General features: G+C 48.4%; 3 protein-coding genes, 1 long non-coding RNA gene and 1 other non-coding gene across 11 annotated transcripts; 3 read left to right on the forward strand and 2 right to left on the reverse strand.

The window, feature by feature from the left end:
• Positions 1-420: 420 nt before the first annotated feature.
• On the reverse strand, positions 421-14,072 carry LOC128627998 (uncharacterized). Its single transcript, XR_008392303.1, has 4 exons — positions 13,945-14,072; positions 13,718-13,804; positions 1,434-1,511; positions 421-816 (listed from the first exon to the last, which is right to left on the reverse strand). It is a non-coding gene; the product is annotated as an uncharacterized LOC128627998 (long non-coding RNA).
• LOC119051553 (U6 spliceosomal RNA) lies at positions 4,294-4,400 on the reverse strand. The gene has a single exon (XR_005082944.2). It is a non-coding gene; the product is annotated as a U6 spliceosomal RNA (small nuclear RNA).
• On the forward strand, positions 14,039-41,880 carry ENTPD3 (ectonucleoside triphosphate diphosphohydrolase 3). 2 transcript variants are annotated; one of them, XM_053668937.1, is made up of 11 exons: positions 14,039-14,154; positions 14,888-15,010; positions 18,418-18,545; positions 22,013-22,130; positions 30,239-30,389; positions 32,449-32,608; positions 33,547-33,780; positions 37,064-37,336; positions 37,510-37,620; positions 38,021-38,158; positions 40,555-41,880. In XM_053668937.1, the coding sequence occupies exons 2-11, from the start codon at positions 14,971-14,973 to the stop codon at positions 40,792-40,794; spliced, it is 1,593 nt and encodes a 530-aa protein (XP_053524912.1). In that variant the 5' UTR covers positions 14,039-14,154; positions 14,888-14,970; the 3' UTR covers positions 40,795-41,880. The 2 variants fall into 2 exon arrangements, with proteins under 2 accessions (XP_053524912.1, XP_053524911.1); XM_053668936.1 differs by having other exon boundaries at positions 14,131-14,223.
• A 7,737-nt stretch (positions 41,881-49,617) lies between these two features.
• Positions 49,618-52,974, forward strand: RPL14 (ribosomal protein L14). The gene is made up of 6 exons (XM_037148363.2): positions 49,618-49,693; positions 50,210-50,311; positions 50,901-50,995; positions 52,180-52,279; positions 52,371-52,424; positions 52,638-52,974. Exons 1-6 carry the CDS (start codon positions 49,691-49,693, stop codon positions 52,914-52,916), a joined length of 633 nt encoding a protein of 210 aa, XP_037004258.2. The 5' UTR covers positions 49,618-49,690; the 3' UTR covers positions 52,917-52,974.
• A 9,521-nt stretch (positions 52,975-62,495) lies between these two features.
• ZNF621 (zinc finger protein 621) lies at positions 62,496-74,048 on the forward strand. Of its 6 annotated transcripts, none has more exons than XM_053669567.1 (6): positions 62,496-62,513; positions 63,298-63,383; positions 65,153-65,289; positions 68,095-68,221; positions 68,795-68,902; positions 72,358-74,048. In XM_053669567.1, the coding sequence occupies exons 3-6, from the start codon at positions 65,287-65,289 to the stop codon at positions 73,395-73,397; spliced, it is 1,278 nt and encodes a 425-aa protein (XP_053525542.1). In that variant the 5' UTR covers positions 62,496-62,513; positions 63,298-63,383; positions 65,153-65,286; the 3' UTR covers positions 73,398-74,048. The 6 variants fall into 6 exon arrangements, with proteins under 6 accessions (XP_053525542.1, XP_053525540.1, XP_053525544.1 ...); XM_053669565.1 differs by lacking the exon at positions 62,496-62,513 and adding an exon at positions 62,556-63,062 and having other exon boundaries at positions 63,298-63,388; XM_053669569.1 differs by lacking the exon at positions 62,496-62,513 and adding an exon at positions 62,556-63,062 and having other exon boundaries at positions 63,298-63,388; positions 65,219-65,289.
• Positions 74,049-141,952: the final 67,904 nt, after the last annotated feature.

The following is a 141,952-nucleotide window of genomic DNA, read 5'->3' on the forward strand; positions in this document are numbered from 1 at the left end:
CAACATTATCTACTCCTGTAGCAAGAGATTAAAGGGGAGAATTACCATCTCCCTAGATGCTGAAAAACCATTTGACAAAACTCAACACCTATTCCTATAGTCATTTGTTAAAAACGCAGCTCCTAGCAAAACAGAATTAAAGGAAACTCCCTTGACTTGACGATGCGTAGCTTCTAGAAATTTGCAGCCAGCAAGAAGGGAGGAGGAATTAGCCATATAGCATAGAACTCAAAGAAGCAGGGCCTTTGGGTTTTTTCCATTGGATTTATTTATAGTAGATAATGTTGTATGCATTAAAATTCAAAAGACATAAAATGGTATAGCGTGAGAACCTCTTCCCTGGGGCCGTCTGCCAGCCACCCAGTGGCCCTCCCAATAAACAAAGAATATCATGGCCTTCTTGGTTATCCTCCCAACATTAGTCTGTGCATTTGTTAGCAAATTCTCAAATGTTTGTTGTACATGGTAGTAAACACGAGTTCTTATTTTTTGTAATATATTGTTCCATGCTGGTACATGAAAACCTTCTTTCTTTTTTTTTCCTGGTCAATATTGCATACATGTATTCACCTTGCCCTCCCCTGAGAGATACTTAGGTTGTTCCAAACTTTTGGTATGACAAACAATGCTGCTGTTCATAAGCTTTACATGTGTGTCATTGTGTGTGTGTGTGTGTGTGTGTGTGTGTGTGTGTGTGTAGGATTGTGTACTAAAGAACTTGGCCTTGCTCAGAGAGACGGTCTGGCTTTTGCCCTCCGATTCTGAAAGATGCTCTGTGCCATGCTCGATAGGAGAGTCTTCATTCGGGGCTTCAACCTGCCAGAAGGAGCAACCACGTGACTTAGGATAGGGGCTTCCGGTCACACAGCATTGGTCAACCTGGGCCCTGCATTCCAAGGCTAACTGCACGTTTTTGTGGTTCAGCTTCTTAATTCTTCTGAATATTGTATGAGTCGTATTTTATTTCTTTCTCTTTCAGAAAGCATGATTCAGCTGCCCTTTACTTTGGAAAGCTGCCTGCTCGCTTTATTCCCTGAGGATCAGACGCTCTTGACAAGACAGAATACAGCTCCCAGTGCTCATCTGAGTAAGTCACACTGCACACTCCCCCAGAGGAGGAGGCTGTCCACCCTCAGAAACCTGGGTGTCCTCCTAACTGCGTGGCAAGCCCCACGCCTCCCATCCCTCTCTCCATATAATTTCCCTTCTCTTTTTTCCACCATGGCTGTGGATGTTACCAAAGACTTTTTGTCTTGTTTCTGGTTACTCCACTTCCTGATTTCTCCCCCACGGTATCTGTCCCTCCCTCATCCCCTGAGGCTCTTACAGCTGTGGCCCACCTTCCCCCAGCTGAGTACGCCCACTCCTACAGACCACCTGGTTGACCTGGAGGGTCTAGGAGCCACCTGACCCATGGGGACAGTTCCTCTCACCTTGTCAGAGCTGCTCGGTGAGTTGTTTCAGCCCATGAAAAGTCAAGGATCCCATTCAGTCACATTTCCAGAAACTTCCTGTGAAAAGACTTGCAGAATGTCATTGTTGACAGCTCTTGACGCCTTTAATAATTCACTGCATGGACCCAATCAGAGTGGAAACTGGATTTATTTTAGTTCTGTAAATACCAGTGAGGCCCTAGGCCAGCTGCCCAATTTCACAGGGCCCCAGCTGGAAAGATAACTTCAAAGGGAATGTCCGGCTCCAGAATGTATAATTCCAAATCCTTTGTTTAGTTGGGATCACAAAAAATAAAGAGCATCTCACCCATGAGCTCCTGTCTGTCTCACTCCTTCTGTCTGTACTTTCTTTTGTGTGTGTGTGTGTTTAAATTTATTTTTTATTGATTATTCCATTACAGTTGTTCTATTCCCCCCCTTCATTCCCCCCACCCTACCCCCCGTCCCTACCATTACCCCCCCTTTAGTTTATGACCATGTGTCTCAAGTTCTTTAGATTCTGTATTTCCCATACTATTCTTGCCCCCCCATCTATTTTCTATCTACTGTGTATGCTACTTATTTTCTGTACCTTCTCCCCCCTTCTCCTTCTCCCACTCCCCTGTTGCTAACCCTCCTTGAGATCTTCATTTCTATGGTTCCCTCCTGATCTAGCTGTCCTCTTAATTTGCTTTTGTTTTAGGTGTGGTTGTTGATAACTGTGAGTTTGCTGTCCTTTCACTGTTCATGCTTTTTTAACTTCTTTTTCTTAGATAAGTCCCTTTAACATTTCATATAATAAGGGCTTGGTGATGATGAACTCCTTGAATTTGATCTTATCTGAGAAGCACTTTATCTGTCCTTCCATTCTAAATGAAAGTTTTGCTGGATAGAGCAATCTTGGTTGTAGGTCTTTGGATTTCATGACTTGGAGTACCTCTTTCCAGCCCCTTCTTGCCTGTAAGGTCTCTTTTGAGAAATCCGCTGACAGTCTGATGGGAACTACTTTGTAGGTGACTGTCCCCTTAGCTCTTGCTGCTTCTAGGATTCTCTCCTTCATTTTAATCTTGGCTAATGTAATGATGATGTGCCTTGGTGTGTTCCTTCTTGGGTCCAACTTCTTTGAGACTCTCTGAGCTTCCTGGATTTCCTGAAAGTCTATTTCCTTTGCCAGATTGGGGAAATTCTCCTTTATTATTTGTTCAAATAAGTTTTCCACTGGTGGCTGTGCCTTTCCCCCTTCTGGTACTCCTATAATTCGGATGTTTGGAACGTTTAAAGATGTCCTGGAGGTTCCTAAGCCTCTCCTCATTTTTTTGAATTCTTGCTTCTTCACTCTTTTCTGTTAGGCCATTATTTGCTTTCTTTTGGTCCACTCCATTGATTTGAGTCCCAGTTTCCTTTTCATCGCTATTGGTTTCCTGTGCAATTCCATTCATTTCAATTAGTTTCGCCTTCATATGTTTGTCTAATTTGTGGCTATAATCAACCAGTTCTGTGAGGATCCTGATCACCAGTGTTTTAAACTGTGTGTCTGAGAGTTTTGCTATTTATTCATCGCTTAGATTTATAGGCTCTGGGGCTTTGAGATCTTCTTGAGCCATTTTTGGTCTGTTCTCACCCGTTAAGTATGAGGAGCGGAGCCTTGGACTCCCAGGTCGCTGGGTTGTGACGCTGTATGTGGGGGTGTGGTCAGAGCAGGGAAATGGCGGCCCCCTCTGCTGTTTCACGCCGCTGGGTGAGGAGCAGAGCCTTAGGTGGTTCACCAGGGCCGGGCCACTCAGGTCGCTGGGTTATGATGCTGTATGTGGAGGCAGGGTCAGAGCAGGGAAATGGCCGCGCCCTCTGCTGCCACTCTCCGCGGGGACCCACTGGGTCCCGTCCAATTGCCGGCTCCCTCGCTTGTGTCTCTGTGCACGAATGCGCGACCACAGTCAACCCACAGCCCTGCTCCCTTGCTGTTTCCCTGCGGTCACTCGCTGGGTTGCTCACTAGGTCCAACCCTGCGCCTGGGTTCCGCGTGCCTGAGTCCATCTGACCGAGTTTTCTTGTGCTACCCTGCTCTACCAGCTGCTGGTTTTGCCCCTCTTACCGGTCGAATTTGTTGTTATCAGACTTCCGAAAAGTTCAATTTTCTGTGTTCTGGCTGTGTTTTCTGTTGCTAATATTTAGTTGTCTCTAAACTTGGTTGTGTGAGAAAGCACGGTGTCTCCACCTATGCCTCCATCTTGGCGGAAGTCTCCTGTCTGTACTTTCTGAATGTAGCTTGGCACAGACACGTGATAGGCAGTCAGAAAGTTTTGATGTTTGAGTGAATGAGTAAATGAATACACAGACACCTGTTTGGTGGCGGATGTGGCCATTGACATGACAGTCAGGGAGCTGCAAGGATTAACTTCTCTCATCTCCTCTATAGTTAAGCAGCAAAGCCTCTGAGATCTCATTCCTCTTCCCTGCCCCTCCCCCACCCCGGCCCCTCCACTTGCTGAACCTCACTCACACTCGGGAATGGGTCCTCGGAGCCCCAGGAAAGTGCTTCCCACACTGGATGAAACACGCTGTGCTTAATAACCAGTGAGGCTGCTCCCAAATGGCATCTTGTCTTTACTAATATCTATCCTTGACTCTTAGGAAAACCAGCAGCCGAACTTACCATTAGCTCTGGAAGACAGTTCTACTGTCAAGTGTAAGGGCAGAACACTTGGCTGGAAGCCAGCATTCCTCTGATCCACAAAGTGGCAGCAAATATAAGACAATGACATCTAAGGCTCATGCCAGTGACCAGGGAGAAAAAGTGGTAGTTATTGTAAATTTGATGGTTTTTAATTTAACTATATGCTTAGGTTTTTTGTTTTTTTTTTTAAATATAGAACACTTCACAAATTTGCCAGTCATCCTTGCTCAGGGGCCATGCTAATCTTCTCTGTATCGTTCCAATTTTAGTGTATGTGCTGCTGAAGAGAGCACGGACTTCTTTTGTTTGTTTTGTTTTTTCAGGAAAACTGTCATTAAAGCAAAGGTGACTACTGATGATCTCAAGAAATTATGACATTGTATTAATTTTCCACAAAAGTCACCGTATTGCACTGAGTTTAAATGTATTGTGTTGGACCATGAGAGCTACATACCTCTACAGATTTTCTTCTTGCCTTAATTCCTTTTAAACTAATATTTATTTGAATAAAAACAATACAAGCAAATGATCTTTGGAACATTACACAAGGAAAAAAGTGTTGGTTGCCTTGGCAAAGGGGACGTGGATGGGGAGGTGCAGAAAAGAAGGCAGACTTTTTACTGTGCCATTTGAATTTTGAAACATGTGAACATACTTTCTAATATAAAAAATTAATAATAAGGTAACACAGGCACATACGTTAAAAATTAATAGTATTAAAAGACAGTTCTCTGCCCTCCCTCTCCCCACCCCGACCCCACCCTGTCCTTCAGAAGCCTCATTTTCAACTTTTTTGGCAGCTACTTCTTTTACGTATTCTCACGGTTTTAAGTTGGATGTTCTTATTGCTACTTCTAACTTTATCAGTTTTAGAGGGTGGCTGTTAATTTCTAATTACGGTGTTTAGGAATTTAGTTCTCTTATACCCCATGACCTCCTGCTTTCCCGTCTTCTTCGCAATATGGTTATATAATCGCTTTTTGGTTTAAAAAATAGCCAACGTACGTATTGTTCACTGGTGACCCATGAGGTTCTATGATCTGCTTCCTCCTCTTACAGCTTTCTATTTTGTCCCCAGTTTTTATTTGCTTAATTTTCTGTGATTTTTTTTCCGGTAATCCAACAGATCTGGTACATGTCTAAGTAATTTTTCCAAATGCCCAAGCACCTCACATTTCCCCCAGAATGTTTTTTTTATTCTGCCCTCCTGAGATTATCAAGGCTGGTCATCAACGGCAGCCTCCAAGGTGGTTCGCTCCCTTCCTAAGGGCCTTTGTTCACTCCAGTGCTCCAGCAAGACTCTGTTACCAGCACAGTCCTACTTGGAAAAAGGTCAATTAAATCCTGTTTCCTCAAGGGAGCCGCCTGCCCCTTCAGGGGGCCACCCAAACACCCTGCATGTTCTTCCCTTTGAACTTTCTCTCCTGCTTCTCAAGGTAAGTGAAGCTCCAGGTATAAATATATTTCATCCGTACGAGAACACATTGCAGCCATCAGCTGGCTTCAGCAGCCGACAAGTGTTTGTTTATGTGCCTAATGCCACAGGGGAGGCCAAGTATCAGGCACATTCCTAAGGTCAAAGACTTTGCGATTGGGTTTATCCACTGTAGAGGGGAAGCATTCACTAACAGTTAATGAGAGCGACGATACTGTCCTTTTGCTTTCTGCTTCTGATGGATGTTTCTTTCATGCCTTAAACGTCACAGTCTTGGTCCAGTTTTCTATTTGTTCTCTCCTTCTATCTCTTCCCTCTGTTACCTTGTGTGAGCATGGACATCTTACTGCATAATCCAAGTATCTTTGTGATTTGAGGGGAAACTTGTTTCTCCTCCAAAGCTTTCTATCTGCACAGCCTTTAACAAGGTGGTTAATCTTATTACGTTTCAGTTTCTTCATTTGTAAAATGAAAAGGATAATATAAATTATTTATTAAACTTGTAGCGAGCATTAAATGAGAAGACCAATGGGAAGAATTTAGCGTATTTCCTGACACTTGGTAAGCAGTCAGTAACTATTAGTTATTAGTTGTATGTTGGAATTATTACTTTTTACCATCATCATCATTGTCTTTGGTCTAGAAGGGAATCTCAGGGCATGATTTCGCCACCTTCCAGTATTCAGGGTTCCTATGAAAGCAATCTGATTTCCATTCCTTTGTAAGTGAACTAGCTGTTCTCTCTCTCGCCAATCTTGTCTCCATCATGGACGTTTTGAAAATTCACAATGAAGTGCTTGTCTGCCTCTTTTCTCATCTATTGTGCTGGGCACTCAATTTAGCACTTTCAACCCAGACCTTATTTTTCTCCAACGCGGGGATTTTTATTATGTTACTTCTTACTTTCCCTCCTCCCATTTTCCCTGCTCTATCCCAGAATCCTGCTACAAACACCATAGGATTGGTGAGTACTCAAAAGCCCCAGTAGGCAGAGGGTCTCTGGACACAAAATTTAATTTTAATCTTCTACCTTTTCAAAGAAACGTATGTAAAAGATGAGTAACCCAATTAAAAAAAAAAAACATGAGTAAATGATCCATACACCCAGTTCACCAAAACAAACAAGAATAGCTCATGGCTAATAAAATATAAAACAATGCCAAAAATTATTGTCAATGCTTGGATAGGGTTGCATCATTCTATCTTTGTTATAAGAATAAAGGTGGAAAATTTTTAATTTCCCCAGATTTTATATTCTCACTTTTTTTCTTTCCTCAAGTCAACAAATGTCCCTCCCTGGGCCCATCATAATTTTTTCCTGTATCAGAAGAGCAAGGTAGGCTTACAGTTTCAAAGCAAAACCAAACTCAAAGACAGAAGAGCATAAATATATTCCCTTCTTCAGTCTTCCTGCCTGTCTTCTCTGATTCCCATTATCCACGATCTGGTTTATTTTGGTAATGAGTCCATGCTAATATCTGTGCTGTCAGTGAAATTACCGACATCATCTTCACTGTGGTGGCGGCAGAGCCTTGACATTTCTATATTTAAAAACTACACAATACCGCACCATTAAAATGAACATTTTAAAAACTGAACGGCCTGGCCAGCAGGCCACACATCACCTCTTCTGACTTTGCTCTGGAATCGTGTTTAAATTACATCATTCAAAGGAATGCAGTTAGCTCTCTCCTCTTCTCTGCAAAGAACAAGGGGGGGACAAAGGAATTTAAAAATGGAGGAGCGTGAGGAAGGCCTTGAGGATGAAGTGTGGTTTGCCCACGTCAGGATTTTGTCTTCCTGTCATCGTCTAGACTGTAGGGTGAGACCCCAGAGAGTCTGTCACAGTTCTGTCTCATCGACATGTGACGGAACCAGCACTCCTGATTGTATCTGAACCCATTTTAAGACCTTGGTATTACTTTTGAGAGTTCCGCCTATAGTCTTATCCAATCCTTTATAATACACCCATATCATAATAATTTATTGAATGTCTGCTCTACATTGTCCTAGGCATTATTCTAGGAACTTTTCATACATTAGTGAACAAAATTAAGATCCCTACCATTCTGGAGACTTGATTCAATATAACTTATATACAACTAAGGAAGAGTTAGATCGAGTTGCGTATAATTGAATGATTGGCATGTTACATTCAGTAGACACTTCTATTAGTCAGGTTAGGCTAGACTATGCTGAGATAACAAAAAAAATCCCTGCAATTTCAATGGCTTAACATAACACCAGGTTATTTCTGACTCACTCCCTGTCCAGTGTGGGTTGGAGGTGCTGTGCTCTGTGTAGTCACTTGGGAACCCGGACTTCCGAAGGCATCGCCACCTGGTAACTGCACCAGTGAGAACATGTGACTTCTTCAGTCTCCATAACCGGGAAGGAGTAAGCTGGAGAGTCACACACTGGCTTTAAAATGAAATGTCCCATAGCAGGGACAGAGGCTACTTCCGGTCGTACTCAGCAGCCCAAACCAGGCATAAGGCCCCACCTACCTGCGAGGGAACTAGGAAACACAAGGCAGCCTGAGGCTATTCGTGAGTAGTATGGGTCCCTTCCACAAAACTTACTTAATATCTATAGATTTTGTTTTGCAGTTTTCCTATTATATTTTTGAGCCAATAATGTTCTTTTAGGCCACGAATATATGCAGGAAGAGCCACATGCTCTGAGCACTGTTCCGTAATTATAATAGTTTGTATTTACTGACAGCCTGTTGGACGCCAAGCACCTTATAGGAACTTCCATGCGTGTATGTAAATGCGCAGATTCCCACCAGTCCTGTAACACAGGTACAGTTCCTGCCCCGCTCCTGCAGCTGAGGAAATGGAAGCACAGAGAGGGCGAGTCACCCAGATAGTAAATGGCAATGCCCGAATTTGTACCTCCCGGTTACAGTGCTTTTTAAGACATGAGGGCTAACACAGCTGTGGAACTTTCAATGCTTATCTTGTCTGCCTATACCAACATTTATGGTCGCAATAATGAAAGAGCAGAGAAAAGAATGGGGAAAAAGAGGACTCCTCCTGCCCAATTCAAGACCAGTAGCCAGCAGTTCTTGTTTACTTTTGGGTGTGTTTCTACCCAGCACAAGGCTATAAAGAGATAGGAGAAAACAGGCGAGGGCCCTCCCCCTTCAAAAGCTTGGCATTTCCATCCCTGCTGCAGTCCGCCTTCTGATCAAATGAGATAAAACACTCATGCAGCCAGGGCTGTCCCAGTGGGGTTCATTTGGTTTCCACAGGCACATCTAATGTGGTTAAAGAGTGGAAGTCATTAAATAGAAAAAGTGCACCAAGGTAACGACCTTCATTATTGTGCCCAAAGCAAAGACAGATGTTATCAGTTCACTCAGGATGGGGCCTTACCCCAAACCTGGCGATTAGAGCCCTGGAGGACATCTGTGACTCAGCATACCCTCTCACAGACATGTCCTTGATGTCTGGGTTTCCTTCCATGTGTCACCCAGGAGGGCAAACAAGACTCAGCCGCAGCTTTCCACCTCTTTCATCACGGCACGCTAATCTCCTTAACTGAAACTCTGCGGCCCACCCGAAAATCTATTTTTTGCCAATCTGACAAAAAAAAAGTTAGTATAATTTTGTTTCATTCACACCAGGCGGCTATTGTTGTATTGCCTATTGTTGTTTTCTTTTTAAATTTGACAATCTGAGGGGAAGGAGGTCAGTGCCCCTGACTAAGTAGTCAGGGACCGCGTGCTTTACCAACTGCTGCAGCCAGCAGCTGACGTCGCTGACCTAGAGGGGGAAGCCACACTGCAGAGCCCGGGCTGTGCCATTCCATTTACATCAAGTTCAAGAACAGGCAAAACTTATTTATGGTAACAGAATAATGATTAATCTTTGGAAGAGCTACAAGGGAGCGTTCTGGAGTGATGCAAATGTTCTCTCTCCTGCACTAGCTGGTGTTTACAGATGAAACATTCATCGAACTAAGTGCTAAGACTTGTGCATTTTGCTGTATGTATAGTAGGCCTCGGAAATGGGCTGTATTCACTCCTCTCACTAGAAATCACTAACCAGACAGTACATGATTCCACCTACTGGGGTCAGACAAACCAGGAGTCACCTTTACATACACTGAAATCACTTAATCGCTCTAAACTCCAACTTCCACATTCACACAAAAAAATGCTAGTCACTACGCCCACCTTCAGGCATTCCTACCTATATGCCCCTTAGCCCTAGACTCAAAAAGCTCTATTTATATTTATAAATTCATGTATACATATATATGTGTATATATACATATATACATATATACATATATATACAGACATACACACACACACATATATATAAAACCTTGTGGCCCATCAGTACTGGTGACAGAATCAACAGCATCCAACAACTGGTCCACAGTTCCTAAAGGAAGGAAGAACTTAATCCTCAAACAGTCCTGGAGGTGAGTGGGGAGGGGCTCAAGGAGGTGTACACTCAGAAATGCAGTCTTGGAAGTGGATCCTGCAGAAGTTTCTGAGACAAAAAAAAGCAAGCAGTGGGGAGCAAGGGGAACCCGGCCGCCCTGGAAGCCTGTGTGCCTAGCACAGCCGCGGTATTGGGCGGGGCAGGCTGCACAGAGCAAAACTCCAGGGCTGCAGTTCGCATGAACAGTGCCCCGGGCGGCTGTGCTGGGCAGGGTCGCCGAGGGAGGCGCCATCAGAAGGCTGAGGTCTCTTGGCTGAATGTCTCACCTTCTCCAGAAGAAAAACCTCTCAGGCCAGAATCTCCCCTTGGCTTGCACCCGCCCTTCACCTGGTGAGTTCTCAAAAGGGCAAAACTTATCACCAAGCGGGACTTGGTTCCTTCCCTATCTGAGTGTCCTGTTTCATTCACCTCCCCCGGGGAGCGTGCCAGGAAAACTGAAAGGCCTTGGTGGCCCCTGACACCACAGCGGGCGAAGGTGTGAACCCCTGTGACTGTACTTGGGGGAGAGGGACCCTTGCGCCGAGGTATCTGCGCAGGGCCCCCTCCCCCCCCAATACCCTGCCCCATGCTATCTGCTGTTGGGAGTAATATTGTGTCACCATTCACACTGAGGAACCTCTAACTGTGGCTGACTTTGTAGGACAACCATGATACAAATTTTCAGTACATCGATGAAGTCCAAACAAGTAAGGAAATGGTGCCATAAACAAAGAGAGAACTTGAGGCCAGAGGAATCAGTAAAAGCTATAGATCACTGCAGGTCAGGAGAATGTCAGACCCAAATGTAGACCTCAGAGGCTGGAGGGTGAAATTCCAAAACTCGATGGCAAAGTAAACCTGGGTAAATACGGACTTGAATTCCTAAATAGTGCATCGGCACCAGTGTGTGACTTGTGATAAGTGCAACAAGAGAGAAAATTGGGTTTGAGGTATATACAGAAACTCTCTATGGTATTCTGGCCACTTTTCTGTAAAGCTGAAACTTCTAAAGTGAGAAGTTTACTAAAAAAAAATTAACTTTTGAAGAAGTAAAAAATACAAGTGTAAAGCTATAAAGTCATAGCAATACTGACTGTAGGTCTCTTAAATCAAAACCATTGTGGGTGGATATTGGGCGTTGTTATTTCTTTTTAGGTGAAAAGACATTTTATTTTTGTTTTACTATAGAACATATTAGGGAATACACCTGATTGCAGGCACAGTAATTTTTTTAATTGCCGAGAAGGAGAGAGGCGGAGACAGACAGAAGCACAGGACACAGAGAAGGAGGGACGTCGTAGGTGTTGGGGACTACATTGTATCCCCCTCCCCCCAAATTGAAGCTCTAACCTTCGGTGTGACTATTTTGGGCAGGCAGGGCTTGTAGAAAGGCAGTTAAAATTAAATGAGGTCATAAGCTAATCATTTTGCTCACGAAGTTAGAAAAAGAACAACGAACATCTAAAAAGTGGAAAGAAGGAAAATAAAAAATAAGAACCAAATTAGGTGCAATTGCAAACAAAGGCACACTGTAGAGAGAGGACTGTTAATAAAAATGACAACAGAATTGTGGCTGACAGACAAGAAAACTATGAAAAGAATGCAGAATCCAATCAGGCAGAAAAAAAAAAAGATAAGATATATTGAAGCCAATCAAGCGGACAAGGAAATTAGGCATATTCCAGCTAGGAGTGCAGAATTTCATTTTCCTAAATCAGGTGATTAAAGAGTGGGAAGAGGTTACAATTAAAATCGGTGCCCCGGGAACAAGTGAGGTGCTTGTTTACACATCTCAGCCCGCCTGAAAGGATTCGGTTGGGCCTGTCGGTGGCTGCCGCTCGCCGGGCAGGGACCGGGCTCAGTGCTAAGGAAGAGTGAGCATGCGCCTGTCTCTGACTGACGTAAAATTGGCCAAAACAGAAGTTCTGAGGACTCCAGAGAGCTCTCATTTTCATGGGCTTTTGCTATTGATAATGAATGCATTAGAATTTATAACTAGAATTCAAAAATATTTTAGTCATTTAAAAATACCAAGAATTAATCCAACACATTGTTCACAGACACACACACACACACACACACACACACACACCCCAAAACGAGAATGATCCAAATACTCACAAATACCGGAAAGCCCAAGTGCGCTGTGGTTTATTATGATAGAATACAATATACCTTATTTTTTAAATATTATTATTTATTTATTTTAGAGAGAGGGAGAAAGGAGGAAGAAAGACAAGGAGAGAAACATCAATCAGTTGCCTCTTGCACACTCCCAACAGGGGACCCACCCACAACCCAGGCTTGTGCCCTGACTGCGAGTCAAATCCGCACCCTTTAGTTCACAGGCTGGCGCTCAATCCACTAAACCACAGCTGCCAGGGCCAAAGAAGATTATTATTTGACTAAATCTATAGATAACAAGGTGTTAACAACACATTCAGGGTTAAAAAATAACCTTTTGAATGAAAAAGGCAAGAAGCAAAGAAATAGGAAGTACAGTACATGTCTGTAGATAAAGGCAGGGGAAACTAGTTGGTAACAAATAATCGAACGCCTGGATCAATCTGGACCTGTTTCCGTAGGCAGTGCGAGCTCCTAACTGAATGGATGAGTCATCAAACGTTTGTGAGCAGGAAACCCACACTTCTGCTCTGCAAATCAGCCCAGCAGCCTCTTAACCTGCGGTCCGCACGCAGAATCCAGGGGGTTGGTACCCTCGCGTGCGGGGAACAATGGAATATCCCCCTTATGAGTGGAGTCAGCAAAGCCCAGTGGTATTGGTCAGACCTGTGCCCGTCACCGCGTGTCCTCCCAGGTATTTCCTATCGCCTGCTAGTTATGGGAAATGTCTTTAAATACCCTTAGCACTCATCACAGCATTGCATTTGCCGCTAGAGCTCACTGCTTAGTGACAATAAAGAAGCGCATAGGTGTTACCTCACAAATTTGATTTTTAAGACCTTTTGAAAATGCACGCACACCTGTGCGCATGCGTACACACCTGCCCCGGCTTGGAGCTCACGTCTCTGAGCTCAGAGGCTCCCAGGCCCAGCTCTCCAGGGAGGGTGCGCAGGCCCAGGACACAGCAGGGGCCTCAGCGCCTTCCTCCAGACAAGCAGGAGCCACGAAGAGGAGCGGTCCAACAGAAGCCAGGGTAGGCCTCTTGCAGGGACTATTGCAGGGATCCCTGGGGTCACCGGGGTAGGCGGTGAACAGACTTGAATCTCTGCAGCCCCTCACGCTACTCTTTCGTCACTTTACCTGTTTGGCCTCTTTCAGGCAATGCATGTCCCAATTTTTGGCTTCATGCCACCTATCTAAAATCGGAAAGGGGACAGCTTTGCTCAATAGCCAGTGAGCCTGTCCCCCAGCCCAGCCAGGGCAGGTCTGCTAAAATACAGGGTGGGCAAACGTAAGTTTACAGCTGGGGGTATGTGAAACTCAGAGTTTATTCTTGTATTCTTATTCATTAATTATTGTACTGTTTGGTTGCATTGTTTATCCTTACCGTTGTTATTACTTCGAATCCTGACTTAGGATTTGTCGTTTAGATAATGATGGCTGGTAATTGAAGCTACTTCTGCCCCCCCTGTATGTGAGAAGGAAAGTCTCTGCACTAATTTGCGCTTTTGGCCCAGGTGACCCAAGGGCCAGTCTGATCCCAGGCCCCACCCTCAACTTGACAAGTGTGGACCGGTCTGCAGTCCTTGGAAAGTTGGGACACAGGGCTCACCTGCGGGCTCCTATGGAGCGTCCTGTCTCTGTTCCTCCCTGCCTCCACATCCTCCTCCGTTTAAGCTTTGGGTGTAGGTGGAGGAAACTGGAAGAGAAATAAAAGCGTTCAGGCCCTGACCGGAGGAAAGAGAGGGGTTGGCAGGCAGGGGACACCTCCCCCACTCCCCCAGTATAGGCCCCAGCGGGATCAGGGCTGGAGGGCCTGAGGCCTCTCAAGCCCCTCACCTTTCTATTTCGGGCTCACGTGGTAGTGGAATGAAGCACGAGAACGAACGTGAAGAGGTACTCAGCCTTGACCCGGCCAAGGGGGCGGTCCCGGGCGCCGCAGCCGCTCCGCCCAGCCTCCCCGGCGCCTCCGCCGTAGCCTCCTGCACGCTGTCCGCCGGCTGCAACTGCGGCAGCTCCGGTCGCCTTCCTCGCGTCGTCCGCGCACAGGTGAGGACGGGGAATCCCGCGTCCGGTCCGCTGAAGAAGGAACGGGAAGCTTCGTGAGGTCGAGAGCTGGTAGGGAAGGAAATGGAATCAGATTCCGCAGGGGGCCGGAAGGGGGAACCGAGGGACGCGAACCCCAAATCTTTGGCGGCGAGGAGGTGGTCCCTGCGGTGCCGGGAGAGCTGGACGCGTCTTTCCAGAGCTCCCCCGCGGGGTCTGGAGATGCGCTGAGCGCTTAGATGCTTGTGGCTGCGTGGGGACCGGGGCCTCCCGAATGCTGGGGCGCTGGCTCCCAGGACCCCAAATCCGCTCGTAATTGTTTCCAGCCAGGAGCTAAAGATACCCCTCTGGGTCTTGAAAGGGCGGCCCCAGGCTCGCGGGGCCACGACCACAAGCAGAAACCTGCCTTGCTTGTGTGCTTTGGAGAAATCCCTGCCGGAGCCCTGTGCGTGTGTGTCAGTAAGGACTGGAAGATCTCTCCTGGCCAGGGTGCTGCGGACAGGTGGAAAATTCTGTAGGAAAACCTAGACTGATTTGTGAATATTTATTTTTCAATTTAAAATGTCAGCAAAGCCTTTTCTCTCCTTTTTCTTGCATTTGGGGAGGTGACTCTGGAATTTAAGCCCCAGTTTTGGGCCCTTCTCCGAAGTTCTCAGCTCACCTCCCATCCCCACCCCACACACACACCGCCGCTGTGAGGTTTTGATCTGGAGGGAGTGGGTTTGTGTTTTGACAGTGTGCAAGGCTTTTGAACTTTATACATCTGGGGCCTGGACGCATCGTCATTCCGTGTTCTCTCAGCCGCAGCTGGGTGAAGAGATGTTCAGTGTCCTGACCCGCCAGCCTTGTGAGCAAGCAGGTAAGCATGTATCTCAGCGGGCAGCTGGCGTGATTTTCTCAAATCCCAGGAGAATCCCAGCTTCAGCCCGCGGTTTCTCACCCCATCCCCTACAAATGACGGCTGAACCTCTTTAGTGTGATACTCAGTTGCTCACGGGCTTTCTCACAGGCATTCCTCATATGAAAGTAATGCTTTTCATCAAAGCAACAGCAAACGAGGACTAACATGCATGTTTCGATTAAATGGTTTTTTTCCGGTTTGCATAATCCATTAATTTGGCCCTTGTGGTTTCCCTTACCCAGCAGTGGGTAAGGTTGGCTTTAGAATAGTGTTGATGTTGTCATGAACTTTAAAGCACCTGGATCTTCCCTCTATTTCCATTCAAGCATTGTTGCTGGCACAGCGCCTGCAGCCTCTCCGCGGCCCCCACCGTGGGTCAGCATTGTTCCTGCCTTGGCCCTGGTGCAGAATTCACACACACACACACACACTCACACACACACTCTCTCTCTCTCTCTCTCTCTCTCCCCCTCTCTCTCCCTCTCTCTCCCGCCCCCTTCCCTCCCTCTGCCTCTGGAGCACTGTTTGCGGTTGCTCCTGGGAAAACCCAGGAGGCTCTCCACTCTGAGGTAGGTGCTTTGTAATTACAGTGTTTGTCCGCCCTAATGATATCACGCTCCAGGCCCTGTTCCCTGACTGGGTGAGACCTGGGCTAGTCCATATTGCTTTGTGATAGACTTTTCGGCTGGAGCAAGGGTTTGCTTAAGTTAAGCATACCATTTCCTTTTTCTTTCTTTTTTTTTTTACCTAAAAACTGCTGAAGCTCAGAGGATTTGGGAGGCCAGCGGGAGGCTGTGGTCAGGGGCCTGCTTACATATCAAGCTGCATCCCTCCTATGGACAGATGCTGTTTTTTCTTTTTTTTAGATTTTTATTTATTTACTTTTAGAGAGAGGGGAAGGGAGAAGGAAAGGAACATCGATCAGTTGCCTCTTGCACGCCCACGACCTAGGCATGTACCCATGCTGGTACATGCCTCTTGCACGAACCAGTGACCTTCGGCTTGCAGGGCGATGTCCAATCCATGGGGCCACAGCGGTCAGGGCTGGGCAGATGTTCTTTAGTTTTGCCCCTCAATAGGGCCTTTTGCCTTCCAAAAGGATATTATTTTGGGATAGTGGGGGCAATTTATACCAATGTTTTATCTTTTTTTTTTAAGGGAGGTTGTGCCTAAGGAGCTGATTTATGTTGGTTTCCAGGTTTTCCTAAAACACTTTGGAATTTTAACATATATATGGTAACATCACACATGCAGACTCTTGTTACGCTCCTCCCAAAGGACAAGCTCAACCTGGCGGATTAAGTCTCTGCTGTGTCTTGTTAGGGGAAAAAAAGTCCCTTAAACTGACACTGCCGTGTGGGTTCTTTAACAGCTGATACTGGCATTTGCCTCTGTGGATAAACTGGTTCCTGTGCTTTTCTCCCGAATCACAGAAAAGCGATCCAGGACCCCTGTAGAGACTCTTTAAGGTCAACTCCATGGCGGGTGGCCCGGCTTTCGGTTGCTACTACAAAGGAGTCGTCAGCGATTCACTTTGTGTCATTTTACACAGTCGGGGCTCCTGTGCAGTCAGTCCCCAGAGCTGGGAGTGCCAGTCAGATGGTGTAACCGCCGGCAGTTACCGTCAGTGAGTGCTGGCACGTGGCCTTCCATGGGTGCCGCGTCAGTTTCCGCTCCCAGCAGCAAGGCAGACCACCTCTGACGGCAGGGAGTGTCCTTGGCAGCATCTGCACAGCAGGGGCGTCAGATGGGGCGGAAAGAAATTTTCGTTAGCCCACACGGGTTTGTGAAGGCCCAAGCGAATATCTGCTCGTAATCATCCAGTTGAGCAATATTCTATTAAGTGGAATAAAGAGACATAGTTTCTTATGATCAAGAGGTATTGTTGCAAAATGTAATATGTACAGACAGGATCTATTATTATATAATACATGTAGAATTATATCATTATCTTTATTCAGAATCCATATACTTAAGAGTATTCATGTGCTTTCATTTATTTATTTATTATTTAGCTTTTTTTTTTTTTTAAGATTTTATTTACTTTTAGAGAGAAGGAAGGGAGGGAGAAAGAGAGGGAGAGAAACATCAATGTGTGGTTGCCTCTCACGTGGCCCCTACGGAGGACCTGACCTGTAACCCAGGCATGTGCCCTGATGGGAATTGAACCGGCGACCCCTTTGGTTCACAGGCCAGCACTCAATCCACTGAGTCACACCAGCCAGGGCTGTTATTTAGCTTTTAAATTGGTGACTATAACTTACATGTTGTGATTAATATGCAAATGCCGGAGATTACAGGACCCCTTTGGGATGGGACGTGCGTCCTGGAGTCCAGTTAGTCTTGATTTCTGGAGGTGTAGGTGACCTGGGGCCTTCACTGCAGACTCGGGACAGGTGCCTGAGGGCAAGTTCTTACTGGGAATCAGCCCTTGAGAAATGTACACATGTTATCATTCGATCTACGGGAAGTCATCATGCAGTGAGTCAAGGCTTATGTCTGAGGTAGAGTACCAATTTCTCTTTATTTATCTGAGATTATTTTTAAAGCTTCTATTTTTTCATTTTTAGAGAAGGGAAGGGAAAAAGAAAGAGGGGAGAAAGGCAAATGTGCAGTTGCCTCTTGCACGCCCCCTACTGGTGACCTGGCTGGAAAGAAACCCATGCCCTGACTGGGACTCAAACTGGTGACTGATTCGCAGGCTCACGCTCAATCCACTGAGCTGCACTAGCCAGAGCCTGAAATAAATGATTACTTCATTTAAAAATATTAAATGAAATAATACCTTCTTTGATAGAAAACCTGTATTTTTGTAATCTCCATGGAAACAAATGTTGTAAATTATCTCAGGGACAACCAGTAAATGCAAATAACATACTTAGAGAAATACCAGAAAACTAAATCATGCACACCTGAAAACTAATATAATACTGTATAAGACTAATATATATAAATATATTTTAAATTAATACATGGAAAATACATATAAAACTAATATAAATAAAGTAATATGATACTATATGAAACTACCAGAAAATGGTATAAAACTAATAGATGTAAACATATATAAAACTAACATGTTAAAAATATAAAGAGCTAAACAATGTAAAACTAATATAATATATGAAACTAAATACCTAAAAGCTGAAACTGTGCAAACACAGTGTAGTCTGCTCTTTGGAGGAAAAATAAGTGGGCATTAGAGCCCAATGTCTTCTGCACCCTAGAAGCGTGGGTCTCACAATGCCAGAGGCGGGACTTTGCACCAAGGGATTCTGCATCCAGCCCCTGGACCCTACAAAGGAGGTGCGTGTCTTGTTCCCACTTCCCCCTCATGAGCCTTCTGGGTCTCCTTCCCATTTTAGGCCTCAGGGCTCTCTCCCGAACTCCAGCCGTCGTCGCCTTGGTGGTCTTGCTTTTGAGCATCGTGGTCCTGGTGACCGTCACACTCATCCAGACTCACCACCAAGAGGTTCTCCTTCCAGGACTGAAGGTTAGTGCGAAGGGACTGGCGTCGGAGGGGAGAGATGGGCTATGGCATCGACTGTTCTAAAGCCATGAGTCAGGAGAGAAGGACATCGTTTTCCCCACCTGCAGCTGGGGGTCCTGGCCGGTGACAGGAGGGCACGCTCCCCTTTGCACAGAATGGAGGGTGGGGGGATGGAAGCAGATGCAGGAGAGTTTGTTGAATTGGGAGAGGAAAGTACCCCACAAGTTGGGGGGAAGGCTAGTAGCACTTAGATCCCAGGAACTGGGGCCCCTGCCCTGAGCCCCGTATTTCAGAAGGACCAGCTCTAGCTGCACTGCAGGTTTATGTCCCTTTGTGGGATGTAAAGAGAACTTGCCCATTCAAGCCAAAGCTATGCTTCTCCTCCCAGAATATGCTATGCTGCCTGGGACTCCAGAGTCTCTATCACTGGCGTGATGGGAGGCAAAGGGTCAGCTGCCTGCAGGGAGGGTGGACAGAGCATGGACATGGGGGCCGAGCTGTCCTGCCGTCTGCAGTCCGCATACAGGTGCATGAGGCTCTCTACCTCATGGAACTGCTGGGTGGGAAGAGCACAGGTGGGTGGAGAGGGCAGGGCAAAGTTGTAAAGTCTGTAAAGAGTTCCCTCAGGCCCTACAAGTGAGGCTGGTCAAGGCCATTGCCAGCTGCTGCCTTGCACTCCTTCTGGGAGGTAACAGGGAAATCCTCTGTTCCTACTGGAGGAACCGGAAGAGGAACTCGAGTGGAGAAAAGCGGATCCCGAGGCAGGTGGAGGGTGTGGTTGAAGGAGGGGCCTGCCGGTGTGTGATGCTGCTGTCTCAGGTGGATTCCCCTAACTAAGATGTGAGTGCAAGTAGGTCATCTGAGGGTGGCCCAGGCAGCACAGGCAGGGGATGGGGAGGGGAGGCAGGAGGGAGGGCAGCCGCTAGAGGGCCTGCTACCCAGCTGGTTACCCCTGTGGGCACCTCAGTCCTGCTGGGGATGCCGGGAAGTTGTGCAGAGCTCGATTCAGGGCCGCCCTCTGCCAAGTGGCCTAGAAACACCTGCCTCCCAGCTGTCCTGCTGGAGGGTGTGTCTACACACCAACTGCCACCGGTCCTCAGGTGAGAGGTGCTCCCTGGGGATCATTAACTCTGGTATTCTGACATACAATGTCCTTGGGTGGGCTCAGGCCTTCAGGCAGGTGGACAGTGCGTGGCTGGACATTACATGGTAAGGCCCGAAGGACAGTGGGCGGGGAGCCCTCAGCAACTGTTCCATGTAGACAGAATTATCACCACCCCTCTTGGGGCAGAGGAAGAAATAGAAGGACAGAAGGGCCAGTGGCTTCCCACGGTCACACAGGTAGAGCAGAGCGGGACTCATAGAAGGAAGAAAGGAGCAGAGTGTCGGCCTCAAGTAAGCGCTGGGAAGGACAAGACGACGCACCCTCACCGAGTGGTACCCAGTCAAAGATGGGCTTTGGCATCTCTGCGGGGTCGTGCTGGCAGGCCCCGGTCACGGCTGCAGGGGACAGGGCATTGTCTAACAGTGGGACATGGGCCCCCAGGGCCCTTCCAAGTCACTGGGTGGATTCCTGTGGGAAAGGACAGATGTCACCCTGCCTGGTGTGGCTCAGTGGGTTGGGTGTCGTCTCTCCAACCGAAAGTTCACTGGTTCAGTTTCTGGTCAAGGCGCATGCCTGGGTTGCAGGCCGGGTCCCCAGTTGGGGCACTTTGAGAGGCAACCCATTGACATTTCTCTTGCACATCCATGTTTCTCTCCCTCTCTTTCTCCCTCCCTCCCCTCTCTTTACAATAAAATTAAAAAGAAAGAAAGAAAAAAGCAGACAGTCCGGGCCAGCTGAACCAGGGGAAGAAGGACAGCCTTGGGAAGGACGGCTGCCCATGCGGCCCTCCTTGGGGTGCGAGAGACCCCTTTCCTGGTGCGGCGTCTGCTGGGGCAGGCATGGCGCCGGTGGGGGTGCGGCTGAGTGGCTGCGAGGGCTTTTCCACGGTCTTGTTTGTGTTTTCATACCTCAAGCCCTGTTTTCCTTTGTGTGTGCCCGACAGTTGGTTATGAGGGGCCAGCTCCCCTCTGGGGGACCCTGGGGTGTTCCCCAAGACCCTCATGAAAGGTCATGGTATCTTGCAGTTAAATCCAACCAGGCCTTGCCTACCCTTGGTTTATCTGTGTTTAAGAGCAAATCAATAAAACTAGGGTCCAAATGTCCCCTTGTCATTGTCCCTGGTCTGATCTGCTCTATGGGCCGGAAGCGTGAGCATGATGACATTCTTTTCCTTCTCGCCGAGGCCCCCACTTGCTTTATTATCATGAAGTCCAGCATCTTCCTCCTCCTGAGGCTTCACTGTCCCTACCTCCAGCCCGCAACTGTGCGGAGGCCGTGCAGTTTCTCCGTCCGGTATGACCAAGACCGAGCTGCGCTGCCCATGCAGCCGCAGGCTGTGCCTGTTGAAGAGGGAGGGGCCTGCATAGTCACAGGGCTTCCAGGGCCCAGCTTCTCTGCGGTGACCTGTGCAGGTCCCCACATTGTTCCCCACATTTGTTCCCCACATTGGGTCACTCTCCCGTGCTTGGCCATCACTCTCCAGAGTGTGGACACTGGGCCCAGCTGTGTTGAAGCTGTTCTCTTCTAAGCCTTGTCAAGTGGGGCCATCACTGGGGTCTCTGATGCCTGTGGCCCACTCAGCTTGCCTGCAGCCCCTGCAGGTCTGCCTCGCAGAGAGCGAGAGTTGGGTAATCTATTGCTTCCTCTCCAGAAAGCCCTGGCTCCTTGCTCAGCTTGGACCGCCTTCTCTCCAGCCAGGTCTGCACACCACTCAACTACGAGCTTTGCTTTCGAAGGGCTTTTTGTCTGCATGAAGTCAGTCTGCTGGGATATCCCTGGCACCCTATTCACTAGACAGTCACCCTGTTAGACTTGGTTTCCTTGGAACTGGATGAGAGCATGGGAGTCATGAGTATCCGTTCGGGACTCTGTTAGACCCAGGCTTGACCCCAACTCTGTGAGAGCCTCAGTTTCCCCACCTATCAGCCAGGGACGATGATGATAGCTGCACTGTCAATGCACTGAGACCTAAGCATTTGTGCCGTGCCTGGTACATTATAAGTATTTGATAAACTATTCTATTCTATTCTATTCTATTCTATTCTATTCTATTCTATTCTATTCTATTCTAGTACAAGTGATGATGGTGATGATGATAGTAATAAACAAATCTAAGAAAGCCGATCTTAGGACCTTTTGCTTTTGCCAGGAGCTCGTGCAGTCCTTATGTTTTGGACCATGGGGTCCACAAGGAAGACCTTTGGGTCTTCCATTCACTCTGGGTTAAGCCACTGAGCACGCCTTCAGTCCCACATTCCAGCGCTGTTTCTTTCTGACACTGCGTTAGACAGAGGGTTACTTACTGCATCTCATCCCAGCATCAGACGCTGCCCGTGTCTGACTCTCCCTTCCCCCTTCTGTTCAGTATGGAATCGTGCTCGACGCCGGGTCTTCCAGAACCACCGTCTATGTGTATCAGTGGCCAGCGGAGAAGGAGAATAATACCGGAGTGGTCAGCCAGACCTACAAATGCAGCGTGAAAGGTAAGGCCCAGAAGGAAGCGAGGCAGAGTCCTGTGTCCTTCGGAGGCCTGGGGTGGTCAGTCCGGAGAAGCCGCCTGGGCTGGGTGTCGGGGAAAATATGAGATCTTATGCTAGTGCTGCTACAGGCAGTAACAGTGACCTTGGGAGAGTCACTGCCCTTCTCTGGGCCAGTTTTCTCACCTGTAACACATGGAGGTTTGGAGGGCATGTCACGAACTGTGAATGGGCTGAGATTTTACCCTGCCCTTCTTTCATGGATGCTGGTGGAGACACAAGATCCCTGGGTCAGGAAGAAAGGACAGCCCCGGCTGGTGTGGCCCAGCAGGCTGAGCATCATCCCATAGACCAAAAGGTCACCTGTTTGATTCCTGGTCAGGGCACATGTCTGGCTTGCGGGCCAGGCCCTCATTTGGGTGCATGTGAGAGGCAACCAACTGGTGTTTCTCTTGCATGTCAATGTTTCTCTCCCTCTTTTTCTCCTTCCCTTTTCTCTAAAAATAAATAAGTAAAATCTTTTTAAAAAATAAAGAAAGGACAGTTTATTATTCACAGCAACAGCAGTAGCCAGAGTTTCAGCTAGTTTTCCCTCGCTGGTTCCCCGGGGATGATGTAAGGAGGGCCCGGCAGGACCTGCCCACACGGTGGGTGGGTCGTGTTGCAGAAGAGAAACCCGAGACTAGACAGCCTGAAACTTTCATAAAGTGCTAGCCTTTCGCTCTGGGGTGCAGCCTTTCTCTGTCTTCTGAGCCTGTTTGCAGTGCAAACATCCTCAGAAAAAAACAATGCAGAACAAAGTCAGTCAGTGCCTGTTCCCATAAAACAAGCAGAAACATGAGAGACTCACCACAGATTGTCTTCTCGCAGGTGGATGTGGGTGGGAGAGGGGTGGGTGGAGGGAGATGGACAACTCGGCAACAAATAGGAGCCGCTGTGTTCCGGGAGAACTTTCCTAACTTTCCTTATGGACCCTGAAACTTGGACATGATTCTCACAAGTCACAAGGTACTCTTTATTCTTCCGTTAATTTCTCTGCCCACCGTTTTAAAATGTAGACACTATCGTAGCTCACAGGCTGTTCAAATAAAGATGATGAACTTGATTCGACCCATGACCTGCCAAGTCCTGAAACAGAACATAGTCAACATCTTCAATGACCCTCCACGCAACTCCCTGCCTCCCGACAACGCATCCTGGACTTTACATTGGCTGTTTCCTTGTTCTTCTTTATAGTTTTGTTCTTGTGTATTTAGTTTTTTCTGGTTTTGAAAATGAAGTTGAACTTGTACTCACTTAAACAGGAATCAAACAGTTATTGTTCTGTAACTTGCTTTGTTCACCCACATGGGGTTTTAAGATTCATCTGTGTTGGTATGAGTAGCAGCAGCTCATTCATTTTCCCGTTAATGGACACTTGTACTTTCCTGGTTAATAAGGTTGAGTATCTTTCTGTATATTTATGACCATTTCTGTTTTCTGCGAAATGACTGTTCATGTCTTTTGCTCATTTTTCTGCTGAGTTGCTTGACTTTTTCTTATTGATTCATTGAAATTCTTTATACATGTTCTGAGTATGAATGCTTTTCTGGCATTGTTATTCTGTCGTTGCTAATATCATCTCACAGATCACTGTAGTCTCTTCACAATGCCTTTTGATGACTAGAAATTCTGCTTTCTTATGTAGGTGCCCTTTTCAACCTTCTCCTTTTCGGTTTTCTCTTTTGTATATTTCATTTAAGAAATTCTTCCCTGTCCTGTGGTCATGAAGATATTCTTCTATCAGAAATTTTATCATGTTGCTGTTAGTTCCATGGTCAAGCCCAGTGAATGAGTGTGTGTCTGTGTGAGCCTTTTCCAAAACCAGTCACTTCAGAGCCCTCTGATCCTTGAGGTGCCCTGTATGGGTTACAGATATATTCACAGGACGACAGGTTAGAGACTCCACACTAGTCCTCCTGCTGCTCAGTATCTCCTTCCTGCCTGTCAATGAGCGGCTCAGATAGTCCAGTCTCTCGGGGGTCATGGCATTGAACCCGTTGAGAGGCAGACTTGGCCTTTCCCCACAGTCTTCCTTTGAAGACCAGGGTGAAGTCTGGTCATCTCCCCTCCTGCGGAGGGCATCCTGGCGCTCGTCTGCCCTGATGCACAGGTGTTCCAGGCTGGGATTTCTAGAAGCAGGCATTGAGTCAGAGCTAGGGATGTGAGGTAGGTAGTTACTAAAGGCTCACACCTGGAGCAGGAGCGGGTAAGGAGAAGGGTCTCACAGAAGGAGATGATGAAGTGCAACACAGGCCTGACCCAGCTTCGGCCAGTCGGAGTCACCCTCTGTTGGGCCGAAATGGCCTGAAAGGGTGGGATTGTGACACCCTGCCACCTCCAGTCGTTGGGTGTTGTGGTCCTGAGAAGAGCAAGACGCGAGCTCTCTGTAGCTGAGGCAAACCCCGAGGCTGCCGGCGGCCCGGACAATGCGTCTTTATTTGGAGAGTTTCTGTGTGGCACCTCTCCGGACTCACCCCAGCAAGGAACGTGGGTGTTTTCTGAGTCCTGCTTGGCCAGAGGTCCGAGGGAGCAGCAGCTTGCCAGAAATCCCGTCTCTGTTCTGCTGGCGTCTGAGCCATTTATTCCTCAGCTCCAAGCGCGAGGGCACCGTGAGAGAGGGCACCAGGCTGCTTGTTCAGAGGAGTGACCACCCATTTCAAGAAGAGAGGAGAGCGCAGAATAGCGATTAAGGCTTCACCTCATCCCTACTGTGTGAGCTCCGGGAAGTTATCTAACCTCTCTGAATCTTGACCCCTCCTCTCTAAAAGCCACACCTAATAATAGTAATGCCTCTCCCATAGGAATAATTTTAAGATTAAACGACGATGTATGTAAAGCAGGTAGCAAACACCAGGAAGCACTCAATAAGTGTTAGCTATTAGTCACGGGGCACCACGAGTTAGAACTCTTGGTAGATGTTCTCGCCAAAAGGTCGCTCTGCCCCACATTTACAAGATCTGTTTAGACTGCAAGTAATTTAGCCAAGTGGGTCCTGACATGCCTGTGACTTGCAGGGAGACGTGAGATGTCCTTGGGAAGGAACACAGGCAGCCCCTCAGGGGTGGGGGCCCTCAGCCCACCCAGGAGGTGACTTAGGGCAGGAGCAGGGTCACAGAGCCCACGCCACACCCACAAGTGGATCTTCCCCTCTATGATCAGAGTAGCCTCAGCGATCCGTATTTACCCTGAACGACCGAAGGACCACAAACTAAAGCTTAATGACAGACCTGAAGTTCAGTTACGTGTCATCCCCAGAGGGACATGTTGCTTCTCCAAGGATAATTTGGGTTTCTGGTTTCTCAATTGCAAATTTCCCCAGGACTCCCCGCTGCGTGCTTGCCCAGCAGTGTTTCGCAAACACACAGGCCCTCAGGAATTCATTTCTCATGGGGCTCCCTGGGGAGTGGAGTCTCAGTCCTCAGTGGCTGCTCTTTTCCAGGAGTTCTCCGGGTGCTGGTGGCCGTGCAGGTGTCGGGAGCTCTGGCTGCTGGTTGGAAAGCCCTTCCCTGGTGGGCACTGGCCCCTGGGCGCCCTCCTCTGTTTTGCAGCGTGCGGCGCTCAGGCCGGCTGCCACCTTCTCCCACGGGGGGGCATTCGCGTTGCCCTTCGCACCAGTGCTAGAAATGCTTTCACTCCGCTGGAGCCCAAACGTCCATCTCTATTGAAACACCTTAATGAGCGGCTCCAGGGAGCAGGCCGCTTCCCTGTTGAAAGCACCCTTTGCTCAAGCACATTTTTTAAAAAGATTTTATTTGTTTATTTTTACCATGGGGAAGGGAGGGAGAAAGACGGGAGGTGAAATATCAATGTGTGGTCGCCTCTCACGCGCCCACTACTGGAGACCTAGTCTGTAACCCAAGCACGTGCCCTGACCGGGAATGGAACTGGTGACGCTTTGGTTCACAGGCTTGTGCTCAATCCACTGAGCCACACCAGTCAGGGCTGGAATAGCAGTTTTAACTCCCTGTTCTTGGGGTTGAGACTCCCAGGATTCCATGAGCCTATGAACCCCACCTTTTTTCACTCTAGGAGGCTTAAGGCACCTTATGCAAATAGTCCCTCTGGTGACATGTTGGGATATGCCAAGTGTTGACATTCCAGCAAGGCCCCTAAGCTGTCCCTATCCAGGGCCAGCTCTATTGGAATAGGTTTGGTTTGCTCCAACTTGGCCTACACAATCCCCTTACTGTAGAGTTGTATTCTGATTTGAAAATCTCATTCTTTGATTCAGTGATTCATTATAAATATTTATTGGGTGCCTGCTGTTTGCTAGTAACATTTCTTGAGACTGGGACTTCTAAGATGAAATATACAGTCTCTGCTGTTACGGAACTTACATCCTAATGAAGGAGATAGATGGTAAGTGAACAGATGTGTGATGTGCCGGGGAGAGTTTTGTGCAGAGAAATGAAGCCAGGCAGGTGGGCAGAGAGTGGCCATGCTGTCTGAGACCTGACCGGGGAAGAACAAAGGAGTGAGGGTTAAACAGGGACGCAGGGGAGACGAGGGGGTGAGCCCTGCAAAGAACGAAGACTGCCCTGAGCAGAAGGCAGGCCAAGAGGAAGGGCCCAGGGCCGGAGCAGATTGGCACTGCCCAGGAAAATCAAAGGGGCCAGTGTGCTGGAGCAGGAGGAGGAAGAGGAAGAGAGGAGAACTGAGAAGGAAGCTGCAGCCGGGCCAACTCGTGGAGGGCTTGAGATGCAGTAGGGCTTTGACTTTTACTCAAATGAATTTTCTGCAAAGTGTATCAGGAAGCCATTAGGAGACTCGGATTAGGGAACTAACTCATTGTAAAGGGTCCGTCTGTTGCTGGTGAACACACAGGCAGTCTAAGATGAGAAGTGAGGACACCAGGGCCATTAGAACAGTGCAGGTGACAGGTGATGTTGTGAGGGTCTGGCCTAGACCAGTGCTTCTCAGCCTGGGGCGATTTTGCACCCCAGGGAACATTGGCTAATGTCTGGGGACATTTGTGATGGTCCCGTCTGGGCTTGGCGGTGCTGCTGGGCTTTAGCGGTAGAGGACGGAGATGCAGCTGAATGTCGCGCAGTGCCCAGGACAGCCTCCGCGCGGGAATCATCCGGCCCCACGTGTCAGCAGGGCTGAAAGGCAGAAACTCTGACTTAGAATGCTCCTGGGGGGCGGGGGGAGAGGTGATCTGATTTGAGAGGCATTTTGGAAGGAGAGCTGATGAGACTTTGGGATGGATTAAGCATGAGGCATCTAGGTTGACGGCTGAGCACTGGCCTCGACCGTAGTAACCGTGGGCGACAGCACCGTTACCTGAGAGTGGGGACCCGGGAGTGGAGTCACCTGGGGACATGGCAGGGAGTAAGGAATGTCATTTTGGACATAGGAAGTTGGAGGTGCCCGTAAACCATCTAAGTCAGGGCTGGCAAATTTTTCCTGTAAAGAGCTAGAGGAGCAGCCCTGGCTTGATGGCTCGGCTGGTTGGAGCATCATCCCGTACACCCAAAGGCTGTGGGTTCGATTCCCGGTCAGGGCACATGCTTAGGTTGCAGGTTTGATCCCCAATTGGGGCACATACAGGAAGCAACTGATAGATGTCTCTCTCTCTCTCTCCCTCTCCCCCCCTTTCTCCCCCCCTTTGTATCTCTCTAAAATCAATAAACATACCCTTAGGTGAGGATTAAAAGAAGAGATCTGGGTGATACATACTTTTTACTTGTAGGCCGTAGGTCTCTGGCAGAACTATCTAACTTAGCTGCTTGAGCATGAAAGCAACCATAGCCAGTAGGCAGATGAAAAATGATTTCAAGAAAGCTTTACTTCCGGACACTGTCCACACTCAGTGGGATATACGCTAAGAGAACTTTAAAAAAAAAAATCTTACACTGTTTTCAATGATCATCCGGTTGGCGGTAGCGCTGGTATTGTCGTACTCAAACTTGTGTACGGATTGTGAAATAAAGCAAATGAGTTAGTCATTTGGAGCGCTACCACCCAGGATTTGTAGCATAGAAAAAGAAGATAAAGATGTCAGATCAAAGAATTTAAGTAAAGACCTATAGTTTTGAATTAGAAACCCTGATAAGAAATGCATCTCTTCTGCTCTTGAAATAAGGTTTTCCCTGGGTCTGCCCTCAAAAAAATGTACAGTGGGCACCGCAGCTTCCAAATTTGGGTGCTAAATACTGTTAACCAATAAAAGAAACTGGGACTCCTTGGAGAAATGGCTGAGTCCAGGTCTGGGGCGGGGAGTGTGTAAGGTCGTTGATACATCTTATTATATCAGAAAGCCAAGGTGCACTCGGGTTTCTGGGATCATGTCAGAAAGGTTCAGTGGCCAATTGAAGGAAGCTAATAGGAATAATAACTGCAATTAATTGAAATGCATCAACTGTATCTTTAAATGTATGTGTTCCTAAGATAGAACACAAACAAAATCTCTGATTGGTTCAGTTAGGAAGATGTTGGAGCTGCAGCTGTATCTTCAAGCTGGTAAAGAAAGGGACAGAATCAAGCCCATCTCCTGCCTTCTCTGGACAAACTGTATGATGGGGTAACCACGTAGTTAATGAGGGGCAATTTTTCTCTTGTTACAGCATTTCAGGTGAAAACGTGAAGCAAGAAGGGTGGGAAAAAATATCCCCATTTATAGGCCCTCATGGACTAATGGTTCTAAGTGGTGACCGTGGGCACCTGCACCGGAAGAGAAGGGAGCAGCCGCTCGTGCCTCTTATTGGAAGCGCACGCTGGTCCCTGTGGGTCCCTGCTTCTGAAAGAGCACAAGCCGGAGTCTGGTTAGGTCTCAGGACTCAGTTACCGACGTACAGGAAAACCAGGACCAAGTAAGAGTGAGGCCTGGGCAGTCAGCCAGCAAATTGTAGGCTGCGGGGAACTCTCCAGGACAAATTAAATTGGGAGGAAAAAGAATTGAATTACAAGGAAAAAATAGAAAGAGAGGGCAGAACCTATAGGTTAAAAGAGACTTAAGCAGTATACCAACCGATTGCAATGGATGGAATTTATCTGGACTCTAATTCAAAGAAACTAGATAGAAAGAGAGGGATGGAAGGTGGGGGAGGGAGAGAAAAAATATAACCAAGGGGAGAATGTGAACCTCAACTAGATAACTGACTATATTGAAGGATCATTTTTAATTCTTTAAGGTATAATAATGGGATGGTGGTTGTGCTTCTCTTGGAGAATTGTTGCCTTTTAGAGCCACGTACCGAAATATTGGTAGGATGAAACGACACCGTGCCTGCACTTGCTCCGTGAGGACAGAACGGGCAAGGTGCAGAGGAAGCACGAGGAGCTCGTCGTTGAAGCTGGGAGATGGGGGCCCGGGTTCATTCTATGATGCTCCCGACTTCTACTTACGTTCGAAATTTCCAAAGTGAGAACTGTTTTTGCAAAAGTGCATTTATTAAGGCAGCGATTGGAGAAAGGGTGGGCTGAGACTCGCTAGAAGATGAGGCCTGGGTATTGGTTAAATGAACCCTACTGAAGTAACAGTGGTTGGTAACAAATAAAAATTTCGGGGGTAAACAATATGATTCAGTATGTATGTAGGCTGTTGCATGCTTGCCACACAAAATCTAGTTTCCTTCCATCGCCATGCATTTTACCCTTTTACCAATTCAACGGCTTTTATGAAGCAGGTTAATTTTTTTTTAAAGACTATTTATTTTTAGAGAGAGGAAGGGAAAAGGAGAGGGAAAGAAACACCAGTGTGTGGTTGCTTCTCGTGCGCCCCCTACTGGGGAACCTGGTCTGCAACCCAGGCCTGTGCCCTGACTGGGAATTGGACTGGTGACCCCTTCATTCACAGGCCGGCACTCGGTCCACTGGGCCACACCAGCCAGGGTGAAGCAGGTTAGTTTTTTAACCTGACTTATTTTCTTTCACCTTTATAATTCCTTTCATCCATATTTTGAAAGTTGACTCATCAGCGTGACCACCTGGGACCTAACACACTCACCTGTTTTCAGCCCCCCTCCTAAAACCTATTAATTTCCGAAGCCGATTGTTTTTTTATGGGAAAGCTGTACTCCTCTTGTCGGCTCCCAGGGATGCTAATAAAGTCCCGACGGCTTGCTCTTTAGGCTCCGGGATCTCCAGCTATGGGAATAACCCCCAAGATGTCCCCAAAGCCTTTGAGGACTGCATGCAAAAGGTCCAAGAGCAGATTCCAGCCCACCTGCATGGATCCACGTGCGTTTACTTGGGGGCCACGGCCGGGATGCGCTTGCTGAGGTAAGGACGGGACTGGCACGCAGGAGCCCCTCTGACCAAAATAGCCAAGAATGTGCCGGGCCTTGCCAAGAACGCAGCTCTATTTCTGGGAACAGACCCAAAAGCGAGAAGCCCGTATTCTGCCATAAATGCAGGCTTTAAACGGTGGGAAACTTTTCGTCTTTATTTGTATACCCCCAAAGAAACAGTCCTGAAATCAGTTCCCTTGCCAGTTTTGATGTGACCTCTGTTCATGGGGGTGTACCTTGAATTTTTCTTGGAAAAGTAGAAACTGTTTTTGACACCTGGTATTTTGACATCGGTGCCCGACCAGCTCCACCGAGTGCCTCCCATAGCCGTGCAGCTCGTACCGTGTATAAAGTGTTGCTGAAATCTGCTTTGAAGATCATGGCATTTCTGCCCCTTGCTGCATTCAAAGCCTTAGGAGTTACTGTGAAACAAACATCTCCTTTTAGGTCAAGTTAGCAGGTTCCTTCTAAACGTGCAGCTGTGACTTTTAGGCTAGTTGCATTGTTTCAGCATGCCTTTGTCTTCATTTTATTATTATAGTATTTTTGACCTTGAAATAAAAGAAAAATAGTTTAAAAACAAAAACCCATAGAACTTAAGGGTACGTATGGTAGAGGCTGCTCTACACTTTAAAAATAAGGCGTTATCCCCCAGAATGACACTCCCTCTGCTTTAAAGCCCCTTTGTCTGTGACCCCAGTGGTGTGAGATGACAGGTGTGGGCATGAAGCAAATACAGAGGGACGGACAAGCAGAGCCCCTTTAACGTGATCATCCCCCCCAAACAAACCATGAAGCTCCCCCAGCCGGACTGGGCCTTTTTCTCGCTGTTTTCCTCCCCTCGTTCCTGCTCCTGTGTCCTGGCTGACCAAGTGGAATGCGGAAGAAAGTCGGATTTCTTTGCTCGCTCTTGGAATCTACCATGTGTTTCAAAATTGTTGAGTTTCCCTGAAATAGAAATGATGTAGAAATTCCTTCTGTCTGCCTCGTCTTCCTCCTGGAAACAAAGAACCCAACTTTTTCTTAGTTGCTTTTTTTCTCTGAGTGAGAAATGATTGCGAGACTCTGTCGTTCGTAGCCTGTGACCAGCACCGAGGGATAGAGAGTCAGCACTTGGGAAAAAAGTGAAGGGATGTCCCACTTAAATAAACTATTAATTCCTCCTTGTAAAGCTTTCTGATGGTGATCCATCTCTTCTGAGCAACCAGCTGATATTTTAATTGCTGGAAAAGTCCAATATTAAAAAAAAATTCATGAGAAGCATCCCAGATGAGAACCAATAAAACCAGGGAGCCTCTGAATTATTTTCCAAGTGTTAATAGTTCGCTGCTGAACTGGAATGGATTTCTGTGTGTGGCATTGCTCCTTCTTCTTCATCCAAGAGTGAGCTGTGCCCTGGCTTTCTAAACACACTGACGAAAGGGAAAATAACGCCCCCAGTGAGCTTTCTTCCACAGGGTAAGGTGGCGGCTGGTGAATGAACAATAGAATATAACACCACATCATGGGTGATGTAAGACTGCTGTGTTGCCACCCTCCATCACCATGAACAAAGAACGAAGCAGGGACAGCTGGACACTCCCCCTCTTCCCTTCCCTGCCTCCTCTTAAGCTCCCCTTCCTTCTGGCCTGTTGAGGGCTTCTTTGTACGGTGTCCCCAAGAGATTGCTTATACCACTCCTGTGCCTGCTCCAGTCTCCTTTCCTCTGCTGATCTCAGACAGAGCAGTGGGGGTTAAGCACAAGGCTCTTTTGATGAGCTGGTTCCTAAAGACAGGGACAGGAACAGGAACAGGTTGGGGAGGAGGGAACAAGTAGTGTTTTTACTGGGACCTGTGTTCCTGCTTGGCAGTCTGACAGGTGACAAGTGCGCCCTAACTTCACTGCTACCTTTGAAGCCTCGGCTTGCTGAAGGGGCTGCCTGTGTTGCACACACCTGCAAATTGTCCCTGGCAGCCACGAGGTGGGGAGGTCCATGTGTTCACCTGGGGGAGACGATGTTAAGGCTCTGTTGTCTGGACACTCAGCCTTTTGCGTCCTGTGCCTTGCCTAGGTTGCAGAACGAAACGGCAGCTAACGAAGTCCTCGCGAGCATCCAAAACTACTTCCAGTCCCAGCCCTTTGATTTTAGGGGTGCTCAAATCATTTCTGGGCAAGAGGAAGGAATATATGGATGGATTACAGCCAACTATTTAATGGGCAATTTCCTGGAGGTGTGTGAAAACAAATGCATGGCTTTTATTCTTGCTATTTGTCCCTTCCCCTGTGGGTGGCAGCTTCAGCAGAGGTGCAGCCAACAGGGACACCTGTCCTGTGTCATCCCTGTTGTGTAGTGCATTCAGAAAGCACTTGGGGGACAATAGCCAAGAAGAGATACAGCTGGTGCGAAACCTTGGACCACGAGCAGGGCCAAGTGCATGGGGGAGAGGGAATATCATTCCACTAGCCGATGAGATATTGGGGGAGGGGGAGATGAGAATCTAATGATGGGCTACGGGTAATCTGAAGGGCAGCTGGAGAACAACCCTTCTAAGATGTTCCAGGGCCTCCTGGAATTCACAGAGCCTTCAGGCAGTCTGCCGCCCCAGGTCTCTGTCCCCAGGTGTCCTTCCACTGCAGTCCCCACACTCCCTTCTCCTTTGGCACAGAGGAAAGCTGACTCTAAGGGCCAACCACCACGTTCCAGGGGGCATAAACTGAGGACACTCCCCCTATATCCAGCCCAAGATCGATTCTGTTCCTCCTCAAGTGTATTTTTAAAATTTTCATTAATTGCCAACACTTAATATTTTAGAAATTTCACAGTTCTAGCTTCTCCTGACCTCACTCCCAAAACACTAGAAGTGCTGGTCACAGGGGACTCACATTGCTGCATGATAACAACCAACTGGAACAGAGCATAGCACATGCACTCCCCGGTTTGCCACAGTCCCCGCCATTCCCTATTGTACTTGACTCATGTATATTGCCTGCCAGCCCCCGTAAGCATTTCGGCTCAGCACCCCAGACACGGAGGAGAGATGTGGCCCTGAATGCTTCCCAAAATGTCCTAATTCTTAGCAGTAAGAGATGGGTCTTGGGTGGAGCACCCTGGGCAAACCGAAATGGTATCTTTGGCCTTTCCCCCTTGTTTCCTTTTCCCGCTGCGCAGAAGGACCTATGGCACATGTGGGCGCATCCGAATGGAGTGGAGACCACAGGCGCCCTGGATTTAGGCGGCGCCTCCACCCAGATATCCTTCGCAGTGGGAGAGACGGCGGAGCTGAACACCAGTGACATTGTGCGGGTGTCCCTGTATGGCTACGTGTACCCACTCTACACACGCAGCTTCCAGTGCTATGGCCGCAATGAGGCTGAGAAGAGATTTCTGGCAATGCTCCTTCAGGTACCTGAGCGGGGGGGAGCAGGTGTTTCCTTGGGGGTCTCAGCCGAGGGCAGGGTGCCTTGCCTTCTGGGGTCTGTCCTTTCCAATCCACTTAGAAAGTGGATGAAAACAACAGCGTTTTCGGGCTTGCTCACACGCCCTCTCTCTGCTGTGTTTGACCACTTGCAGTGTATTTGAGTCCGAATGCCAAGGAAATTCCAGAGCTCCAGATGTTTTGTAAACATGATTCGAGTCCCAGGATCCCTTTATGGACACAAGCTGTTTTAAGCCAGTAGCCAAATAAGCCTGAGAATCTTAAGAGTCCCCCATGTTCAGACAAAATAACAACAGCAGCCACGAGAGACATGCTCGCCGTCCCCAGGCTCGGCCTCCTGGTGGATGGACTTATATGAGGCAGGCTTGATGCCCTTTATATGGTGGGATTTTGGAGCCACTGAATTCCATCATGTCGGACAGCGGTTCACATGGTAACCGTTCCACGGCCCAGATGGCTACTGCAGGCATCAGCTCTGTGCTGTCGCTGCTCTAAACTCAGTGTGGTGTAGTGTGTACCAGCGAGCACTAACTCCTCCAATGACGCCCCAGCCCCAGACTCCAGTGCCCCGAGGACATCCACCGCACCACGGCTGAGGAGGGACGTTGAAGGGAGGGGATCTCACCACCCAGAGGGGCATGAGGCCAGCCAGAGGCCACAGATCCTGGCTTCTGACGGGACCTGGGGGAGGAGGCAGGGCTGGGTCAGCCTGTGAACATGGTGGACCCAGCATCGTTAGGGACACTGCCACCTCTCCGACCTCCCTTGGTCACCGAGGAGGGGAACAGCATTCCCCAGACACGAGCCTGCAGAAGCACTGGGCTGGCTCCCAGAAGTGGGGTCTGCAGGATCTCCAGCCCCCTGTGTTTATGGAGCAGTCACGCTGGGCGGTGTGTGAGCATTCAGCCTCCAGCTCCAGTCCACCCCCCACACAGTTCTGTCCCAGCCTCACAGGAAAGGCTGGGGCCTCAGGACACCTGCACCCGACAGGTACGGGCGGGAGAGGCTAGGCCCTGCCGGGAGGATCGGGCGGAAGACCGTGCAGGCAGCCTCCAGCTACTCGTCATGGCTCCGGAGACTCGGGGCCCACCCAACTCTCGCCTCCCCCGCTCCCAGCCAAACCATCCCCAGGGGAACCCAGTCCACTCTCCCCAGCAAGGCCCCCAGCAACGCCCCCAGCACCACCTCTCCTCTCCACCGGCTCATTAAAGTGTTCCAGCCCACACACCTCTTTCCAGGAGAAAAGCTCTAGGAAATCCTCTTTTCTCCACCTCCTTTTATTTCAGTCAATGCTTAATGCTCCACTGGTTGGCCTGGCAGTGGGGGAGTGGGGATGGGGGTAGGGAAGGAGTCACCGGGGAACTCCGGCAGGAGAGACAGGCGAAATGTTCCTTCTCCCAGGGTGAGTGGGGGTCAGAGACTCTAACCTCATAAACTCGGCTGGCCCCAAGTGTAATACTCCACCCATCTGAGGTCTCGTTTGGCTTTGAAACCACAAGTATCCAGGTGTGAGGCCAGGACTGGGAGCAGAGTTGTGAGATGGCAGTCTCTCCCTGGGGACGGTCAGCTCACAGGGACGGGCCATCTCTGCCATGTGCCTGGTGACCTCTGGGTGCCTGAGAGGGTGGCTGTGCCCTGGGCGCCTTCTGACTCAGTGAGGGAAGGGACCCAGAGGATCACCTGCAAGCACAGGTCTGGGCCTGCCCGACTGACACCTCCATCAGCCAGACCTGCGCTGGCAAGACCGGCCCAGATGGTTCACGCACATGATTACATGGTGAACACGGGCGGAGTCAGTGCCACCTGCCTGGGTCCCGTTTCCTCTTCTGGGACGGCAGGGCCTGCACAGTGTGGTGAGGACACCTGGGGAGATACTTGGCCAGTTATCCTCTTATTAACAAGTCTCCAGGCACCCAGGGCTCCCGTCTTTCTCTGGTAGCACAGTTGACACTAGGGACAGGCTTTCACTTTCTTTCTTTCCTTCCTCCAGTAAGATTTTTTTTGTTTTTGTTTTTAAAGTCATATGTGTTCAGTATTTTACTTCGGTCAAGATTTTACTGTAGGGAAAACAAGATGATTTAATGGTTTTGCCACCAGGGTTCCAATCCTGTTCCTTCAAAAAGAGAGTTTATAAACAGAACCACGTACACTTAGGAATGTAGCACAAGGTAAAGGGAACATTATGGTTTTCACCAGTAAATAAAAGATTAGATAGTCATCGGGAAAATGTAAAGTGAGCTCCCTACCACAATCTGTACACCAAATAAGTTACAAACAGATCAGAGATTTGTGTGTAACGAGGATGTTTATTGCAGTGTTGTTTGTAGCGGCAGAAGGATTGGAAACCACACCAGTTTCCATCGAGGGGGCATTTCTTAAATAAACCACAGTTTATTTGCACAGTGAAGTTCTATGCAGCTGCTAAAAAGAAGACGCTGTCTACACTGACAGTAAATGGAAAGATATCAGAGATGGATTTTTAAGTAAGAAAAACAAGGGGCAGAACAGTGTGTAGAGTCCTACTGTGTATGGTTTTTAAAAAAGAGCTAAGAAAGGACACACATATTTGCATATGCATATGAGCATCACAGGCAAAATCTCTGATAGAACACACAAAAACCGGCAACAGAGGTCACTTCTGGGAGGTGGGATCTGGTGGGTGGGAGGGGTGAGGGGGACACAATTTTCACATGTCCGTGTGTCCACTCTGGGCTGTTTTATTAGGTGGACAGATAGCACTTCATTCCCAACGGCCGATTAATCTCAGCATACCTTGTTTTCTCGTCCAAACGGAGTTCCTGAAACCTGCTTCACGGCGCTGTCCTAGGGGCTGGGTCAGGTCATGGGCGAGAGAGCCTGGCCTGTGCCTGGTGCAGGTCCCTGTCCCCACCCTGCCACTTGAGTTGTTTAGACAACTTGGGAGCCGCCTTCAAGTACCCACTGACCGAGAACGGCATTTTTTCCATTTCTCCCTTGGCATTAGAGAGTAGCAACTATGAGAATTTGCAAAAAAAAAAAAGTATTTGGTCCTTCACAAATGAGTGATTTCTAATAGCTCGCTCTATTTTTTTTTTTAAGATTTTACTTATTTTTAGAGAGAAGGGAAGAAAGGGAGAGAAACATCAATCAGTTGCCTCTCCTACATCCCCAGCCGGGAATCAAACCGGTGACCTTTGGCTTTGCAGGACTGCAGTCCAGCAGCTGAGGCATGCCACTCAGGGTTCTAATAGCTCACCGTTGTCCCTACAGAATTCTACCACCAAAACCAATGTCATCAACCCCTGCTACCCTCGCGATTACTCCACCTCCCTCAAAGGAGGCCACGTATTCGACAGCCCGTGCACAGAGGATCTGAAGCCTGGACGTTATGACCCCAACGACACCATCACTTTTGAAGGAACCGGGGACCCATTGCTGTGCAGGGTGAAGGTGGCCTCCCTGTTTGCCTTCAAAGCTTGCCGCGGGCGAGAAGTCAGCTGCTTTGATGGTATTTATCAGCCGGCAGTTAAAGGATCTTTCGTGGTAAGAGCAGAAATCGCTGAAATAACTACCTTTTCTTCCCACTGAACATCTGTTTCTCAGCTTTCTATTTCTCGTCTGCCGACCTGCTTCCCAACATCTGATTCCCTGCCTGCAACCCCCCACCGTCGGTCCCGTTCTGAGAGCTGATGTGCTTCCGTTCTGCCTCCTTGCAGGCCTTTGCAGGGTTCTTCTACACAGCCAGCGCTTTGAACCTCACGGGCAGCTTTTCCCTGAGCACCTTCAACTCCAGCACCTGGGATTTCTGCTCACAGAATTGGGGTCAGGTCAGTATTTAAAGAGGGAGGGTCAGTAGCAGTATAAGGCGGCAGCGCAGAGTGTGTTCCGTTTGTGCACACGTGCGTGTTCCGGATTTGGCCTTTACACGGTTCTGCTTTGAACCCCATAAAGTGGGAGCGTGAGGGCCCCACGCCCGCATCCCGGATGAACGGTCCGACCACAGAAGCGGTGGTGAGAGGGGTGTCTGGGTCGGTAAGCGCTCTGCAGACTGAGAGACTGTTTTTACATGATGTTGTGGGGGGATGTTTTCAATATTATGTCATTGCATTATTTTCTCGTACTTTCATAATGAGATTCTGGGTGGTACGATTCTTTCAAATAGGGCTGTTGACCTCCGGGGTCCTGAAATGTGCCTTTTACAACCCCCTGCCCGCCTTCCCCCTGCAGCTCCCGCAGCTGCTGCCCCGGTTCGATGAAGCCTATGCCCGCTCCTACTGCTTCTCCGCCCACTATATCTACCACTTGCTCGTGAGCGGGTACAGATTCACCGAGGACACCTGGCCCCAGATCTGTTTTAAAAAAGAAGTAAGTCGGAGCCCAGATCTTGTCCTCCTCTTCCTCTCAGTACAGAGGTCTGTGTGGGTGCATGCGAAAGATGAGCCTGGTCCCTCGGGAGCTTCCCAGGAGGGGTGATGGGGAGTCCAGAGGAGGCAGCGCCCGCAGACCCTTCCCCACGAGGAAAGGGTTGGAAGCTGGGCCCTGGGGGCTCTGAGTTCTGTGCTGGCAGGACTGCGCCCTCATCCCTGAGCATTCAGCGCAGGGCCAGGAGCCTGGCTGGTGCTTAGTGAGTGTTTGTTGAGTGAATAAATAGATTAAGGACTTGAGACTTCATCCCCAAAAGAACCTTCGAGTAGAACACTATTAAGAGAACAAAGAAGATAGTAACTAATGGCCCTCCATTTACGCAGTGTCAGCGTAGGACACTGGCTCCAGGGCCTGAGAGATTAAATAAAATTTTCTCTTGGAAAGAGCCCAAGGCACCGTATTTACTGTCCAGTGTCTGGAATGGGCCACAGCTGGAGTCACAGCTGTCCCCAGGTGACTGGTGACGGGCCTGGGTCCCTGCTTTCAGGCAGAGCCAGCCCCGCAGACCTGAACAGGTGTCCCCTGGGTCTGGGAGCGCCGTCCGCTTTCAGAAATAGCAGGTCCAAAGCCCAAAGGGTATCTGGAGTCAGTCTGTTCAGGATCAACTTTGGCGGTAATTAGATTGAACCAGTCAACACCCGACATTAGCCCATGACTGTCTTTTACGCAAATAAATCAAATCATCGACAAGGAAAGATGTCTGGAGACATATCGGGACTGTGGGCAGCATGGCCTCGCTAGGCTTTACCTCATGATCTAATTACTAGAAAGGTGCATTGTGGGAATGGAGAGAGACTTTCCAATGAATACCAGCCTGGACGCAACAGAATTCTAGGTTCCAAGTTCCTTCCATTATTTATGAAGAATTTTTTTATCCAGCCAAATTAGTGTGTAAATGTGAGAGCACAGGAAGGCTTCAGAGGCGGTGCTACACAAAGACTTAACGTCAGAATTGGTTTTGGAGGAGGTACTTAAGTAAGAATAGAAATAAATCCAGGAGATGTTATAAAAACACAGGAAGGAAGAATAAATGATGTTGTAGTTTAACAGGTATATTTTTTTAAAAAAAAGAAAACTAAAGCCCTGGCTGGTGTAGCTCAGTGGATTGAGCGCGTGCCTGTGAACCAGAGGGTCGTGGTTCGATTCCCAGTCAGGGCACATGCGTGGGTTGCAGGCCAGTTCCCAGCAGGGGACCCACGAGAAGCAACCACAGATTGATATTTCTCTCCCTCTCTCCTTCCCTTCTCCTCTAAAGATCAATAAATAAAATCTTTTAAAATAAAAAAAGGAAGAAGAAAACTAAGAACCCCCAAAAGGCAAAAGAAGAATTTATCCATATACCAGAATAATCCAGAATTCAACTGTAGCCCATGTCCAGTGTGATGGAGACAGGATAGGACACAGGACAGAGGACATGGGGATGTAAGAGTGGCCGAAACTGCTCGTCTTTTAAAGGGAACACACACACACACACACAATTTTTAAGACAAGAAAGGAAAAATAAATATAGGAAGAGAGCACTCTTTAAAAATTTTAAACTAACATATTAGAAGTCCAAATATATCAATAATCACAATAATCATAAATGGGCTAAATTTACCAGTTAAGAAACAAATAGTGTCAGACCAGGTTTTAAAAAATCAATTAATGTGGTTTGTAAGAGAAACACTTTAAAGAAATACTTAGGCTTGCCACACGAGGACATGGAAAGATTGAAAGTTAAAAAAACTTTTTTACATGTCAGACGAACATCACCCAAAAGAAAACTGGCGTAGCTATTTGAGATCTGAAGAAAAAAAGTCTTTAAGATACAGAGCATCATTCAGGAGAGAGAGGATTGCAACATAATGCTAAAAAGTTCAGTTCATCCTTAAAATTGGAAATTTGAAATACTTATCCATCTAGTAAAACAACCTAAAAATGATGGAGCTACCTAGGTTCCAACCTAAAATTGATGGAACTACCAGAAGAAATTGACAAAGCCAATTTATTAGAAGCCGGTCCCCAGTTTAGTAAACACACATTACCCTCTTCCTTCAGCCGCTGACAGTAGGAAAGTTCTCACTGTTGTGAACTGTGCTCTCATCACACTCGGCTGTAACGAGCTTGGGAGGATTAGTTCTGACTTTCTCTGCAGGGCTGGAGGGGGGCTCTCTCTCTCTCTACCCTCTGGGGTCCCAGTGACCTGGACTCTGGCCCAGTCTGCAATGTCTGAACTTGAGCAAGACCTTTGACCTCCTTTCCCGTGGGTGTTCCATGGACAGTGGTGGGCCTGGGTATGCAATTCCCACCCTGTCCCCTGCCCGGGGAGCTGAGCTACCTCTTGTCCTTCACAGGTGGAAAACAGCAGCATAGCCTGGTCTCTGGGCTACATGCTCAGCCTGACCAACCAGATCCCAGCAGAAATGCCCCTGGTCCGCCTGCCCCTGAAGCCCCCGACCTTTATGAGCACCATGGCCTTCTTCACGGGAGTGGCCTTGCTGAGCCTGGCCTTCCTGGTGGTCTACCTGTACATGTCGTCCAGGAAACAGCGGCGCTCCCAGCATGTCTTGGACCACACGGTGGATTCTGAGTGAGCCTTGGAAGCAGCTTCTGGAACCAAAGGGCCACCCAGACCCAGCCTGGGCGGCACCAGACAATGCACATGAAATGCCTGTCTGCGGGGGACACAACCAAAGTCAAATACTTAGGTCGTGCGCCCCCTCAGACACCGACCGATGCCAAAGCACCTCCTGGGGAGTCCCTCAACTGTTCTGTGTACCTTGCTCCTCCAGGGATGCCACCCCCTGGCTTGCTGGCCTCCTGGGAGCAGGGAAGACGGGCCATCAAAGTCAGGCTCTGTATTCCCGTGCCCAGGAGGGAAAGTAAGCGGAGCCTAAGACAGTTTAGTGTTGAAGAACTGGCTTCAGGGCTCCTTCCGCACTCTGTCCTCCATCGGAAGCGCCGTGTTCCTCCTGGTGAGTTTGGAGGCTGCACCCACGCAGCCTTTGACCCAGTCCTAGAGCTGGTTTTGTGGCTTTCTCCCAATTGTCCTTAACTGAGACTTCCCTCTAGCAATCCCATACACATGCAGCTCCTTCAGACCGTCGAACAGTCTTTGGGAGAGACAACGCCTTTACGCCAAACAACGGTGGTCACAGCCAGCTTCTGTCATGCAGGCAGAAAGAACCTGAAGGACAGACACACAGCAAGTCTCCCAGAAAACTCCTGGCCATTTTCGAAGTGGGGTTCCCACTCGGGCCTCTGGTCGTTAGACTGCAGCTGATGTGTGTGGCACTATCTTGCCCTCCCCTGCCCACTGCTCTTGTTGTCGTAGGCAGCGTGTGCTGCTGGCGAGGGTGTGGCACCCCAGATCACTTCTCCATCCTTCCGTTGTTCGCATGGAGTGCGCATTTTGTCCACCGTTCCCGCAGGTATACTTGATGCTGTCACATGCTGTTCCGGCATCTGCCTACCAGTTACTTAGCTACGTGGTAGACCTTGCTGCATAGTAGCCATTGTTCTCGACTTTGGAGAAAGAAAAGGAAGCTGCAGGGACATTTAACACGGAAGTGGGATGAGAAAGAACGCCAGCATGTCAATGGCTACCAAGTAAAAATCAACATGCTTTCAGATTGTTGTTTGGTAGCTTGCCGGGGAATAAAGGACTCAATTTATTTTGACTTGCGGTGTGTGTGTGTTATCTTGTATATAGTACTTTCTCCGAAGGTCCTACAGTGGTATTCATGGGAAGAAACTTTAAAAATGAAGAACATTTTCTTAGGAAAACTTTCCTAGTGAATTAAGAAAATGATGCTTGAATGTTACCTTTATTCCAGAGAGTTCAAAGGGCTTCACTCTGATAAACCTTTGGCTCCCCAGGATAACTGGTGATAACTGGTGAACATTTCTTTGCCTTATTTGGCAGCGACACTTCTGTGGGGACACAGCCTGCCATTCAGGTCTTGACCCTCACCCAGAAAGGCTGCTCCGGTTCTAAGATGCACTCTTGCTCCCATAGTTCTCCCTGCCTAGACCATGGGTCATCCTTGTACCCAGACTATGCACATTTCTCAGGGCCCAATTCTAACTCTGCTTCCACAGAGCTTTCTTTAAACACACACACATACACACACACACACACACACACACACACACACACTATAGTGTATCTCCTGGACTACCTGTGCAAAACTGATTACGTTATAAATTCTTACATCATTATTTATCTTTGTGTGTGCACATGGCTTGTTTCTAAAATAGACAGAAGGCTGCTTATGAGCCAAGCCCGCCATTCATCACTTATTCAACAGACACCTAAGAAACACCTACTGTGGTCCTAACATTTTGCCTTGTGTGACCTTGGATTTGGGTAAATGCTATGAATGTATTACATACTCAACATATTGCTTGACTGATATTGACTGGAGGGTAGGCAATAAGTTATAGAGCTATTAGATAAGAATAGCATACAAATCACCGAGAGTTGATGGGAACAAAAGGGTATGTCTGAACAGGAAACAGGGCCAGGGCTTCTTGAAGGCGAGCCCCAGTCAGCATTTCTAGCCCATTCAGGGATGTGGAATAAGCTAATGAGGTATCTGGGGCTTTCTCATGTATATCAGTCTTTTTGTGTTGTGTTGTGCTGTGTTTTTTTTCCCTTATCAAAGAATCTTCACAGATGGACAATCACCAAATCTTCAGACCAAGTGACGTAGCCAGGACTGCCGCGGGAGGCAGAATCGAAGGTGGACTTCATGCTATTCACCCCTGGTGTTACTCTCAGGATTAGGTCGTTATGTGAGGACATGAGCGATTTGAGGACATAAAATGTAATTACTAATCAGTTGACCTTAAAATGGAGAGGTTATCCAGGTAGGCTTAACCTCATCAGATGAGGTCTTTCAAGGCAGAGAGTATTTCCTCCGAAACGGCTGGTCATATTCAAAGCACAAGAAAGGCTTGACTGTTGCTAGCTTAAAAATGGAGACAGCCAGGTGGAAATGGCCCAAGAGCATTTCCTAGGAACTAAGAGCAACCCCTGGTTGACAGCCAGCAAGAACCTGGGACCTCAGTCCTATAACTCTATGAAACTGGGTTCAGCCAAGAACCAGAATGAACTTGGAAGCAGGTTGCCCCAGAGCCTCCAGATAAGAGCTCCACCCAGTTAACACGTTGATTTCAGCCTTGGGGACCCTAAGCAGGGGACCCAGGTGAGCCCACCTGGACTCTGACCTATAAAACTGCAAGGCAGTAAACGCAGGTTTTTGTAGATCACCAAGTTTGTGGCAATTCGTTACACAGCAGTAGGGAATTAATACGGCTCCAGAGTCCCAAGCCCCTTGGCTCCAGCCAGAGCCACCTCTTATGCATGGAATTGGTGGTGAAGGTGACAGTAATTAGTTATCACAAAGTGTGCTCGTTCTTTACAATAACCATGTGAGAAAAGCATGGGCTCAGAGGTAAAATAATACGCCAACACCATCCAACTAGTAAGCAGTTTCGGAGATGGAGATTGTGAGTTGAGATTCTGACCTGCTTGGGTCTGAAACCCTTACGTGTAGCCAGTTCCTTTCACAGAGAAAGGCAGCCCTGTGGCAGGGAGGAGTTTGGCCTTAGGATTGTCTAGCCCAACATACGGTCACTTGATTCATGACACAGAGGTGTCACATCAGATCAGTGAGAAAAAATGGGGGACACCTGGATTCCCATGTGGGAAAAGGAAGTTCAACCCCTCCCACATATCATTTTCAAAAGTATTTCCAGGTATGAACGATAAACCAATAAAGGTTTGGGGATAAAGTGTAGGGGAAACATTTTAAGATCTTGAGTGAGGAAAGGGTTTCTTAAACACCACACACACACGCAAAAGACTTAACCATAAGAGGATACTTGATATGTTTGATTACATTAAAATTAACTTCCATTCATGGAAAAACACCACTAAAAGAGTAAAAAGACAAGCCACAGAGCGGAAGAAGGTATCTGCAACATAAATGACCAATAAAGGACTAGTTTTTATTTTTATTTTTTTAAAGATTTTATTTATTTATTTTATGGAGATAGGGAAGGGAGGGAGAAAGAGAGAGAGTGAAACATCAATGTGTGGTTGCCTCTCACACACCCCCTACTGGGGACCTGGCCTGCAACCCAGGCATGTGCCCCAACTGGGAATCAAACCAGCTATGCTTTGGTTCACAGGCTTGCGCTCAACCCACTGAGCTACACCAGCCAGGGCCAAGGACTCGTTTTTAAATTACACAAAGAATTCCTCCAAATCAGCGAGAAAAAAATCAGATGATCCAATTTTTTTCTCAACGGGCAAAAGGCTTGGCAAGGCACTACACAAGGGAGAAATGTTCAATACACAGGAAAACGCACTCAGTCTGACTAAGTCTGTCAGGGCAACGCATACTCAGACTGCTGTGAGTTAACACTATGCAAATTAAGGCAGCCGCCCTGGGAAACTGTGGTATGGTCTACAAAGTTGGAGATGTGCTTCCCCGATGATCCGGAAATCCCAGTCCAAGAGATATGCCTTAGAGGATATGTGTTCTAAGGTACGTACATGTGCATTCGCCAGGATACACACCAGAGAACATTCTTACTGGCAAGCAACATGCCAATCCCATAAAATGAAAGAGTAAACAGTGATATATCTGTAATGGAAAATACCACACGGCCTGAAAACAAAAGAACTACCAATATATGTTCAATATGGGTGACTCTCACAGGGTAATAAGTCACAAAAGGTATATTATATATATATAGATTTATATATAATATTTATATAAAAATATACATTTATATATAAAGTATATATATATATAATTCTATTTATATAAAGTTCAAAAACAGGCAAAACTAAACACAGAAGATAAACTCTGAAGAAAAGCAAGAAAATCATTACTCTTACATTTGGGGGGTAAACAGAGGTTGTGTTCAGAAAGGCATAAACAGAGGTCTCAGTCTGCTAGGGCCACCATAACAAAATACCAGAGACCAGATGGCTTAAGCAACAGAAATCTAATTTCTCATAGTTCTGGACGCTGGGAAGTCCAAGATCGAGGTGGCAGCCGGTTCAGTTCCTGGAGAGAGCTCCCCTCCTGCCTTGCAGACAGCTGCTTTCTCACTGCGTCCTCGCACGGTCTTGCCTCCGTGCTTGTGCAGGCAGAGTGGGCTCTCTGGTGTCCTTCTTACTAATCCTGTCATGATTAGCGGGCACTGCCTCATGACCCCAGCTGACCTGAACTACCTCCCCAAAGCCGCATATCCAAATGCCATCGCGTTGGGGGTTAGGACTTTTAACAAATGAATACCGAGGGCACACAAACATTCGGCCCATAGTAACAGGGCTTCTGGGGTGAGAGAGAGATTCTAGAACTAGTTAGTAATTACAGGGGTTCCCTTTTTGCAACCATTTATGCACTTTCTGTGTGTCCTTTAAAGAATAAAATTATAGAACTGGACTAACTCAAGAATTTTCTATTTGCTACCTCTCTGATCTCATAAAGTCTTTCAACCCCTTTGGGCCTTTATTTCTTCATGCATGAAATGGGAATAATAGCTACATCACGGGAGAGTTGAGAAAAGAGAAATTTAGTATTCAGTCAGTGTCTGTCATGGAACATAGCCAATGAAGTTTTAAAACATATTTATTTCATCCATTTACTTATTCATTCACTCATCACATTTGCCAAAAAAAAGTGTACGATATGCTAAGTAAGTCCTGGGCTGAGTTCAATTCAGACTGAGGTTGGAAGAGAAACGGAACAGTATCTTTCCTTTTGAAACACGTGAGACGTGAGCGCCCTCTGCTGGAGCTACGGAGAAAATCTTTCCCACACCGGGCCCTTTTTTTTCTTTTCTCCCTAACTAAAGATGCTTAGAAAAAACGTCATTAGGTCAAAAATATTTTTAATATTATCAAATAATGAGTCAATTGGGAAGTTGAACACTCGATGGGGCCAAGGATTGTTGTTAATTTTTTTAGGTCAGACAATGGTCTTACGAAAATTTTTTTCAAGAATCCTTACCATTTAGATAGATGCTACATTTCCAGATGAAATGACATGTCTGGTATAGCAGTCAGGGTTTGACCAGAGAAATAGAACCAGTAGGAGATATATATTAAGAGACTGTGTTTGCAACAAATCCCTTATGTGAGTGTCGGGGCCGGACAGGCAAGTCCAAAATCCACAGGGTAGGCTGTCCCGAAGGGGCAGGCTGGAGCCCTAGGCTTGTAGCTGCTGTCCACAGGGCGGACTTCTTCTTTCTCAGGGAAACCTGGGTTGGCTCTGCTCTTAAGGTCTTTCCACTGATCTAGTCAGGCTCGCTAAGATGACTCAGGATAATTTCCCTTAAAAACAACTGATTCTAGGCTTTAATCACATCTACAAAATACCTTAACAACATCTAGATTAATGAATAACTGAATATTGTAGCCTAGTCACATTGACATATAAAGTTGACCATCACATCTGTGGATTCAGAATGACGCGGAAAGGAGGATGTGGGTGGGACAGGACGAGCCAGTCCTCTCAGGGGTTGGACCAGTGGGCCGGGCAGGCGTCCTGAAAGGGGCGTGGCTGGCCTGCCTGGGCTCTGCATGTGCTTGGTTTGGGGGTTTGGTTTCTGATGTCAGTAGCTGCTAATGATTATTTGGCTCATTGTTGGATACCCATGACCTTGTAAGGTGGCCAAGACTTACTTAGAGAGTTATCTTGCCATTAGCACAGGGCTTGGAAGAAATCTGAAAACAGCTTGGGGCTGCTTGGGAAGGAGTCTCAAAACTCTCTTCTCTCACTTCTTCAAGGACCGACCCACTGTTGCTCTCCGTGGATGGTGAGGAGCACATTCTAGGAAGAGGGAGCCCAAGTGCACGAGAAGCCACGAGACCTGTAGCTACAGCATGGAAAGGGGTGAGAGTGAGCTGAAGCGGTTGAGCAGGGCCCTGAACACCAGGCTAGGGAGTTTGGACTTTATTCTGTAGAAGAGGGGATTGAAATGACAGTTTGGAAGACTTTAAATAGGGGTGACTGAATCACACGATGAACTTTAGAAAAATAATTCGATGACTGTGGAGAATCTGAGTGTTCCCCACATTGTACCCAGTGAGCCACTGGGGAGCTCCTGTTTAAATGCAGATTCTTACCCCCCCCCCCCCCCCTTGAAAATCAGGTTCTCTGACGGTAGAGCCAGGAAACGCCATTTTGGGAGTTTGTTTATTTATTTGCTTTTTTAAAGCTAACATATATTTTTGGGAAAGAGATGAACCAGTCATAAAGGTAGTGCTTTGAATTTTCACAAGCTGAACACGCTCTCATAATCCACACCCAGGCAAAGCAGAACTCAGGCAGCACAGAAGCCTCTTCACCTACTCACTGAAACTTCCACAGGTAAACATGTTCATTACCTTTAACACCCAGATTAGTTGGCCTGTTTTGAACTTCATATAAATGAAATTACACAGTATACACTTTGTGTCTGACTTATTTCATTGTTATCTGCGAATGTGTCCATGTTCATGCAGATGCCTATTGATTCCAGTATAAAAACTTCTACAATGTACCCATTTTCTTGCTTATGGGTCTTTGGGTTGGTTGTTCCTTGTTTGGGCCTCTTAACCACAAAGACATGAATATTCTTATTCTACCAAAAGTGCATGAATATTCTTATTCATGTCTTTGGCTTTATAAATTATAAAGCAGGATACCATGGCCTAAAGACTATTCATTCACTACCCACTAATTGAGCCCCTTGTAAGGCGCTGTGCTAAGAAAATGCATTCAAGGCATGGCTGAGGTGCTGCCCTCATAGAACTTACTCCAGTTGGTGCAAAACTACAAACTAAGTGGACAGAAAAATGAGTCAAACAACTGTGATAATAGGTCTGAGGAAAACAAAAAGCTGATCTACTAAAGGGACAAGGGGACTGACCTATGCTTTTCACGTGGCAACCATGCAGTGAGTATGAACAGAAGGAAGAGTGTTCTTGGCAGGAGAGAAAACACGCAAAAGTCATAGAACAAGAGACGGCTTTGTCCTGTTCAAGACCAAGGTGGCTGAAGCACAATGAAACGGGTACAATGAAACTGGCACAAGGTGTGTTTAGACATAGGGACATATGGTGCCCAGCTTTGCAAGCTAGAGGCAGCAGTTTCGATTTTATTCTAAATACTGTAGAAAGCCATTAAAATGATTTAAACAGAAAGATGTGATTTGATTTTTTTTTTTCAAAAAAGATCCCTCTGACTGATAAGCAGAGAATAGATTACACAAATCAACAGAAAAAACCGGTCACTTAGGACCTGGCTTAGAACAGTACTGGCAGCATATGCTGGCATAGAGCTTACAGGAAAAGACTAAAATAGATTTAGGAATTGTCAATAAAATAGTCACCATCTTCACCGAGTTATGAAAGGTGACACAGTGGTACTGGGACAAGGAGATATCCTGCCTGTGTCCTGATATGGTGCATTGAGCGCACAGCATTTCTACCAAAAGTGCATAATCTGAATGTAATCGTGGGGAAAACGACAATAAATCCACATTTAGAGGCATTCTACAAAATGACTAGCCTGTATTTGAAAATGTCAGTATTATGAAACACAAGGTAAAGCTTAGAAACTGTTACAGATTAAAAAACGAAACAAAACAAAACAAAACAACTGGATGCAACTAAATGCAACTGGTAATCCTCCATTAGATTGCGGACCAGGAAAAAAAAACTTAATTTACTCTAAAAACTGTAAGTGGGATAATTGATAACATTTAAATAAGAACTATAGATTAAATATTAGACTACTAGTATTTCCTGATTTTGACCACTGTACTGAATGTGGAAGATAATGTCCTTGTTTTTAGGAAATGAGACATTTCGTAGTGTAGCGATAAAGGTCGTGTCTGCAATTTCCTCTCAAATGGGGCTCAGAGAAAAATGATGGAATGATAATGCAAACATAAAATGTGACCATTTGGGGAATCTTAAAAGAAGCGTTTATGGGAATTATTTGTATTAGTTCTGCAACTTTTCTGTAAGTCTGAATTGCTTTAAAATGAAACGTTAACAAAGTTATTGGGGTAACTCAGAAAAAAACCTAGTACTACGCCATGAGTAACACTGAGACAAAATCGAGAGCAGTGAGTAGCGGGAAATGGAAGAATGTTAAAAAATAAAGTCAAATGGAATGTGGACAATTACACTGGAGTCATAGTTCCCGTGCTCTTCCTCACCCTTAAGTACTAAGATAAGCTGCAACTCGAGCGCTCGACCTCCGAAGGCGATCTCGTGGTTCGGGTTAACGAAAAAATTCAACCCAGCTCAAGCCGGCTCCGCCCTGTTTTCCCAGTGAGCATGCGTGTGCGCGCACGCAGCCACAATTCTAACCAATCAGTGCCCACGTCCGCTCCTCCTTTAGTGCAGGGGCGGGGCGGTCGACTACACTTGCGTAAGGTTGGCCAGGCCCTTTCCTCTCGCCGGACGCCGCCAACATGGTGAGTATGCTGTCGCGGGCTCTGGGTTTGGCGGCCCCGCAGCTCCTCCACCGCCCGGGCGGGGGCGCGGAACGACGCCCAGCGGGCTTTATGTGTGCGTGGCGAGGGTCCCCGGGCGGGTGGAGCACGACATTTAGGAGTTTTCTGGGCGCGCGATCCATGAACGCATGGAGGGCCCGGCAGGCCTGGCGCTCCGGGGCCACGTGTGCGCGCCATCGCCGCCAAAGTCCGGGGCCTGATGGTCGGTGGCTTTGCATGGCCGGGATGCCGTTGCCAAGCCCGGCCGGGGCAAGGAGGCATCATCGGAGGCTGGTGAAACCCTAGCTTTTGCCGCCGACCCCGCCTCTGCGGATTTCGTCCATCTAGGTCGACCCATGGCACTTGAGCGTATTTCCCTCAACATTCTTTTTAGCTCTACTGAGACACGTTACCTGTAAACTGCAAAGTCTTATAAACTGTAGAGAATTTTTAGTGAGTTTCACTGCTCTCTCCTTTTCTCTCCCTTGCTCATTTTAGGTGTTCAGGCGCTTCGTGGAGGTTGGCCGGGTGGCTTACGTCTCCTTTGGGCCCCACGCCGGGAAGCTGGTCGCGATCGTAGATGTTATCGATCAGAACAGGGTAAGTGTGGGGGGAAATGTCACACCTTCACATGGCAGTGGGTGGTATGCGGAACAGGATGGTAATGGTCCCAGCGGCCCCCTGAGGTAGGAGTACTGCGACTGATGCCTTATTTTACCTTGAGAAAAACAGACAGTGCGCAGACAGTAGGGGTTTTGAGCATAGATTTCAGCTGGCCCAGTGCTACTGGGTTTGATTATTACCTCTGCCGCTTAAACTAACCAGAACTTTTCATGGGTAAAATATTGGTGAGGTTTAAGTGAGTTCCTGTGTATAAAGGGAGGTAGAACAAAGCCCCACACAAGGAAAGCTCTTGATTGCTGTGGTCAGCCTCTTAGTTTGAGAGCCACAAACTAAGGGGTTGACCAAAGGCTGTGAATGAACAGTAAGTAGTGTGTTGGGAATGGAAGGATTGAAGACTTAAAATGTCAAGTAAATTATATGCAGTTGGGTTATACACTGTACTACTCATGGTTTAATCTTTTAAGAAAGCATTTAAACAGCAGGGATTAGATTCTGAAAGGATATGATGATAGACTGTCCATTTTGAATGCTGCTAAGTTTTTTTACTTTGTTTGAAATATTCTAGGCTCTGGTTGATGGCCCTTGCACTCAAGTAAGGAGACAAGCTATGCCTTTCAAATGCATGCAGCTCACTGACTTCATCCTCAAGTTCCCACACAGGTAGGTATCACCAACCACACCCTCCTGGCTTTTATATATTTATTTTAAATTTCTTTTTAGAGAGAAGGAAAGGGAGGGAGAGAAACACTGATGTGGGAAGAGAAACATGGATTGGGCATTGCCCTGACTGGCAGTCGAACCAGTGACATTTTGCTTTGTAGGATTCCCAACCAACACTGGTCAGGGCCGAGCTTCGTTTATACTAGAAAAACTTTTCTTAGTATAATTCAAAAAAAGGTTTTTGTTATTTTACTGATGTTCCCTTGAGAATATAGTAAACATCGTTGAAGTGAACATCGAAGCAATTGAGAGGAGGAATTTACAGTGTAGAAGACCTGTATCCAGATTTGCCATTCTTTGCCCTCTCACTCACTTGCTCTCGTAGGATGTTTTTTTCAGGATACACACAACAAAGACTTTCCTAAGAAATTCTGGTTTCCTTTTCATACCAACTCTTGTCTCCTAATACTCTAGTTGTCTTTGTTAAGGTTTCACATCAGTTATGAGTATTTAATGTACATCATCTCATAACAGCTGCTGAAATGGTTCTATTCCCAGCTACTTACAAGGACTTGAGACAATCAGTGATTGTCTCTTGACATGGTACAGACCGTGGAAGTTCAAGCACTGTCACCATGCAGTCATTTCCCCACCATGGCGACTGGCTGCAGTGGGACACATGCTGTGACCAGTTTATTTTTAAGTAAAAAAGTAAAGGTTTCAGTGCTCAAAATACTTGGGAGAAAGTGATTCTCTGATGTTTGGCCAAAAGTCTTTAAACCTTTTGTGCAAAATAAAAACAAAAAAGGATGAACTTAACTGCCTTATTTGTGGAAGGAAATTGCTTTCTACACTTCCACTCCTCTAGAGTGATAATCTAGACATGCTAAGAGATCACTTTTAAATCCTGAACACGGACTGGTTTGCTATTTTTTATTGTGTGTTTGAGATTATAGGCGTCCTGGCTTAGTGAATCCCGTCTGAATGAGTAGAAGATGTGTGTGTGTGTGTTCTGGAGACAGCTGGAGCTAGAGGTGTAACATGAGAGGGGTGCTTTTGGCATCATTTTGCTTAGGATTTTTTAACTGATGGGGGCATGAGTTCTGCTTTTCAGACGGCACAAAGCTGTCCTTGAGTCTGTGTGGCTGCAAAGCTGACTTCTTAATTTCTGATCTTGGCTCCAGTGCCCGCCAGAAGTACGTCCGACAGGCCTGGCAGAAGGCGGACATCAACACAAAGTGGGCAGCCACGAGGTGGGCCAAGAAGATTGAAGCCAGAGAAAAGGTGATGGCTTGTGGTCATTAGAATTCTGACCTCTTCTTTTTTGGAGGTTTGCAAGATGATGTGAGAGATTTTTTTGTTATATTTTTAACAGAAAGCCAAGATGACGGATTTTGATCGTTACAAAGTCATGAAAGCAAAGAAAATGGTAAGTTTCAAAGTTACTACGGGATTGTTACGATTTTAAATCTAAGCTTGTCTATGTAGTAGTTCTGTTCACTGAAGCTTAGTAGGCCAAAGTTGAATTCATAGGGGTCTAAGACATAGGGTTGTTTCTTACGCATGATATACATGTATGTTAATATATACGACAATAGCTTCTGTATCATGTATAATAAATACAGACTTTAAAATTTTTCAGAGGAACCGATTAATCAAGCTTGAAGTCAAGAAGCTTCAACGGGCAGCTCTCCAGAAAGCGTCTCCCAAAAAAGCGCTTGCTGCTAAAGGTGCAGCTGCAGCTACCACTGCGAAGGTTCCCGCTAAAAAGGTGACCGCTGCAGGCAAGAAGGCCCCCGCCCAGAAGGCCCCCGCCCAGAAGGCCGCAGGCCAGAAGGCAGCACCTCCAAAAGCTCAGAAGGGTCCGAAAGCTCCAGCCCAGAAAGCACCTGCTCCAAAGGCATCTGGCAAGAAAGCCTAAGAACACAAGAGGCTATTTTAAAAGTAATAAAGGTCCTTTTTGACACGCTGGCAAATTACTTGATTGTGGATTAAAGTCTGTTGGCTAGACAAGGATTCTAAACTAGGTTGGTGGTAGGGTTGTTACGTAGCCTTCAGAAAATCAGTTCCTTCCTCTCTGCCCAGGTGCAGGTGGTATAAAGCCATCGCACCAACTGGTGGCCAGTTTCATGTTCTCGTGGGAAGTCATGAACACGGGAGCACCAGGTGATTTTTTTTTATGTAAATATGTTTCCCATAAATACATAGAATTCCAGCAGTTTCTGATGCTTGAGGGTTTATATTACAAAAATATACTAGGAGTAGGTAGAAACCAATTCTGGTTGCCTATCATTTCTAACTAAAGCTGGTTTCCTGAACCTGACTGGGGTAGCAGCCAGTCGTTTTGGGTTGGTGGTATTAAGAGGTAAGAGTGTAAGAGCTTCCGTGATCGAGGAGAAATACAGGCAATTTCGGGCTGCCTGTCCTGGGGCAAGGTGTTGTCTAGAGAAACTAGGATCTTAAGCCATGACCTGAATGTTTTTGTAAGGGGCAGGGTGACTGCAGAGATGACAGTGTAAGGAAGCTGAGTAGTTCTGTGGGGGGCTTTAGGGAGCCATGAAGCATGTTTTGTTTTGTTTTGTTTTTTAAGATTATTTTTAGAAGGGAAGGGAGGGAGAAAGAGGAAGAGAGACACCAATGTGTGGTTTGCCTCTCACATGCTCCACACTGGGGACCTGGCCTGCAACAGGCATGTTCTCCGACTGGGAATCAAACCAGTGACCCAGTGGTTTGCAGCCCAGCACTCAGTCCACTGAGCTACAGCGGCCTGGGCTGCATTTTTAAATGGTCTGGTTCCTCAGGTGTAGGTCGTTGTGCTGTTGGATTGAATCTTGGGGGAACGACACTGGCAACGGGAAGGTCAGGGCTATCCAGCTCAGCAGTGCTCCTCACCTTGACAGCGGTCTAAACCACCTGAGTGTGGGTGGTGGGCCATTCAGAAGAGGCCGAAACACCGGCTCTTGCTGGCTTTTTGGTTTCATTGCTGCTACCTCTGTTCCACCTCTTCTTACTCTTGGATTCATTGTTTGAGTTTTACTGCATCTTCTAGTAATCCTTAAGTTAGCCTTGGTGAATGACTGGCTTTGCTTGTTTGAAAGTGGTACGTTGCCCCTAAATGAACTGTTTTTACAGCATTGCTGGTGGTAAATGTATAGCCCCTCCCTGCACCAACATTTGACTATCAGGAGCGAGCATCAGGCCCCACCTCAGATGCCAGTCACAAGTCCCAGGCCGTCCATACTTCCGCTGACCGGCTGTAAATTGGGCTACCTCCCGAGGCTTGATAATTTATTAGAACGGCTCATCACAGAACTCAGGAAAACACTTGACTTTCAGTTTATTACGAAGCATAACTCAGGAACAGCCAGATGGAAGAGGTGTCCACGGGGCAAGGTGCCAGGGAAGGGGCAGGAAGTGTGTAGGCCCCCAGCTCGCCACCCTCGGTTCAACCTTGTGTTTGCCAACCTGCAAGGTCTACCTTTTAGGGTTTTTTCTTTTTAATATGTTCTATTGATTATGCTATTATAGTTGTACCATTTCCCCCCTTCATTCCCCGCCACCCTGCACACCCCTCCCCCACCATACCCCCCCTTTAGTTCATGTCCATGTGTCACAAGTTCTTTAGCTTCTGTATTTCCCATACTATTCTTGCCCTCCCCTCTATTTTCTTCCCACCATCTATGCTACTTACTCTCTGTACCTTCTCCCCACTTCTCCTCCTCCCACTTTCCTGTTGCTAACCCTCCATGTGATCTCCATTTCTATGTTTCCACTCCTGATCTAGCTGTCCTCTTAGTTTGCTTTTGTTTTAGGTGTAGTTGTTAATAACTGAGTTTGCTATCCATTTGCTGTTCATATTTTTAATTTTCTTTTTCTTAGATAAGTCCCTTTAACATTTCATATAATAAAGGCTTGGTGATGATGAACTCCTTGAATCTGATCTTATCTGAGAAGCACTTTATCTGCCTTTCCATTCTAAATGAAAGCTTTGCTGGGTAGAGCAATCTTGGTTGTAGATCTTTGGTTTTCATGACTTGGAATACTTCTTTCCAGCCCCTTCTTGCCTGTAAGGTCTCTTATGAGAAATCAGCTGACAATCTGATGGGAATTCCTTTGTAGGTGACTGTCCCATTATCTCTTGCTGCTTCTAGGATTCTCTCCTTCATTTTAATCTTGACTAATGTAATTATGATGTGCCTTGGTGTGTGCTTCCTTGGGACTAAGCTTTCTGGACTTCCTGGAAGTCTATTTCCTTTGCCAGATTGGGGGAAGTTCTCCTTTATTATTTGTTCAGATAAGTTTTCCACTTGTTGCTCTTCCTCTTCCCCTTTTTCTGGTACCCCTGTAATTTGGATGTTGGAACATTTAAAGATGTCCTGGGGGTTCCTGAGCCTCTCCTGTTTTTGACTTCTTGTTTCTTCATTCTCTTCTGTTTGGACTTTTTTTCTTCCTTCTGGTCCACTTGATTGATTTGAGTCCCAGTTTCCTTTCCATCACTGTTGGTTCCCTATGCATTTCCCATCATTTCAATTAGTTTAGCCTTCATTTTTTTCCTCTAATTTGTGACTAAACTCAACCAGTCCTGTGAGCATCCTGATCACCAGTGTTTTGAATTGTGTATCTGATAGGTTGGCTATCTCTTGGTCGCTTAGAAGTATTGGCTCTGAGGCTTTGAGTTGTCCTTCTTGAGCCATGTTTTGGTCTGTTCAGGCCTGTTCTGTATGAGGGGTGGAGCCTTAGGTGTTCACCAGGGCAGGGCAACCCAGTGGCTGGGTTGCGACACTGTATGTGGGGGTGGGGTCAGAGAGGGGCAGTGGCGTTTGTTCTGCGCTCTCTCGGATTTTGGTCCCCTCTGCTGCTTCCTGCAAGCAATCTGGGCCCCCCTGGTGCCATCTCCTGGGTGTGTGGGCTTGTTCACCCTCCAGGACCCTGTGGGTCTCTCCAACAAATTCTCTGTGAGCCTGGGAGCTTCTGGCACCTCCTCGACCCCAAGAGTTTTTCCAATTGGTGCTTTTAGGCTTTAATTCCCAGCGCTGGGGTCCTAGCCTGTGCGGTCTGTCTCACTGCTTGCTCCTTCGCTGGTTTATCTGTGTGTCAATGTGTGACCACGGTCAGCCAGCCGGCTTGCACCCTCACTGGGTCCCTCGTTGCCACCCCACACCTGGGATCTGCCAACTGCCACCTGTGCTCCTGGGTTGGTCTGGCCACTTTTTCCTGCTCGATCCCGCTCCTCTTACCGGTCTGGCTGAACTGTTTGTTGTTGTCGGACTTCTGTACAGTTCAATTTTCTGTGTTTTGGTTGCATTTTTGTTACTAAAACTGTTGTCTTTAAACTTGGTTGTGCAAGGAGGCACAATGTTTCCACCTATGCCTCCATCTTGGCTGGAAGTTCCTCTTACAGTTTTTGGGGGGCTCATGCAAACATGATGATGTTACTGGCAATTGGTGCTCAATCTCTAGCCCCTCAGCAGGGGTTTGGGGGAAAATTCAACCCACATGGCTCTGCTCTGTTGACCCCCAAGCTATCCGGAGGCACCAGTCATTAGCATATGAGAAGGTTCCAAGGGCTTTGGAAGCCCCTGGTATCAGGCACTGTGGACAGACACCAAGTAAACACCTTGTGTTGGATAGATTAGTTCTTTATAGAGTCCTGCTTTCAAAATGATTTTCCTTTTGAAGGACATCATCTAGTGCCCCCACTGTTACTCCGGACCAGATACTGTAGGAAAATGCAGTCAACCAAGTCCTCTGCAAACAGGATGAGATTTGTCCGGACTGTCAGTGAGGAGCTTGTGGGATGGACCCACAGAAATGATCAGGCAGGCTGACGCACAGTGCCTGGCCGGCAGGAAGCACTGTTGCTCTGGTTTTTGTTACATGGGCTGGAGGGAGATAACAGCGTGTCATGAAAACAGTGCTGCACTCGGGTGCACTCACGCACTGCGGAAGGATGCGCTGGGCAGCGACGGAATGCATGTACAACGGTCCTGTAAGACTAATGGTGCTGAAAAAGCCCTGTCCCCTGGTGACATCGTAGCTGTCCTACCATGGTGGCTCAACGCATTACATGTTCCTGGTGTTGCTGGGGCAAACATCTGGGCTGCCGGTCGTAGAAAGTGTAGCACAGAAAGCAGGTGCAGTGCACAGTACTTGGTAACAAGCAACTATGTTACTGTTCATGTATTCACTATCTGCCACTGTTTCACAGCATACTCTGTACTTATAAATTTTATTTTAAAAAGTTGGCTGTAAAACCGTATTTCCTGTCACGTGGGCAACAGCCTTATGCGTCCTGCGTGTGCCACCTGCCTTGCTGCATCATTTTCTCTTGTGCTTGATGTAACCTCATCTCTGTACATTCAGTGCAGCCTAAGTGTGAGGTGTTTGCACAGTGTGCAGCAGTGTGCAGCAGTGTGCAGTGACACCCCAGGCCTCCACACACCACCCGCAGACCCACACAGCAGTTTCCAGTCCTGTCAGCCCCGGTCACGGTCACAGTAAGTGCCCTGCACGGGCATATATTCTTCAGCCTTTACACTGTGTTTTTACTGTATCTTTTCTATGTTTGGATACGTTTACGTTCACAAACAGCATTGTTACAGTTGCCTACAGTATTCAGTGCAGTTACATGCTGTACACGTCTGTAACCTTGGAGCAGTAGGCTCTACCCTCGGTGGCCTCGGTGCATAGCAGGCATTTCAGACCCTTGAAACGTCATCTCCCGTGTATGCTTCCTCAGATGTGCGACACTAAAGGAGTGAACCAGGAAAATAAAAGAGGTGGACACCTATGACAGTCTGAATATTGTAAGTCTCCTACACTCAAAAACAGAGGAGCCGTGTCCATGCGGGGCCGTCTGCATCCAGGCCATTCCTAATAGGTCAGACTACCAGAGCCCCACCTCCAGGTAGTGACCCCCACACTTCTTACTCCACTGTAGCCTGCGCCTTTGCAAAGGTTGGGTTGCATGTGCCCTGAATCAGGTGCAAGGCGTGATTTGTCTTAAATGTATCCATCTCATTGCTGTTCCAAATGTTGCTACCTCCCAGCAGGCAACATTTCTTGCCACTTCATCTAGTAATTATTATTTTTTAGTCATGGAATTAGCTACCACTTTTGCAGACAGCTTGACTGCCCCCTGCAGGAAGAGAGTGAAGTTACAGAAATTCTATATTAATTTCCTTACTAGTAAAATAGGGATGCCAATCTATCTCATAGGTTTGTGTCGAGGATTAACTGCATTGATACATGTACAAGTGCTTAGAACAGTGACTGGAGCATAATAAACTAAATGCTATTTATTGTGACGTCATGGGTGAGTTTCGACATATGTATACACCAGTGAAACAATCACAAGTAACAAATAGTCCTACCCCTAAACTTTGCTTACGCCTCTTGCAATCCTTCCTCCTGGCTCCCCACAGGTGACCGCTGTTTGCTTTCCGTCACTTCACATTCCTTTTCTAGGATTTTATGTAAATGCCCCCACACTGCATGTACCTTTCTCCTTGGTCCGGCGTCTTTCACTCGGCATAATTACTTCGAGAGTCGCCCATGTACATGCTGAGTTGTATTGCACCATGGATGTATCACACTTGTCCATTCACCACTTGGTGGCCATGTGGGTTGTTTACAGCTTCTGGCTGTTACAGATAAAACTGCTATGAACACTCATGTACAAGTATTTGTAAGTGTGTGTGTGTCTGTCTGTCTGTCTATTTATCTTGGTTAATACCTGGAGTGGAATGGCCAGGTCATGAGACAGGTGTATATTTAGCTTTTTAAGAATCTTCAAAACTGTTCTGTGAAGAAGCTGTGCCATTTACACTCACACCAGCATTGTAGGAGTATTCCACTTCTCACACATCTTTGCCTACACTTGATAGTGTCATTCTTTTTCATTCTAATGAGTGTATAATGCTATCTTATTGAGGTTTTGATTTGTATTCCCCTAATGACTAATGATGTTGAGTATATTGTGACATGCTTAGTTGCCTTTCATTATGCCTTCTTTGCTAAAGTGTTCATAGATTCTGCCTATCTTTTAACTGGGTTTTCTTCTTATTGCTCTGTGAGAGATCTTTATATATGATAGGTTAAAGTCCTTTTTCATAGATAGGATTTTCAAATATTTTCTCCAAGCTTGTGACATGTCTTTTCATCCTCTTAACAGTAGCTTTTGAAGAGCAGATTTTAATATCAAGGTGTGCCTAGCACGATGGTTCCAGTTTATCAGTTTGATCTTTTATGGACTGTGCTTTTAGTATCATATTTAAGAAACCTTTGCCCTACCCAAGTTTATAAAGGCTTTGTCCTATTTTCCATTCCAGAATATTTTACAGTTTAAAATTTACACTTAGATCTATCTGTTTTGAGTTAAATTTTGTACAGGGTGAGCAGAATGGACCTACGTTATTTCTCCCCTCCCTCCTTCCTTACCTTCTTAAATGGCTGACCGGTTGCAGCACCATTGTCTGAAAACATGGTTCCTTCGCCACCGAGTTGCTTTGGCACCATTGTCACGAATCGGTTGTCTGTGTACATGTGGGCCTGCCCCCGATGCCATTCTGCTGCATTGATCTGTGTGTCTGTGTGGATGCTGTTAACACGCTGCCTTTACTGCTGTAGTTCTTCTAAGTGTCGAAGTCATGTAGTGTCAGTCATTCTTTTTTTGTTTGTTTTTTTGTCAAAGTTGTTTTGGCTATTCTGAGTCCTTTGCATTTCCATATGAATTTTAGAATCAATTTGTCAGTTTCTACAAAACACATCCTGGGGTTTTAATTGAAATTGTATTGAATCTATAGATCAGTTTTGGAATAGTAGACATTGTAACTATGCAGTCTTTTTACTCACGAACATTGTGAATGAATTCATTTATTTAGACCTTAATTTCTTTTAGCAACATTTTAGAATTTTTACTCATTAGGTCATTTACATCTTTCCTCAGATTGTGTACTTCTTTCCAATTTTGGTGCATTTTCTCTTTCTTGACTTATTGCACTGGCTAGTGGCTGGGGACAATGTTTTTATGGAGAGCCAATCTCTCTGCCATTGGCCAGGTGAAGGACATCCAGTTCCAGACATTAAGTTTCTGATACGTGAGGAGAATCCTTGACAGGTGCAGAGACTACAGTTTCCCATCTCTCCTGATTCACCTTGCCATGTAGCTGCCTCTGGGTCAGTGCTACCTATATTCTGTACCTCTGGTGAGGTTATTCTGGGAAAAAAAAAACAGGTTCCTTGTAACATTCTTCCAATGTTCTTTTCTGACTGCCCATGATTCCAGTCCCCCTCCCAATTTGGGGTTTTTTAGGCCAATCAAAGCTTTCGGATATCTCCCTGCACTATAATAACAAATATAGGAGTTGCCTGTCCAATTTTGTTCACCTCCAAGTTAGTCCTAACGGTAACAACTGGCTGCAACTCTTCAGGGTTTGTGGCATATATGTGTGTACACGTGCACCCATACGCGTGTGCCCATCTCTCTAGACTCACAGTAGACGTTTATTTTTGGTAGGTTTAGAGAAAGGCAGTTTGAAAATGTAAGTCCTTACCATGCTCTTGTCTCTGGAAACCTAATTCTATTTCAAATGATCGTTTTGCACAAGCTCTACAATACCCCAGGTTTTAGGAAATGGACTTTCTGCGGTGGGTCATATCTGTGTGTTAAGCAGCAGCCTCCACTCTGGTCCCCGCTGATTCTTATCCGACACTGAACGTGACTGGCCTTTGATGAGTGTGTATTGGGGTGATTATGGTGCACGACTTCTGAACATAAATGACACTGCAGCGTGCCAGGCCTCTCAGACTGCTTCCCTTGGGTGGAAGCCTATTGCCATGTTGCGAGGACACTCAGCAATGTCATCACATACCCATGTGGGAAGAGGCCAAAGTCTCACCAATAACCAGTACCAAACTGCCAGCCATGGTGACAATGAATTACCTTGGAGGCAGATCCTTGGGCCTCAGGCAAGCTTTCAGAAGAGTGCAGTCCCAGGCAATGCCTAATGAAGGTTCATGAGCGATCCCAAGCCAGTGCCACCCAGCTCCTGAGTTCCTGATTCTCCAAGAAACTTGGAGAGATAATAAATGTGTTTTGTTTTCAGCCACAAAGTTTTGGATTGATTTGTTATGCAGCTATAGAGACCTAATGGACTCTTCATGACAGGAAGAGCCCATATGGATATGGACTCTTGATGCTATAGTTGGTCAGTGACTATGTCTAATTCCTGTCAAAGGAGCACCAAACTCCTTGATAGAACCAGACATCCAGGGTCATACTGTCTTCTAGCAGGGGGAGACCAATTTCCTGGTGTAGCTCTAAAGTGGTTGGAGAGTAGGAGCCCTGTAACTGTTCAGTGGACATTTCAGATGGTCAGAGTCTATTCATGTTGGCGACCACACGGGCCAGAAACGGTCAATGGAGTAAGGCTACTGTTAACACACGGTCATTATCCGAAGCGTGGTTGCTATAGTGAGGCACTAGCTAATTGGCTGTTGGCTAGTGGGTGGGGCTATCACTGAATGGCTGACTTTCAAGGGCGTTTGTCACTGATTGGCTCACACAGAAACTAGAGGTTGTGATTGACTTGCTAACTTGCAGAAGCATAGTTACCAGGGGTCACCGAAGCGAGGTTGTCACTGGTTTTCAGAGCACGCTTTCTGACCCGAAGTTATGTAAATTAATGGAAGTTAATTGTTTGTGGCTTGGGACTTGGATTAAAAAGTCTTTCCCTTTCTTGAAAATAAAAAAAGGTGCTTTTGATATTTTCTCTTTTTTCCCTTCTGTCAGCTAAATCTCCAGGAGACACTGTAAGAGATTACCCAGATCTTTATTTGTGCAAGCATGATTTTTTTTTCAGCCAGTGTTGATATTTAAGTTATTCTAGCGCCAATGACCATCCCCCACCCCCCAAAGCTGTAAATTACAGATTTTCCCCGGAATTTATTGGAAAAAGCCAAAAACAGGACATTTAGGGCATCCTGCCAGAGTCAAAACCGGACTAAACCATTTCACGTAGGGCATGTCCTGTATATACAGGATGCCTGGCAACCTTAGTCTCCATTATTTCGCTTGTTAAATGGACCTGTCGCAAAAGGTCCGCCACACGTACAGGTCTTAAGAAAGAGGAAGCTTTATAAAGGCAGGTGGGAACCATGGTCTTCCTAAGGGCTGCCCGGCCTAGGACCCAAGCAGGATCCTTGGCGTGGGCATCTAAGAGATGACACAAAAGGAGCCAGACCTGCACAGCCCAGGTGATCGTCGTAGTAATGGCGGCCGACCGCCGATGGGGCAGTCTATTACCTGTGGCCCCACCTGTGCCTAGATGTCGAGGTCTGAGTGGAGCGAGGTTGCATCAGTGTCCTGATACTCCAGTCCCGAGCTGGTGCCAACCGCGGCATCTGGCAGAGGTACCCTTCGAACCCCGTGACCCCTCAGCCAAGAACCCGCCCACAACCCCACCCCTTCCGCTGGGCGGGGCCCAGTCACGTGGGGTCGGCCGTGGCGACCACCGAGGTGGGCGGCCTCCGAGCGGCCTAGAGGGGCACCGGGCGCGCGCGCACTTCCGCGTCCGCTTTTAGTTAACAGCATTTCGGGGGTCGGAGTGGAGGAGTGTGGGTTCCGTCGGGTTCTACGTGCCGGGTCCGCTCGGTGCCGGCATCTTCGCCTTCCCTGGCGCGTCGTCAGCACCCGAGCCCCTACACTCCGTCCCAGTGGTGGCTGGTCCCTCCCTGACCTGGGGCTCGGGCGTGCGGGCCTCGCGGAAGCCGCCCGCGGTGGCTGCTCAGACTTCCAGACCCCTGGTCCAGACCCCAGCCCACGGAAGCGGGATCCTCTTTCCCACCGTAAAGAATTGGCGCAACAGCCTCTTGCACACGGTGCTGACGTTTCTGCGCTTGGGTTCCTCTCTTTCCCTGGGTGGAGATCCAGGAGTGGTCTCGGTCGGCATCACCCATCGGAACACTATTTTACTCCCAATCCGCAGCCAGCAACCCATGTCCCTCCTCTCCACAGGCATCTTTCTCGGGGGCGTTAATGTCATGGTCCCTGTAAGAGCTTTTTAAGGTTTGTTTGGACCCAACACTAGGGGCAGGGATGTCTCAGTCCGTCTGGTATGAAGATGGGGGGCTTCCCCTGAGGCCCAGGCGGAGCAGTGCTCCAGGAGGTTGGGGCGCTGAGCCTGAGGGGACCTGCCTGATTGAGTCTCCCACTAGGGCCGGCAGTGAGACTGGGAAGGTCCTAGGCGACTGGGGGTGGTGCAGGACTGAGCTCCTTGCACTCACGTCTCTTCCTCTCTTAGCTTCTAAGGTTCTTGCTTTTCCAAACGCAGAAGACAGTGTACGAAGCCAGGGGACATCAGCCATGCTCCAAACAACTTGGCCTCAGGTGAGGTGAGCTTCCTTTCCGACTTTAAAAAAATCACATTGGCTATCGGTTGATCGGGAAAGGACCAAGGTCTGACGTGGCCAGGCTCAGGTTTTCTCTTTGAGTCCGTCCCCAGAGCTATGGCTGTAAATACGTGGTGGAGGAAATAAGAGTTTTGTGTATAGAGATGCATTTGGATGTGTAGGTTTAAATGCAGAAGGGGGACCCAAGCCAAGAAATTCTCCCTTACCGTGGAAATCTAGATAATGTGCTACAAAGAATAGTCACCTGCTAAATCAGAGAAATTCTTCATGGGAGAGATTGCCCCACAAATTGGAGATGTATCCCACCGAGACAGGCACAGTTCTTTCCATATACACTTTCTAAACGCTAGGTGCATGGTATTGAATAATGCAAATTCCCTTTCCTAGTTAGCAAAATCGTCTGTAAACAAATAAGCAAGTTAATACCATAATTGCATGTTGCTAAGGTACAGAGCTTCTCAGGAGCGTGAGCCACTGGGCAGCGCCTGGGAGCTCATTAGAATTGCACATTTTGGGGCCCCACCCTAGACTTGGTCAGCCTGAGGAGGAGGCCACCCAGGGTAGGGAAGCTGTTGTAAAAGCTTCCCAGGTGATTCTTGTAAACCTCCAATTTGAGAAACTTCAGTGAAGCCGCCTCTGAAGGGAAGGATCAGGGGAGGCCTCGAAGAGGCAGTAACATGAGGTTGAGACCTCGTGTGGAGGATGAGATAGGAAAACGGTCTTGGGAACTACAGAAAAGAGAACTTTCCAGAGAGACAGACAGCAGATGGAAAGCCCCTGAAGTGGGGGGAGATCAGGGTGTTCATTAGGATCAGGGAGAGGTCAGAGAGTCATTCAGTGTGAGGTGGGAGAAGGTCACCGTGAAGACTCTGGTTTCTGCTCTGGGTCCATTTGGAAGGCACTGGAGTATTTTAAGCAGGGGAGGTGACATGATTAGATTCATCTGTTAAAAAGGTTTTCCATTCCTTCATGGTGAGCTGTTTGTGCAAGGGTGTTAGTTAGGTGCATACTGCAGACCAGGTAGGAGATTAATGTCTCTTTTTTTTAAAAGTAGACTACACTTTTTTAGAGAAGTTTTAGGTTCATAGCAATGTTGAGCAGAAAAAGCAGTTTCCATGTGTTTCCTGGCTCCACCTCTGCATGATAATCACCCCCCCCCACCAGAGTGGTACCTTAGTTACGACCAAAGAACCTGCACTGGCATGTCAGCCTCATCCCGAGTCCACAGCTGTACATCCTGTGGGTTTCAGACGTAGGGTGACATGTCTCCACCGTTACAGCATCAAACAGGGCAGTACTGTCGTATCACACAGATATTGTCACAGCCCTGAAATCCCCCTGGGCTGTGCCTATGCATCCCTCCCTCCCTCCCTGGCAGCCATGGGTCTTTTTCACCATATACTGGTACACAGTTTTGCCCTTTTCTGAATGCCATGTACTTGGAATTATATAGTATAGCCTTTTCAGATGGGTTTCTTTCCTGTAGTCATATTCATTTAAGGTTCCTCCATGTAACTTTTTGTGGCTTGATAGCTTGCTTATTTATTTATTTATTATTTTTTAATCCTCACCCAGGGATATGTTTATTAATTTTAGAAAGAGAGAGAGAGACATCAATTTCCTGCCATAAGGGGTGATGTTCCAATCACCTGAGCCAACCAGCAGGGCGATAGCTTATTTTTTTGGTGCCGAGTAATGTTCCATTGTCTGGATGGGCCACAGTTTGTTTATCCATTTACCTGCTAGGGACGTTGCAGCTGCTTCCAGGTGCCGGCAGTGATGAACACAGCTGCTGTGAACTTGTGTCTGCAGGTCTTCGTGTGGACATAAGTTTTCAGCTTGTTTGGGACGATCACCAAGGAGCAGGACTGCTGGGTGACATGGTAAGAGCATGGTTAGTTTTGGGAGAAACTGCCAAATCACCTTCCAGAACAGCTGCACTGGTTCGTGTTCCCACCTGCGCCGAGTGGGAGTCCCTGTCACCCCACGGGCTCACCAGCATCAGGTGTCTGGTGTTCTGGGTCGGGCCGTTCTGATAGGTGTGTAAGTGGTATCTCATTGTTTTAATCTGCATTTCCCAGGTGACATATGATATTCAGTCTTTTCACACACCTGTTTGCCATCTGTATGGCTTCTTCAGTGAGGTATCTGTTCAGGTATTTTGCCCATTTTTTAATTGGGTTGTTCACTTTCTTATTGTTGAGTTTTAAGAGTACTTTGTATGCTTTAGATAACAGTCCTTTTTCAAACCTTTTTTCCCCAACTATTTTGATTCTGTCTGTGGCTTGTCTCCTCATTTCTCAAAGTATTGTCCTTATTAAGGTGTGGTTTAATCTCCCCTTGTCATTTCTTTCAAAATTTTTTTCCTTTCAAGTATTCTCAGCTAATCTCTCACACTTACTTTTTCAGGTGGCTTTTTTTAAATCCTCATCCAAGGATGTTGATTTGAGAGACAGAGGAAGGAGGGTGGGGGGAGGGAGAGAGATCGAAACATGAAGGTGAGAGAGAAACATCGATTGATTGCCTTCCGCATGTGCTCCAACTGGGGTTCAAACCTGTGACCTTTTGATTGATCTACAGGAAGACGCTCCAACCACTGAGCAACCTGGCCAGGGTTCAGATGGCTTTAAATCAGGGTGTCCAACCTGTGGCCTGCAGGCCACATGTGGCTCAGGATGGCTATGAATGTAGCCCAACACAAAATCATAAATTTACTTAAAACATTATGAGATATTTTTGTGATTACACACAGCAATGTATTTAATGTGTGGCCCAAGACAACTCTTCTTCTTCCAGGGTGGCCCAGAGACACCAAAGGGTAGAACCCCTGCTTTAAATGGTCCCCAACCCCTGCATGAATCTCATGGATTCTTTGGGCGGAGGAGTGGATTTTATTGAATTCATAGGCAAAATAGGAGAGAAATTAACTTTACAAACTTGATTCTTCCCATTCAGAAACACTGTATGTCCCACTGTATTTCATTCTTTTATTTACTTTAATAAACATTCAGTTTTCTTCATTCTGGTCTTAAAAAACATTTTTGTTAGGTATATTCTTAACTATTTTTATATTAGTGGCATCTTACTTTCTCCCAATTTATCTTCTAATTATTTGTGATGGTATTTAGGAAAGCTAATGATTTTGGTTTATTTATCCTGTGTCTAGCTGACAACACATTATTTTGTCAGTTTTAAATTTCTCATTCATCCTCTTGGCTCTGGATATTTTTAGGCAGATGCAGTGGGCTCTGTGTTTGTGGGTTTTTCATCTGCATATTCAGTCAACCCTGGATCAGAAACATCTGGAAGAAAAGCTACGTCATTGCTGATGTGTGCTATGCCCCTAGGCCTGCGCTGGCTGCACCGTATGGAGCATGTGCAGACTTTTCTTATTATCATTATTCCCTAACAAAACTGAAGAGCCACCCCTTCCGTCGCATTAGGTTGTGTTAGGTATATAACTGGTCTGGGGATGGCTCAGTATATCGGAGGGTATGGATAGGTTACGTGCAAATACTCTGCTTCTTTATATAAGGGACTTGAGCATCCTCAGATTTTGGTGTCCGTGGGGGTCCTGGAACCAATCCCCTGCGGATACCAAGGGACGACTGTAATCCTTTCATCTACAAAGCAAAGGTGTTTGTGCTTATTCCTTTCCCATATGGTGCTTTCCAGCTTTTCATGGAAAGTGGGACTCAGCTCTTGGTGAGCCCTCTGCCACCAACTATAATGGGTGTGCTCTGGCATTTTCTGTTAAGGAGGGGTTTGCTGTTGTTTCCTGATCCCCTTCATAAATTTACAAAGTCTTATTTGTGGTCAGACCATTTTTGAAGTTAATTCTTTCAGCATATTTATATTAAGCATCAAGCATCTGCCAGGGAATATACTGTGTGCTAGTAAGCCAGTTAGGAACAAAACAGAATTCTTGCCTCCGGGGCTTCTGTTCTGGTGGAGGGAGACAGGCAATAGCAAGTCCCCTTCACTCTCGGGAAGATGAAGATGACCCAGGGGAGGCGGGGGGTGGGCTGGGCACACACTTTGACAGGTGGGACGGGGCTGTGCCCAGAGATGGGCACTGCTGACCTTGTTGGAAGTCAGGTGGTTCACCGAAGAGGCTGGAACAGGCAGGCTGCAGGTTTTCTTCAATTAGAGATAGCTTTCTGATATAGCAAGAAGGTATAAAAAGAAATTTGCAGAATGCTGGGGACATTTTGGAGGGGTGTTCCTCTGCACACAGTGGAGAGTGTTGGCGAGGACCGAGGAGAGGCCAGGAGCAGGGAACAGGTGGGGCTGCGTGCGTAGGTTAGGTGGGCGGGCACAGGATGAGTGGCAGTCGCCTGCCTCGGCTGGTGGATAGAGAACAAGGTGACCAGATTATGGAGTGCCTGAGATAGGAGGTGCCAGAGGGATGTGGGCTGATGCAGTCACCAGGCAGAGAGCCCCGGATGCCAGGCTGTGGGGTGAGGATGACAGCCGAGGCCCCAGAGCTGAGCAGATGGGAGAGTGTAGGGGCTCCGTGTTTGGAGATGGGACACTGGCCGAGGGCAGGCCGCTGGCTGGTTGCTGGGCACTAGGTGCCCTTCTTGGTGGAGCAGGCCTTCCCCAGGGCCCTGGGTTGGGTACCCTTCGGTTTAGGCTGCCTCCCTTTGCCCTGCACTCAGAGCATGAGCAGAGACTTGTTGTTTCAGGAGCCAGTGACCTTTGAGGATGTGGCTGTGCACTTCACACAGAATCAGTGGGTCAGCCTGGACTCTGCGCAGAGGGCCCTGTACCGGGAGGTGATGCTGGAGACGTACGCAAATGTGGTTGCCCTGGGTAAGGCCTCTCTGTGTCTCCTGGTGATAGTTTGACATCTTCCTCAGATGTTTTGGGGAGTCTAGTAGCCCTTGGATTTGGTGACCGCAGGGGCAGTTCTGCAGTCACCAGCCTTTGGAGATGCTGGCTGGGCAAGTTCCTGGTGCCCTTTGGTTTTGAAATGGGACTTCCTTCCATCCCAGAGAAGAGCGAGCTTTCAGGTCCTGAGGGGAAGGACATCCTGGTGCCCTGGGGGCGGTCCTTCTTTCCTGCACCCTGCCATTGGCCTAAGGTTGTGGGCTGCCCCTCTGAGGCTGCGTCTCCCAGGGCGACAGGACAAGTAGCCTTTCCCAGGGGATTTCCTGTCTAGCGGGTCAGGGCAGGGGTAAAATTTCTTCCTGGGGAGAAGGGCTGTCCCCCTGTCATGCCCTCAGGGCAGTTTGGAGCCTTTCCTCAGAACCCCTGGCTGGCTCACTTGGTCTCCTGGGGACTCCATTTCTGTCCCCTCCCCAACTAGTCCATTACAGGCTGGGACAACAGAACCAGCTCTGGACACCTGCCTCAACTCGCCTGTCTTTTTTTTTCTTGCTAAAGTTGCATTTCCGGTCCCCAAACCTGCTCTGATCTCCCAGCTGGAGAGAGGGGAAGCACCCTGGGGCCCGGACCCCTGGGCAGCAGAGGTGTGGAGTTGCATCCGTCCAGGTGAGTAAGAGAGAGCAGCAGCTTCTGGGTCTGCCTTCCCAGTGCACTGGAAATGTTTCGTCTGCAGCAGAAAACACAGCTCCCCGCGGCCTGTATGGCGGCAGCACTCAGGGCACTCGGACCTCTACTGACTTCTAGCCCCGAGCCAGGAAAGACCAGTCCCGGGGATGGTTGGCCACCTGCTTTCTGCGCACGTACATGGCTGTCCTCCCACAGAAAACGGTGACCATGCAGCTCCTAAACCACTTCATTTCTCACCAGTGGAAATATTTAATTTTATGCCAATTTTTATGGCAGAGTAGGGCTTCGGTCATATTTTAGGGAAAATTTGATTCTGTGGGTCAAACTGATTTATTTTGAGCCTCTGCTATGGGGTTCAGTTTCATTTCCTTTCTGTGCATTTTGAAGTTCCCTACACTGTAGTTTGTAGGTTAACACTGTATTTGTCTCATATGGGGCTTCATAGGAGGAGGCAAGGACAGGCCACGCCCCCAGCCCCCTGGCAACACCGGGCAAGTGCCCACAGCCTCACAGCCCGCAGCTTCCCCGAGAGCCGGCCGGTCCTGGCAGCTGTGGGTCACTTGGTTTGCTTTCCTGTTGGAAGGAAGTTCCAGGCCTCACTTCTCACTTACCATGACTTCGTAAATAATGGTTTGTTCAGCAGTCATCCCACTGTGGCCTGGAGCTCCGGTTCAGCTTCAGTCCCAGTTGACTGTCTGCAAGCACTTTTTATCCCAGAGTACCATGTGGGGCCTTCCTAAAGGGAACTCTGAGGCCGTTCGGTGGAATTTGGTGGAATTTAGAATTGGGGCTGGTTTCCTGGCCTGAGGGGGCGGGGCCCTGTGATCCACCGTTTGCCTGCTCGTGTTCCCAGCCTGCCCTGCCTCTTGTCGTGCTGGATCTGACGTCTGTGTTGTCTCCCTGGTCTTTTTCCTCTTCTGGGTCTCTCTCTCTTTAAAAAAGTTTCCATGTCTGCTGATCCCTCTTATCTGCCCTTTTCTTCTCTCTCTTTACCCCGCCCCTCCTGTCTTCCTCTCCTCCCATTCTTGAAATTCTTGTTCTGCCCGTCTCACCCGCCTTAGTCTTTTCCCCTGGTCTCCCTTGCAGGAGGCCCTTCCCCTCTGTTTCCAGAGTCGTTGCTTCTCCAGTTGCATGTTACTGTTTTTCTGTCTCCTTGATGGATGCTTATAGGCATTTCATGGATTTATTATGACTTTGAAAGTATGTTTTATTTATTTATTTATTTTATTGATTATGCCATTACAGTTGTTCTATTCCCCCCTTCATTCCCCTCCACCCTACCCTCCCGTCCCCACCATTACCCCCCCTTTAGTTTATGACCATGTGTCTCAAGTTCTTTAGATTCTATATTTCCCATACTATTCTTGCCCCCCCCATCTATCTTCTATCTACTGTCTATGCTACTTATTTTCTGTACCTTCTCCCCCCTTCTCCTCCTCCTACTCCCCTGTTGCTAACCCTCCCTGAGATCTTCATTTCTATGTTTCCACTCCTGATCTAGCTGTCCTTTTAGTTTGCTTTTGTTTTAGATGTGGTTGTTAATAACTGTGAGTTTGCTGTCCTTTCACTGTTCATCTTTTTTATCTTCATTTTCTTCGCTAAGTCCCTTGAACATTTCATATAATAAGGGCTTGGTGATGATGAACTCCTTGAATTTGATCTGATCTGAGAAGCACTTTATCTGTCCTTCCATTGTAAATGAAAGTTTTGCTGGATAGAGCAATCTTGGTTGTAAGTCTTTGGATTTCATGACTTGGAATACCTCTTTCCAGCCCCTTCTTGCCTGTAAAGTCTCTTTTGAGAAATCTGCTGACAGTCTGATGGGAACTCCTTTGTAGGTGACTATCCCCTTAGCTCTTGCTGCTTCTAGGATTCTCTCCTTCATTTTCATCTTGGCTAATGTAATGATGATGTGCCTTGGTGTGTTCCTTCTTGGGTCCAACTTCTTTGGGACTCTCTGAGCTTCCTGGATTTCCTGGGAGTCTATTTTCTTTGCCAGATTCGAGAATTTCTCCTTTCTTATTTGTTCAAATAAGTTTTCCACTCGTGGCTGTTCCTCTTCCCCTTCCGGTACCCCTATAATTCAGATGTTGGAACGTTTAAAGATGTCCTGAAGGTTCCTAAGCCTCTCCTCATTTTTTTGAATTCTTGTTTCTTCATATTTTTCTGTTTGGTCATTTTTTTCCTCCTTTTGGTTCACTCCTTTGATTTGAGTCCCAGTTTCCTTTCCATTACTATTGGTTTCCTGTGCATTTCCCTTCATTTCAGTTAGTTTAGCCTTCATATGTTCCTCTAATTTGTGGCTAAAATCAACCAGTTCTGTGAGCATCCTGATCACCAGTGTTTTAAGCTATGCGTCTGAGAGTTTTGCTATTTCTTCATGGCTTAGATTTATAGGCTCTGGGGCTTTGAGATCTTCTTGAGCCATTTTTGGTCTGTTCTTGCCCATTAAGTATGAGGAGCAGAGCCTTGGACTCCCAGATCACTGGGTTGTGACGCTATATGTGGGGGCGTGGTCAGAGCAGGGAAATGGCGGCCCCCTCTGCTGTTTCGCGCTGCTGGGTGAGGAGCAGAGTCTTAGGTGGTTCACCAGGGCAGGGCCACTCAGGTCGCTGGGTTATGACGCTGTATGTGGAGGCGGGGTCAGAGTGGGGAAATGGCAACGCCCTCTGCTGCTGCTCGCCGCTGGGGCCTGCTGGGTCCCATCTAATCACCCACTCCCTCGCTTGTCTATCTGCGCACGAATGCGACCACAGTCAACCCGCAGCCCTGCTCCCTTGCTGTTTCCCTGCGGTCACTCGCTTGGTCGCTCACTAGGCCCAACCCTGCACCTGGATTCCATGCGCCTGAGTCTGTCTGACCGAGTTTTTCTGTGCGACCGAGTTTTTCTGTGCAACCCTGCTCCGCCAGCTGCTGGTTTCACCCCTCTTACCAGTCAGGCTGAAGAATTTGTTGTTATCAGACTTGCGAAAAGTTCAATTTTCTGTGTTCTGGCTGTTTTCTGTTGCTAATATTTAGTTGTCTCTAAACTTGGTTGTGTGAGAAAGCACGGTGTCTCCACCTATGCCTCCATCTTGGCGGAAGTCTGAAAGTGTGTTTACTAAAGCTGGGGACAGTGAAACAAGGAAGGGGTCAGGATAGAAGAAGCAACAAAGGGCCTTGGAGACAGGTTCAGGGGGTGAGCCTGGGACGAGCTGCTGCTGCCCACTGCTCCCCTGCTTGAACATCTTGTGGGGTCCCTTAGCATTCAGGAGATGTGTGCCAGAGAGAGGAGGAGAGGGGGAAGGGAAAGGTGTGGGCGTGCTTTCGGGATGAGGAGTGTCCTCTAGGGTATATTAAAAAAAAAATCACATCCTACAAAAGAGAATTAGGGCCTCTGGGTCCTGTTTCCTGTGCAACTCAGTAACTCAGGCACTTGCTATTTCTCCCATCAGGCGGTGAGTCCCGGATCGAGGATGACGAGCCAACAGTAAAGCAGGAACCCTCTGGAGAGACAGAGCAGGCCAGGCAGCCGGGAGGCGGACTTCCTAGAAATATTTCCGAGCCCCTTGATTTTCAAAGCAAAGCCCCATGGCAGACTTTCGGTCTGAACCCAAATCCGATCCTTCGAGGGGGCATGAAGTTCTACCAGTGCAGCGTGTGTGGGAAACTCTTCAGGTACAATTCGAAGCTCATTCGGCATCAGATGAGTCACACGGGGGAGAAGCCCTTCAAGTGCAGGGAGTGCGGCAAAGCCTTCAAGTCCAGCTACGACTGCACTGTGCACGAGAAGAATCACGCCGGGGCGGGGCCCTATGAATGCAAGCAGTGCGGCAAAGGTCTGAGTTCCAACACGGCCTTGACTCAGCACCAGCGGATCCACACCGGGGAGAAGCCCTACGAGTGCAGGGAGTGCGGCAAGGCCTTCCGGAGGAGCGCGGCCTACCTGCAGCACCAGAGGCTGCACACTGGGGAGAAGCTCTACAAATGCAAGGAGTGTTGGAAAGCCTTCGGCTGCAGGTCGCTCTTCCTTGTGCACCAGAGGATCCACACCGGGGAGAAGCCCTACCAGTGTAAGGAGTGTGGCAAGGCCTTCACGCAGAAGGTGGCCTCCATCCAGCATCAGAGAGTTCACACCGGGGAGAAGCCCTACGGATGCAAGGTGTGTGGGAAAGCCTTCAAGTGGTACGGCAGTTTCGTCCAGCATCAGAAATCACACCCCGAGGGGAAAAAGCCGGTCCCGGCGAGTCCCCAGTGCCCTGCTTCAGCCCCGTCACCGGGTCCCCTCCAGAGCCTCTGCCCAGCTCCCGCCATGGCAGTGCCTTCACTGACCTTTCCTCGGGCTGTGCTGCTGCCTCCGTCTGGGCCTCTGTTCCTGCTGCTGCCCACGTCTGCGATGCCTTCGCCACCTGTGCAGATAGTACGCGTCTTCCAGAGCCCCCCTCCCCCCAGCAAGCCTTTCCCGGTTACCCTCATCCCCTCTCAGCCCCCGTGAGCGGGAGCTTCACCTTGCCACACCTGCGGCTCTCACGCCCAGCACCTCTCCAACCTAATTTGAGTTTCTATTGTAATTTTCTCCCTCACTTTACATGTGTTTCAACTGCTTCAGCATACACTTCATTGTAATCTATATATTCAAAGACCGTGTTCAAACGTTTTCTTCGGGAAATGGAAGTACTTGACCTTGGCATTGGCCCCTCTCAGGCTTGAACAGTGATAGCTGTATCTGCACTGTGTGGGGCTGTATCTGCATTTAGAAGGGATGTTAGAGAAGTTTGGGAGAGAACACACAGGCCATGAGAACAGCCCGAGAAAAGGAGTAGAGGGTTAGGATAAATTTGCAACAGCAGACTTTAGAAATTCATGCAGGTTGTTTAGTGGCCTGAGATGGTGTATGGACGCCATTGAAGTTCACTGCCCTCGCCCCAGACCCCTGAGGCCCTCACAGGTCTATGCAGCAGCTTGGGTGCAGTAACCAGTGGGGGAGAATATGTACGGGTGCCAGCAATCATCCTACGGTTGGCAGTGATCATCTCTTGAATTGTGCAGGTTTGTTCCTTAGTCTTGCTCTTTGTGTTGAGATTTACTTTTTAACTTTAGTTTTCTAAGTAAATACACACCAAGGCATTCACTTTTGTTCCATTCATTGTGTGAGTTTTTCTTGATGGGCATTTTCTGTTGGCAGTCACTGCTTCTGAGTTTTATTTTCTCTACATAGTGTGAATTATAAATGTGACTCAGGCAAGTTGCTGGAGAAAGAGGAACAACAGTGTGGAGCCGCCCTGGGGGAAATCTGAGTAAGTCTCAAAAATTGTTTCTGGGGAATAAAGGGAGCTGTGAATGGGTCTGCGGCTATGCTTAAGTGGAAGGTCAGTGAACCGGGATTTTAGGTTGCTCCTGCTTATGACCTTGATGAGGGTCTTTTACAACTCTGCAAAAGACTGTGTGAAGTAATTCCTGGAAAAAGAACTCAAGTTCATTTTTAGCATTAATGTAAAGTAAATCCTTAACCCCTGATAGGAAGGGCCATCTTTTTTTTTTTTTTTAAGTTTTTTGATATTTAAATGTTTCTCCAAAGCAATGAACAGAAAGACCTTTAAATTAGAAGTTCTTCAGCTTCACATGTGCCTGGATAACCTGGTGCACTGCATAACCTGGCGTCAAAAGAATAATTTTCTGGCTGAACCCTGCAGTTCCGATTTGGGATTCCTGCAGTTGCTCCAACCTCCACCGTGGAGCTTGCTCTTAGAGCGGTGCTTTCTGCAGAAAGTGTCGACGGGCTGTTTGGAGGTGCACACTGACGGGGGACTTGGACGGCCTTCTGGTCGCGTAGGTCTTCCGGAGAGGGACTTCTAAAAGTAGTTCGAGCAACACCATTTTAGGGGGAGAGAGAAAAGCAAGTGGAATGTGGCCCGTGGGGAATAAAGGAAGCAGCGGTGGGGCCTGCAGGGCCTGCGGAGAGGTCTGTGGTCTCCACTGCCCGGCGGGTGCTGTCCCCAGTGGCTGCCTGCTCTTCATTGGCCTGTCGGCTGAAGTAATGAAATACTGTTTTCTTATATAAAGTTCATACACTTCAAACTGGCTCTTGGGTTAAAGAGCAAAGGACAAACGTGACAGGTGGTTTAGAGCCGTGACGGCGGGACAGGGCAGCCTTGGACGTGTCCTTTAGGAAGCTGGCGTGAAGGCTTGCGATTCAGAGCTGGGTGGTGGGGAACACACAAACCAAAGCAAGCAAGCAGACCAAAACATTCCAAATGAACTTAGCAGGAACTGAGACACACAAGAGTTCTTGATAAAGACGGTGGTTGGATGTGTTAGCATTCACACCCTCCTGAAGCCTCAGCGAATCGGACGAGGTTAAAAGTCGAAAGGCGTAAACTCACAAGGACAACAACAGCAGGGATGATGACCTTTTGGAAGGTCAACAGCGGGTGAAAGCGTGTGACTCTGCCCCTGAGGGAGATGAATCCTATGCCACGTTGGGGGAAGGTGAGCAGCCCTCCAATGGGGCTGAGTTCCTGAGGCTTAGGAACTGAGGGTTCCGGGATCTCTGGAAGTCGGGGATGCTGGTGGGGCTGAGAACAGGAGAACCAGCTAGAAGCCTTTAAGACGCAGCTGCTCGGGTCACCTCCCATCCCCCTATTTTCTGGAGTGGTAAAACCAGAGTTTGGGAGACCGGCTACCACGCCGAATAGAGCTCCTCCTCCCTCACCCTCTAGCCGTCCTGGGTAGGGGAGAGCAATGTCAAGATTGCAGTGCATGCTAATGGATTTATCAACTAAATGCAGTCAGAATTCTTAAGGGGTTTGTGTGTGTGTGACTTGAGAGGCTGATTCTCAAATTTATGTAGCAGAGCAAAGAATAAAGGATGGTTACCGCACTTCTGAAGAACGAAGTGGGTTTGTGCTACCAGATGCTAAACTGATCATCAAAAACAACAAAACAGAGCAAAACCAAAACGACATGTTATAAAAAAACATAGTACACTATGATTGGATTTTGATAAATTAAAAACTATAAATACACTGGGAATATGCAGATTGTATACAAATGCAAAATTACAGAGAAGTGAAGTGTAGAGAAGGCAAGCTTCAGCGGCACATGCGGAGAAGATAGGTCGCTGTCCTCTTATCCCTTTCATTCCCTTGCTGCTACTTTCATTCCATCCCAAGTGCCAGCGGTCCCGCACACTGTCCACCGGTCGTCCAGCACCCGCTGCCTCTGCCACCTGTTGTCTGGAAACAAACAGTAGGTACTTTGTTTCCAAATTATGCTGAATTGGTGATTCTCAAAGTGCTTTACAACTGGTTCCTTATCATCCCTGTAAGTAAATCAGTGGTAATATTTAATAACTGTCCAGAAAGAAACTATGTAACTTGCCTTAATCTAAAAATTACACCGGTTTAAACACAGATGGTGGACTATATTGCTTAAAGAAAACATGTTGAAAGTTGTGTCAGATGAAGTCCAGTTGTCAGGCTGGCTCCTATCTTTTCTGTAAATGAACCAATAATCAGAGTTGTCATTCGTTTCAGTGGCTCTGCTCACTAGTTACAATGGGTTTGTGGTATTACAGGAAACTTTAATTGGCCAGAAGTTTCCGTTTACTCCACTTTGCCACCTCTCCAGGAACACCTTCAATCTTAACAATGATAGAAATAGATACTTACCCGGTACTGTTTACCACTTGACATTTAAGCACAACGCATGGCAAGTTAGATTTTCTATCACAGGTTTTGTATAACGAGAAACCCCAGAGACTAAACAGCCTTGGCATTTTGATGCCCCCTTTCGGCTCTGATGTTAACGCTAAGAAAAACCCTCTCTAACGGAGCAGGAGTTTCCATCGTATCATGTAATTACTTACACGCGGCAGGCATTTTCTTTCTTGCTGCTGTTTTGTAGGCAGTCTTAGTGTTGAGTTGTGATTTGGTCTTCAGGGACTGGGGGCAAATTGCTTGATTCTGGAAGGAGTGGTGTCCGTGAGACTGTAAAGGTGTAAATGGCGAGTCTCAGACGTGCGGGCCGGGCAGCAGGCGTCTGAAGCCACGGGCACACCTGCTCCCGAAAGGAGGTTCTCTGAGCAGCTGCTGTCCCTGGGAAGGGCCGTTTTCTCGTACTTCCCAGATGTCTCGTTTCTGGTCAGCAAGGTGCCTAACCATTTTATAAACCACTGAGGTTTCAACATCATTCGAATACATTGTCTACTTTAATGTCTTGGCTGTAGTGGCTTTTACATTTAAAAGTTGTTTTTCTAGTTATAAAAGAAATACAGGCTTAGAGCAAAATTTTACCTAGAAGAGAATCTAGGCCTAAATTTGATCACTTTCACTTAATTTTTTTGTAAAAGATTATCTTTAAAGAGAAGGGAAGGGAGGGAAAAAGAGGGAGAGAAACATCGATGTGAGAGGAAAACATTGACCAGTTGTTTGTTGTATGCGGAGCCTTGACTGCAGACCGAACCCTCCACCCAGGCATGTGCCCTGACTGGGAATCGAACCTGCGACTTTTCACTTTGTAGGGTAACACCCAATCAACTGAGCCACACCAATTGGGGCTGGGCCTGAGTTTGACCACTTCTAATACTTTGGTGTACACACCAGCATGTGCATAATTATGCACACGCTTGCACACACATAATGTGCACATTCTATCATGACTCCCTTTCAACCAGCAGGTGGTCATGCGTATGTCCTAGTCAAGAAGTAAATGTATAATATTTTTAGTACCTACATAGTATTACACTGCATAGTCTTTTGTTGGACATTTAACATATTTCCATTTTGAATCTGTTAAATACCTTTATGAACACCTAGTACAGACATGATTGATATGGTTTACTATTTCTTGGTTTATTTCTACAGATACTTAAAAAATTAAGAAATGGTATATTTCTGATAGCATAGGAGTCTCTTGTTCTTCCTCCCCGCATTTCCCTTTTCTATTACCCTTTCAAGGTTAGCCCATAAATAGTAACTGGAAACAGTTAAGCTATGTGAACTCATGAATAGCGATTCTCTGTTAGTCTCTGGGAGTTATTACTCTCATTCAGCAACTTGTCTATTTTCTCTTAACATTGTGCTTGAGAGAGATTACTAGTGGGTGTGTGGTTTGGCAAAATGAGGGAGTAAACCAAAAAAGAGAAAGAGCTAGAGATCAGGAATTGGAGGGCCCAGTAATCGCAGAATAGTGAGGGGATGAGAAGACATTTGCAAACCAGCCCTAAGCAGCAGCCGGAGTAGTCAGATGGAAAAGCGTGGGAGTTAGGCCTTCTGGGAAAAAAGGACACAATATTCTAATTCCAGGCACATCCTTATACACAGAGCATCAAGGATAACAAAGAGGTTCTCAGAGATTCTGGGGGTGGGCAAGGATGGGAAGCGGGCCATGCACCGAGGGACCGGAGTCAGTCTGACGGCAGACTTCTTGACAGCACCAGGGGTTGCTCCGAGGTGGTGGGACAATGCCTTCAAAGCTCTGCAGAAAGTTATTTTCGACCTGGAATTCCATTCCTAGCCCAACACCCCATCAAAAGGACAGTGAGGTGAGTAAATGCCACATGCAAGTTGGTCAGTTAATCAGGAGTGCCGGAGTTGGAAAGATCCCTACTTACAACCACTGGACTATTGGTTCAGGTGCAAGTCATCAGTGGGTGGGTGCTCAGTGTAGGGGGGAATTTGGCGAGGACCGGAGTATTGTCCAGTCTTAAAACATCTATCTGTGGGCGGCTGATTAGTGGCCAGAAAAAACACACGGCGTACTCACTGTTCAACAGCTTGCCTGGGTGACCAAAACTGACAGAACAGTGAGGAAGAGATGGAAACTGGGTCCTCCACAGTCACAACCCAAGAAAGACACGTCACTGCTGAGTGTTCTAGCGGGAGAGGAATATCCTGAATCCAACCGCGAGGAAGCACCACATACCGGATGGAGTCCATTCTGTTCAAGGAGGAGTTCTGCTCTTACAAAAGAGACATAGCAAGTGGGCTTTTGGCATCGTCACGTCTGGGTGTGATAGTTGGAGCTCCTGCAGCCATTGTGTGAGCTGGACAAGGTGACAGAAGGCAGAGCCCTGAGAGTCCCAGAAAGGGAGCCCCAGGCACATCACGTGTTATATTTTCTTTTTGGAATATCGTTGAAGATAAAAAGACAATATAAGATATTAAGAATAATTTACTCCCTGCCATCTCAATCTTTCAGACATTTCTGTGAACAGAATGCAAATTTTTTTTGCACATTTATGTAAGTGTATATGTGATTTTTATATGAACATGTGTACACACACACACACACACACACACACACAGAGTTAACAAAACCCCAATAGGACAACGCTACAGACCAGTGCTTTTCAAACTTGAATGTGCTTAAGAATTATCTGGAGGATTTTTTTAGCACAGGCTACTAGGTGCCATCCCCAGAGATGGCCACACGACAGGCAGGGCTTACGGGGTAGTGCTGCCGCCCCAGACCCTCTTGATAAGCAGGACTCAAGGGCCCATCCCCCACTCTGTTTCCAGTCCTGGGGAACTGTCTCCCTTCTCCATCCTCCTACCCAAGCAGATCAGCACAAAGCCTGCGCTGTTCTTCTCCCCTATCTAGTTAAGCCCCTCGGTACACTTTTAACAGCAAAAGCCTGTTTTTTGGAGTGTTTTCCTTACGGTGGACTCCAATTTACTCTTTTTTCTTTTCTTTCTCTCTTCTTTTTCTCTTCTCTCTTCTTCCTCCCTCTTGTCCCCTCCCCTCCCCTTCCTTTCCCTTCTCTTTTTTCCACAAACACTTATTAACTGCCCCCATAGGAAGATAAAAATCTGAAGTTTATTATCTAAGATTTCTGGTTAATCTACTGGGAGAGGAACAAGGTAGTGTTCACTGCTTAATGATTGACAGCAAGAAAACCAATCACAAGCCACTTTCTGAATGTCCCGCCCCTGCTATACCTGCCTTGGGCTGGAAGCTCTGGTGAGTCTTGAGATGAGCCTCTTCGTGGTGTCTCCTGACTTGTCCTTGACTCATTTAACGTTTTTCCCTCCTAAGTCACGCCACACCCATTCTGTTTGATTCTTTGCCTTCCCCTAAAGCTGTGTCCATCATATTGATACTGAGAACAGGCTGGCAGAGACCCCCCGGGAACATCAACTGACCTGCATTAAAAATAACCGCTCCTTAGACACAAACCCATTCTAACCTCAAGTGGCGCTTCCCTAACACTAGTGAGATTCGTGACAGTTGATGGCACATTGGTGGGTCCACTAAACAAATCCATTTATTCATTCCCTTAAAGATATTGGGTGCCTACTACGTGCCAGGCGCTGTGAGAGGGCCAGGGAAATGATCGTGGGCAAGTCTTCACCCCCTTGGGTCTCACAGTTATTTGTGGGAGACAGTGGGACAGATGCTTTCCCAAGTCATGACAGTTTTGGTAAGCACTTGAGGACAGATGTGGGGTGTTGTGAGAGAATCCAGGGAGCAGGAAGTGCCAGAGGGGAAGAGCAAAGGTCCTGTGAGAAGAGGCACACGGCTCATCTCAAATGCTGCAGGAAGCCCAGCACAGCGGAGGTAACTAGGGAGGGACGTGGGAGAACTGTGTAACATGGCATTTTACTGGCGCAACTTGCGTGCTCATTAAACAGATTTTTCAAGGCCTGTTCTAAAGCAAATACACGTGGTCCTTGGAATATTTTACCCAAACATTTCATTTTGGAATTGTTAGATCTATGAAAGAATGGTACAATGGACACCTGTATACCTTCCATTGCTTCACGTTTGCATTTTCCATCTTCATACGTTTGTCTGTCTGTCTGTGTCTCCCTAATTCCCTTGAAAGGGAGTTGCTGGCACCAGGCGCCTCACCCCTGACTTCTTCAGCATCTCCTGGGAACTTAAGGCGATTCTACATAATCACGATACCATTCTTACACCCAAGACAACGGTACCAACAATCTGGTTGTGTCTTCTAACGTAGAGTCCGCTAAAAAGTCTTCCCTGATTTTCCCCAAGTTTCTTTTTTAAACCTGATTTTTTAAAAATCTGAGATGCAATCAAGGTTTTCCGTGCGTTCGGTTGCTATGTCTCTCCTAGACGGGTATCCGACTGAAAACGGCGATACTGACTTTTTAAAAGTTGTTTTGTATATACTGAAGTATATTATATGATTCATCCATTCCAAGCATACAATTAATACTTTTTAGTGACTCTAAACACGACCCTAAGTCAGTTTAACAGTATTTTCATCCGATAAGGCCCCTCTTGCCCAAGCCACCACTAATCTACTGTCTGCCTCTATAAATTTTCTTTTTATGAACCATCCCTGTTTTTGGAAAAGCATTTTTGTGTTTTCTAGCACAACGTGACGTCCATGCGTAGCTGGTCCTTCCCAGCCTTGGGCCCGGGATCAGTCATTTTCCCAAGGAGTCCTGACATGGTACACAACACTCAGAAACCAAGATCGGGAACCCGATTCTCACGGCGTCTTGAACATGGATGGCCTGGGGCTGGGATTCTGCCAATTTCATCTAGTTCAGGCCTCGGGGCTGTTGGACGTTCATCTGGCTTCCGACTCTAGCTTCACGTGGGAACCCAAAGCGAACAGTCCCATCTCTGTGAGCTTCGTGCTCAAATGTGATGACCAAGAGGCACTGATTCTCGGTTCTTGTTGCAACCTGTAGCCATTATTATTATTATTATTATTATTATTATTATTATTTGTATAAGAACAGATTAGAGAATCTATGATTGGCTGCCTGGTCTAACTCATATAGCTGTCTGATTTCCACATAACTCAGAGTGCCTGACATGTTGAAGGCTTTCCATAAGTGCTTTTTGAATAAATAAATTACCAAAGCATCTTTGTATAAATAGTTACTGCCTTCCTCGTAATTCAAGCGGTAGCTTAATGTCACCAGAAGGCTAAGCAGTAAATATATAGAGATTCACGAGCTATAAATTGTAAAACAGGCCTCACTACATATTCAAACACAGACATAATATCTGCAGAGTCTAGTTTGTTTATAAATTGAAGAAAGTATTCCTGTAATTACAGGATTACTTTAAGGACATGCAGCAAAAGGGATCTTAAAACAACGAACAAGTGTATATTGGTAAACAAATGTCACTAACGAGGGGACGTGGGCAACATGAGAAGCAGTAAGTTTAACTTGTTAGTGCAGAGAGGGCAAGATTGGGCCTTGTTTTTCACTTTGTTTTACCTGTGCCTAGATTTCTCAGCAAGGGCCACTTCTAAGGAAAAGCGATTTTGGCACGTGAGAGCGCGTGGCCAGCATGAGCCGTGGAGACAAAGGGAAGAGAGAGACGGGGGGAACTTCAGTTCACGCAGCTGGACACAGATATACCCTCACCCCCGCAAAGGAAGAGTTCCGCTTGTTCCTACTGCGAGTGACTGAGAGGCCCTGGACTTCTCTGGGAGTGAAGCTGGGAATCCGGGGAGGACACTGAGCCCTGCTCTGTTCTCCGCCCTCATCGTCACCCCATTTGACAAAAGGGGCCCGTAGAGTCACCAACTGTTGAAAGTTGCCACAGCAGGCCTCTCTTCTCCTCCTTTCTCATCTATTTATCCCTAAATACTTCCATGTTTACATCCAAGAACAAGAATCTTTTCTTATTCTTTTGAAGGTAGTTAACAGAGTCACGAAACTTAACATTTAACGTTGATCCAAACTGTTTCCTACTTTATAGTCTATATTCAAATTTTACCAACAGTCCCATTGCTGTTGTCTATAGCGGTCTGTATTTCTAATCCAGGGTCATGGATTACATTTACTTTTATGTCTTTCCAGGGTCCTTTAATTTGGAACACGTCCTTCGTCTGCTCTGTCTTCCGTGAGTTTGACTTTGTCATGATCAAATTTGGGTTTGTCTAACGTTTCCTCCTCATTAGGTTCAGATGATGTGTTTTGGCCAGAATACCCAGAGGGGGTACTGTGTTCCTCTCAACACGCCTTATCATGAGGCATACATCGTGGGCTGATTTTATTATTGATACTCAGAACAGCGGCTGTTTGGCTAAGGTGGCGTTCATCAGATTCTCCACTGTTCCATTACTATTATTTTCCCTTCTGTGATTAATAAGTACTTTTGTGGGAGATGTTTTGGATTTATGTGACTTTCTCATTCCTTAGCAAACTTTCATGTAGTCTTGCCTGAAGTGCACCCTAATTTTTAAATAGAGATGATATGTCCCTATTGGCATAATCTGTGAGGCACGAGACAGAACCTGGGTCGAGTTTTGTAATGCTTTTAAGTTGTCCTGGCAGGCGAGGTGTCTGCAGCGCGCCAGTGCGCTTCAAACTGCTTATTCATAGACGACAGCCAAGTCCCCCAGGTGAAAGCTGCCAGGTATTTTTAAAGGGAGCGATAAACAACAGCAGGGGAAGAAAGAGTACATTCAGGCTGAGAGGTCACAGTCCTCCTGCTGGGTGACCCTTGACCAGCAGGACCTCTAAGTGATCTGCCATTATTCTTAGGACAGGAAGACCCTTCCCCCCTTGGCTGAGTTACTGAATATTTGTATTCAAATAATTCTACTTCGTTTCCAAGCCTGAGGTTCTTTCCTGGAGAGACGCTTCAGCTCTTCATGAGGAATCCTTGGACTGGTGAGGGACAGGTGCTTGTCACATCCACCGGTCCCTCCAACACCTGGCAGGGAAGGGCGGAGGGTCCTGGCTTTAATGCAACAGTTGCAGTGGACCTTTCTTGGGCTTTCTGCGTCTAGTGCACTTCCTCCGCTCAAAAGAACCTTTGTTTTATACTTCTGGTTCCTCACGGTGTGGTTTCTTGACATACGCCATCATGAAAAATGGTGACTCCCGAGGAAGACCCCAAACTGGGTGATTTGTCAGTGACAAAGTCCTGCTGGGCTTTTCTAAGGAGCTGCGGCTGCAGATGGAAATCTTCTCACAGCTCAGCAACAGTACAGTCAGTCACTTACTCACTGGCGAAGAGAACTAATGCCTGGGGACTTGTGTGAAGGTTCATGTTCAAGGAGAGTCTTCATCGCGCTCGTCATCAAGAAAACCGGGAACCAGAAAAAGCGTTTCTCAGGCTAGGAAAATAGCTACTGTGATAGCAAGAGACCAGACCCAGTTTTTATTGAAATATAATTAATATACCATGAGGTGCACACATCTTCAGCATTTGATGAGTTTTTACAGTATATACGCCTGTGAACCATCATCACCAAAACAAGATATGGACCATTTCAGCCATTCTGGAAGGTTCCCTGCTGTCTCCTCCCAGTCGCTTTACCTGCCACCCAGGGATGTAAATTCTGATTTTCCATCGCCATCTTTCCTTGCGAGGTGTCCACTGTTCTAACTTGTAGCCCAAAGGGTTGGTTTTGCCTTTTCGATCTTCGTAGAAAGGGAATCATACCGTACATACTTTTGGGGGGAGGGTCCAGTCTCTCGACTCAGTATTTTTTGTGAGCTTCCTTCACAGGGTTGTCCCCTTTAAAATTGCTGTGCAACTTCCCCCAACATTATCTCCAAGCAAGCTGCAGACTTTCTACCATTCCACCCATAAACATTCAGGAGACACCTCTGAAAGATAAGGAGTCTAAAAAGAACTTACATTATCACATCGAAAAGAGGTCGGCGCACAGGCTCCGGCATAGGCGCACTTCTGGTTCTCAACCTGTGGCTGGGACAGGAGCTTGAGGGCCCGAGAGCCTGGCTGTGGCAGAGGGTAGTGGAGGAGGGGGAAAGCGTTTCCCAACCCTTAGTGGGGTGGCAGGATGGGGGGAGGCGCGAGGTTGAGGAGCGTGAGGTTGACAGCATCCTGTGTGTGGTCCAGGCTGAGCCAGGAACCCCGGGGGCTTGGGGCTTGGGGCTTGGGGTTTGCTACATGTACATGGAACAAATGAGGGACAACAGCAGGGACCATGGATGGCAAAACACCATTTTCTATTCATTCTGCTTTTTATTCTTGGATTTCCAGCCACCGAGCCACGTGCCTTAAGAAGTATTTGTTCTTAGGTGTGTTTATTAGGCTTAAAGGTTCAGCTCCTCTGCCTTCGGACACACAGTATCTCTCAACCCCCGATGCTTTTTCTTTTCATTAAAATGGATCTTTATTCACATCCCCACCCCTTCTTTTAGTTGAAATTTCCTTTTGACTAGAAGAGATTGGTTTTATTCCCAGGTTATTGCGAATCTGTCCACATACTATCTTTTCTTGTTCATTAAAAATATATATATCCTTTCAGCTGAAATTTTCTCTTTCAGAAATGCCTTGTGTGAGCGCAATCCAGCTTGCAAATCAGTAACAGCACATTTCCCGTCCCTGGGGTAGCTCCCCGGTCCTGCCCGCATTTCCACAGCCCCCTGCTGTTCTCCGCCTGCGTGTCCTTTCAAGCTGCTGATAGCTTTCATTTTGGTCTGCCCTTCGCATCTGGCCCTTCAAGCTGGCCCGCGGTTCTGCACTGTGGTTGGGCCGTCAGCGACTGGACTCTCTCTGTTCGGCCCCCTCCACGGGCCGTCTGGTCTGCAGTGTGAAGATGAGCTGAGGACGTCTCCTTAGGGCACTTTGAATGACTTAGTATGCTCTGGGCGCAGTGGCCCAAGGCCAACACGAAATGCTGTCTGCGCTCTGGACTTAACCATAACAATAAACCGCAACAGCAACAGCAACACAACACTTTTAGCAGAGCCCCCTCCCTTGAAAAGATACCATCTTTCCATAACACTCAAGAAGGTCCATCGAGATACTGCAATGTTTTTGTGAGTATTCTGTGCGAACATTTTTTTCTTTACTACTCTACGTTGTATCATTTTCTTCTCTCACCAGAAGAGGGTATTTAAAAATTAGAATTGTTCTCGTTGATGGCCAGAGTGGGTGTTCTTCAAGGGGAAAAAATGACTACTAGGGTGGCCGGGGACTAACCCTGGTTTTTAGTGGAATGTAATCAGCATGCGGTGGAAGGCACAGCGCTCGGTCCCTGGGTGAGTCTTGACAACTGTACACATGCCTGTACCATCATCAAAATAAAATGCAGAGTATTTGTATCACTCTGGAAGGTCCTTCCTGCCCCCTGCTACCCAAAACCTGACACCCAGAGGCAGCCACCATTCTGACTTCTGTCCCCATAGATGACTTTTGCCTGTTTTTGAGCACTGTATAAATGCATAATGAATGCCTCTGTGTCTGGCTGGCTTTCACACTTGTTCTCACGTCTGTGAGATCCGTCGTGCGGTGAGTAACTCTAGTCCATTCCCTTTTACAGCTGAGTGGTGTTCTGCTGTGTAGTCACACAATTTGTCTACCCACTCACCTGCCGATAGGCATTTGGGTTGTTGAGAGTTCTGGACCATTTTAAATAAAGCTGCTATGAACATTCATGTGCAAGTCTTCGCGTGCGCATGGCAGGGGCTGTACCCATGGCCCTGCATCCAGGTGTTCTGGCCCTGGCTTAGCCTCTTCCCTTCGAGTGTGGGTGCAACCCGGGACTCGCTTCTAACCCACAGAACACGACGAAAGGGATGGGACGTCGCTCCTGTGGTTGTTACGTCAGATCGAGTCTTCTGTCCTGCTGGCAGACTCTGCTCACTTTCCTGCTGGCCTGTGGACTGTCCCCAATGGCAAGGAACCAAGGGCAGCCTCTTCAGTGGCCATCGCACCACCGAGGCTTCAGATGAGAGCCCAGCCCTAGCCGACACCTGCGGGCAGTCTCGTGAGAGACGCTGAGGCAGAGGACCAGCGAGGTCCTGCCCAGACTCCGGCCCGCAGGAGCTGTGAGATGAGAAATGCGCACTGTGGTGATCTTACACGGCAGCAGGGGACAAGTGCAGCGGGCATGAGCTTTCTTTCTCTGGGATGACTCAGTGGAGGGACTAGATGATGTGGTAGGTACACATTTAACTTTCAAAGAATCCGTGAAACAAATCTTCCAGCCACCGTATAGTTTGACTTTCCCTCGAGCAGTGCATGAGAGACTTCGCGGCTCCCCGTCCTTGACAGTGTTTGGCGTTGCCAGACGTTTTGATTTTCCGTTCTAGTGGGCCTGAAATGATATCTCACTGTGGTTTTTAATTTGCATTTACCTGGCTAATGAATAAACCTGCCTGAACCAGTGACGCAACCTGTGCACATTTTGTTTTGCTTTGGAGAGAAACACATCTTGTGTGTTGGCTTAATTTTTTTGTTGTTGCTGTTTGAGATACATAGTTGGAAAGAGAGGATTCCTGTCTGTGGGACTCAGAATAGGTGGAAGTCTCAACATATTATTGTGAAATCTATAAGGGGAAATAGAGGACATGAGATGTATGGTACATGGAGGTGCAGGCGTAACCGCAGGCTCAGGCCGGGGGAGGTAACGTGCTTTCTCTGCTCTGAGGTAGGCACTTATTTGTAAACTTCATTTATCATAAGGACTCTGAGACATACAGACCAACACGATAGCAGCCAAGATGGGCAGGGCTGTGGTACAGTAACAAGCAGTCCCCATTTCCAGTGGCTTAAAACAATGAAGGCTGATTTTTTTAAAAAAGATTTTATTTATTTTTAGAGAGAGGGGAAGGGAGGGAGAAAGAGAGGGAGAGAAACATCAATGTGTGGTTGCCTCTCACTTGCTTCCTATTGAGGACCTGGCCTGCAACCCAGGCATGTGCCCTGCCTGGGAATCGAACTGGTGACCTTTGGTTTGCAGGCCGGCACTCAATCCATTGAGCCACACCAGCCAGGGCAGCAATGAAGGCTCATTTATTGCTCATGTGCTTGTCCATGATGGCTGCTCTGGGACTCTGTCTTGGATAGAGTCCTGTTTCTGCATCCTTGTGTTCATCACAGAACTCTGGTAACCGAGTACCATCACCTGGAGTGTTGCTGGGATGTGTCATAAGGAAAAGGAAGCATGGTACAGCGTGTACAAGCTCCGGACACTTCATGTAGGTGTAACAGGCTCACATCTGCTCACTTGGATTGGCCAAAGGAGGACCCCAGCAGGGCGGGGATGTATAATCCCAGAATCCAGGGGTTAAGTAATTTACCCGAAGGGGCAGAATCAGATCTCATGATTCCAAAATGCTGCATTTCTTCCTGCAACACAGTTGTCCCAAATGGTCCTTCAAATAGTCTCACTTCATTTACTCTTTTCATAGTTTCCATTCTATTTCTAAGGCTGAATAGTCCCTTATTGGTGTTTCATCAGTGTGGGCCCTGGTACCTCCAGTAAAAAAAACCAAAATTTATTTAGTATGTTTGTTTATTTATACCCAGATGTGTATTTTCCATTTCTTTCTTTCCAGTTCAGAAAGCTCTGTTGGTAATGAATTTTCATTAAAATAGTACACGATTGGAAAATGAAATAAGCGTCAACACATTTTCCAAAATCATCAACACAAACCCAATGTGAGAACCAGACAATTATTACCTTCAGCATTAGCCCCAGATTATTAAAATGCAATTATACTTGGAAAAATATCCCAGCAGGGGGCCATGTTTATTTCTTCCCATTTTCACAGTAAATTTTCTCAGTAGATAGGGGACCCCCCCCCCAACTCTCCTCCTCACATCGGAACAAAACCCAGGACTGAGGGGCAGATTCCTTTGTTTCTTTCTCTATTGATTTCAAAGACACCATTCAGATACTGCCCGATACGGCCTGCAGGTACAATATGTTTTATGTGGCTCACCGTGTTCACGGTTTTTCAAACACTCAGCTGCCAACGCTTCACATTCTTCACGTTCAGCGTTGGGTCGACAGCTTCTGTTTGAAATGGGAAGGGTGTACTGTGTGCCGGGCAGCAGGGATGCAAGAGCAGGACGACGTGGAACACTTGGGTGGCTTGCCCGTGTCCACCTCTCTCTCTGGTGGAGACAGTGGAACTAGAACTCAGGTATTCAGATGCTGCTTTTTAACTCTTCCCACTGTGCCAGGAGGCTGCCGGGTCAGCCCTGGCCCAGCTGTTTGGACATTGCAGAGCCTTGTGGGCGGTGAGAAGAGGAAGGTGCTTCAAGGGGTCTTGGGCCCGGTTTGCAATCAGCAGGCTAGTGCCTTCAGGCTTCCCGGCATCATTAAAGCGAAGGGACTGGCACAAGGCAGGTTCCACTGACAGAGTCTCAGAGACCCACAGGGCCACAGCTGTGCTGAGGCCACAAGTGTCCATTTTACACTAAATGACTGGGAATGGAAGGAGGTGGCTCTGGAAGAAAATGCACCCTTGGATGCTATGCCCAACACCTGCCACTAGGTGGAGCTCAGATGCAGGCATACCTGGGCACTGAGGCTTTTGCAAAAGCTACACCTGTAGGGAGGGTGGGTGAATGTGCTGTTACCTCTAACAAAAACCATGATGGAAGCAGGGTGACCTGGTTCCATTCAAGACGACAGTTTCTGCTTGTGAGGCTGCCAAGATATGTCTGGGTCCAACCCCCCAGCCCAGGGTTAAATGCCATGAGCTCAGGAGGTCTGTAGGCCCCGACATTGGCAGGGAAACAGAAGTAGGGGCTGGGCTCTCATCCTTGCCCTGTCTGCATTTACCCACGGGGGTCCATAAGCAGATGAACTTGGACTCTGGAAAGATCACCTCCCCCCCACGTGCAAGCCCCCCCCACGTGCAGGGTGAACCTCAGCAAGAAGTGTCTTCCTAGATTTTCCGATGGCAAAACTCCGAGGCCTAGCAGACACAGTCTCCTTTCCTGATATTCTGTTTTGCTGACCATGGAGCAGTCCTGTGGATGACAAGCAAGTCTCCGGGCACTTTAAAACCTCAGTGGGAATAGTTACAGGTTGCATCCTAGGGTCACTGAGCATGGCAGGGAAGAGCGGAAGGACCGAGGGAGCTCTGCAAACTGGAAAATGCTCTGTATGACTGCCTCTGTGCCTACGGCGCCAAGGCTTCCTATGCTACTCACTCCTCTTCCTCCCCCTGGGGAGCGTCAGTCTGGGCCGGGCTGAGCTCTCAGTGTGTCGTCATTCGGAAACCCCCCCACGGCCCATCAGGCAGTGCGTCCATCTCCCGACCAGGCCAGTTAGTGGCAGAGGGGCGCTGCCCAGGCAGGCCTGTGGCTTCAGGCCTCCCCGCTGCACCACTGCCCCAGATGGCCTCTCCTGATCAAAGTCCGGTGGCTGGGATGGAAAAACCAGGTGCCTTGCTCCCACCTTCTCATTTACCGCCAGAGGAAGGCTCGGAAGTCGTTTGCCCTGCAGCTCTCCCTTCTGTTCACACACACCTGCAGCCTCTCGGCCCCTCCTCTGGCCCAGCTGTTCTTCTCCTCTGGGGGGTGGAGCAAGGAGGGGGGTGGAGCGAAGAGGAGGGTGGAAGGCAGAGCCGGCAAAGCAGGATGGGGATACCCTGCTCTCTGTGTGTCCTGCTGTGGGAAGGCTCAAACAGGTAAGGGAGCCCCCTGTCCCCAGGCACCTGGTAGAGTGTGTGACTCTCCCAGGGAATATTTGTCACTGACCCGGCCAGGCCCTGTTAACTGGAGTCACGCTGGACACTCAGAATTAGGAGATATAAGACATTGTCCCTTATGTCAGTAGCCTCTGCACCACCTCAGAGATGTTACCTCCCACCTCGTGCAGGTGAAGGGGCCTGAAATGGGTCCCCCTCCCTGTCCTCTCGGAGGCCCAAGGGGGTCGGAGAGCCTCCCAGGTCACAGAGCTTCATCTAGGAGACAAGACAGTCTGTGCTGGATGGGCCTTGTACCCGGTACCTGTTCGGGCATTGTCACTTCACAGAGGGCTGCCTATTTTAACCAGGTTCGTGGTTAGCATTTGAATTTTCAGTTCATTAAGAAAGATGAGGGGTGTGAGGAGAGAAGGGGTGGGAGGTGTGTCTTGTTGAGGCATCCAGCGGTACAGAATCATCGCTGACTTGAAAGGAAGGAAGCCAGCAAGACAGATGGGGCACTGGTGGTTAGGGCCCCTTTTGTCCCGAGATTCTGGGATTCGATGACTGAGTCGTATTTCTTTGTCTTCATTCCGGTGTCAGTGACTGATACCTTATGGAGCCATCCTTAGATTTTTTCCCCAGGAACTGCGAACAAGGCTTCTCTCGCCTGCCTTCTCTGGGCAGCGGTTCTAGGAGCAAACAGAAGTTGTTGTCGGGCTGTGGGAAATTCTTTCCGCAGCTCCCAGCCCTGTGCGCAGATAATTCCAGCCAACCTTTCCAGGATGAGCTGGCCCTAGGGGGTCACCGATGCCAGGAGTGGACCTGGCTCAGGGACAGCTCCCTGGGCTGGCGGGCCGCCTCACCGTGGGCTGGTGGGCACCTCTGGCCGACTCAAGCTGGAATGACAAAGGTGGCTCCTCTGCCAGCCGCCTGCTGCCCCAGGGGGAGGGCGTGGGGCTGGCAGGAAACCTCTTCTCCCAGAACAATCGCCAAAGCGGTCATTTCTTCCTGTGGTCCCATCCCAAGTCCCAGTTTTCCATTCAGCACGTGTGGTCTCCAAACCCAGAGACAGTTATGTCCAGATGCAGGGAGATTAGGGAATCAGCCAAATATTGGCCAAGCGCTTGCCAGCTGGACTCCAGGCAGGAAGAGGGTCCAGTGGCCGAGTGACTGGGTGGTGACGTGGCCGGCAGAGAAATGCGCAGGGGGGAGGTGTGGTGGGGCTCCGAGGAGGAGTGCGGGGCCTGTGCGGAAAGGGGGCGGAAGTGGGAAGAGCCGTCTGTACAGGAGTGACGCTTGGTGACCAGTTGGAGTCGGGCCAGGGACGAAGGGGCAGAAAGGCCTCCAGGAGAGGAGCAGCCTGTGCGGGAGCCCAGAGGTGGAAGAGAGTGGGGCCTGCGCGGGGCTGGTGTTGCAGCTTCGCCTCCCTGACGGAGCCCGGCGGAGGGATGGGGTCCTAGCGGTGCGTTGGCCGCTTTGGGAGGGCTCCGAAGAGGAGACCACGCCCAAGGGTACGCTAACTACAGAGTCTTAAATCGAGGGCAGTGGCAGGAAGCCAACTGCCCTCCAGAGAGCCTGGCCTTGTCCCCGTGGCTGCAGGGAGCAGGCAGGCCAAGCAGAAGCTGGGGAGCAGGTCTGGGCCGCCCAGAGTCATGGGAGCAGAGGTCACTTCACACCGGATTACACATGAATCGCTTGCAGGGTCCCTGCCACGCCTGGCTCCTTCTAAAGGTCACCGACCCCAAGTGTCTGGCATTAGAATTTGTAGCTGCCATCAGTCAAGTGGGAAGTCTCTGGCCAGGGGTCATCTCGGTGTCCTGTTTACAGAGTCAGGCCTGTGTTAGGGGGTCCGGCCCAAGACGGCCACAGCAGGCGGCGGCTGGTGGGAACATGCTGGGCTGTCAGGAGGTCCCCGAGGCCAGAGGGTGGCCCTGACGTTTCTCGCTCTAAAACTGACCTGAGTCGGGATGGTTGGGCCCTGAGCCCTGGCTGGGGTGTGGGAACCAAGGAGCCTCCCTCAGGCCTCAGGGCAGGCCACTCCCAGTGCGAGGTCAGGGTGCGGAGGCCAGGTGGGTCTCGTGGGCAGGGTAGGTGCTTTGCTGGTCTGGTCCAGTTTGTGTCATGGAGAAGCTCGTTTTATCTTCCCTGAGAAGGGCATCCTGGCCCCCGCCCACAGGGTCATGGAAAGGACATTGGTGTCAAATGCCAATGGCAAACAACCAGTTGCATCCACTGGGCAAATCACTGAACTTCTGGGGACCCTGATTTCTTGTCTACTAAAAAGGGTCAACACCCCCTTGCAGGATTAAATATTGAATGAGATCGTGTAACCCTGAGGCCCAGGCCCAACTCGGTCCTTTCAGCTGTGGTCTGGCACTTTCGGGGGACCATTCTCCTGCCTCTTTGGGTCAGATGGACAGAGGTCGGGCTCAGCCCAGGGACCCCCGGCCTTGTCCAGCTTCTGGCCGCTCTGCAGCTTGTGGCCTGCAGGGGGCAGCCACGGGACGCGTGGTCTGGCTGTCTGCCTTCCTTCCAGTCTGGGATAGAAAGTTCCCTGCGTCAGTGAATGCAGCTAGGGTGGATTTGTTTTTAAATGGGTGATGTTTGAGATTCCTTTATGAGAGCTCTCCACATCTGGCATTCAAAGAAATCACCAGTCTAGACTCTCAGGCCAACCGCCACTTGCATGAAATTCAGGCCTGTCTCTCCCATGCCTCACTGCTCCTGCCTCCTCCGTCCACCCCCCCCCCTTCTCTCCTGTGACCTTTTATCTCAGCAGGAGCTCCGGCTGGAAAGAGAGTTCTGGAAACGTGGTGTGTTTCTCATTAAGTTTCTGCAGCATAAAAGCCACGTGACAAAGCTCTCCCCCCATCTTCTTTCTTTATCGTATCTGCAATAACTCCTGCCGCATAGGTTTTATTTCAGTTGAGAGGATTGGAGACCGAAATCTTGTTGATACAAAGACTTTTAAAAATCTGTGTCTAGGGTGCTGGTCGTACGTTTGGCTCATTTTTCCCTGACATTGAGGTGGCCAAACAGAATTCCAAATAGAAGCAGTGCTCTGCCCCCTTTCCCTTCTCTCTCCAAAGCTGAGCAGTTCCTTCTTTCAAAGGTGAGGCTGGGACTTGGGAGAGTCTAAGGAGGGAGGCTGCCGAGGGGTCCCCTGGAGCCCCCGGGGGAGGGGGCCTGCAGGGAGCGCCCGGGCTCCAGGAAGGTCCTTGCCGTGAGCCGGCGGCTCCCTCCCCTGCATGCGTGGAGAGGCTGCCGGTGGAGCCCAGTGGTCTGTGGCCACACAGGGCAGAGAGCGGAGGACACAGGTCCTGACCGCTGCGACACTGCCTTTCTCTTCTCCCCGGACCTGTGCCACTGCAGCGTCTGTGACCTGTGAAGCCACAGGTTGGAGTCTGTACAGCTGACGTCTCAACCCAGGCCCATGGCCATGCCTGAGCCAGTGAGCGGTGCAGGTGAGGAGGGTCTCACTTCCCCCCAGGGCTCTGCAGTGCTCAGCCGCCCAGACTCCCAGACTCCTGTTCCTGGGTCCTCGCCTTGGTCTTGGCAGTGGGAGTGGCCGGTCTCTGAGCCGGTGGCTCAGACACAGGTTGCTGGTGTCTTGGGGGCAGAGGCATCCTGCCCCTGCCCCTCACAGCGCCAGCTCAGAGCTGCCCCAGGGGCAGGAAGGCTGCCGGCTGTCTCCAAGCCTGTCTGTCTGTGGACTTTGACCCTTCCCTTCTCCTCCCGACACATCACATCACCTCCTATCGCCAACATTCTAGAAGCCTTTCGGTCTCAGCCCCACCCACTGAACAAGGAATAATAGAAACAAGGTCTGGGGTGTCCATGTCTAGTCTGACCTCCACCAACTCCTGTGGAACCCTGGGCTAGTCCACTCCCCACTCTGTGCTTGTCCTCATCTTTACTATCCAGGCTTGGAGCTGAGGTTTAATTAACTCTCAGCCCAAAGAACTTGGGGCAGGGGCCAGCCAACTATTATGCCCAGCGCTCTGTCTGCATAAAGTTTTATTGGCACACAGCCCTGCTATCACAGACACACTGCCTGCGTGCCTGCTTCTGCAACAGCAGAATTGAATAGTTGTGACAGAGACTGACTGCATGGCCTATGAAACCTGAGAGAGAGGAACACTGATTTGTTGTTCTGCTTATCAATGCATTCATTGGTTGATTCTTGTATGTGCCCTAACTGGGGATTGAACCCGCAGTCTTGGCTCATTGGGACAGCGCTCCAACCAACTGAGCTCCCCGGCCAGGGCTGAAGCCTCAGATATTCACTATCTGGCTCTTGACAGAGTTGGCTAACCTCTGCTCTGTGGCTTCAGTTTTATTTCTTTTCCCTGGACTGAGGCAGAGTTGCTCCAAGAGCCACTGTAATTTTATTTTGGGGGGTCACTTGAATGAGGCAGAGGAGGCTGCTCCAGGATCCCAGCCAGAGAGCGGGTGAAGGACTCGGTGTGAGTCTGCTCGGGCTGCCGCAGTGAGACAGCACCAACTGAGCGGGTGCAGACGGCAGACACTTCTTTCCTCGCGGTTCCGGAGGCTGGAAGTCTACGGTCAACATGCAAACAGATTCCGAGGTCTCTTTCCTGGTCCACAGGCAGCTGCCATTTCCCTGGCCTTTCTTGGTGTGTGTGTGTGTGTGTGTGTGTGTGTGTAGGGAAAGAGAGAGGGAGAGAGATTGTGTGCTGGCTCATGAGAACACTAATCCGTTGGACCTTGTTTAACCTTAATTACTTTTTTATAGGCCCGCCTCCCAACACAGTCGTACTGGAGCTGGGGCTTCAACACATGAATGGGGGGAGGCACAATTCAGTCCATAACAGAATCCTTCTTCTTTTCTTGGAAGACTTTCTTTTCTGTGTTTAAAAAGATTTTATTTATTAAAGATTTAATGTATTTGTTTTCAGAGAGAAGAAAAGGGAGGGAGAAAGAGAGGGAGAGAAACATTGATTAGGTGCCTCTCACATGCCCCAACTGGGGGACCTGGCCCGCAACTCAGGCCGGTGCCCTGACTGGGACCCGAACTGGTGACCCTGCAGCTCGCAGGCTGGTGCTCAATCCAATGAGCCACACCAGCCTCTCAGGAGACTTTCTGATGATGCCAACCTGACAGGTAGGGAAACTAAGGCAGCTGGGGTCAGATCCTTGCTTGGGGCCTTGGGCAAGTCTCCCCAGAAGCAAACCCTGCCACAAGGAGTTACATGCAAGTGATGCATGGAGGGTATGCTTCCGGGGAGTCAGGGAGAGGCAAGGGGACAGTGTGGTGAAGTCCCCACAGGGGGCGGCTTCCTCCTGACCCTGTGGGGAGCACTGGGGTGTGAGTTGCAGCCCAGAGCCTGAGCTGCCTGTGCCTGTCAGTCACTGGCTGAGGGCTGCCTTGTGGGGACATCAGGTCCAGGTATTTCCAGTCTCTGCAGGTGTGGGCAAAACAGCTCCATGGGCCCGAGGACTGTCCTTTGCCGTGAGTTGCGAGACCAAAAGCCCACAGAGGGAGGGCCACACGGCAACTGTGAAAGGGCCAGCAGGGCGCCTTGGCAGGGCATTGACTGTGGGGGGCCGCACCCCGCACGGGGAAGTCCGAGTCAGCCCCTCAGTGTACATGGAAGAGTGCTGGGGTCAGTCTGGTAGGGTGAACCGGGCACGCGTGCGAACGCCAGCTCTGGTGTTCTGGCATTCCCAGGCCTGACACACAGTAGGTGCTCAGGCAGGCCCGAGGCTGAGTGGGCAACAGGCTGGGGTCAGTCTGGGAGGCTCGCCCACCCCCGGGGCCTCCCCTCACAGCTGGGACGCCTGCACTGCCTGACAGTCCGGGAGGGTTTGGAGTGTGACCCTTTGCCCCCAGGAGGACTCTCTGAGTCTGAGTCTCAAGGGCTTTCTTCGCCACATGGGGCAGTGGCCTTTCCCCAGGGGTGGGGTCGGGTAGCGGTCCCTGGAATGTCGGGGGTGGGGTGGGTGGGAGCAGAGGACTGCAATGTGGCCAGAGGGGGTTTTGTTTCTATCTTAATTTTTCCACACCTCTCAGAACAAATGGAACAGGGGCTGGTTTCACCTGCTTTTTGTCAGTTTTATCACATCGCCTGGACTTTTTTTTCCCCTTGGGAGAATTGGACTGAAAAACTATTAGAAATAATGAGAGTTCAGTAAGGCAGCCAGTCACAAAACAAATGTACCAAAATCGATAGCTTTCCTATTTCCAACAGTAACCACTTAGAAGAAATAATGGGAAAGAAAGATCTCGTTCACAATGGAAACAAAAGGTATTTATCACCTCCCTGCAAAGTGCTGGGGAAAGACCGGCGGCTGCACTCACCTCCCCCGTCCCAGGGATGGAAGAGGGAACTACTGTGGCTGCAGCTGGATGCCTGCCCTCAACCCCTCAGACCTCTGCCGTGGGTGGCATAATGAGGGGGCAGCGTTCCCCCATCTCTCCGAGGCGTGTTGAAGGTATGAGCTCATGTCAGCTGCTCTGGGAAGCTACCACGGGGCTGCTGGGCCTGCGGGTTGTCTGTTGTAGTGACTGGATGGTCACTCTTGCCAGAGTGGACAGGGCCAGCTTGCAGTGCTTTTGCTGGGGAAGGGGGACCAGAGGACGTGGCACTGTGTCCTGGTGGCCCGGCTGACCCAGGAAGGCTACAGCGTTGCCTGCTTTGACCACTCCGGAGTGTCCCGAGGGACCAGCTGGCCAGGCCGGTGGGAGTGCAGGGCACCAAAGGTGTCACTGGTGAGCGTTTTTCCTGTGACCAGGATGGTTTCCTGTCTGGGATGGGGTCGAGTCGGGGAAGAAATTCAGGGCTCTATTTGAATCTCAGGAACATTCTAGGGTTACCTCTGACTTGGGTGGAAGTATCCTATATGTGAAAATGTGTTTCCTTTGCAAATGGTGGAAAGCCTAGCTTAGACCTCCACTCATCCCCCAGAAAATAAGATAAAAATCACAAAACAGACAGGAGCAGCCCACTGATTTCCCTTGGCCCTGGGCACACCAGCCCCCATGGTTGGAGCCTGCTTAGCCCATTCCCATGGCAGGCCAGAGATGAAGGGGTACCCTCTGCTCCCGGGAGCAGCCCAACAGTGACAGGCATGAGCGGTGGGTCAGTTTCCCTGGCCCTCAGGTGGGATGGCTCTGAAATGTGGGCTGCAAAAGGTCTCCCAGAGTTCCTGAGTGGGACTGAGGCCAGGTTGGCCTTTAGCTGTCTGCTCAGTAATGCACCTTCTCTTCCTGTCTCACTTCTTCTCCTACTGGGGTCTTCCGGCATCACTTCCCAAATAAACTCTTTGCATATGAATCCTTTTTTAGGGAGCCCCAGCTGACAGAGGGAGGGAGGGAGGGGGAGAGAGAGAACTTAGTCTCATATGACTGGAGACCAGGCATAGATTTGGCTTCAGGGTAGGCTTGGACCCAGCAGACTTACACACTATCATTAGGACTTGATCTCTTTCTTCCCATTACTTGGCCCTCTGTTCTTCCCAGTCATTGATTCTCAACACAGCAGCTGCCAGCAGTTCCAGGTTCATGTTCTCCCCACTAAACTACTGTAGCGGAAAGGAGAGAACTTATTTTGGCCTGTAGTTACAAAAAAATCATAGTGTTGTAAATCACTGGCTGGACTTCCATCACTGAGACTAGTGGGTGGAACGGTGTGATCGACCAGCCCTCAGCCTTGTGCCTGGGGGTCCCTTCCGAGTCCTCTTCTGTGCGTTCCCATTCTATGTCCCCACCGGCTCCACTGCATACACAGGAGAGGATGGGAGCAGGGACGGGGGCTGGTGCTATGGAGGGAGATGGGGGCAGACGCGTGCCTGTGGGCATGCGCCAATGCCTGTTTAATTTATCTGTCCCTCTAGCATCTGATCTTTTGCTGACCTTCAGACAACATTGGTGAACATTTTCAGAGACTCGTGGGTAAGCCACACCACCCGTTCACCCAATGTTGTGAAAAAAAGAGAAAAGGAAAATAAACATCCCAGCTGAGGTGCTATATCCCTCTGCTCCTCAGACCAGTGATTTCTGTAGGAGAAAACAACTGTTGACGAGAAAATAGAAGGTGGGGAGAGAACTAATGTCCGCAGAGAGACTGCTGGGCGCCGGGCATCATCTCAGCGCCGCAGGTCGGGGTTCATTTAACAGCAGCCCTGCGGCGCCTCTTCAGCGGGGAGATGGTGAGTCAGGTGCCAAAAAAGCAAAACAGGGACTCGGAGCCTGGACTGTCTGGCCCTGCAGCTGCTGTGTTTCCACCGTTCTAGACGCTTGGCCTCGGAGAATGGTGCTGGGAGAGGGAGTCCTGTGATGATGGAAAGGAACGACTTTAAGCAAGTGGGGCATAGTCATACACGGTGTTAAGAAGTAGAGGCAATAGCCCTGGCTGCTGTGGCTCAGTTGGTCGAGTATCCTCCCGCAAAGAGAAAAGTCGTGAGTTCGATTCCTGGTCAGGCACATGCCAAGGTTGCAGGTTCTGTCGTCCGCCCCCCCCTCGAGACACATATAAGAGGTGGCCAATCGACGTTTCTCTCTCATATCAATGTTTCTCTCCCTCTCTTTCTCCCTCCCTTTCCCTCTCTCTAAAAATAAATAAATAAAATATTTAAAAATAGAATTAATTAGAAGCAACCCATTGAAGTTGTGAAATCCCAAAGAGCTTAATAGCAAAGAATATGCAGTTCGCTCAGATCCAGGCTCGATTAAGTTCCCTGTGTGGTCCCCAAAGCGGGCGGGAGGGGCAGAGGACGCTGCTCCAGATGTCGTGACTTTGTCCCCAGCACGGTGGCTGCTATGCAGCGGTGCTCGGGTGTGTGTGGTGCGTGAATGAGCACATGGGCACACACGCTGGTGGCTGAAAAACAAGACGAAACAGTACTGCTGTCCAATTGTCCTTCCATGACGACGAATGAGTTACTACTTCTGGTCGTTGCAAATACGTCTTCAGTTTATTTGACACTTCATGAACAGCTCAGAATTGTTTGATATATTTAACTATTTAATGTCCTACTTTTGAACTGTTAGATAGTTTACATTTTAAGGGGGTATTAAAGAATGATATCAATGAACACCCTTGCACAAATTTTTCAAATAATTTTCTTGAGATACAGACAAAAAATAATTGTTTGGTTAAATAGCATGTGCATTTTAACGCTTTTTCTCCCTCCCCCTCTTTTGTGGTTACACACAGCCAAATATAATATCCAGATATCCACATATAATAAGGAAAGATATAGTTTATTTATTTTTCCATTAATTTTCTCTATTTATTATTATTATTTTTTAAGTTTTAATTATTCTTCAAGTACAGTTTTCTGCCCTTTACCCCATCCCAGCCCACCCCCAGCCCTCCCCACCTCCCTCCCGTCTCCACCCCACCTTGTTATTGTCCATGTGTCCTTTATACTAGTTCCTTTAAACCCTTCCCCCCTTCCCCTGAAACTCCCTCCCCTCTCCCCTCTAGTCACTGTCAGCCTGTTCTCAATTTCAGTGTCTTTGGTTGTATTTTGCTTGTTTGTTTGTTTTGTTGATTAGATTCCTGTTAAAGGTGAGATCATATGGTATTTGTCTTTCAACACCTGACTTATTTCACTCAGCATAATGCTCTCCAGTTCCATCCATGCTGTCACAAAGGGTAGGAGCTCCTTCTTTCTTTCTGCTTCATAGAATTCCATTGTGTAAATGTACACAATTATCCATGCATTTGTTTTTTGATCCATTCGTTTACTGATGGGCACCTAGGTTGTTTCCAGCACTTGGCTATTGTAAATTGTGCTGCTATGAACATTGGGGTGCGTAGGTTCTTTTGGATTGGTGTTTCAGGGTTCTTAGGATATAATCCTAGCAGTGGAATTGCTGTCTCAAAAGGCAGATCCATTTTTAGTTTTCTGAGAAAATGCTATACTGTTTTCCATAAGTAGTTGTACCAGTCTGCATTGCCACCAACGGTGACCTAGGGTCCCCTTTTGTCCACAACCTCTCCAACACTTGTGGTTTGTTGCTTTGTTTATGATAGCCATTCTGACTGGTGTAAAGTGGTATCTCATTGTGGTTTTAATTTGCATCTCTCTGATAGCTAGCGACACTGAGCATCTTTTCATGTATCTCTGGATCCTCCGTATGTCCTCCTTGGAGAAATGTCTGTTCAAGTCCTTTGCCCATTTTTTAATTGGGTTGCTTGTCTTCTTAGAGAGAAGTCATGTGAGTTCTTTATATATTTTACAGATTAAACCCTTTTCTGAGGTATTATTGGCAAATATGTTTTCCCATACGGTTGGTTCTCTTTTCATTTTAATACTGTTTTCTTTAGCCATGCAGAAGCTTTTCATTTTGATGAGATCCCATTTGTTTACTCTTTCCTTTACGTCCCTTGCTCTAGGGGACATATCATCTGTATGTGTTTTAATCTAGGCATCTTGTCCTCTCTTACAGAAATAGTAAAACACGATGCACATTTTTTGGCACCTTGTTTTATTTGATTTTTTAAAAAATCACTTTAGCAATGTATCTTGGAAATGTCTCCACAGTAAAAGACAAAGGTATTCGTCACTCGCTATTATAGTTATATAGTGCTTTATCATATGGATGTACGTAATTCATTCAACCAGTCCCAGATTGTGGCACTTTGGCTGTTTTCTGTCTTAGCTATTAATTATCTTAATTAATGCTGCAATTAGTGGCCTTGTGCATATATCTCTTTTGTAGCTTTGCCAGTATACATTTAGGATAAATGCCAAGAAGTCTGATTCTTGGATCAAAGGGTAAATGCATGTGTAATTTTACTAAATATCTCCAAACTCTCCACCATAGGGCTCTTACCACATTGCCTTCCTTCTAGCTATAGATGACAGCACCGTTTTCTGTAAGCTGCACCAGCAGAGCGTGTGTTGAACTTTCCAATTTTCGCTGATCTTTGGTGATTGTGAGACTCTATATCTTGGTATAGTTTTAATTTGCATTTGTTAGGAATGACAAAGTTTTCGAGGAAAATAAAATGTATTGGCATATAAAATAGTACTGGCGTATAAAACCCCGGCTGTGCTATTATGGTAAAATCTTGGCCTTTCTATTCTAATCGTGAATATTATATCAGGGTCACTTTCCCCCATAAAATGGAGTTGTTTTGAAGGACTACAGGACCCGGTGTGAGAGAGTGGCAGGGCGTGCTGGCAAAGGCAATGGCTTTGACCACACTTGGCCTGAGTTTGTGTCCAGGCCCTGGAACTCCAGGGCGGTGGGACTCAGAGCGAATTACTCACCTGCTTCAAGACTGAGCATCCGCGTATGTGGAAGTTGTCTTGCTTTGCTCACTTTTTGTACAGCCTCAGTTCTCTGCCATATTAGTGTTCTGGTTGACATGGGCATTGTGATTTGTCTTGAAGGTGAATAAAAACTGAACATCAATTGTGAAATGTTAGGGGGTTCTTTATAATCAGGCCTTCGGAATGTCTGGCTCATGTCAGGGAAAAGGTTGATTTCCTGAGGCTTCATACTGCGCGGGATTGAGAGGAACCAGAGATTTTTGAATCAGGGAAGACAGATGAATATCCCTCATGGCTAATGTGAAGAGTATAGAACATGGCAGAGTCACTCTTCCCAATCCTGGGAGCACCCCTCTGACCCCTGCTCTTCTGTGTTTGCCCTGCTCAGAAAGAGCAACAGCAGGCACTTCAGTCTGCTGAAGTTCTAGGGCTAGGGGTTCAACCCATAAGGTCATTGCCCCTGCACCAGAGGCGCCCTGCGGCTATGCAGGGCCTGCTGTTAGAGACTGTCTTCCCTGGAGGTGGGCTTTCGGGGGCTGGGAGGCTTTCATAGTTCCCTATCGGACTGTGTCTCCCAGTAGTCCGCTTCTGCTTTGGGAGCCTGGGAGATGGGACATTGATGGGAATGGGCAGGTGCTGGGTGCTGGACGTGAACTCTGACGGACTTGGGTGGAATCTACAGTAAAATGGACAAATGGCCAGGACCCTGGGATGGCTGAGTTTGGTGAATACCAGTAACTACGGAAGGGTCCTCATCTCCCCATATGTGGGCTCAGCATATGTGACGAAGCTACACCCAGCGAAGGGAGAAAGCAGAGGTTTGGGGATTCCAGGTGGCTTGTCACAAGCCTTCGAAAAGCCTTCATTGTATGGTTGTTGGAACCGGGGCTCCTTACCCCAGAGAACCATCCCCTAGTACTCCCGTGATAGCTCCCCACCCCAGGGGTCCGTTTGGACCATCTCTCGGAAGGGGAACAAAATAAGCATAATAGAAGTTTATGCAACTTTAAGCAGTTGTAACAATTATTGTTATATTGATCTTCGCTGGGGTGTTTTTATTCATCTCAAATGGAGCGCAGAGAGACCTTCGTCTGACAGCTGGATGCAAGTTCTTGTCACCGTTCCAAGAAGAGAATTCTCTCAGGAATGCACTTTATGGAATATTTTCCCGATGATGCTTTTTTCCTCTCAGTGTTTACTGGTGAAGCCCCAGGAGCAATATTATCCCCAAGACACCTTAATGTGAGTAATATCCAGCCCCTTGTTCCGTTTAACAAGGCAAACAATCTTGGTAGTTGGCTGCTGCGTGCTGGATGTGACACTTTATCATCCCTCCTAAGCCCTGAGAGTTTAGAAAATGATGAAATTTCTGTTCCTGGCAAAAATGGGAGATTGGAAGGTCTAAAACCTTTCTATTACAAATAACAAAAAATGCTAGATAAAACCGAAGAAACATAATTTTAAATGCATGGATGACCTTACAGGAAAATGAAGGGGGTCTTCAGAGACTGGGGGTGGGGTGGGGTGGGGGTGGGAGCGCCTGCAGGTATGAGCGGGCACTGACGTTATTACCTCTGGACGCAGCTGCAGCCACAGAAGTGGAGGGAGACAGCACACTGGGCCTGGGGAGCATTGCGGGGCCGTCTGTCCGCTCCGCACCCAGGATCCACTAAGGGCTATGTTCTGTTTTTTTAAAATTTCTTTGTATTGTATTTTTTCCATTACCATTTATCCCCCAGGGCTACATTCTTAATAAAAATGCAAACCAGGAAAAACTCTCCTTGCAAAGGAATAATACAAGGACATTTGTCTATCCAGCCCTGATTGTGAGGAGAAGGGGCAAAGTATCCTCCACGAATCCATGGACATGGGCTGGCCCCCTGAGTGGGGTTGGTGCTCGTGTGCCATTGTTTGCAAGGTTTGAAGTAAACAACTGAGAATTATAATTTAACAGGTGCCCAGGTTGGCCGAGACCCCCCAACACCTGGAAGAAGCAAATGGAGATCCTCTGTAGCCTCAAAAAATTTTGCTGGAAGGAATTCCAATGATTATGGCCTCACAATAAAAAATATATATATAATACAAGGGAACTAGGCACCTTGAGACAGGCCATAGAAACTTCTGCACAGGAAAAACTCTTCTATTTCCTCGTGCTCCTAGTGCTCTCCGTACAAGATGTCTGGTCATCAGAGTGCGCAGTTTCTTCCCACACCGCACAATTCTCCAGCACCAGCTGGTGTCCTACAACTGAATTCTACCCTGACAGTGTCTACCTAGAGACAGAGTCAGGTCCCACAGGATAAGGGGTCTGCCCACAAGACCGCCCCACCTGAGATGTTGTTTGTCATCGTGCCCTGGAATCTCTGGACTGCGTCAAGGTGTCGGGGTGTAGGCCAGAGCTTTCCTGAGGTTTCATGATGGGCAAGAGTGAGAGGAACCAAAGACCCACGGGACTGCCCCCACTTCAGATGCCCGTCGCAAGTCCAGGTTGTCACCTGCACTTCTGACCCCCTCCTTGGGTTTAATAATTTGTTAGAGTGGCTCCCGGAACTCAAGGAAACTGTTGACTTATGAAGTGGCCGGTTTCTTTTAAAAAGATACAGCTGAGCAACAGCCACATGGACAAGATGCTTAGGGGAAGGTATGGGGAGAGAGCGTGCGGCTTCTGATCTCCTAGCACCTCCACGTGTTCGACAACCCAGAGGCTCCCCTCAGCGAGGGTTTTTGTGGGGGCTTCATTATGGAGGCATGATTGATTAAATCCTCAGCCACTGAGCGTTCATTTAATCCCCAGTCCCTCTCTCTGCCCTGGAGATTGGAGGTCAAAAGGAAGGAGAGGCAGAGGTCCGAAAGTTCTAACCCTCTAGTCACATGACTGATTCCATGGCAACCAGCCCCCATCCCTGGGGACTTTCTAAAAGTCATTTCATAAACTCGGGATGCGGTTGAAAGGGACTTGTTATGAATAACAAAGACACACTTGTCACTCTTACCATTTCAGAAATTCCAAAGGTTTTCAGAACTCGGTGCCAGGAAGGAAGAACAAATATATATATTTTTAAAGATAAATTTTTATTTTTCAATTACCATTGACATACAATATTATATTAGTTTCAGGAGTGTGATGTAGCGATTAAACATTTATATTTTTATAACTTCCGAGGTGATCAGCTCGGTAAATCTAGTCTCCACCCGGTACCGTAAAGCTATTACAATATTATTGACAACATTTCCTGTCCTGTGCTTTACATCCCCATGACTGTTCTGTAAGTACCAATGTGTACTTCTCAATCCTCTAACTCCCCGCCCATCTGGCAACCATCAAAATGTTCTCCGTACCTGTCAGTTTGTTGCTGTTTTGTTGGTTCATTTGTTTTGTTTTTTAGATTTTACGGAGAAGAGAGACCATCCGGTATTTGTCTTTCTCTGTATTATCTCACTCAGCACATCGCCCCCTAGGCCTTCCACGCTGCAGATGGCACGGTTTCCTCTTTTCTCTGGCCGCATCCCATTCCATTCGCACTTCCGCTTTCCCTTTTCATCTAGTGATGGGTTGTTTCCATACCTTGGCTATAGTAAACAATGCCGCAGTGGACATGTGGACATGGGCGTCTTTTTGAATCAGAGTTTTGGGGATTCTTCGGATAAATACTCAGAAGTGGAGTTGCTGGGTCCTTCTTTGTCTCTTGGGATAGCCTTTGGTTTACAGTCTTTTGTGTCTAGAGTAAACATTGCTATCCCAACTTTTCTATTTCCATTTTTAAGTAATATCTTTCCCATCCTTTGCTTTCAGTCTGTGTGTGATTTCTGACCTGAGGTGAGTCTCTCATAGACAGCGTATGTAAAGGTTTTGTTTTCTTATCTATTCAGTCAACCTTTGTCTTTTGATTGGAGCATGCAATTTGTTTGTTTTTAGAGTGATTGTTGATAGATGTGTAGTTATTGCCATTTTATTATTTATGCTTTTGATCTTTAGTCCTTCTTATTCTTAAAAAAGTCCCTTTAACTGCCCTTTGATTTTAAGTGATAGCTTTGCTGGGTAGAATAATCTGGGTTGTAGGTCCTGCTTTTCGTCACTCTGAATACTTCATGGCAATCCCTTCTGGCTTGCAAAGTTTCTATTGAGACATATTCGTTTCTTATGAATCACAATGTCACAACAACATACATTAGAAAGAAACTCAGGAAAGCCTCAGAGATTAGAATGACCAGCTAGAGAACATAAAATGAACATTCCTTCTATGTTTGAGGAAATACAAGAGGAAATTGAAAAATTGAACAAGAAATAAGAGAGTAAAAATGACCAGAAAGAACTGAAAAAGAACCAGCATGTACTTCTGGAAAGGAGAAGCGTAACAATGGAAATTAATAATAAAGTTTAAAACTCAGTGGATGCGTTCAATAGCAGATTCAGAATAATTGAGGCAAGAATTAGTGAACTAGAAAAAAAAAATAAAGAAATCACAAAGAATTTGGTACCTAAGCAGGTACCAAAAAAAAGTGTGTTCCTTGCCCAGTCATAGTAGCTCAGCCAATGAGAGACTACCCTGATGCAGCCAATAAAATGTTACTATACTCCAAACTCTTCAGCTTCCTCCCACAGACTCTTCCTTCACAACAGCCCTTCCGAAGTCCACGAGGCAGTCTTCTCTTTTGTTTCTCTGGTCTTGTACCTGGCCCGCCATTCAGCCACATGCCTCAAATTGCAATGCTTTATTGTTCCTGAATAAACTCACTTTGCTGGAAAAATATCTGGCTGTCTGTTTAAGGTCAACAGTGTTTACAGTTGTACATGGAGCTGCAAGAACCCTGACGGAGGTGCAGCCTTGAGAGCTCAAAGACCTGGTGTCATTCGGAAACTGGTGGATGGATGGCTCTGTGTGTTTCATAAAGTCCTTGCCCCCTTTCTGGGTGCCCCAGTGCTCGCCCAGAGGGAATCATTCATCAGCCCAATTGCCTTCATTAAAACCCTCCAATATTTCATTGGAGATTAATATCTGTTTGCAAAGAGCTGAACTTTCAGCTGCTAGATGCGATGAGCTCAAAATGAGGTCACAGACACCCTGAATTCCATTGGCACCTCCGGGGCAGGCCAGTCCATGGGATGACTTTGGAGGTCTTGCAGGACGCTTTACAGATGCGGAATAACCGTTGCTCCTCGCCACCATCCCAGATTACCATTCCACTACTGTTACTAGATGACAGCAACTGCTGTTACCATGCACCAGGCACTGTGCAACGTTTTTCTTATGCATTATCTCATCTTCAGGGCCATCCTGTGAGGTAAGACTTGTTATCCCCATTTCACAGATGAAACCATTGAAATTTCAAAAGGTTCAGTAACACGCCCAATAGCCAGTGCATGTCAAAGCCGGGATTTGAACACAATGTGAGTCCATGACCTTAACTACTACCCATCGCCCTCAAAGAGACCCAGGTTTCACGATGCTTCTCTCACTTTTCAGACCCAATGCCAGTTCCATAGGGTAATTAAAGGTGATCCCTCTAAATTGGGAAAGAGATTGTATCTTTCAGAATATTCTCTGCAGGAAATATCTAAGTACATGTCTCTTTCTGGCCTAAACTGTCAGGAAGTGTCACCCTGCACTCTGGGACAGTGGTCTGGGTGGGGGAAGGAGGGTATCATCTCAGTGGCTCTAGCATTGTGTGGGTGGGACCAAGAAAGGTGTCCCCAGGACATGGCACAGGAGCTGAGGCTGAGGGTGAATGCGAGTCACCCAGAGGGGTTGGTGAGAGGCAGTGGGGACAGTCAGGGAGAAGGTGGTCAGTGTTGTAGGACTGGTCCGTGGCCAACCTGGTTGGAGTGTGGCCCTGGGGACACCAGGGAGACAGGCAAAGGGGGTGGTGGCAGATCATACAGGGCCTTGTATATCATGCTAAGGCTTTGGAATTTAGCCAGAGGGCAAGCCCTTTGTGGTGGCTTAGAAACCCACCAGCACTTTGGCTACTTGGTGGAAATGGATGGGAGAGGGAAAGCCTGGGGCACTGAGACCAAGCAGGAGACTGTTGTGGTTGTTCAGGAGGCATTGAGGATGGAGGGGGAAAGAAATGGACATATCTGGGGGTGATTTAGAAACTCAAATCCACAGGCCATGGTGATTGACTCTACAGCGGGGTGACCGAGAGAGTTCTGAGGCCCGTAGTTTGAGTGAATGTTGGGGACCACTCAGAGAGATGTGGGAGACAGTGGGAAGAACCAACCAAAGGATGCTCTGCCCTCGGCAAGGGTCTAGTAGCTCCACATGCCACTCGGGGAAAACTCCCAAGGATGGTGTTCATGAAAACACAGATTTGAGGCCAGAGCATCACTGTGGGTCTGAATCTCTGTGCTTCTCCCCGGGTCCTTGGAAGGCAGGACAAAGCACAGTGTCACCAAGGGAGCCAAGGAGACAAGCCCATGGATGCTGACCATTGATCTATCAAGCAAGATGAGCAGCATTTGCTTGGGGTGACTCAGAGCAACTTGAATGTGTCTTTGCTGCTTGCAGACCTGGCTGGCAGTGAATTCTTATTTCTTGTCCAGATATTGATAAAAACATTTTGCATAGAGCTGTAGGCATCTTTCTAGGTCTAAGGGCTTTGAACAGGCTCTGCTTAGGAAGAATCGATCTCTGCAGGTAAAAAAGCTGTATCTCTCTGTCATACCCCAGGTCCCTCAGGTGAGGATTTCAGAGCTGCTGACAGTGGGGGGAGGGGACTGTCGCTGCTGTCTCAGAAGTGACAGGGTCTCCTGAGATGACTCGGCTGCTGTACCAGGACTGGGAGCCAGCACCTCTGACTTTCACCTCACCCAGCTGAACCTGGAAAGACTGAAGCTTGCTCACCTGGAGGGGAGCCCGGCTTAATCACAGGGAGCACGGTTTTCCCTCCCCGTCCAGGCCGCTCACTGCTTCTGATTTGGGACAGAGGGGCCCTGGGGGGACAAGTGGAAAGAAGTAAAGGGGGTGTGGTACCGGCGCCAGGCTAGGCGTGGGCTTTTGCTCATCCCCGTAAAGGTCAGGACTGCAGAGAGGGAGTCATCCTTATCCCACGTCCAGGCGGAGGGGCAGCTGAGTGGTTGTCCAGGACCACACAGGGAATCCTGGAGCTGTGGTCTCGCCCCAGGCCTGTTTGGCCTCAAAGCCCACACTTCATGCTCAGTGGGACACAAAGAAGAAAGATGGCCCACGGGGAGCTGGGGTGACACAGTTCCTTGTGTCCAATGGCTGCGACACCTCCAAGTTCCAGCCAATCCCCAGGAAATCAGCAAGGCTCTACTTGAACTAATAGAAACCATGGAAACTTTCAATGGAGTCAGGTCCAAAACAGCTTCAAGGGGCTAATAAAAGGCCAGTGTTATGTAATGAGTGTTATATAAGTCAGATTCTTGAAAATAATGTGAATTAGACCCACCCAGGCATTGTATAGGTGATTGCGTATCATCTGATGAATGCAGCTGGCCTGTGGACTGGGCGTTGTTATCCCATTTCACAGCCAAGGAAACTGAGCGCAGGGAAGTTCAGGAATCGGTCAGGTCATGCTGCTGAGTCAGTGCTGGGTCCAGATCCGACACAGGTTCCGGTAGTCGCCGGGTCACAGCCGGCCTGTGCGGGACACTGAATGGTGGGCTCCCATTAACACCAGGAGGAAGTCAGGATGCTACCATTGCTGTAGTTACATAATGATTTAACAAGTAGATTAAATGGAGCAAAGAGATAAGCAGATTTGGGTCCAAGTGAATCACTACTCACAGATATTATTGTTAAATTATAAAAAATAAAAACACAAGCAATTCCACAGAAAACTATTTACAATAATATAAGATTATAGTATGAGGGTCACACTCAAAAATAGCAAAATCAATGATTTTTCTATGTGAGCAATAAGCACTTATAAATCTTACTTTAAAATCCCATTTAAAACGGGAACACAGATATAAAGGCCTCAGGGCTAAACACAACAGAAATATAGAGAAACAATACAGGGTGGGGCAGAAGTAGGTTTACAGTTGTTCATCTGGAAAATAATACAATAATTAATAAGTAATAATGCAAATGTAAATTCTGCCTCATACTGTACTCACCACTGTACTCACAACTGTAAACCTACTTTTGTCCCACCATGTGGATAAACAGACGACAAAAATTTTACTGAAACAGAAAAGAAAGCAAGCAAGAGACACACTTCTCCAAAGAATGGAAAGATCTACAAGGTGTCAATAATTCCCATTGCTGAGCTGCAGTTCTATTAACTCTGTGTCAATATGTTTGGTTTTTAAATCAAGATAATATTTATTCATGGAATGACAGTAACCCCCAAATTAATGGTTTGGTGCATTTTTAAACTATCTTTTTAATAAAGTTCTTTTCATGGAGGTACTACATGTTCTTAATTAAAAAGTCAAATTGTACAAAAAGTGTCTATAGAGAGAAACAACCGTTTCTTACCTCATCCTTCCCACCCTGAGCCCCATTCCTCGGAGGCCTTATTAACACAAAATGTAGCTGTTTCTTCGGGCTGTTACCCACCTCCACACCTTTCAGTGTGTTCGTTGCAATTTATACCCTGATCAATTTTGGGCTGTAGTTATTGACCTCCTGCTATGACGGACGAAGACTTAGTTTTTTCTTTTGCCACCTCGCCATCTCTTCCCAGGACCCCAATTGACGATATCCCTCTTTATTCTTTCTATGGGTTACGTTGGTCACTTTTGAGGATTTGCTTGCCCTGTATTTCTTGTTAGGTAAATAATAGCGTCCTCTGCTTCCTCACGTTGTAAGGTGGAAGCTCTTCGCATCCCTACAGATCACTTACACCCTTCCACTCTGTTATCTGTACTTAAATCTCCATAGTCATGGTGGAGGATGTTTATATCGTGGTTTTTTTTTTATCCTAAGGTTTTCTTGTTCGACTCCAGCTACATTTTAAAAGTGGAAACTCATCAGACAGCAATTGCCTTATCGGGACTGCGCAAACATTGTTCGCTGCGGAGCCAGCTGGTGTGCTACAATTATGGCGCCCTCCTTGAATAGGTTTGTTTTCTATTTCCCCTGGAGCTAAACAATAGTTTCATTATTGAATTAATTTTATTGTTGGCTTTCCTGGTCTCTGCAGTCCAGATGCTCAGGAAAGGTCTGAGACCTCAGACCCCACCCTCAGTCCAGCCCCACACACTCCATCCCAGGCTGGGCTGATTGCCTCTCTCCCCGAGACCTGCCCCTGCGGCCCCCTCGGCCCCTCTCTAGTTTCTGGATGGCCATGTCTCCTCCCTTGGCGGGTGTTTTCTAAGAAGGGACCGATGGGAGGTGATATTTCTCACTTCCACATTACTAACAAGGACATGATTCTAATGGCTTCCCTTCTAATGGCTTTGACTCCCATTGATCATCCTCGTCTGAGCCCTTTATTTCGTTCAGGGCCGCATGCAGGCTGGTAGATTTTCTAATTTCTTCATTACTTCTACATTGACTAGCTAGAATTCTTCTGTAAATAATTAAAAAAATAATCAACTAGGTGTAATGTATTACTCCTAAAAAGCAGAGGGTTGCTGAATTCGTCTCTTGTGTTAATTTTCAGGGTAAGGAGTTGGTGCAAGTGTCACAGGTCAGGGTTTTTATTTTTTATTTTTCAATTGTCGGGTGACCATACTTTTGAAATAGAGAGGCAAAAAGTCAGGCTGCCCCTCTGTGGGGTTGGGGCACGAGCAACCCACCCTGGTTTCTGGATTCCTTCCTGTTTGGGAATCAGGACGGGGAGAGTCCTGCCCCAAATGGATTAGAATCCCAAGCCTTTCCATCAGGACAGGTGGGAAAGAGGGCAGATCTTACCCCCCAGGACTGCTTCCCAGGCCCTCCTGGGGCATCACACGGAGAATATCCTGGTCACCAACCTGGCCCACTGCCACTCTTGGTGTTTTGATATCGTATGCTCCAGATGTTTTCGTAGAATAATTGCTGTGCCCAGCAAGGCCATGCCCGCCCCAGCACAGGCGGCCTCTTCCCACACCCCCCAAGCCCGGTCCTCGCTCGGGGGCTCTCCTCAAGGAAAAAGATCCCAAATGACTCTCCAATTCCATTTGGTTAGTCTGTTGTGTTACAGTGAATACCCCTTGCCTGGGAATTCAAGGAGCTTTGCAGTAAAAGGAGGAAAAGAGAACATTGAGAATGTGTGTTTGTAATCCTCTCCTCTCTTGGTGCAAAGATGGCAATTCCTGGTTCAGAGGGTTGCACAAACAGCCTGCCTTGCTCCTCCAGGGGAAAAACTACAACCAACCCCCCAAAGGGCCTTGCTTCCCTGTCGTGGGGCTCCTATCTACACACCCTCCTGCTCCCCGGGACTGTGGGTTTCATTCCTTTCTCTCACAAAGGTGGGCCCTCTGCTGCTGTTCTGGACTCTGCGCAGGGCCCAGGAGCTTGGGGCTGCGCCGCAGAGGGTGTGGCCGCATCCCAGGGGGGAGAGTCACTTCCATACGCCCCCAGCAGAGCCTCGATAGGCAAGACACAGCTGCTCACAAACAAGTCTCCTCATCGGGAAAATGATGAGGGGGACCGGGCGGAAGGCCTGCTCACAGAGCGCCTGGCGCGGTGCGAGCACAGCCGAGGCTGCTGGGCAATAGCACCCGCTCTCCGACCCTGCGCCCCCAGAGGCGACCTCTCGGATCTCTAGACCTGCAGTCCTGTGTGAGAGTGGGGACTAGGTGGACCGTGTCGTGGGGAAGCGGACGGGAAAGGCCAGTGCTCACAGCAGGGGCATTTTCATCCTGGAAGACCCTGGAGAAGACTCTCCCCCAGTCCTGGCCTGGAGAAGGAGGCCACCAGAAAGGCGGGGCTCGCGGCTCCCCAGACGCCCGCGTACTGCGCCATGTTTTCCCTTTCAAAGTGAAACTCCATTTGTTCATTTTCCTACTATTTCGATATTGTAAAAAATTTAAGTACAAGAGAGAAAGTTCAAACGCTCTCATCCCATGGAGGGAACCACCGTTCGTAGCTAGATATTGAGTCGTTCAGATGTAGAGAGTGAACAGATAGATATGTGAATGACTTAAATTTTATTACACACATAGAAGCTGATTCCATTCTCTCTCGCTGCGTGTATGTTATATTTTCCCCCGTGTCCCCTAACCCTGTGTCACCAGCGTCTTCCCAGGTCTGCCCATCTTCACACGCGGCTCAGAGGTCAGGAATTTCGGCTCCGCCTCCTCCCCACACCCGTCTGACCACCTGACATCACGCTCCGCTGTGGCGCCCCCTGGTGGAGTTCTTGTTGACTTCTTATCCCCATGTGCTTCACTAGGGAGGGTGGCTGGGGACAGGAGTTGGTGTGTGTAGCAAGTGCTCTCCTCTTCATAAGGACAAACCTCGGTGTCCTTCTACGAGGAAGGGCATGCCCCAAAGCAGGGAGGCCCTGGGGGGCCAAGACCCCCAAGAGGGTTTTGGGATCTCCACAGTCGGGAAATACTTGCGGGATTTTTCTCTGCCAGAAAACATCAGTCTGCAAGTCTTGAAAGACTGGTCTCTACTCCGCTGCTCTGGCCTCCTTTCTTTCTTCCTCCTTTCATTTTTGAGTGGAGTATAACAGACACGGGAAGTGCACTCATCTGATACAATAGCGCATAAAGAAGATTGTAACCATCCGTCCATTCACTGTCCAGGTCGAAGGGCCGGACATCCCAGCACCCCGCTGCTCTCTCCTAGCTTCCTCTTCCACTGGCCTGGGCTGCAGAAGGCCTGGCTGCCTGTCAGGCCACCGGTCCCAGGAAAGGTGTAGCTGGGCCACTGTATCCCTTACCCCAAATGTCACTTCCTCAACCCTCCCCCAGGACCTTCTCGAAAGCAGTCACGGCCCTGGAGGAAGGGCGGCTTTTTCAGCTTCTTGGTTCTCGCCAACTCCAATTTCCTGCATCCCCTCTTCAGCGTGGACCGGGATCCAGACCCGAGCTCCCGGCAGCCCACCCCCTGCAGCCCTGCCGCAGTCCAGAAAGGGTTAAATTCAGGAGAGCGCGCAGTTAATCCGGGATTCTCGGCACTGATCTTTGAGCCTGTCATTTGCATTTCTCTCCTTTGTGCCGGCTTTTCTTCCTCCCTTTCCCCTGGCCCCGGCGCCCACATTAGCATACCACGCTAGGCACGCCCGCTGCAGGGGGCCCCCCTGCTGCGTGCCAGCCTGCACAATCTGCAGGCGCCATCAATTTTTCAGCACTTTTCTCATTTTTCATTACAGTCAGGCCCAAGCAGCTCCCCACTCAACACCCTCCCCAGCCATCCTGCCGGCAAGCTGGCGAGCTGGGGTGATCACGTCTCTCCTGGCCCTCCCAGACCTCCCTAGCATGCACTTGCTTGTTGAGGCTCCCACCATAATTAATCATAGTACAGTATTAATCCTGGCCAAGCCTGTGTGCCTGGATAATTATGTCAACACATCCGGGTGCCTGGGTCTGATAGAAATGTTACCCACCTTGAGGACTTGGTGGTGTCTCTGCACCCAGGACGGCCATGGGGCCTGGGCTCCTGCCTGTGCCTGCAGTGCACCCACACGCACACATGCTCATACATGCACGCAGGCCTGCTTGCACACATGGAGAGGAACACACTCTGCACAAAGCCAGGAGGAGCAGAATGGCGGAACTCACAGTAAACAGCGTTTCTTTAGGAGCCGAGAAATGTGGCCACACAATGGGGTTCTCTTTAGGTACCAAAGTGGGTGGTTGTCATAGCGATGTGTGCATTATTAAGAGAGTGTTGTTCATCCCAGCAGCTAATCTTATAATGAGTCTGGCTCATTATCAAGGTGAGGAGAAGCTGGCTTTTGCTCTCTCCTTTCCGCTGTGGGCCTGGGGTCCAGTGGGAGCCCCGGCTCCAGCTCTAACGGGGACCACTAACTCCCAGCATGCATCTTTTATTTGGTGATCCCACCCTCTTTCCCTGCTCTTTTGGGGGGACGAATGCAGGAGGATGGGGTTGGGCAGGGCTCCTGCAGCCTTGGCTCAGTCTATGTCCCACAGCTGGTGTCTGCTACAGTTTGTGAATCACTTAGCGCCTGAGATCTCTGTTGGCCCAAGCGACTGGGGCCTGTGTGAATTAATATACCAGATTGGCCTGAAAACCATCACTTCCTCTGCTTTCCTTCCACACTTGTTTTTCTTGCCCAGTCTGTCCAGGGAAACCAACCAAAAGGTCCAAATAGTAACTTTGCGTCATGACCACCATTTAATCGGGACGTTTCCCCCCCCCAGGGGTCATTCCAATTTTGTGAGTCCCTGAGATGCGTTGAAAGTCCATCCTCGCCTCAGGGGTGGGCACCCAACAACTCGCTTTAAGACTGGGTGTCTGGTGAAGTGTGCATCGGTTTGGGGGTTGTCTGCCATCCCTTTGGCTGTCCGTCTCTGCTCGGGGTTTATACAGATTGCTGCGAAGGTCCATGGGGCTCCAGTTGAGATTTCCTACAGCCTGGGATTTTCATCCTCCCCTCTCTTTTTAAATTAAGGCGTTTCTAACTTTGCTCACCATTCGGGTCAGGGGAGCATCCTCTACAGGGGGAAAGGAGAAAGCCAAGGAGGCAACCCGCTGCCCCGGCATGCCCAGTGGCTGGGGACCTGAGCCCTGGTCAGGGCAGGAGGTGGCGTGAAGCTTTACTACTCAGCACCGTGTCATGGTGAGCAGGGGCGTTGCGCATTAGGGGTGGCCCCCATGGCACACAAAAGGCTCAGGGCTGCCCATCCCCCATCCAGACCCTCCAGAGCCTTTGATCGCCTGCCCTGCACCCCAGAGTAGGGCTAGCTTTTTGTGGTAGGTTTTCTCAGGGCCCAGTCCACTGACATGAGGCTCAGCTGGAGAGGGATTAGAAATACAGTTTCTCAAGCTGTCATTTTCAACAAGTTCCTTGGGTAACTAGAATGTGCGTAGATTTTTTGGGAATCCTCTGTTTAATTTAATAGTGTGTTTCCTTCTTCTCCCCTGTTCCCCCACCCCCCTCCGCTCCTAGAAGTAACACAGAGATATGATGAACAATAAAAAGGAGAAATAATCTGTAGTCCTCAGGCTCCCATCTCAGGAATGTCTACATTTTCTTTTTTAAAAACATCTTCCCTAAGATGTTCTTTGCATCATATGTATGTAAATTTCCTTCAAATCCACACATGGCAGCATCCTAAATGCATTCCTCTGTCACTGGCTTCTTCACGATGCACGATCAATATACTGAGACCGTCCTCACTTTTGAAAATGGCTGCACAGAACATTTTGTGTGGGAAGTGGCATGTTTCATGGGTTTTGACTACAGCTGGTGTCTGCCCCTAATCAGGCACCTTTCTCTCCTCTGCCTTGAGGAATCTGGTCTCATGCACCTGCCACAACACCATTTGGGGAAAGGGAGGCAGTTGCTTTTTTTAAAGCCCTGTGTTTGACCAGAGGGTAGCCTGTCTGGCTTTGGGTTCCCCAGAGGCAGACCCTATGACCAGGGTTCTGGGGTGTGCAGATTGTCTGCTAGATCACAGGCAACACCTGCAGGAGAGTGGGAGTGAGCTGGGATACTTATACACCAAGTTCTATCAGCCACTAGGGGCTGACTGGTTGTTCACAGGAAGTGGAGGTGTGAAGCTCGCCCTCCCTCTAGTCTGCCAGTGGCCAGAGAAAGCGGATCTCAGGCAGGGTCGCAGGTGTCAGCAGCTGGAAGTTGGGCAGGTGTGCACAGGACTGGTAAGGGCAAGAGGATGGGGTTGGGACACTAGCCATGGCTGCCCCACAGCTGAGCGCCAAAGCTTCCAGATTCCTTTCTGTACTCAAAAGGAGCAACATGGATGTGGTGCCAGAAAAACATTTACTTCTAGTTCTGCTCTTACTGGTGGGTGACGTGGGGTGAGTCATTCAACTTCCTGGAGCTTTATTTGCCTCATCTGGAAAATGGGGTTAATAGCACCTATCTCTTAGGATAGCTTTGAGGATTAAAAGAAATTTCTAGTTTTGGAAAAAGGGCTTCCCATCTCTGCAAGTGGGTGATTACTCTTAGTGCATAACAGCTGACCCTCCTAGAAAAAACACAATTTTGCATCCTTCAGAACCTGCCCAAGATGACCACGTTTAGTAAAATCAGAGCCCCTGGTTCCTGCAGTCACGTGAGTTCTCCTCTAAAAAGGCCAAAAGTCAAATTCAGGCCAATCTCAATAGCAGCGACGTGCCAAAAAGATCAGGAGCAAAACGATTCCCAGGCTATCTTTCCATCAGGAGACAGTGCCGAGGTGCCTCTCATCCAGTAGCAGGACCTCTTTGCTTTTCAAAAACAACCTGGATTTGGGAGTCAGAAAGATTCGTAAAGTATGTCTAATTCATTGGTTTCAAGTATTTTTTTTTTCCCTCAGAACCCTTTCTTTAAAGAGAATGATACTCAAAGGCTTTGTCAAACGAAAGTGGAGCTCTCTCTCATTCAGCGGAATTGGTGGGGGACCCAGGCCCTCCCATGGGGTCCGGTCACGGCCACCTGCTGCTGTGCGTACCCCCAGCAGGCCTCGGGTTTCCCCAGGCTCTGCAGGTGCAGCTTGTCAACAACTGGCCTGGCATGCCCCCTCTCAAAGAAGGAGGAAGAGAAGGGGCCTTTTAAAATGGGAAACCAGGCCATGGCACTCCGGGGGGTGAAAAACTAGTTAGGGCTGTAAGACCTCCACCTCAGAGGGTGAAACTGGTGGAGACCCCCTCCCCTTGCTCTGGTTCTGTGCTCCAAGGCTAAGTTTTCACATCCCTTTCCCTCCACCTCCCTTTGGCCCCACCTCCAAGCTCCCAAGCTGGCATCGGGGCACTGGCAACTCATTTGCTGTCAAATTCAGCACACTCCTCCCTGCCCATCACTCTCAGACACATACACCAGCTGAGAATCCTGGTGTCTCACTGGCCCCAAGGGACTGTCCTGCTGGGCCTGCTTCTCTCCTGCCCAACCTTCTGCTTAGGGGAGGCGGATGGGCTGTCCAGGGAGATCGGGTGACCTGCCCAGTGTGGCAAAGCCCCTGGTGCAGAGTGGTCTTGACCACGAGCGATTCCAGTAGCTGTTATCCACCGCTTTCGGGCATCTTCTGTTTTGCCTTTTGTCTTATCCAGATTGGCCTCCTCTAGGTAATCAGCCAAATAGCACTGCAGAAGGTCAGGTTCTTGGCCGCTGATGGACAACTGCCCTCTCCGGGGAGGGACAAATGGAAATGGGATTGGATGTCATCCATGGGTTTGCAAGAACATTCTGCTCTTTCTCTCACGACGGCACCGCTGCCTGGGAAGTGGGCCCTGACTCTCAGTTTTCCCATCTGTACAACTGGGATCACGTGACCTTCCTCCAGGGGCTTCTGTGAAAATGACACAGAATGACATGTGTGAAAGGGCTTTGGAAATAACAGAGGGTTTGGAAATGAAGCTATTTCTTTACTGTTGCACGTTTTTGATGGCGGCGAAGGTGTGATTTCTGTAAGGCCGAACCTCAAATCCACAGGGAGCCTACGTGGAGGGCGGAACGGACCTGCTTCTCCAGGGCACCTTGCCCGGCCAGGAGAGAGGTGACACTGGTGCCGGATGTGCTGTTCCCACCACAGCACCCTACTGGGGGCCACATAGGACAGGGGACAAAGGACGGACTCAGAGCCCCTTTTTCATGGCACAGAGTCCTGGACATCAGGAGCGGATGCAGACAGCGCCGGACGCCGGGGCACATGGGAGAGGTTGGGAGGAAGTCAAGGGGTTTCTGCCCATTTTACTGGAGGAAATTGTGGGGTTCCACGCTGGGGCTGCATTGCACTGTGGATTATTGGGGATGCATCTCACACATGTGGAAGGATTATATTTTTAAAAATATAAACTAATATTGACACTGTTGGCTCCCTCATTTTTATCATAGTGGTCACTCTCTGCCCTGATTTCCAGCCCTGACTTTTCAAGAAACTCAGAGACCATCCTGAGATCGTTATTTCAGGGGACAAAATGATAAACAAAAACCAGAAGATGGCCTGTGAGTTTCTTCCTGAGTTTGGGCCCCAAACAGAGGGGCCCTCGGGAGATGGTGGGGTCTCCGGGCCTGGGAAAATGTTTGGGAGACCTAGCAGAGTGTTTGAGTGGCAAGGGCTCCTCCCTGGGCTGGGGAGAGGGGAGGGGGTGGGGAAAGCGATGACGACACAGCTCTGACGGCTCTGGAGACAGGGACCCCGTCTGTCTTCTCAGCAGAGCGTCAGGGCATCGGCCGGAGTCGACACAGGGAGGTGGGGCCCGAGAGTGGGGTTCCGCATTCTGTTTCCTGGGCAGAGCCCTGAGGAGGTGGGAAAGGCTATGTGGCAAGTTTGACAGCCTGAGGGAGGGATCTGTCACCCGACAGGGCATGGCACAGAAATAAGGAAGAGAGCCGCGGGGACCTGAGGGAGCCAGAGGAGAGGAGCAAGGGACAACTCAGTAGCGCCTGTGCAGCTTGGTGACTGGGGATGATTAGCTGATACATAAAGGGGCAGGTGACTTGCTGATCCGTTGTTCTGTCCCACTTTCTCCTCGCTAAGCCTCGGTCCTCTAGAAGTTTCCAGGGCTCACACCAGGTTAGGCTGAGTTTCTCTGGAAGCAGAGCCTGAGACAAGGACTCATGTGCAAGTAGGTTATTTGGGTGGCGATGCCAGAAAGCAGAAGCGAGGGGGTGGGAGGAGAGGGGCCAGGAGAAAGGAGAAGCGGATAAAGGGGAATTAATGGGCAAGTTACCACTGAGAACACCCGCGGCTCAAAGCTGTCTTCCCAGAGCACCTGGGGGTGGGGCACCCCCCTCCTGAGGCAGGTGAGTGGAGAGGTGTGGCCTCATGTGCTTGACTTGGATGCTGGCAGCGTCCAGGGACCTATGTGGGCCGGGTGCCCGAGGGGACACAGCGTGGAGCATCCCACGAGCCTGAAATGTAACCCTGGGAGAGGCGGGGGAAGCTATGCCTGAGTTTAAGTTACTGTCGCCCTGGTGGAATGAGCTTGAAAGAGGAACTAAGAGAAAACTAAAGAAAATTATACTTGTTGGACACTCCGTTTAAAGACTGAGGTCTTATAGCTGCTTCACATGTATATCAAATATTAAGGTGAACTCATGTCAATCTGGTGCAATGGTAAGAATATAAATTTCAGAATCAGACCAGCATTGGACTTGAATTCAGACCCCATCACTTAGTTGCTGGCTGACTGTGTGTTACTCACGTCACCTCTCTGACCTTCATTCCTGCACGTGTCAAACCAGCCATGACACTCACCTTCCAGGGCTGTTGAGGGGTTTACAGGCATCCCCGTGACAGCCCCAGTGATGGGTTTTCAGTGGGCGTCGATTTAGTCAACCTTAGTTTTCCTTACGTGGTGTTGGTCCACTTATTCTTAACAGAATCTTCTTATTCAGAGTTCTCAGCACAGATGTCCCTTCTGGGTGCTGTTGTAAACAGATTTAAACGGGGCGACCAGATGTCACTGTCCTCATGGCCCTGGAGTCTGGCACAGTCATACCTGGAAAGCAGGGCGCTCCCAGAGCGGCCGTCCTGCTTCCGTCTGCCCAAGTGTGACACACACCGAGAGCGTGGGCTCATTCCCCAGCTGACCTTTGGGGATGAAGCGTCTGACTTCGGTGGTTTGTGGGGAGGGGCTGGAACAAGAAGAATACTAGAGGAATTCCCTTCCTTTCCCCTTTCCCACCTCACTCTCCACAAAGAAGACCCGACTGTTCTTAGGTGCATTGTGATGAGCGGCAGGAAATGCATGTATACTTTTGAAACCAAGTCAACCGCAGCTGGATAGAGCTGCCATTGAGGCTTAAAAAAAGGCGGTGAGGTGGCTCAGTGGCCTGGTGCACAGCCCTTAAAAACCGCCACCTCAGTGCAAAGACGCCCGCCTACATACAAGTAACGTGTCATCCTCCGAGCGTGACACAGCTCTCCGTGCCGAGGGCTTGGTATGGACACTGGAACAGATGGCGCAGCTCTAGGCGTCCTTGACCCCCCAGGGTCCCCAGAGTGGCAGCCTGGGCCACGTTGGTTGACATTCCACTGGGCAAAACAAGTCACGTGGCCACGCCCATCAGGAGTGGATGGAGATGTGCATCCTTCCTCTTCCAGTGGGGGGCACTACAGAGTCACGTGGCAAAGGACGTGGTTGCACGAGGCTATGGTGGGGGTAGAAAAGAATTGGAGAGAGTAATCGAAGTTAGCACATCGTGCCAGGCCGCATGTGGCAGGCAGCCTGCAGGCAGTCTGGGAGAACCAAACATCTGAATTGCCAAGGAGGCTAATTCCCCTTTTTGGTGGTGAGTGGTCCGTATGTGAGTCACCAAAAGGTACCCCTTGCGGGCAGATGGATTACCAAAGGCACCTCTTTTGGGGAGTTAATATAGCCCCAAATCTGGGTGCTTGGCTTAGCAAGTAGAAGAGGGGCTGGAATTCAGCCCCCATATGCCCCCTGGTGTGGGGTCACCCAGCAGACCTGTTTGCTGTGACCCTGAGGACGCCTGGCAGAGGGAGCAGAGGACCTGGAAAAGCACTTCCCTCACAGCAGACTTGGAACTCTGCTGGCCGGAGTGGTCTGGGGTGGTTTTCTGTTTTTTATCAATCCGCGTCATAAAACTTGTTTTTTGGTTTTTTTTTAAACTCCACCTTCAGAAAAGAAATGAGCATTTTTTTTCCTTCCCAGAATAGCCTCGCTAGCCGACTAGCTAAAGTCAATGTAAAACAAACAAACAAAAAGAAACCCAACTAAAAATGAGATGGTTGAGAAACATTCGTGGTTGTAGAGTGGTACCTCTGTCTTTGAAGAGAGGCCTGGTCTTCTTCCTCTGGGAATGACCACACCACCCACGGACCGCCCCCACGTTCCAGTGTCAGAGTAAAGGGCACACCCCGCTGGACAAGAGTCCTAACCATTCCCGAGAGGCGGCCCCTGTGGCTGGGCGGTGGTCTGCGCCGACCAGTCCTGCGTGCAAGTGAAGGGGGCGGTGCGCACCATTGCTGTCCTCCTCTTTTTGTGGTGACAGGTACCGTGTTTTGCCAGGCATAATAAGCACTTTTTTGCCCAAATTTTTGAGGGAAAAATGAGGATGGACATTATCCATGGGTAGTACCTGACATACCTTGTATCTGTTCTTGTGTTTTGTGATTATCTGTTACATAAAATTTCTTGTAGCATAATACGTTCAAAAATAAATGCTAAAATTCCTTTAGAATTCAAAAAATAAGTATCTCAATATAAATAAATTAAAAATCGAATTAAAACATGAAAATGAAAGATTTTTCCCCTGAAAGTTTGAGCCAAAAATGGGGGTGCATTACCCACGGCAAAGTACAATGTGTGACCACTTCTTCTGCACCTGCGCACTTCCTGGAGCAGGCAGTCAGCACTCCAGAGGCTCTGCCGTCAGTGTGGTTTTAATTTGAGTCGAAGGCACGACCCAGGCTTTCGTAGATGAAATTGTCGGCTCTGCATCCTTCACCTTGCCCTAGATCTTCACCCTTGACATTGGGCGCGACTGTGTGACTTCTTTGGACCCGTGATGTCTGGACCACGGCATAAGGCCAGTTCTAACCCAGGCCTGACTTGGCGCTGGGTGTTTTTGACTCTTCTCTTATGTTCAGAGAAGACCTGGGTGTCAGCATCCCCATTGGGCACGGGCCCTGGGATGACTACACCATGGAGCCGAAAGGAGCCGAACCTCGGGGGGAGCCAGGGCGAGATACACCCCAAGCTGGAGGCAGAGCTTCCCAGCCAAGCCCATCTGACGCAGCCAACCTCCAGCTGGCCCTCAGACACCCGAGTGGGAATGTGTGATGATCACCAGGATTTGGGGCGGTTGGTTAAAGAGCATTATTGCAGCAACCGTTAACTGATACGCTCGTTTTCTGACAGTGCGCCATGGGATATTGACCTTGGACACCAGACGTGGCAGGCGCACAGGAAGCCCCCCAGCCCAGAGGCCACTCTCTTTTTGACTCGAGGGCTGGGACTCAGTTAAGATACAATTAAGATCCTCCTCCACGGTCTCCCTTTTATCTACTGTCCTCATTATCCTTGGCTTGCTTTTCTCCTCACCCTGGGAATGTGGCGGCTGTTGCATGCTGATGAGTATGTCTGTGGCCCAACTTCTGAACTAGAGATGTCTGGGTAATTAATTTGGATTTAAGCTCCTCTAGCCAGCCCTTGATGGACCCACGACGGAGTGCATTGAAAGGCCTTGATTTCTCCTGGGCATTTTGGGGGGTACTTAGAGGTCAAGAGTCATTGCGTACCTGTCTATTTAAAGTCAGTCTCAAAGTGAGTTTTGAAAAATGTATGAAAATATAATAGTTGTTTCAAGCAACTTAGCTTACTCCTGGGATCCCCCGCAATGCTGCGAAGTTTTTTTTTTTTTTTTTCCATTTCATCTCTACAATTTGGTTACAGAACAAGTCTCCCTCAGGACACTGTGAAATATTTCCTAGGCATGAGGCTTGCCTGGAGCCCAGGCACAGTCTGGGCCACGACACAAGTCCCGCATTGAAGAAAGGTGAGGAGCAGGTAGAAGGAACATGTCACTTGGAAAGACAAGGGAGGGGGTTAACTCTGGAAACAGTAGTCCTAGTTTTTCAGGCTGTTGTTCCTGGACGTACGATGCGCTTTCATCACTCTTGGTCTTCTCTCTACCTCCCCTCTCTCTACGCCCCCCCCCCCACACACACACACACACACACTTTTAGAGATGTCTTAGTCTGGGTTCTCCCAGAAGGAGACCCGAGGTGAGGATTCCCGTGAAAGTAGTTTATCTGGGTGGTAATTGTGTCAGGAAAGAGTATCTGGGGAGTGAGGAAGCAAACCAGGGACAGGTAGGAAGAGACGCATTGGAGTCTGTTGTGAACAGGCGCGTAATCTCACTGGGGAACTCTGGGGGCTTCTGGGGGAGTCAGCCTCCAAAGTCCCCCACAGGCCCCGTCCTCCTCACCTCTGGGAATTCAGGCTCCAGCGGGACTCCCTCCCACACTGAACTGTGTGTGGCCTGTGTGGCCACTAGACCATGGCAGAAGTGACGCTCTCCGTGGTTGGCAGCCTCCGAGGTGGCCCCAATTATCTCCGCCTGCTGATATTTGTGCCCCGTGGAATCTCCTCCTTGAGAGTGGGGTCGCTTACCATCGATGGTGACTGACTCGGTTCTAAACAATAGAACATGACAATAATGATGGATGTCACTGCTGAGATTAAGTCACAGAAAGACTCTGGCTCCTACTTGCTTGTGCACTTTGAGTTTTCCTTCACTGGCTCTGAAGAAAAACTAGCTCCCATGTTTTGAGCTACACAAAAGCCCATGTGGTGAGGAACTGGCATTTCGGGCCAATAGCCCATGAGTCTCGAGCTCCATCTATGGCCACGTGAGTGGGCCTGGACATGATCTTCCTCCAGTGGAGCCCTGACATGCCTGTGGCCCTGGCTGCAGCCTCGAGAGAGATTCTGAGTCTGAGGAATCCAGCAGCACCCAGCGGAGCTGTTCCAAGACTCCTGACCTAAAGAAGCTGGGTCGATGCACTTTTTAAGCTGCTAAGTCTTGGGGGTAATCTGTCACGTGGCTGTACATAATTAACACAGCATCCAACTCTTGAGGCTAGGCCGCGACAGACTTTGCTGTGTCCACTTGGGTCTCTCTTTGGCTTGGAGTCCTGGGGGAAGCCAGCCGCAGATCATGGGGACCCTCAAGAAGTCTCAATGTGCTTGATCGTTGAGCACGTTGAGGAAGGCGGTCATTCAGCCCCGTCATGCCTTCCGCCGACTGCAGGTCCAGCTGACATCTTGATGGCACGAGGGACCTGGAGCCAAAACCACCCAATGAAGCTTCTTCTGAATCTCCGACCAACAGGAATTGTAGGATAATCAGTATCTATTGTCTCAAGCTGCGGTGTTTTGGGGGTGATTCGTTATGTGGCAATAGATAACCAATACACTGTGGAAGGGGTGACTCAGAGTTTTCTTCCCCAAAGAAGGATACTCATCTGTCAGTGGATGAGGGTGGGTTGGGGGTCGGCAGTTCCCAAACACTCACTCGTGGGCAGAGAGGGCGTCCGCGGGCAGAGAGGGCCTGCAGGCAGGGGTGCAGGTCCTGGCAGTCGGCAGTCAGGCTTGGGTGCACCCGAAGACAGAGGTGGAGGGATAGGAGCAGGGTGGCTCACAGGGCCTGCTAACTCTCAAACTCAGCTTACATGCCACCACTCTACCTCTCTTCCTCTAGGCCAGCTTAGAGCACCTCCCTGTCTCCAGAACCTGGTTCCTCCAGGCTGTTGTCCCTGGGAGAAGGAAGAGAAGCCAGGCATTTTGCTACACAGCTGTGCCCTCTGTCCGGCTTCCTCTGTTGGGAATTGGCATTTCTTGGGCCAGCACTGACTGGTTGTTGATACTCTCTCTAACACGAGTCCACGGGCTGGGCGTTCTTGCAGGACGCACGTCTAGGTCCTTGAAGGGCCCTGGAGCAACTCCCTGATGGAGACTGCCCTCTTCTGCCCCCCCCCCCACCATTGAGCTTTCACTGTGGAGTCTACAGCAGAGCCTTCTGCTGCAGGCGGGCAGCCCAGCTGAGCAAAGTGCGGAAAGCCTAGTCCAGCCCAGCCACGTTCTGGGATGTCTGCTTGGCTTCTGGAGGGCCCGCATCATCAGCCTCACCAAACAGCTGAGGTACGGACCGTTCCAGACTCTCCTCTTTTGCCACCTGCCTCCTGTCCTGGCGTGTCTCAGCTCAGGTGGTCAGAATGCATCCCTGGGGCTTCAGGGGCCAGATCCCCAACCTTGCAGGAATCACAGATCTTTACCACAGCCTCTTGGAGACTTAGCACTCGGCTCTGAGGTGGGCGCGACACCCACAGCCACTGGGAGGAGTCACATTCCCCTTACCCAGCCCTGCCTTCCAGGTGGCGGCTCTGCAGTGGGTTCTCACTTCTGTTTCTGGAGCAGCAGGAGAAGTTTCCCCGAGGGCCCTCGAACACAAAACACTTCTTGCAGGGCTGGGCAGTGGGTACTCCACAGATACCCATTTTCTCCTTCTCAGTGTCAATGATGGAACATGCACCAGGGTGGTTGGCCGGAGGACATCGGGTTTAATCCAAACAAAGGTAGGGAAAGGAAAGGGCATGTGCATTCCTGGCTCTGGGTGCAGAGCCTTTGTTCACTGAAAGAATGAAAAATGAGTTGGTACAGGAGACTTTTCAACAGAGAGCAAATGCATAGAGATGCTGAGGTCCAGTGCCAGTCACTGGTGCTTGTGGGGGAACACAGGGTGATGTCCTTAGCCTGGTCTTCAGTGGCCAGCCCCCACAAGCCAGGGCTTCCCTTTCCTCGGCACCAGGCAGCTGCCACTCCACATGCCCCTTTTGTGTAAAATGTGGCCGGACCCAAGGCCCTCACCATGCACCCTCCCTTTGGGAGGCTGCCCAGGCTCCCTCCCCATCCATCCCTTTTTTTTTTTGTTTTATCAGTATACTTCTGTTTCTACAACAAAGGTCAGGAAAACCAATCAGTGAAGAGAAGAACCCAATAATTCTGAGCCCTGATTCCAGGATGGGAGGTGGGGAGGGAAGCGGCTCAATAAAATGAAAGAGAATTTAAAAAGTCCCTGAACAAGGCACAGCATGAGGTCCCGATCAAAAGGCCAGGCAGCTTCATCTTCTGGTGCAGGCGCTGGAGTCTCCGAGGGTGGGGAACAAAGAGGAAGACGCCTCGGGCCTCCACCCCCATCCCCACCTGGCTGCCAATGCACACATGCGCACATGCACACCACGCATAAATGCACAGGCAAGCGTATGTACTCACATGCATGGACACACACAGGTGCACACACACTCCTTAGATCACCACCTGACTTCACAGGAAAGATCTGGTGATGGATTTGCACAGCCAGGAAGGCAGAGGGGAGAAAGCTTTGGCAGGCCACATACCTCCCTGTAGTGGGCCATTTTCCAAGGCTTTCTCAAGATCCCACCCACAGGGGAGAGCTCATGTGCCCTCAGAGGACCTCAGACAAGCTCATGGACAGTGACTGAGGAGTGGGCTCTTTAACTGACCTTGGGAAAAGGGGGGTAAGCCCATCAGCATGCAGACAGCTGAGCCCACTCGTCAAAGCCTTTTCCTTGTTGATGGCAGTTCTTCCATGAAGTCCTTCCTGACACCTACCACCCCACCCCCACCCAGGGCCCGAATGAGCACACTCCCCTTGAAGCACCCACTGTGTCCCGGCACTCTTCCAGCAGAGAGAGTCCCTGGGGTACACTGTCACTTCTCATCCTCAGTCTGTCCCATTCCATTCTCAGGGGGCTGACAGTAAAGGAGATCAGGGACAGATGGCCTGACTTCAGATCCCGCCGTCACCCCTTACTGATGTGTGACCTTGGACAAGTCACTTACCCTCAGCTTCCTCATGTATAAAGTGGGGATAATAAATGTATTCCCTTTTTTGCACAGTGGCTCTTCGAATATCTGAGGGCAAGTTTTTCTCCTTCCAATTCAAAGGGCTCTGTCATTTTCACAACTCTTTATATAACATAACGCCCCCAAATCCAGACACATTTGAAGGCAGAACATGGTCGGAGTAAGGACAGAAGTTCTGCACTTTGCAGACAGCTCCACCAGGTAGTGTTTCCTTGACTTCACACCCTCGGCTCCTCTGTCTGTGGCAAGGAGACTTGCCTGCTTGGACTCATTCGTGTAGCTGCCCTGTCTGGCCTGCGACATCAGAGGATCACTGGAGGGTCTGGTGTAAAATGCAGCCTCTCTTTACTTCATCCACCACTGTATGAACCAGAGTGACGTCAAAGACCATGGTAATAGCGATACAAGATGGACTCAGAGGGCTTGAAAGAGAGTACCTCACCTGTATCCATCTCTGATGTGAGTTATTCATGTCATTTTAAGCTCCTGACATTTGGAGTTGCTTGTTACAGCAGCTGGCATTTCCTACCCTGACTAGCACTTATCACCCTGATACCTAGTTAGGGACAAGGCACGATCAACGTCCTGGAGTCATAATGGAGTTTATTTTCAAGAGATCCAACTTACTTATTTTAAGTTCATTAAAAAATTAGGTAATACATCTACATGTTTCAAAATTTAAAATGTGCAGGAGGGTTTGTAACAAAAAGAATCTCCTCACACCTACCTTATAATCACCTGGATCTATTTTTCAAGATAATGTTAGATAGTTCCTGTGTATCTTTCAGAAATATTTTTTGCATAAGCAAGTAAGTGAAAAAATATAGGTTGTATATTGCAAGTGTATAACACACACACACACACACACACACACATATATATATAGTGTAAATGGTAGCACATTTTACATATTGTTGTACACCTTATTTTAAAATTTTTGCCCTAAGTTTTGGTGAACTTTTCTTACAGAACATAAATATTTTTCTCTTCTTTCTTAGCTTCATACTAGTACATTGATGGACACATTATAAATAATGTAATTACCTCCAAGTTGATTAGCATTTAGCTTGTCTCCAATCTTTCATTAACATAAACAATGCTGCAACACCCCCATTTTTATACATATGTCATTGCTCACAGTGGTATGAATTTACCTTAAAGAAAAATGACCCGAGTCGCAACAGCAGTGAGCATTGTATTTTTGAAGGAGATTTCCAAATTTCCTTCACAGCAATTCTACAATTTATGCTTCTATCAGTAATACAAGGAAGTGCCTGTTTTTCTATACCCCCCAACAGATCAATATTTTGATCTTTGATAAGCTGATACCTTCTCTATTATAGGTACATTGTGAATGTTTATATAGGTTTAAGAACGGTTGGTTTTCTTTCGGTAAACTGTCACTTGCCCACTTTCTACTGGGTTGTGGGTGGCTTTCCATTACTTGGAGTCATAGGGAGAGATGAAGTTTACGTTGAGAGTGGAGGGGGTCTGCCTTCCCTGCTTCCAACTGAGTGTATCGTTCAGGGAACTTGGGCACGACAGTAACCATTTCCGATCCTTCTGGGCATGGGGGAAGCAGAGGAAACTCTAGCTTAGTTCAAGGTCATAGCCACAGGGCCTACCAGGAGGTCTGCCACATGAGAAGCACTTAATAAATATTTAATGCATTTCCAATTAACAAATGAGTGAATCTCAAATGCTGGAGGTTGGGAGACTTTTTTTTTTTCCCCCAACACTGAATTCCTTCTACGACTTGGTTCCTTCCCTTACAAATGGTTCCACGGCAGGGCCCCGGGTGTGGGTTGCACAGGCACTAAGTGTTCTTCTGCTACATTAGGTGGAAGAGATGCCAGAGACATTCAAGGCAGGGCTTTAGGCTGCAAAGGTCCTCCCCACAATCGCAAACCCTGGGGGCGGGGGTGAGGGCCGTGGGCAGAGAGATTCCACGTGGAGCTAAAGGCTGACACGTATTCTGCTTGAGATGGAATCTCTCAGTTCTCACTTGGTCCTTCATGGTCCTACAGCAGAACGGAGTGAGACAGGGTCACAGCAAACTGTATCCTCCAAGCCTGTTCTCCTACAAATGCCATTGCCTCTCTGTTCCTCCCCAACATCAAAACCACTTCTTGGAAAGGTTCTACTCTTGGTAGCCTTGGTTTGGGTTCCTCTGCAGCCGACACCAAGGGAAGGGTGTAGGTACAGTTAATTTGGGAAGTGAAGGGAGCTCTGTGGGGTCAAAGCAAGGGAAGAAGCTGATGTGCAGAGCAGGGCACTCCAGCTACCACTGTGGGCAACTGGCTCGTAATCCCCCTGGTGAGGATCTGGAAGTGGTGTGGGCACATGTCTGAGAGCTGCTCTATCTGATGGGTGAGGAGGCCAGGTGTGTATATACTACATCCAGCCCATCACTGCCTCTGGCCTACAGTGGGGGGTTGCAAGGGAGGGGAAAAAGGGGGCAAGAGAAGGCCCTCAGGCCAAGAGGTTCTAGCGGGAGATGGGCCAGTGGGCACTCAAAGTGGTCTGGGTGAGCAGAAGTGGACAGTGCATGGACATCTTTTGCTGTGGCCATTTCCCACCAGTCAGAGTGGCCTTGCTAAAAATAAATAAATAAATAAATAAATAAAATTTTATCTGCTCATTTTTATGCACTTGAAATAAAACACAGCCTCCTTAGCGAGGCCCACGGGCTCTGCATGAGCCAGATCTGCAGCCTCGTGGCTCCTGACTGCTCCATGGCCCCACAGGTTTCCCACCTGAGACACCTGTGGCTCCCATTTACCCAGTGCCCAGCCCCCAGCACTCCCTGCTGCTGTGGCCCAGCTGGCCGGTGCTCACCTTACCAATATGACTGTCCATCCACAGTGTTGGGAGGGACCTCTGTCACAAGGAGGGCCCACATGGCTTCTGTATCCACTGCCCCAGGCCCCTGGCAAAATGCATGTCCTCAATTGCTCCCTGTAGAATGGATATGTGACTTTAAATAACGAAATGAAAGGCACCAGGAGCGGGTTAGGGAAGGTTTAGAGGGAAGAGGAACAAGGTAGCATTTGCCAAGCACCCACGAGGAATAAGAAGCTTGATTGTCATGACCTCATTTAATCCTCGTGACAATCCTGTTACCATTCCCATTCGAACACAAGAAAACAGGCCAAGAGAGGTTAAATGACACCCCCAGAATCACCCAGATGGTGAGTGCTGTAGCCGGGCAGCAAATGTTGGTGTCACTGATGGGAAAACCTGGGCCCTTTTTCACGGTGCCAGCTGGCTCCTGCTTGTCCACTTTCTTTGTACTCTGTAGAGGTCAGTCCTATAGCAGAGTCCTTACTCCTCCCAGTCAGAGTCCCCGCCCCCTCTCTCTGGGGCGGTGGTGCCACTTGGGCTCGGGACAGTGTGGGTACCAGGAAAGCTCGCCCTGCCTCTCCTCCTCCCCGACCTTCTTCCTTGGAGTTGCCAGCACTGCTTAGCTCGGCTTGTCAGTGTTTCTGTTATCACACCGTATCAGCCCCAGGCTCCCCTGGGACAGAGAGCTTATTGCAATCCTCCAGGAACCCACTTATCAAGCGTCCCACACCAGAGAGGCCCCAGCTCTCCGGAAACGAGCCCCTTTCCATCAGCCTCAGATAGAATTAACCTCCCAAAGGACCCTGTGCAGCCTTTGGGAACCAATCACAACCGGTTCCACATTGAGTTTCCATGGGCTTTATTTTATTTTTTCCTCCAAATCTTGCGGCTGCTGCATTAGGCAGCAGCTCCACAAGTTGCTTAGAAACTGCTTTACGTCAGCGGGCTCATCCAGGTCCCCATGTGCAGGCGGAGTGATAAGCACCACTATTTATTTTTTAAAATGCAGACATATAATTAAGGAAAATGTTCTGATGCCTGCAAAGTCCAGCTGGCAGGGAACGGTCTGTGAGACAGGCCTCCAGGTGGAACAGAGCTGGGGGTTTCAATGAGAAAATGAATATGTGAGACCCCCATTCACGCCCCTCTCTGTAAAATTAGGGTTGGTGCCAATTTTAGGTAACTCACATTTTTTTCTCCCCGCAACCCTATACCTCTCTGGCCCTGCCCAATCCTTCAGAGCTAAAGATGTTTCTTAAAGGAGAGATACTTCCAAGTCCATGTCTAACTATTCTGAATGAGAAACTGGAAAAGGAAGGATGGCCCTAGACATCTGCTGTGCTTGTCAGCCCAGCCTCCGTGTCCCCTTCTTCTGCTCACAGCAGTTTGCCTTGGGACATTGCCTCTCCCCTAGTCAAGGTCACATGGTTTGTTTGTCCGGGTGACTCCACCCAGCCCCAGGGGGGCCGACACATCACTGGGGCCTGGTCCGGGTCAATGGTTCAGCACTGGACACATGACCCAGGAGAGTCAGTCCTGGAAAAGGTGGAATATTTTTTTCTTCTGCTGGGGTTGCAACCCCGGAAGGGTAGACACCTGGTTCTGCTGGTGGTCAGGTTTGTCACCACGTGGGGAAGACCTACCCGCTGAGAATGAAGCTAAAGTAGAGAGAGTCAAGTTGAGAGTCGGAGAGCACGTGGTTGAAACACTGGATCCAGCCTTTTCAGTTAAATGAGTCCATACATTTTCTCTCTCCACCTTTGTTTTGCCCAAGCCAGTTTGACTTGGTCTCTTGCCGTTGGTAGCCAAAATAGTCCCGCCGAGCAAGTGTGTCAATCCCACACTCCTTCCACCAAAGATCTGTTTCCCACCTTCTAGATAGGGCCAGGACAGAAGGACTTGGCTTGGTGGTGCTCCGTGAAGTCGTAATACCCACTGACGCCAAGTGTCTCTTCCCCCTAGGTAGAGTGGGTGACGGGGAAGTGGGTACGTGCTTGACAACTTGGAGAGGGGGAAAGAAGTCTTGGAATGCTCCGTGAAGTCAGCAGAAATGTGTCTTGCAGTGCACCGATGTGGTGGCTGGAGAAAAGCATCCCACGTGGGCTCTGGGCTCCAGGGACTTTGGCATTGAGAAAGGGTGCCAAGACACACGTGTAGGTAAAGCTAGAGACAAGCCCCAGGGCAAGCCCTGCTGAGACACCAGATGGTCGGTCAGGGAGACAGGAGTTCAGGGAGGGCACGGAGGTAGGCTTCCTGAAGCTGCTGGGTCAGTGGGGGTCAGAGTGGCCAGTGGAGGGGAAGGCAGAAAGATCAGTGGGGGTCAGAGTGGTCAGTGGAGGGAAAGACAGAAAGATCAGGGTCTCCAAACTGAGATGGTTGGAATCTGAATATAATTTGCAAGACTAGAAACTGCCCAGGGCTTTAAAGAGCTGCATCTGTCTCTGAGCGACAAGGTTCTCCTGTCTACCCTCTGTTTCACACTCCTTTCTCTTCTCTTCTCCTTCCCTTTCTCTGTTCCCCTAAACTCTCCTGGACCAAGGGCTAGGTGGGAGGGCGTGGCCCTGGGGAGTCGTTTCTGTCTGCTCCTGCTCTTCCTGGGAGTCCTGCGCCACAGGATGAATGGGCTTTGAATTACACTGGGGCGGAAGTAGGTTAGACTGAAGGAAGAACCAAGCAGGACTCCTTAAAGGGTCCACATTGGTTGCCAAGGCAACATACCCACTCTTTCCCTGGAGGAATTTTAAAATAGGTCACACATTCCTTTTTAAGGAAGGTTGGGAGTCTTGCCAGGAATGATGACGGGACCTGCAAAGGAACCAGCATGAGGGGTCAGATTCTGTCAAATCACAGATTTCTATTCTGTACACGAGGACAATGCTCTGTCAGTGGCTGGGCTACTGTCCCCGGCGACCTCTCTGCACAGCCTGGGAAGCAGATGTGGTGGTCGGAGGAATGGAGTGGTCTGTGTGGTTACAGTTTCTTGCTGTGACCCTTCTGGGGGTCTAAGCATGGGAGTCACCTGGGCGCGTTCATTCTTCCTTCATGGTTGGCCTGGGCGACACTTTATGGCTCTCCTTCCAGTGCTGAGGTGGGGTCCCCACAAGCATCCCGGACTTCTGTCACTGGCTCCGTAGGGCTTGGGACCCAGGTTTGGCTCTCTGGCCTACCTCTTACCAACGAAGAGACGCTACGGGGCCATGGAAGCCTTGGGAGCCTTGGTTCTTAACGTGCGAACACTGGCGAGCACGTCACCCACTTGGAAGTGCCGGGCGGAGGAAGAGGCGGAACACTGCAGAGAGATGGCCCGCCCGGTATGGGGGCGGAGCAGACACGCAGACGCTGCCAGCTTCCTTTCTCCGTTTACTGTTTTCATCTCTTTCAGTGGGAGTTTCTGAATTTCGGGCGGCCACACCTCTTGAGAACCCGGTCCTGGCTCCACTGTCCCTGAGGCACCGCCGCCTCCCCACTCACGCAAATCTCACCTCGAGCTCTTTCCCGTGTTCTCCTTGCTAAGGTGTGTTTACGATCGTTTGACGAACATCTGCATTCGTGGTAAGAACAGGAGGGCAGGGACCTCGTCCGTGTTCCCCACGGTACCCCCAGTGACTGCACACAGTAAAGGTTCAGTAGGCGTTTGTCGAATGAACAAATGAATGATCAGAAACCTTGCATGGCAGTTGCATATGTCTTTGCTTAATAAGACACAGGGGAAATGAAAATAGCGCCGTCTAATAAATGGGATTTCTCTGGGAGGAGAAATCTTTGCAAACACGAGCCCATGTGATGTATATAAATAATTAAACGGGCTCTCGGTGGTGAGACAGTGAGTAGCTCCAGGAGTTACGCGGCCCATTGAACTTCGCTTTCGTTCGCTCTAGTTTCATGCGGGCCTGCACCTGCTGCCGCCACCTGCTAACTTGCACGGACTAGGCTGCATCTGTGTGGCTGCAGGTTCTTGGCAGAGGTATGTCAGCTCCAAACCTGTCCCTGATTGCTGTCCCCCAGATACCTGTCCATATGTTTCTCTCTTCCTTCTCACAGGGCCATGGACAGGTTTTTCCCTTGAATCCTCCTCCCTGCACTTTCCTGGGACTGGGCGCAGTAGCAGCTGCATCACGGCCTCAGGGTACGCACATGTGGCACATGCAGACACGCATGCACATACATGCAGGTGCACACATGTGTAAGCACATGGGAAGGTACTGGGAAGACAGGGCTACTCCTGTGAAGAGGGCTGGAATTGGAGGCAGGTGGGCCAAGAAAGAACACATAATTAGTGATCGAAGCCTCCCTTGCACCATTAAACAGAAGGCATGCTAAGAGAAAGTCTCAGGGAGCAAGGGAACATTGACGAGAGAATTAAGAGAAGGGTGACGGGGAAAGTTGGTGATTCTGTTTTCTATACTGGACCACGGGGAAGCTCAGGGGAAACGAGGTCTCCCGCTGCCTCCTGTGGTTCTCTCTTCATCATTGGCACTGGAGAGAAGCTGCTTCATCTCCACACCACAAACCAAATCAGTGTCTTCTTTATGCCAGCAGGGATTCACACAGTGGTTTTTTGAAGGTTTGCTGGGGAAATGATGCTTAGTAACCCCCCAGAATTCCTTTAGTCATGGAGAAAGAGGTGGTTTCAGATACGGGTAACTGTCCACTTTCCCTTCCCTTGTAAATGCTGAGATAGAGTTTGCCCAGCTAAGGACTACAATTCCCAGCCTGCCTTGTACTTGTTGGGGTCATATGACTTGTTCTCACCAATTGAGTATGACAGGAAGTGTGTTGCTTCAGGATTGAGGCTTTTTTTAAATAAACCTGTGAGCATGCGTGGCCTCTCCACAGTTGAGCCCCTTCTGCTAGTTGGATGTATATAGGGCTTAGGGGGTGACTCCGGTGGAAGGATCCTGGGGTCTGAATGACCATGTGGAGGGGAGCCACTTGCAGACTTGGCCTCCACTGCAGGTATGTGAGTGAGAAATAACCTGTTAGGGCCTATTTGTCACAGCGCCTTGGTCTGCACTGAATAAATAATACAGAGAGAAGCCTCCAAGGCTGAGCCAATGGAGTGGCAGGGCAGAGATGTTTCCCCAAATCTGCACACACATACTCTTCCACACACTCGTTCATGACCAGACCGGGCAGCTGACTTTCTAGGGAGGTTCAAATAATCCTTAGTTGGGCGCAAGGTGGCCATCCTTTTTGAACAGGTAATTCATTCACATGGCTCAAAGAGAAAAGCATTATGAAAAGATACATAGTGCTCACTCTCATCCCTGCCCCATTCACTCTATTTACTGTGCCTTCCCTAACGCACAAAGGGGTTGCCATTTTTATCAGCTTCTCATGCATTCTTCAAGGGTTTATGTAAATGTAATAATATATTTGCATGTGCTTATTGTATTATACACTTAGATACAATATTATATATGCTTATATGTATACAAGCATACACTTGATGTTTATTTATATAAATATAAGCATGTATTTGCATGTACATACCACGTGTATGTATACACATCCCATTCTTACACAAAAGATAGCATACTAAGATCTGTCCTGCATTTTTCATCCTTCAACACTAAATCTTAGACACCTTTCCACACCAGTACACAGAGAATGTCTTTTTTTTTCAGCTAGTATTCCGTTAAATAGCTTTACCACAATTAATTTAATTGGTCCCTCTTAATGGATGCTTGAGTTGTTTTCACTCTTTTGCTGTTACAGACAGGGCAGGAAAGAGTAATCTTTTCACAAGTACAGGAATAGCAGTAGGCCATATTTCCAGAAGTACATGTATTTGGTCAGTGGGCAAATGCATTCAGAATGCTCATGAATATTTGCTCCCCCCGTTTGAATCTGGTTTCTGGGAGGGTCCAGGGCGGGTACTTGGAATTTCAGGCCTGCCACCAGTCCGAGCGTTCAGGCGAGATGAGCGAACACGGCCAGAGCTGAGTCTTGTGCAGCATCTTAGAACATTCCGGGGGAGGAGCCCGGGTTCTTCCAGCTTCCTCGAGGCTCCAGCAGCCAGAGGCGATGCATCTGTGCTCTGTTCTCTCGGACTCGGTGCCCAGTAGAGTCGTCAGGTCTGAGCTGCAGTTCTCATCTGTCTATGGGGAACAGGGGCTCTCTGGCTGCCACAGGTGGGGGTGACACTCAGGTGAAGGGCCTGACGTGTGTGACAGAGCCGCAGAAACTGGGGATCAGATGATCTGGATTCAGACCATCTGGGTTTGATTCCTGCTCCAGCCTTTTTAACCTTGTGACTTTGGGCAGGTGTTTGACTCCTTGAGAAAACTTTAGTTTCTTTAGCAATAAAATGGGAAAGATAATAACAGAGTTGTGAGGATTATAGATAATGCAGGTAAAACATTTAGTACAGTGAGTGGCACAAAGTACTCAAAATAAATAGGATGTTAAACGATCTAGAATGATGAGTCAGTAAATATGCTATATTCTCTAGTCTGCATTGTTCCTGGCCTTACAACTCTCTTCATGCAAACTGTGGTTAAAGGATGTTTCTAGGCCGCCAGAACGTTCCTAGTTTTTTTGTGTTTACTCCTTTGATCAACCCTTCTTGGTAAAAGACTGATTGAGGACAGTACTTGTATGTTTCCAGGGAAGGCTTTTGGTCTGAAAGTCATCAGCTCAAACATGAAATAAAACCGTAACCCAAAAGAATGATAGATTTATAAACAAATGCTCCCTCCCTCTTTTGAGCCGTTTTTTAATTTGGCCAAACCAAGTGACATTTATGCAGCGCAGAGAAAAATTGAGAGCCAACGGTTTCTGGCACATCTGCCGGTTTGGACAGATGGTCCTTGCAGATTGGTGTCCCCAGTGGATGACCTTGCTTCTGTTATAGATCTGGGGCCCATGTGACTTTCACAGGAGACACAACCTTAGGTTCTAATTGAAGACCATCTTTTTATCCTCGGAATTTAGTGGTATGCTTGAAGCATAGTAGGTACTCAATAAACATTTGTCGAATGAATGAATGAAGGAAGGAATCAATGAAGAAAGACCATTAGTGAGTAAGACATATAATTGAGGCATAAATTCATGCGTTTGGGGAGTATCAGCTTTCGTGGTCCTGTTGTCTTTACTTTGTGGGTCATTATTTCCTCTGGCCAAGAGTTGGTTTTATTTAATACCTCGTATGTATTGAGTCCTTACTGTGTGAGGGCCCAGTGCTCAGGGCTGGTGAGCATGTAGGGATCTCCAATTCTCCGTGTCCATTATTTAATTTTCAATTAAGAGTGTTTTCACCTGGCAGGGATTGAACTGTCACAAGTGGCTTGACTCTGTAACAACTCTGCTCTAGAGCCCTTGCCGGCTTTAGAAAATGCAGGTTCGACTATTTTCTGCCTGTTCTATGATTCAGGTGTGAAGTCGGCACCAAAGGGGCATGAGAATGAAACCCAGGGGACCCGACCACACCCAGGCATGAGTTTGAGCTCCAACGTCCCATTGCCGTTGGGCGTCTCCCATCACTGGGGAGCAAGGGGACAGGAGGGGAGTCAGGGAACAAGCTTGGCGCCCCAAGGACGTCCCCATTTCCAGTGGCCTCTGCCCTTACGCTGCGCCCTCGCCCCCCTTCCTGCTAGTCAGCTGTCAGTGGTCACACACGGCCTGGCTCAGTCCTTTTGAAGGCAGTGACCTGCCCTCCGTGTGGAGAGGACTCGAGGGGGTGCTCAACCGCCCGCTGACTTCCGCCCTCGGCCCCCCCAGCAGGACGTGGAAGCTGGAGCACACGTGTTGTTTATAGTGGCCTTGTGCCTTTGAGGCCGGAAGTGAGCACCCTGCCTTCATAGTTGTAACAATTGTGCTGTTTATTTTATTACTCGTTATTTTTTAATCCTCACCCAAGGGTATGTTTACTGACTTGAGAGAGAGAAAAAACATCAACGTGAGAGAGAAACAGCGGTCAGCTGCCTCCTGTGTGCTCCCCAACTGGGGATGGAAGCCCCAACCTAGGGATGTGCCCTGACTGGGAATCGAACCCCCAGCTTTTTGGTGTATGGGGCAACACTCCAACCAGCTGAGCCACCAGCCAGGGCTGTGCTTTCTGTTTAAATGCTACTTGTAAGGATACATTCTCTTCTATGTTTATGACTTGTTTGTTTATTCTTACTGTCCTTACTGTCCTAGCTCTTCAATGTAACAAAGAACTTGGGTTATTTGAAACATTGTACAACACAGTCTGCAGCATCGGTGATGACAGACCCCTGTGAAGAAATGGACCTTCCCCCCTCATGGCTCACAGCTGGGCCGCCTGTTATGAGTCAGTGTCTCTGAGCCTTGGTTTCGTCACCTATCAAATGAGAAAGTGGCCTTTTATTTGGTGTCCAGAAAGCATGATTTACAAAAGGCCTGATTTAGAGTGAGGATGATTGATATTAAAGACCACCCCACCACACCCCACCCCGAAGCAATGAGCATCCTGTCCTCATAGCGGGGGAAGAAACAGATGGAAGGCCGTGGAGAATTCTACCAACACACACACGCCAGCCATCCCAGCTGCACCGGGAAGTGAGCAGCCTTTTCATGGTAGGCATTAACTATAAATGGTGGGCTATAAACTTAGTTCTCGCACATCCTTCAAATAAAAGGCCACTTTCTCATTTGATAGGTGACGAAACCAAGGCTCAGAGACACTGACTCATAACAGGCGGCCCAGCTGTGAGCCAAGAGGGGGGAAGGTCCATTTCTTCACAGGGGTCTGTCATCATGGCGGATGCTGCAGACTGTGTTGTACAATGTTTCAAATAACCCAAGTTCTTTGTTACATTGAAGAGCTAGGACATTTCACACAAGAATCTAGGCTGTGGGCTTCCCTAGAACATCCAGCGCACCCGCACGGTATCATCAACGGAGTGGGGGCTGGTGGCTCAGCTGGGGTGCCCTCCCTAGCCCCCACAGCCCCCTGTGACCCCCTCTATTCATTGATCTCCTGGCCCCTCAGCCATTCGCATTAGGTAGCCTTGCTCTAGGTTCTCTCTGTGTGATGGTGAGGTACCTGGAGTGGGGTGAGGGTGCGGGGGATCTGCACCTGGCTTCGCAACCCTGAGCTGTGTTACCCATTTTGAGTTTGGATATTTTGGGGTTGAGTGGCAGGGCTGTAACAGTTCATCTCTGAATTTCTATATACATCTGAGCTTCTCTTTTGGTTTTGTGTTTTCTGTAAAACTGTCTGGTTGACTTTTTGCCCCCAGTCTGAGTGCAGGTCTTTACCTCCCCTATTTTGACCTTTTTCATGTCAGATTTACCATACTTAATGGGGTTCTTTGGGTGCTGATTCCTTCACCTTACTGTTGCTACTCCACCCAGCTTCACATCCCCCCCAGTTTCCTTCAGGACATCATCTCTGTCCTCATCTGAGGTCCTGGCCCCGCTCTTCACCAGCAGTGAGGTCAAGGACCAGGGCAGGGACTGTGGGACCCGGGGCACAGCTCCCCTCAACCTCAGGAGGCCTTGGATAGCACGGAACCAACAACCACTCAAAATGAGCTTGAGAAAAGGAGGATTCGGGCGAAGCACTTCGGGAGGTGTCAGGCACGCCGATTTTTCTCTGTGCTTTGGGTCCTCATTGTTTTCCATTTCTGCTGCATTTGCCAGGCTGTGCAGACTTGCATTTCTGCTCATTCACTGGGGCTCGTCTGAGCTGTCCTGGCTGCCCTGGAGGGATTCCCGTAGACGCCAAGGCTGTCGGCCTTCCAGCTGAGCTCCCTGTGTTCACAGACCCTGTGGACTGACCCAGTTTGGCACATCTGTTTCAACTGTCTGTGGCCAAAGGCACATCGTGTTGCATAGTGAGCTTCCTCTTCAAGACTGAGAGCGGGACAGTGTTTCCACACTGGGATTGAACAGGGAGGAAAGTGATTGCATGTATCCAGAATTCCTCCAGGGGCCACAATGCCCCCATAGTGAGGAGGGTATTTATTCATGGGGTAGAGCTGGGGATCATTAGCATTTCAAGGCCTCACAGCCTTCTGGGTGGTTCTGCCACGTGGTTCCCACAGAAGACAGAACCTCGCCCATCCAACCGTCTTTTGGAAGCCTGCTTTTATTGGGAAGGCATTCATTTATTCATTACTGGGGAAAACCGACAATTTCCTATTGTCCCATTCTGATTTTAATTAGAATATTAATCAGCTATTCTCTGTGCAACTTTGGCTAAAAATCCACAAGACACTATACTCAGATTCCTAGGAGCAGAGCCAATTTCATTTGTATTAAATATTTTACCCCAGGTTAGCATTAAGGACTTATTATTGCATGTCGCATGCAGCTGTTATTATTATAAATGTGCACATTATGCAAATTAAAATCATATTTCATTCAGGATAAAACCCCTCTGTCTGCTCAAGTCCTAGGGACTATGTCTCTGTTCCTGAAGAAACTCAGTCCTTGTGACACCTCTCATGCTAGACTTAGCAAGAAACTGTCTCTGGGACACTCAGCCACTTTCCACTTCTGGAAGGGCATAGTTTACCTACTGCTTCAGTGGCCGCACTGAGGACAGAGAGGCCAGGGGGTGGCTGCTGCTATGTCTTTGTTCAAGGAGCTTTCAGCACCCGTGATAATTTATAATAAATATTGTGATGGGGAAGTGCAGGATGCTGTGATATATTTGGTGGGGTCCCTAGGGGGTGCCTTGTCTAGGCCAGAAAAACGTGTCCTGGAGGATAGGATACGAGAGCTAAGGCTTGACAGTTGAGTAGGAGTTAAACAAGGGAGGAGAGGGTAGGCTATGGGAAGAATGAGCTGAAGTTCAATGTGCCTGCATCATAGAGGGTGGGGTGAGGATTGATAAGACCAGAGCTGGAGAGCTAGGGTGGGATCCAGTATGTTTTGAAGCCATGGCATGTGATTTATCACAAGGAGCAATGAAAAGCCAGTGAGGTTGTTAGCAGAGGAGTGATATGATGAGACTTGCATCTTGGTAGAATTCCTTTGGCTAAGAGGAAGAGGATGGGTTAGAAAGAAACAACAACAGGAGTGGAGACATTAGCTGGGTATCACTTCCATGATGCAGGCAAGGAAGATGATGGCGTGAACTACAGGAGAGGCTATGGAAGTGGATGGAAAGAAGGATGGACAGAAGGATTATTTGGGAGATGGAATTGTTAGGTGGTGATGATTGACTACGTGTTGGGGGTGAGGAGGGGTCAAAGGAGAATTCCAGGTCTGCTTGAAGCATGTTGGTGGGTGATGATGCCATTGACTGAGATGAGAAATCCAGAGGAGACAGATTTGGGGAGGCAGAAGAGGAAAGGTGATGAGTTTACATTTGAACATGTTAACTCTGAATGGCTGGGAGACGCATAGATGCTGCTGTCTTGGACATGGTTGGAGATACGGCTCTGCTCTCCAGGAAAAGAGACCTTGGTGTGGGGGGTAAAGACTCAGAAGTCTCAGCACTGGGAAGGCCTTTGAAGCCATGGACTTTTGTTGGAGTCCTGGACTCCTGGAAGGAGGACCTGTCACCTAAAAAGAAGGAGGTGCAAGATAGAGACCTGAGCAACAACCTGAGGGTAGAGGAGGAGGTTCAAGCAAAGGGGACTGAGAGGGAGTGTGCAGAGCTGAGGGCGCAAATACGGTGGTTTCCTAGGGAAACGACACTCAGCCCCCTATGCCTGTGACCTCCAAGTTTAGTAGCCACAGGTTTTAGCCCCCACTCACCACTAACTATTTACAGTCAAATTCTGTTTATCCTTATCTTTTTCTGAGTTTAAATATGACTTCCTAATGAAAAGAATTGTTTCCAATATCCATAGATATTCTGTGTAGTCCATGGATTTCCCCCTGAACTCTCTCTGCCATTTTGTGTAGAAACCTTCATCCAGAAATGTATAATCATGGCTTATTTGGTACTCACTGTTTCCACCATCGCGTAAATGTTTATATTTACTTAGTAGCTTTGGAAAAGTAGAGGTTCTTGAACGTGGTCCTTGGAACAGAATCAACAGCCCCCGGATTCCCTGGTGCACATGTTCTGTTTCATTCCGAGTGTGAGTGGGACTTGTGGAGAAGACGAGGGGTCACTTCCATGATTCTAAGAGGAAGAATTTTCCAGATGTAATTAAGACCCCTAATCAGCTGACTCTGAGTTGATCAAAAGGGAGATTATCGAATCAACTGAATTACATAGTGAGTTAAATCCTTAAAAGTGGCTGAGACAGAAAGAACAAATTCAGGGAACAAATTCAAAGCATGAAGGAACT

This window comes from Artibeus jamaicensis, unplaced genomic scaffold (genome assembly GCF_021234435.1).
Source record: "Artibeus jamaicensis isolate MK-2021 breed Jamaican fruit bat unplaced genomic scaffold, CSHL_Jam_final contig_519, whole genome shotgun sequence".
Lineage (NCBI taxonomy): Eukaryota > Metazoa > Chordata > Mammalia > Chiroptera > Phyllostomidae > Artibeus > Artibeus jamaicensis.

Coding starts and splice junctions, on each gene's coding strand:
- RPL14 (XM_037148363.2), top strand. Junction 50,996..52,179: donor ATCCTCAAGTTCCCACACAG/GTAGGTATCACC, acceptor TCTTGGCTCCAG/TGCCCGCCAGAAGTACGTCC. Junction 52,280..52,370: donor AGATTGAAGCCAGAGAAAAG/GTGATGGCTTGT, acceptor TATTTTTAACAG/AAAGCCAAGATGACGGATTT.
- ENTPD3 (XM_053668937.1), top strand. CDS start 14,971: ATGTTCAGTGTCCTGACCCGCCAGCCTTGTGAGCAAGCAG. Junction 33,781..37,063: donor TTCTGGCAATGCTCCTTCAG/GTACCTGAGCGG, acceptor TTGTCCCTACAG/AATTCTACCACCAAAACCAA. Junction 37,337..37,509: donor CAGTTAAAGGATCTTTCGTG/GTAAGAGCAGAA, acceptor GCCTCCTTGCAG/GCCTTTGCAGGGTTCTTCTA.
- ZNF621 (XM_053669567.1), top strand. Junction 68,222..68,794: donor CGCAAATGTGGTTGCCCTGG/GTAAGGCCTCTC, acceptor TTCTTGCTAAAG/TTGCATTTCCGGTCCCCAAA. Junction 68,903..72,357: donor GTGGAGTTGCATCCGTCCAG/GTGAGTAAGAGA, acceptor TTCTCCCATCAG/GCGGTGAGTCCCGGATCGAG.